Source organism: Pleurodeles waltl, chromosome 1_2, assembly GCF_031143425.1.
Source record: "Pleurodeles waltl isolate 20211129_DDA chromosome 1_2, aPleWal1.hap1.20221129, whole genome shotgun sequence".
Lineage (NCBI taxonomy): Eukaryota > Metazoa > Chordata > Amphibia > Caudata > Salamandridae > Pleurodeles > Pleurodeles waltl.
This window is the reverse complement of record NC_090437.1, coordinates 1229260747-1229404925: the sequence shown is the minus strand read 5'-3', so window position 1 is coordinate 1229404925 and position 144179 is coordinate 1229260747. Positions and strand designations below refer to the sequence as shown.

Sequence of the window (144179 nt, the reverse complement as noted above, 5' to 3'; positions counted from 1 at the left end):
CGTTCTAAACGTAACATGGCTTTAGAATGGAGCCGTGCAGTAGTATGAAAGAGAAAGAATCGCAGCATTTCCAATGTTCCCAAAGTGTGCACGGCGCCCCTGGCGAGTTCTGATGGCGCACCAGGGTGCCGCGGCGCACACTTTGGGAAACACTGAGTTAGGGTATTAGGACATTTATCATATCTCATGTCATTTTATGTTATTGCAAGATGTGGGGGGTCTTTGTCCTAATGACTCGTTTTCACAATTCTGTTTCTTGCACTGTTCATTATACTAATCATTGCAGCCCATGCAATTTATCGTAGCTTGCAGTATTGTTAATATAACCTATTGAGCTTTTACTGCATCGCCTTTATTGCCTGTGTTTGATTGAGACATGTTGTTTATGTGAGAAAGGGGTAATCTCTGTTTAACCACGACAGTCCCTGAGATGTCGCACTCTTGAGTCCATGCGTAAAGGCTGCCACAAAATCACCTTTTACTGTTTGGGTTTTTGGTGAGGTGCTGCTTGTGAGCCGGGAGGGTTGGGACGACAGTTGTGATATGTTGTAGGATTGGCACAGTCACCTACAAACATAAGTACTGTCATTCCTTAAACCAGCAGTACTGCCTAGAGCAATAGTCAAACTATGACAAAATCTGACACAGTCAGTGCCGGCTGGTGCCCCGGGGGCGCTTCTTGCAGTGTACTTCCCCCCAGGGGCACCGTTGGGAGCACGCTTGCTCCATTCTTCACTTTGCGGTGCCCCAGGGTCACAGCACACAGCGCACTTTGGATGCGCATGAGGATCTCCGAGTGCCGGGTCGCGGCAGTGATTTCTGCTCAGAGGAACCACGGCAAGCGCTCTCCAGGCACTAGGGGCACTCCAAAACACAGTGCTCTCAAGGCACCAAGGCAGCCAGTAGAGCACTTCTCCAGTTGTTATATTCATAAAAAGAAAAAACTTCTCAAGGCACTATGGAATAAAAATGTTGCGTTCCTCATGCTCTACAGCAGGCAATGAGGCCACAGCACCTAGCCCCTGGGGACACCAAGTGGAACGCAGGGTGGCCGGGCCTAACAACAGGCCGGCACAAAGGGGATGAAGACAGTGGCAGTTCCTCAAAGTGACCCAGCAGGTCACAGGTCAGCACAGCAGCAGCAGCCCATTGCGGTCCCTGGTGAGCCCCCCCAGCAGCATTCTGTGTCCAGTTACAAGTATGTTTCTTGTGTGTAAATGTCTCTTTTTCATGGGGAAATATGGTTGTCCTTATACTCAGTTTTGCAAAGCACTAACAAACAGGGGGAGAAGAGGTTCCAACTAGTTACAACTGGTTCTAGGAGTGTCCCCGCTCTCCTCCAGCACAGGCTCCAGACATCAGTTGGGGGTAAACAAGCCCTTTGTGTGAGCCTAGGGCACAGCCTTTACAAATGCAAGTGTGTCCCGCCTCCCCTTCTCTCAGCCCAGGAAGACCATTGAAAACCTCCACCCTCCCTGTGTACAGGCTGTCTGAAAAGTACGAACAAAGCCAAGCTGTCACTTTGCCCAGACGTGGATTGGAGTCAAGCTACAAAACACCAGAGTCATAAGCACAGAGAAATGCTCACTTTCTAGAGGTGGCTTTTCTATAATGGTTATAAAAAATCCACCTGCACGAGTAAGCAGCATTTATCACTACCATTACAACCTTACCAAACATGCCTACGCTACTCCTCATAAATCAGACAATACCCCCTAGACAGAAGACACGGCATTTCCAATGCCATCCTATGAAAAGGCAGTACTCACAGCAGTGAGAAACCAAATAGGATGTTTGTCACTACCAGGACAGGCCATGCAACCAGGCACATGTCCTTCCTTCTACATACATAGCACCCTGCCCATAGGGCTAGCTAGGGCCTACCTTAAGGGTGACTTACATATAGTTCCAGACCTGGCAAGTAACTTTAGATGCTAGGTCCCTGTGGCAGAAAACTGTGCATGCAGGCTTGAGACAGGTTTGAAAGGCTACTTCTGTGTGTGGTGCAAGCAGCACTGCAGGCCCACTAGTAGCATGTAATTTACAGGCCCTGAGCATAGAGATAACACTATACAAGGGACTTACAGGTAAATTAAATAAGACAATCGTGCCAACTTTAGAAGGGAGGGCACGTGCACTTTAGCACTGATCAGCAATAATAAAGTGCTCAGAGTCCTAGAGCCAATGACAAGAGGTCAATAAAAAATAGGAGGAAGGAGACAAAAAGATTGGGGCTGACTCTGCAAAAAGGGCTAGGTCCAACACAACCTCTGTGCAAAAATGTATGTGTAAATCTGATCCTGGGTATGTCAATGTATACGATAGTGTCTACCTGTATGTTTGAATGGAAGCATTACTATATAACTGGCTTTTTTAGTTTCTGTAATAGTGTCCGCATGGGTCTCTCAGTAAATGCATCAGTGTGTATCTCAGTGTGTTAGTGTGTGTATTAATGTGTCTCTGGATGTATTAATCAATACATCAGTGTGCATCTGAGTGTGTCAGTGTATGCAATCATGTGGACCTAGGTTTGTCAGTGCATGCATCATTTAGCATTTGGGTGTGTCAATAGATGCAGTGGTATCTGTACGGCTATATCAGTGACTGCATACGTTTTCAAATCTCTTTGTTAGTGTATGCATGAGTTTCTGCCTGGCTATGTCAGTGTATGCATCAGTGTGTGCTTGTGTGAGGTAGTTTATACATAAGTGTACTCCTAGGTGTGTGAGTGTCACTCTGTCTCTCTCTGCCTGGGTGTCTCGGTGTATACATCACTGTAAATCTGAATGGTTATATGAATACATCAGTGTCCACTTGGCTGCATCACTGCATGCACCAATATGTGCCTGGATCTGTCAGTAGATACATAATTGCATCCCTGGATGTATTAGTATATGTAAAAGAATGTGTCAGGATGTACCTCTATATACATCAGTGTGCCTGGCTCTTTCAGTCTATACATAAGAGTGTATCTATGTGTACCACTACATGCATTACTGCATATCTAAGTGTCTCAGTGTATATGTCAGTGTTTTCCTGGATGTGTCAGTGTATACATCTCTGTCACCTAGCTATTATAGTGTCTGCAATACAGTGCACCTGGGTGTCTCAGTCAATGCATCAGTTCCACCTGGTTGCCTCAGCGAATGCCAGGGTGTATCTTTCTACTCATTAGTATGCGTCTGGGGATGTTAGTCTATACATCACAGCGTGCATAGGTGTGTCAGTGAACAGATCGGTGTGTGCCTAGGTGTGTCAATGTATGCATCAGTGCATCCCTCATTGTGTTATTGAATCTATATGTGTGATCCCTGGTGTATGCCTTGGTATATTAGTATCTGCACTGATGAATACACAAGTGACTTTATGTCTATTTCACTAGATACAAGACTGACTATCTTTTCCTTATTATCTACACAAGTACCATGTGTTCTAGTAGAGTGCATATATACCTGGGCATAAGCTTCTACAACCTTTCGTCTCACTAAACCTCAGAACAACATGTTTCATCTTTTAATAAAAAATACACTCTCTTCTGTAGTCCACATGCATCTTATTTAAAGGGTGACTTTTCTTACAACACACAGTACAAACCTACTTAAACACATTTTCTAATGTCAAGTGTACTTAAAAATAAAACTGCGTACCTATGCACACAATTAGTACCCTAAACCATATTTAAACCACAATTTATAGAAATAAGAACCTATATTATCAATATACAAAACTACATATTGCATTCAGTATATTACACCCTAAATACATCTCTTACTGCAGCCTATGTACTTCAGAGTCACACAAGCTTTATTCGGTCCAATTAAACCATCAAAGCAATAACTTACAACAATAAAACCATGATCTGTACATAATAAATATATAATATCAAAAGTTTAAGAGTAATAATAAAGATAAAATAAGAGATCTGCGAATATACAAAAAGGTGTTGATATAAATCTTCACATCTGTCTCCCGTCCTATATATGAGGAGGAATCGTCAAATTTTAGCTACCTTTAACTTCCTCATCGATAATTTGATTTAAAAAAAATTAATTGAGTTTGAAACTATCGAATGAACAGTGATTAGATTAAATAAGTTAAGATCAAGGTTCAATTAATAGCAAATCACTATGATTTTTTAAGAAATGTGTACGTATATGTCATGCGGACGCAAGGAACTTCCTGGCCCTACAAGTTAGGAAAGGGGAGCAGCCTCTCAACATCAACCTTAGGGCATCTTTGCACGTTCTCAACCCCATATTCCTGCAAGCGGGACGGAGCCATTTCCGCCGAACAAGGCCATTGGCAGGACAAATAAACATAAAGTGCACCACAGTTTCTACAGAGCCGTTACAACTTGGGCATTGATCGATTAGCGGAGTAGAGCACCATGAACTAGTAAAAGACTTCAGGGGGAGGCATCCATACCTGGACCGAACATACAAACTTTTGCTTAGTTGGTCGGTAATCAAATCTAGAAAGGGTTCAAAGTGGGGAAACCACTTGAAGTCAAGAAATTGAGACGTCAACCTACCATATGAGGTGAATAACAGATAATTTTTCCTAACATGGGACCAGTAAACTGATTTTAAATGATCCTTGTGAGCCCTCCTTAAATTATTTGGCTGGCTCCAAAAGTCACTAAGTCCCAGGATGTGAAACCATTCCGAAATGTACTTAAACCAAGGGATAGAAAGTACATTCAGTCTATCCAATAAATCTTGCAAGGACTCCTTATATATAACTAATTCAGGGGTGGTCCAGATACGAACCCAAAAAGTTAGAGGCCTTAGGGCTATTACATCAGAAATGTGGGGAACCCTAAGTCCAAAAACACTGGAACCAAGGGCGTACTGCGAGGACATGCCAAGAGTGATCTTACGAAGTTGTTTTCCCCCACAGATAACTTACTAGTTTTGAAGCAGCCCCAAACCTCTGCACCATAAAACGCGGCGCTCTTAGCCTTTGCTAGATCAATTTTAACAGCTGGAGAAACGACTTTCACAGTATTAGACTTTTGGAAGCGCAAGATTGCCCCTGACCTATGTGCTAAAAGAGCTAAACTTTTTCCTACCTGAGCCTGCCAGTTCATGTCATTGCTGATTCTCACCCCTAGGTAATCAATAGAACGTACCTTGCTCAGAGGAACCTCATTATATAAGATATTGCATCGTTTGGTGCAGCCAAGACCAAAGATCATAAGTTTAGTTTTACTAGAATTGTGCTCCAATCCATGGTCTGCACAGAACACACTGAATCTATCCAGGAGAACCTGAAGGCCCATGGGTGTTTTAGAGATCAAGAGTGAGTCAGCAGCAAATAAAAGAATTGGAACTTTTAAGTTGTTCAATGAAGGGGCGTCATTTTGACAATCGGTTACAACTTGCACCACCTCATTAATGAACAAGGAAAAAAGAGTGGGTGCCAGGACACAGCCCTAGCGTACCCCCAGCCTGATATTAATACGATCAGTAAGTTCCCCTTGACTACCCCATCTTATTCGAGCATAGGTGTTCTTGTGTAATCTTTGGATTAGGTGCACCAGATTCCTCGGGACACCAATTTTTTTACGACTTTCCACAATTTCTCTCTTGGAACGAGATCGAAAGCGGACTTTAGGTCAACAAAAGCAACATACAAGTTTTGTTTGGCCAAAGTAACGTATTTCCAGAGTAGCAGGAAGAATCTAAAAACTTGGTCAATAGTGCTAATTCTTGAACGGAAACCAGCCTGGAGGGGAGATAGGACCTGGTTGGCTTGGACCCAGTCCATAAGCCTGTCTAAGACTTGCTTAGAGAAAATCTTTTGTAGATTGTCAATAAGACTAATTGGGCGGTAATTTACGGGCAGTCCCACATCTCCTTTTTTATAGATAGGGATAATTTCAGCCCGAGCCACGAATCCGGAATAGGGCCACCTGCTGCGATGGCATTCGATAATGTATTTATATACCACGCCCAAATAACGGGTTCTGACTTAAACAGGTCCCCCAGTATCTTGTCAGGACCAGGAGCCTTAGCGGATTTCAGAGAACTAATAGCTGCTGTAGTTTCAGCAATTGTAAAAACAATGTCCTCCGTAGATCCTTCAATAAGAGGTCTGCGTTCATCGCCCCTATGGTCCTCATGGTCCTGCTGTATGGATGAAGTGTAGATCTCGGAGAAATAAGCCACCCATCTTTTGGGCTGGATATGGAGATTTAAAGTGACATTGCCCTCTCTATGCCTGTTGGTCAGCAACCTCCAAAAAGAGCCATTGTCTCGATTTTTGACTGCCTCCAGCAGCTTCTGCCAGATCTCAAATTCCCAATTTTTCTTTGCTAGATCCAGGGCCTTTGTGTAACTAAATCTAGCGGCCCTGATCTCCTCCTGTGAGTGCTTATGGAGGGCCAATTTGAGATTGAGCCTCGCAAGGTCACAATCTTTGTTGAACCATTCTCTGGATCGGATGGTATCGAGAGTATAGCTAAAAGTGGTTTCTTTATAGAAATACTGTAGTTCTGTAGGATATTTGTCAATTCGACGTGGATTTCCAAGACTGGAATACTATCGACCTCTTGCTCATCAAAACTGGAGAACAGCTGTAGAAAGGAAGAATAAATTTGCTTGATCAAGAGTGGATTAGATGTAACTTTTGGCCAACTAACGCGAGTTTGCCTAAGGTTCAGGCAAGGGATCGGAACATCAGTGGTCTCTAGATGTTGGGTTCTCCCAAAAGCTTTATTGGATAAAGTAAGACATAGGGGGTGGTGGTCGCTATCATAGCGGGATTCCACCTTCATATCCAGAGTATTTGACCAGAGCCTGATGTCGACCAAAAAATAATCAATAATGCTGGAAGAACACCCACGCTTAAAAATGGGGGCACGATTTGGATCAGATCTAGTGCGACCATTACATTCTCTGAGTCCAAAACATAAACAGAGGGATGCCATCTGCGTGGCAACACAAGAACCGATGCTGAGAAAATCGTCCTTCGTTTGGGGAATACCCCATGATTCATCTTCTTCAGTTGTCAAATTGCCTATAAGGTTGTTGAATACTAAGGAACAATTTATATCGCCCCCTATCACCAGATGATTAGATGGATGCAAAAGTTCCATATACTCAGCTAGCTGAGCAAGTACCCTAGATTCCATGCTGCGGGTGACGGACCTCGCGTACACATTGACCATAATCACTATAAAACCAGGCTGAAATGTAAGTCTAACACCCAATAAATCTAACGAGTTAAGGGATAGTGCAGAATGGTCGCATTGCAATTTCTTATTCACTAAAATCATGAGCCCACCCATAGGTCTACCAAAGCCTCCAGAGGCAGGTTGAGCTGCGACAAAATATGTTGTAAACCCCTCAACATATATTATCTCTTCCGCCCAGGTTTCCTGAAAAATACATAAATCTTGCTTAGTGATCAGGTTGACCCATAAGGGATCTCCCATCTTTTTCTCTATTCCAGCCACATTCCAAGACAGAATGTTAAGTTCAGAAAGCACAAATGTGGGCCTAGCTCTCAGGGGTACGGTGAAATTCAAAGCCCTTGGTTGTGTGCCTCTGTGGGCCGTAGCAACTGCAATAGGGAACACTGAGGGAGGAACAATATTTAGTCAGTCTAAATCAGATAACCGGGGGGAACGGATCTCGGTCAAAACTGGTTGATTACTCTTGAATGGACCCTGAACCCCTCCCACAAGGACATTAGATGGTCTATCAATCCTTCGTGTCTCACCCCCCGGAGAATACATACAGAGGCCAATTCCAAGGTCTCTACCAGATTTCAGAAAACTGGTCCGTGAATTGAAAGTCATAAGATTATCGACCATGGAGGTATCGAAAAGAAGAATTGAAATATAATCAAAATCTGAATCTGGTTGAGCATGTCTGCGTACATCCCGAATATCAGAACGGATAACAGACAGGCATTTCCTCTGTATGCGAATCCAATAAATAACTTTATTAGTGGGAGATTTATGAGACTCTCTCTGACCAGCAGACAACCTGGGGACCCCTGTCATGTAGATGTAAGCATCCTTTCTACTCTGATCATATCTTCCCTTTAAATCAGTCGCCTGAGTTAGTCTAGGTTGACCTTGACGTAAGACTCTGAGTGGATTTACAGGCACCTGGGCACCCTTACCGTCCTTGGCTTCCTTGGACAAGGGATTTATACAGGGAAGACACTGATCATTATTTTTTGGGGCAGGATTAAGCAAACGGCTGATATCAATGGGGTTGTCGACGGGAAAGAATAGACAACTTCCCTTTTTATTCGTTGTCATGCTCGTGGACTTCGCCCCCAACTTTAGGCATTTGGGGTAAGAGGTTAAGTTATCCCCAGTGTCTAATGTCGCTAGCGCGTTGGACCCTCCGGTCGGCTCAGGGATGTGGTCATTCGTACTGGGCAATTTACAATTACAAATTACCTTCTGATCAGATAGTCCAGAAATTTTACCCGAAATTACCATTACCAAGGATTTTAAGTCATCCAACTTCTGGGAAACAAATTCCAGTTCAAGTGACCTTTTACGTTGGATCGGCCAGTCCAGTTCCTCTGTATCAGGTTCCGCTGGAATTAAAGGTGGAGAGCCACCTAGGCTCTCACTAGAAGTAGATAGGGGTTGAAATCTGTTTGAACAGAGAATATCACTAGAAATTACAGTCTTGGAGCCTGAATGCAGAGAGTCCCTGGATTGGGTACATTCTACAACTTCAGCGTTCGAAGTATGCCTCATTGGTGGCGAAAGAATTGCAGCCTGGGATATGGGAGGCGAATGGAGGTCAACTTTCACAGACAAATGAGGTGTCTGCAGTTTTTTATTAAATAAATCCGGAATCTTCCTATGAGTCAATGTGGCAGGAATGGGGGGGGCGGTGATAGATAGACTCCTCAATATTGCCTCTACTTCCTCAAACAAGGAGTCAATAGTTTGAAATTGATTCCTAATGGGCTTAGGAGGGTCGTCTGCTTTCCTACTAGCTCGCTTCTTGTGTTTTTTTGCACCGGAATATGGCGCAGGAACATCATCTGCCTTCCGCTTCCCCATTACTGACTGCGTGGTATCCAGAACCAAAACCTAGGGCCCCCAAACAAAAATTAAAGGGGGATGGCCCGGCCCGACCTCAGTCGGTCGCTGACGGGTGAAGGACGGGCCCGCCCTTGGCCCGGGCTTTGTCCGGGCGCGTCCCGCGCAGCGGCGTTGCGCGGTGCGCTTTGTAGCGCCCGCGAGTGTCCCCAGGCGTAGGGAAAGCACAGAGGTGCCTGGGACTTGGAGTCCCACTAGGCACTAGCAGAGGCAGTGGTAGCGGCGTTGCGTGGTGCGCTTTGTAGCTCCCGCAAGTGTCCCCAGGTGTAGGGAAAGCACGGAGGTGCCTGGGACTTGGAGTACGCCTATGTACTTACATTTTCTATGTCTACATCAATACACAAATGGTTGTTAATGTCTCTAAATAAGTATGTCTCCCTTTATATTTGTATTATTTTCTATCTCCTTAATAGTATACATTAGACAGTATACATATACCTTAACACCAAGTGCACTTTTAACACAATAAAAATGGAATAAATGTTTTTCTCTTCTATAGACACAGCAACCCCCTCTTCAGTCTACATACAGTATATCTGACCCCTTCACCTTCTACAGCAAAAAACAATTCAACCTGCTCTCACCCAATCCTTTTTCTTACCTTTTCAAGTAATATACTTCACTCATATTAATATCTAACTCATAGTGAAATAACCTCTATCATCTCTCAATAGATTTGTGCCTATCTGCATGAATTCAACATTGCTTTTATACATACCCATTTCTGTATAGACAAACACATTAAATTTGTAGAACTCAAGATAACATTTTTAACCATTAAATTACTCATTAGTGCATTATCCATACTAGCTTCAGCATACATGAGGGATCACTTTAATATACTGATGGAAACTGGAAACATCCATGAAACCCCCTATCCAAGTTCAGCTGAATACCTTTCTTTTATAATAAATTACTTGTAAAATTCATTTACATAAATCACAAAGCTACTATTTATATTTGTGATCCCACTGCTCACTTTCTGAAACCTAATATTAATTTATTCATATACTAACACTTTCTAACATAAAGTACATTTCACTACCCATATCTGAAGATTCTCTTTCTTGTGCTCTATGTTTCTCCTTCAGTAGAGAATTTCTTCTCACTGAACAAAGGTCAGAAAATCAACCACAAGAATGGAAGTCCACTCTCATAGCAGGCAACCAGTCATGGAAACCTCTTCAACTATCCTTTCAAGGTTACTGGGTCAGTAAACCAATCACAATCTCCCTTTTATATTAATGCAATGTTCTACAACTTCTCACTAGTTTGTATAGTTAACCCTTTTCAGTGCTCCTGAAAAGGTAGCCAATACGATGTGAGTTTCACCGGATCTGCCGATCCACTGCGGTGCTCAGCGCGGCTCCCCTGTATAAACTTGCAGCTGGATCCACGGATCCACAGGGAAGTTCAGAAATTATTTTTTGATCCTATTAAAAAAAACACATCCGTATAAACACTTTCTTTAGAACACAAAACCAAATCACAGCATTAATTAATAATTATGAATCATTACTGCCTCAATATATATGATAAAATAAAGTCACATTCTAGTCTTTTTTTCTATACCTTTCTCCCCATGCTTCTCTAGCTCTTTTACCATGGTTATACAGTCTGCAACATTCTACTGCACCAGGTCACAAGCTCATAATAGTTTCTGACTAGACCATGCTTAGTTTGGTGCGGTTGAATCTTTCAGAGTAAACATATCACAGCTATTTTTACTTTTTCCCAATTTTTCTAAACCCAATCCCACATATACTTACAAATCACATAGCCTCTCTACCTACCTTTACCCAAAAAAATATCTACAACAGCCAATGGAATCACTTCTTGCAGACCTACTACCCTCCATTTCAACTGATTTTCATTTGATATCAGCCTCATGCGGCTGCACCCATTTCCTGTGTGCTTCTCCAGATTACCTCCAAGATGCTCAGAGTGTGGATTGTGGGTCACAGCTTTGTGTTTTGGGCCAGAGAGAGTGCAAAAATAAGTGGTATTGACAGGTACCTAGGCTTGTCTAATGTGGAAATTGCTTGGATTGGCCAGAGAGGGTTAAAGTACCATCAATTACTTCCTTTGGTTGAAACTATTGAGGATTGCCAACATCCCGACCTTTTGATTGTACACTATGGTGGCAGTGACCTAGATGTAGTCACAGGAGTTGGTTTGGAAATCCTAATGAAATGAAACTTTGGAAAATTAATGACTCTCTTCCCACACACTGCCTTGGTTTATTCAAACGTTTGCCAAAGGCAGAAGTGAAACTGGACAACTCAGTTCTACCCACAATTAGAGAAATCCATGAAACATGTCAATAAAACTGTTTCTGCATTCCTCAGTGACCATATCATGTTTTCTATATACCACAGAAACTTACGATTTGATATGGAGAGTATATACAGGAATGACGGAGTTCACCTAATAGAGAAAGGTAACAAACGTTTCCTGCATAACTTGAGAGACTGAATCCTCTATCATGTGTAGTAATAACCTACACATTGTAAACACAAAGGCTCTTTTCAGAACCAATCTATTACCCATATACATATATATTTCTATTTATGTACTTCTTTTTTTTTTTAAATTTCGCTTTGATCCGCAAATGGCTCTGCGGATCTAGTAAAAGGAAAAAACTATTTTTTGGATGCAAGGGTGAGTGTGAGAGTGTCTCTCTGAGTGTGAAAGTGAGCGCAAGACTTTCTGTGCAGGTGTGAGAGTGCTTGTAACAGTGTCTGCCTGGATGTCAGACTGCGTTTGAGAGTAGCTGTCTGGGTGTAAGGATAAGTGTCAGAGTGCATCTCTGGGTTTGACACTACATTTGAGAGTCTCTTTATTAGTGTGAGACTGAGCACGAGAGTCTGGGTGTGAGAGGGAGTGTGAAAGTGCCTGCCTGGATGCAAGGGTGGGTGTGAGACTGTCTCTCTGAGTGTGAGAGTGAGTGTGAGTGTGAGAGTATATGTGTACATGTGACAGTGGATGTAACAGCATCTCTGTAGGTGTGAGAGTGGCTGTCACAGTGTCTGCCTGGATATCAGACTGGTTGTGAAAGAACCTGTCTAGGTGTGAGGGTGAGTGTCAGAGTGTGTCTCTGGGTTTGACATTACATGTGAGAGCCTCTATGTTAGTGTGACACTGAATGTGAGAGTCTGTGTCTGGGTGTGAGAGGGAGTGTGACAGTGTCTGCCTTGATGCGAGGGTGGGTGTGAGACTGTCCCTCTGAGTGTGAGACTGTCTGTGTACATGTGACAGTGGATGTAACAGCATCTCTGTAGGTGTGAGAGTGGCTGTCACAGTGTGTGCCTGGATGTCAGACTGGGTGTGAGAGAACCTGTCTGGGTGTGAGGGTGAGTGTCAGAGTGTGTCTCTGGGTTTGACACTACATGTGAGAGTGAATATGAGAGTGTGTCTGGGTGTGAGAGGGAGTGCGACAGTGTCTGCCTGGATGCGAGGGTGGGTGTGAGAGTGTCTCTCTGAGTGTGAGAGTAAGTGTAAGAGTGTCTGTGACATGTGACAGTGGATGTAACAGCATCTCTGTAGGTGTGATAGTGGGTGTGACAGTGTTTGCCTACATATCAGACTGGGGGCGAGAGTGTATCTCTGTGTGTAATACTAAATGTGAGAGTGTCTCTATTAGAATTTACTCTTTTTTTCTTGAGGTTTTCCAAGCTTCATGGATCCATCCACGGATTCACACCGGGCCACGCTGGGCCCGCGGATGGATCCGCGGATCTCACAAAGCATAGCAAAAAAAATAATTTGCCGCATTTCAAAGGCATTATTTGTCCCATCCCCACAACTATATCACCCCCATGGGGTCAGGGAACCTGTACCCTGACCCCATCCACTCAATTCCTCCCCCCCCATTTCAGCCTCCATAACCATTTACAGAGGAAGAAAATAGCAGCTGCAACATTTCTCTCAGGTTGCAGGCAGCCAATCAGAGTCTTCCTGTGGTGCGTGGATCCGCAGACCGACCCACAGTGGATCCGCAGACCGACCCGCGGTGGATCCCCATCCCTATGAATCGATATTTTTTGCCCTTACATTTCTCCAAAACTACTGAACGGATTTGCACCAAATCACAAAAAGTGTGATCTGCGGACAGAATCTAGCTTTGTGCCAAATTTGGTGTAACACCGTTCAGTGGTTCGGGCTGTAGGCGTGTCTAAAGGTCTATGGAAAAATTAATGGGGAAAAGGTGTTTTGGGACCCCCCCCCTTTTTCTCGGCCCCCACTTGACAGATCACCCCGAAACTTTCAAGACAGAAGCTGAACTTAGAAAAGTATACTTTTTGGAAATTTTGTGAACATTTCTCAAGCAGCGCCAGAGTTATAGGCAAAATAAAAACGCTCTTTCTATAAAACTAGGACTAGGTCTTAACTATACTGTAACTACCTACTGGTGACCATATATATATATATATATATATATATATATATATTTTTTTTTTTTCACAGAAAAAATCAAAGGTTACAGGGATTTAGAGTTAGGCTCACATTTCACTCATACAAAACCAGTAGAATTCAGCAGTTGTAGTTACCTGAGCTAACTATAACTTATGCCCGCAATGCACTGCTTATGACCTCACATATTACATCACTCATAACATGAGTGGGTGCGTCAGTTTCTAAGTGAATCTGTAAGTGATTGCATGAGTATCTGATAGGTCTCTGAGTGTGTACACGTGTCTCTGAGTGCATCTGTGAGTGAGAGCATGAGTTTCTGAGTGGGTCTGTGAGTGCATGAGTCTCTGAGTGAGTCTGTGAGTGGGTGCGTGAGCTTGAGTGCACCTCTGAGTGGGTGCATGAATGTCTAAGTGGGTCTGTGAGTGGGTGCATTAGTGTCTGAGTGCATCTGTGAGTGGGTGTGTGAGTGCCTGTGTGGATGTGTCAGTAGCTGTGTGAGTGACTCTGCCACAAAGGAACTGCACCTGACCATTTATCCAACTAGAGTCCACAGTTTTGCACAAAATGTCTACCCAACTGAAGTACTTTCTACTGGTTAGTTAGTAAGTGCTACCTTGTTGGGTAAATGTCCAGTGTGTATTCTATACTACAGCTGCGTAATGGACCATGACGAAATGTCTACAGTGACCTTGTATGCATTTGGCAATGTGATTGTTCCTCATGCATCTTTCTCCAGAATTCTGTGATAACATGAATCATCCTATAGAGAGACCAAAAAACAGAAAAGTCCACCAAACCAGAGTCCTTCCTCTTAGCTATGTGACATAAGTGCCTCTTTATTTGGTGGGGATATCCTCATATTCCTTGGCATCAAGAATGTGCCACCAGAGTCGCGGAAAACGCACTGGGGGGTCCTTTGGTAAGCTGTCTCATTTTAGCAAAAGGCGGGAACACCTTTGGATACTACTAAGCTGGGCGGGGCCAGGTGATTTTTCACATTTGCATACTGTAGCAATTTAAAGGGAGAACCATGGACTCTGCTCTCACCAGGAGAGAACAAGAAAGGATCCACTTGTTACAATCACATACAGATTGCTCTCCAATGGATTAAAGATGCATTCACCTCCACAAACTATTTCAGATCATTTTTCAATATGAAATCGCGGAGCAAACACACTTGCTTTGCCTTTACCAAGCCCAGCAGTTAGGATAATTTGTCTTTTCCAGAAGTGGAGCCTCAACTGGGGCACCTGCTACGTTTATATTTGTAAGTGCTTCCTGTTGTGGTTTAATTTCTGTGAAATGAGCATCATGGCCAGAACGGAAACTCATCTGCTCGTTTATCTAACAAGAGTCCACATTCTTGCACAAAATGTCTATCCAACTGGAATAATTTCTACTGGTTAGATGCTATATGCTACCTTGTTGGGTAAATGGGCCAGTGTCCAGGAAGGGGCCATGTATAATTTTGACCCTGGGAAACCTAATCCCATGGGCCAACCACAATTCAATGGTTGAAGGGGGCCTCCCTGGGCCAATCTCAGCTTTGGGGACCCCATCCCCCAGGGCCTGGCTTTCATTAAAAGGAGGAATGGGCTGTGTGGCTTCCTCCCTGGGTCGATTTTGGCCCTGGGAACTCTATCCCCCGGGGGCCTGGCCTTCATTAAATGGAGGAGGGAGTCCGCACAGCACCCTTCCCTGGGCCGAGACCCCATCTCCTGGGGCCTAGCTATCTGTCCTGGGTGCCCTGTGTAAAATGGGACTGCAGGGGATCCTCAAGGCCACCCCGTGGTCCCAGCCAGCTCCCCGCCTTCTAGGGAAACTAGGTCCCACCTATAACATATATATATATATATATATATATATATATATATATATATATATATATATGATAGTTATCTCAAGTAACTATAACTCGTGCCCTAAGGTAAATATAACTCACGCCCTCACCATGCACTGCTAATTACCCCCACAAATGATGACACTCATGGCATCTTTGATAACATCATTGATAATATCAATGTAATATTGGCCGTAAAAGTTTTGATGAAAAAACTGTGCATGGCAGGGGCAATGGTTTTGTACGTTTAAAATGTGAGCCTAACTACAACGTCCCTGTAACTTTTCTTTTTATTAAGTAAATATATATATATATATATATACGTATATATATAGTTATATATCGAATAAATGAGCCTTGCAATAGCAATCACCCACCATCTACTATATATGTGTATGTGTGTATTGCTATGTATTTAAGGTATATGTATACATGTGAATTAAGCTTAGTAATTCTTCGCTTGCCTATATATATATATATATATATATATATATATATATATATATATATATATATATATATATATATACACTTCCCTTCAGAATATTTCTGTAGTCAATATTCTGGCTATGATATTTTGGTAGGAAGATGTTTAAGTGTAACTTAAGCCTACATTATTACCGACTACTTGTACAGGGCTCTAAAAACCATGTGGATTAAGTCAGCACTGTAAAAAAAAAAAAAGAAAAATAATTTAACAAAAATAAACCTGTATCAAGACAAAAGTGACTGAGTTGCTGGACCTTGGACCGTCTTTGGTTTTCAGAGTTAATGAGCAAGCCTGGGTTGGCCCCTTCAGTATCAGTCTTCAATGGATCTTCAAGCAGTCACACTGACTCACAACCACCCCATTCCTGTAATGGATGACATGGTGGCTAGGGTGGAGGCTGCTCACGGGCTGCCCAAGAACATTTAATTACAGTAGGCACTGCCAGGTTGCTTAGCCCTATTACCAAACAACTCCAGAATGGATAAGCAAGTTGAAGGACATGCCTTTGGGTTTTAAAACTGACGGGGACTGTTCCACAGCTGGTGAATCTGGAGAGCAGGAGCGTTGTTTCTGTTTCTATCCTTTTCTACTTCCTGCTGTATATGACTTGCTGTAAGTTGTTTGCCCTCCATCCAGGATACATGAGGTAATAGTGCCCAGTGCTTAATTTGTAGATGAAATCGTGCCAGTGCCCAAAGCCCTCCTCTTAAACTTGCAGCTGCTGCAATTAAATGTGCGAGCACTGAGTGCTGAGGCAGCGTAATCCTGACACCATCTCGGGCCTCTTTAATCCATTTGCAGACACTCCCTGCCCCTTCAGCTCACTCTTGCAGCTTTCTGCTTTCTCCCTTTGTGGCGCTTTTTCATTTTCCCCTTTCTCAGTCTTTCCCATATGTGTCTTTTGCTCGCAGTAAATGCTTGAGGCAGAAAAATAGGTGCCTGCCCTCAAAAATCAGTGCCAATGCTCTGCACCAGAAACAACAAGCACAAATTAAGCACTGATGGTGCCTCGAATCACAAAGTAATCAGCAAGCATGAACAGACTAGGGGATAGCAGTTTTGAAAAATACTCAAGAAACATATCAAATAATTACAAAAAACTAAGAGCCTCATTTAGATCTCGGTGGAGGGGTTACGCCGTCACATTGTTTTCATTGGTATTTAGATTCCTGCGGACAGGATGTCCGTCACCGTTATGACGAACTAATCCCTCCTCAGAGATCTAAATCAGGCCCTAAGTCCGACAATAAAACCAAGGCACAATGCATAATTGGCTGCTAGCCGTTTGGCTTTTTCAATGCTTATTTTATTTCATGTGTTTTTATGAAATAATAGAAGCTTCTACACCCCTTTCCTTACATCAACAATTGCTGGTAAAAAGCACTTAAGGCAAGTACTTTGTGTAGATGTGCTCCTTGCGAAACATCTGAATGCAGTTACTGAGATTTAAGTTAGCCAATGGTGGAGGGAGGCTGATCCACTGCCCCATGCTGAATGCTGTAGTGCAGTGGTTCCCAACCTGTGGTCCGGGGACCCCTGGAGGTCAGAGAAGCCTCCTCAGGGGGTCTGCGACTGCTAAGAAAATTATAAAATATTAACAGATTAGGTCCCCAGCTTTCAGTAATGACTTAGTGGGGGGGGGTCCCCGGACTCCAATAATGAGTCAGTGAGGGTCCCTGGGTTCCAGTAAATATCAAGCGGGGGTCCACAGAAGTCAAAAGGTTGGGAACCACTGTTGTAGTGCTTGGAAGAAAAATTTGAAAGGCACAAAAACAGACCAATGAATGAAGAGGGCTGGCTGAAAGCCAATAAAATGAAAAAATGAATATATATGATCGTACTAAAATCAGAAGGTCTTGGCTAAGGCCAGACACAGAAGAAGTAACATCATTAAAAAAATAAGTAGCATTTTAATGTTCTTCATAGAAGATAATTATGAGTTGACAGTTTTGCAGGGTCCAAGGGCAAGTCTGCGATGCTCATCCATATAACCATGATCAAAACATCCCTCATATCAAACATGTAGCATAGAACCATACTCATTCAGGAAAACATCCTTTATTACATATACAAAATATATTCTTTACTCATATATATACAATCCCCCATCGTATCACCACAAAAGAAGGACAGAACAAAGTGCAAATAGATCAAGTGCTCGTTATTTAGAAAAGAAAAAGGATAGTCAATCTCCCACTAAACCAATCAAAAGAGTAAACTTAAAAAATATATCAGCCTGTTGGTTATTCCTTTTTCCGCATTGAATCAAAATATTATTTTAAACAGGATTCCATCCCCAATTTAGTCCTTCAAAAATATTCAAAAAACCAAATCCAGGCTAAAGCATCATCGTCGACGTTTCGACCCCCTCTAGCTCTTGGGCCAACTCCAGGTTCCGCAACGGGTCTTCCTCAGGACTAATCGACAGGGGACACCCACATTTCTCCGTCTTACATTTAAACATCAGTATTCACCAATATCACTTGAACAATCCACCAATCCCAAATTCATATGATCAATTATCCCAATTGTCTTCTTCAATCCAATTCACACCAGAATCCTTCCATGTATCATTTCTTCCAATTCTATTTTCTTCCCTCCTCCTGCAGCACTTTACCCTCGTTTCCTTGATCAGTAATACTGGGGGATTGTATATATATGAGTAAAGAATATATTTTGTGTGTGTAATAAAGGATGTTTTCCTGAATGAGTATGGTTCTATGCTGCATGTTTGATATGAGGGATGTTATGATGATCATGGTTATAATTGGTTCCTAGGGGGTCAATGTTGTTTTGCAATAAGTTTCTACCCAGACCCTTTGGGTTTTCTGGGTTACCCTCTGTGGTTTGTAAGATGTTCATCCATAAGCAGGCATCAAAGGATTAAACTTCATTTTAATACGTTTCATTTTACTGATTGTAACCAATAGAGTCTGCAGTTTTAATAATTTGGAGCGTCTTCCGGTTATGTCTACAATCTAGTTTTTTTGTTTAACACAACAGCCCTAGTCCTGTTCAAATCCACCTTCTCGGCTTGACTTGCACGCTTCCGTTTCACGGCACCTGATACCCTCGGGTGCATCATGCGTAAAAACTGCCTGACCCTTTGCAAAGGTTAATCCTTTATGTAAACCTGAGTTACTCATTCACTCCCAAAGTTTCATTTATCTCAGCTCGAACCACAGAAATCGCCGCGGGCAGGATTTCAATAGAATCACACTGCGCAGAGCCCAGCAGCAGCAAATTTAGGTAGACCTTGGCTTCAGCCTTTCTTGGCACAACCACCCACTGTTGCATCAACCTGTACACAAAGCAAAGCCTTGCTCGGTGCCACTAACACACGAATTGTGGTACACTTCGATTTCAGACACACACCGCACCCCCCTTCACTCGCGCACCCCCCCACACTCATCCCTAAACAAGCGCTGGCATTGCCAATAGATCTGCTTTTTTGGGAAGTGAAAGTTTGCGTTTGTAGCGCTGTGGATTGGTGAGTGGGTTAGAATGGGTCAATGGTTGGATGGATGAGTAGTCGAGGGCTTGGATGGATGGAGGGTTGCATGTCTCTTGCCATGGATCACACAATTACCACTGTAATGACACAGCTAGCGTTCTGCCACGAGTGGGTCTCATGGTCACATCATGCCACAGACACCCATCTTAGGTCAGACTCGGTGGGCATGCGCACTGAGGGGAAGGTGGGAGGCCCATCTGATATACATACGAAGTGACATCACGGGAAGTGACATCACTTGATATTGTATCCTCACTGACAAAATGGAAGTCACTTTACAAGAGCTGGCTGAAAAAAAGGTTCAACTGTAAATAAATGAAAACCCTAAAGTAAATACCTGCGTCTTAATGAAGAGGGCAGACATTATATTAATCTCACTGGATATATAAACTACCTCCAGTTCACCGTAGGTTAGCAAGAAAAGCGTTTCCCTGCTTACATTAAAGTGATGTAAACCACATGACATTTCCTTTATGGCGAATGTTCAGTTCTTGACGCAAGACGCATTAACGCCAAATGACAACTAAAATGAATTCTATTAATTATTTGGTAAGTACTTCCTTTTTAAGCAAAACAATGAATTAGCTGAAACTAAGAAATGTGAAAGACTTTGTGTAGTGGCTGTGGTAAATCTTATTTCACATGTATTTCAATGTAGTTTTCTCTTCCTCCATTTTTCCCAAAAGTGTCTTTTGCTCGCAGTAAATGCTTCAGGCAGCCAAATAAGTGTCTGCCCTCAAAAATAAGTGCCGGTGTACTGACTCTTGACGCTCCCCCGTCCGAATCTGCACCCCCTACGTCAGAGGGTGCTTGTTCATTCAGCTGCTTTCTGAATGTTTCAGCTCGGGTGTCCGTCTCCGCTCCCCCAGCGCGATGTTGCGCATGCGCGAGCGCTCACAGCAACACAGATTCAAACGAGGTGTTTAACCCCGTCGCTGCCAATGTTTAACCCCTTTGCTGCCAGGCTTTTTCCTTCTCAGGTGCCAGGGATTTTTTGGTCTATTTGGGGATCTTCGCTTTTAGGCCCTCATAACTTTTTGTCTACATAAACTACGCAAGCCAAATTTTAGTCCTTTTTTCCCCACATCCCAGGGAATCGACAGGTACCCAGACTTTTTGGGTTCCCCTGAAGGAGACAAAGAAATTTGCCAAAATGCAGCAAAAATTTCGTTTTTTCAAACAAGGGAAAAAAGGGCTGCAGAAGAGGGCTCGTGTTTTTTCCTTGAAAATGGCATCAACAAAGGGTTCGCGGTGCTAAAATAACCATCTTCCCAGCTTTCAGGAACGGGCAGACTTGAATCAGAAAACCCAATTTTAGCATTTTACTGGGACATACCCCATTTTAATGTAGACAAAATGTATTATTCACCAAGGGGTCATTTGTGTAGATCCTACAGTGTTTTCCTACTGAAATAACAACATAAATAAAAAATAATAAAATTGACGTAAAAAAAAACAACTGTTTTTCTCCACGTTTTACTCTGTAACTTTTTTCTGCGAAGTTAGATTTTTGAAAGCAATATACTGTTACGTCTGCTGGACTCTTCTGGTTGCGGGGATATATTGGGCTTGTCGGTTCATCAATAACCCTAGGTACCCAGAGCCAATAAATGAGCTGCACCTTGCAATGGGTTTTCATTCTATTCCGGGCGTACATCAATTCATTTGCTGAAATATAAAGATTGAAAGATAGGATTCAAGAAAACTTTTGTATTTCCAAAATGGGCCATGACAAGGTGTAGAGAAGCAGTGGTTATTTGCACATCTCTGAATTCCGGGGTCCCATACTAGCATGTGAATTACAGGTAATTTCTCAAATAGATGTCTTTTTTACACACTCTCTTACATTTGGAAAGAAAAAATGTTGAATAAGACAAAGGCCAATAACACTTCTTCTATTCTGTTTTCCCACAAGTATCCTGATAAAAATGGTACCTCACTTGCGTGGGTAAGCCAAGTGCCTGCGACAGGAAACGTAACATGGACACATCACATTTTTACATTGAAATTTGACGTGTTTTTTGCAAAGTGCCTACTTGTGGATTTGGGCCCCTAGCTCATTCAGCACCTAAGAAAACCTAGCAAACCAGGACATTTCTGAAGACTAGACACCTATGGGATTACAGAATGGGTTGGCTTGTGGGGCACTCACCAAGTTCCTTTACCCAGAATCCTTTGCAAACCTCACAATTTGTCCAAAAAAAACATTTTCCTCTCATTTCAGTGACAGAAAGTTCTGTAATCTGAGAGGAGACACAAAATTTCCTTCCACCCAGCGTTCCCCCAAGTGTCCTGATAAAAATGGTACTTCACTTGTGTGAGTAGGCCTAGCACCTGCAACAGGAAATGCCCCAAAACACAACGTGGACACTTCACATTTTCCTAAAGCAAACAGAGCTGTTTTTAGCAAAGTGCCTAGCGGTGGATTTTGTCTTCAAGCTCAGCCGGCACCTAGGGAAACCTACCAAACCTGTGCATTTCCCCCAAGTCTCCCGATAAAAATGGTACCTCACTTGTGTGGGTACTCCTAGGTCTTGCGACAGAAAATGCCCCAAAACACTATCTGGATACATCAAAATTATTAAATACAAAACTACCTGTTTTGGTGGGGAGGGGGGAACCTGCGTTTTTGTTCCTGGATTCAGCAGCCATCTAGGAAAACCTACCAAACCCAGACATTTCTGAAAAATAGACACTAGAGGGAGTGCAGGGAGGTTTGACTTGCGTGGATCCTCCAATGTTTTCTTATCCAGAATCCTCAGCAAACCTCACATTTAGCTAAAAAATCTAAATTTTCCAACATTTCTATTTGGGATCACCCCACCGGGACAAATTTCCTACCACCCAATGTTCCCCTCAGTCTCTCGTTAAAAATGATACCTCACTTGTGTAGGTGGGCCAAGTGCCTGTTATAGGGAAGAGCCAAAAACATGTGGAAATCGAGGGGGAACCAAAGCGGGTCCAAAAAGGCAGTTCGAAATAAAACAAATGTTGTCTGACAAATGCAGCATAATTTTTATCGGTATAGATGAGACAATGTTGAGAGGTAGGAGGTTTGTGTATTCCTGCAGATTCCGGAAGGTTCCATCACAAAAATGTAGTAGAAATGTGTGATTCCCAGCAAAGTTGGAGGTTTGCAAGGCATTGTGGGAAAGAAAATGGTGTGGGGTGTATGTGAAGCACACTATCCTGGAATCAACTAGATGTTTAGTTTTCAGATGTGTCTAGGTGTTGTGGATGTTTCTAAATGGCAGCGTCCCAAAGTCCAAAAAGCGCAGCCCTCAACATTCCAAGTGGCACACTTTTGAGAGTTACCAAGCTCTCAAGGCCCAAACGTAAAACCAAGACCCAAAATAATTGGGGGGGGCAGGAATGGCCTAAAAGTAATTAGGCCCCACCGGGAGTGACCCTTGACTAAGGGGTGGCTCCCCACATATAAAAAATAAAAAATAAACAAAAAAATAAGTTATCCCTGGTCTCTAGGGGTTTTCTGCCCACCCTGGGGGCAGATCGTCCTAATTATATTAGGCCGATCTGCCACCGTGGTGGCAGAAATGGCCTACAAATGTTTTGCCCCTCCTTGGGAGCGGCTCTTGCCCAAGGGGCCACCCCCCTTCTGAGTAACTATAAAAACAATAAAAATTCCCTGGTGTCTAGTGGTTTCTGCCTCCCTGTGGGCAGTAATGGCCTAAAAATAATTTGCCCCCCCCCCAGGGGGTGACCCTTGCCTAAGGAGTCACTCCCCACATATAAAAAATAAATAAAAAATAAAAAAATATATATATCCCTGGTGTCTAGGGGCTTATATTAGGCCGATCTGCCCCCATGGGGTTGGTGGGACTGGGCAGAAATGGCCTAAAAATATTATGGGCCCCTAGGGAGCGATCCTTGCCCAAGGGGCTGCTCCCCTTATTGACAGTACCTAAAAAAAAAATCCCTGGTGTCTAGTGGTCATTTCGGCTGCCCAATCGCATTGCGATCGAACAGCAGAAATGCTGTGAGAGACAAGAAAGGTAAGGTCTTTCCTTTCCTTTCTTGTCCCTCCCGCCCCACCTCCCGGTCGGAAGAGAAATGCAAAAGCATTTCTCTTCCGGTGTTCTAGCTGTCTGCGCATTCCCATCTGTCTGCGCATCCACGTCTGTCTTCGCTCCCCCTGATGTCAGAGGGTGCTCAGGAATACCGCTGCTGCCTGTATGTTTGAGCTTGTACGTCTGCCGGTGCCTCCCCAAACGTGATGTTATACAGGCATATCGCTGGATGAAATACTTATCCTTGCAAGGTCACACAATCTGTCCAATAGTCGCAGAGGACATGGATGCTGCCCTAGCGCGATCTGCTCCGGCACCAGGCCAAGCCAAATTGGGCCCAGTAAAGGAAGAACGGGTTGACGCCGTCCAAGGATGCTACAATCAGCCGCATGTGGCTCGACCACCGAGACTGGAGGAAAAGAGGTACGGTAGCTGTGGTCTAGAGCACAGGATACCAGGAATATGCCCTGCCAAGGGAAAGAACTTCTCCAAATGTGATCAGCCCAACGATTTTGCCAAAGTTTTCCGAGGGAGGTGGCCCGGATCCGTGACCATGTTGGCCCGGAAGGCGGCAATAAAGCAAGTTACGCCAGACGATGGCACTGGGATGGTGGCGGTTGATGCATAACCAGGCAACAAACCCTACGAGGATGATGAAGATAAGGAGATATTTGTTGTTTCGTTTGCTGACAGGTTGGACCAGAGGTGGAGACCACCACCCATGTGTACCATAACGGTAAATGGCACGACAGTGCTCATAGACACTGGGGCGTCAGTAAACGTTATGGATGTGGAACAATACAGCAAGATATCTCCCCCACCAGAGCTCACACCATATATATGCCCATAGGGGCGTGGACCTGTTACCCCGGCGAGGGGCGATAGAGGTTACTGTTGGTAGTGAGCGCCGTTCGACACATGCCAAATGCCATGTGTTGGAAGGCAAGAAAGGAACCCTTCTCCGATGCCACACGGTGGAAGACCTGGAGCTAGTGTTTTTCGCCCGGCAAGTCCACGACTCCCTGGCTGAGGCTGTGCTGGCCCATTTCCCGGAGTTTTTTCAGGGGCTAGGAAAACTGAAAGGAAAGTAGTTCCAGTTACATGTTGATCCTGCAGTACGACCCATTGCCCTAAGGCACCGGCGGGTAACTTTCCACTTACGACCCCAGTTGGAGAGTGAACTACAGACAATTGAGGAGTGGGGGTCATAGAGAAGGTGACCGGCCCGATGCCCTGGGTGTCGCCACTCCTCATCGCCCCAAAGCCTAAGCAGCCTGACACCATTCGCCTGTGTGTGGACATGCGCCTTCCCAACATTGCCATAAATTGAGAACGCCACATCACACCCACCATGGATGATATTGTTGTGGATCTTAACAGGGCCCAGTGGTTCTCTAAGTTGGACCTATACTTGGGATACCATCAGCGGGAGCTAACCCCAGAAAGCCGTAACGTCACCACATTCTCAAACCAGGTGGTGCTGCGACGTTACAAGTGCCTTAGCTTTGGGGGCTCTTCGGCTGTGCATATCTTCCACAATGCCATACGGGAGACACTGTCCGGTTTGACCGGTGTCATTAATCAACATCTTAATTTTCTCCAACACGTTAGAGGAACATCAAAAACAGCTGAGAGCCACTCTCCAGAGGTTAGCAGAAGCAGGACTAACGTTGCACCGGAAGAAATGCGCCTTGTACCACAACTCCATTGACTTTTTTTGGTTACATCTTTTCAAGGGAACTTCTGAAGGTTGACCCCAAGAAAGTAGAGGCCATCCAAGGAGCAGCCTTACCTCGCAACGCCACTGAAGTCAGGAGCTTCCTCGGTATGGCAACGTACTATGGGAGGTTCATCCCCAATCTGGCCACACTTTCCGAACCTCTTCGACAGCTCACGAAGGCCAACACCCCGTGGGAGTGGGGCATAGAAGTGGACAAGGCGTTCCAAGCAGTCAAAAGTTCACTGTTGGACTCTGTGGTCATGGCATACTTCCACCCGCACAAGAAAACGGAAGTCATGGTGGACTACAGCCCCATTGGGCTCGGAGCCGTATTGCTGCAGGACAGAGCCACCAGCAGTGGACGCCAGTGGCCTATGCCAACATGGCCCTCTCGGCAACGGATGCCCGGTATGCGCAAATTGAGCTGGAAGCGCTGGCCATACGACGGGCCTGTCAGCATTTCAACTTGTATTTTTGAGGGCACAAATTTATGATGGTTACCAACCACAAACCACTGGTATCCCTCTTTGCGGGCACGGCCCGAATTGCCCCGCCAAGAATTGTAAGGTGGGCGGTGCTCCTCCAGCCCTACCAGTTTTACATTGTCTACTGGCCTGTAGTCAACAATCCTGCAGATTACTTATCACGCCATCCGTTGCGGCCACGCTCGCAGGTAGAAGAAGAGGAGGAGGATGGACGGACAGAGAGTTTCGTAAACATGATTGTGAACCTAGCATGTTCCACAGCGCTGATGGTGACGGAGATCACTGATGCCTCAATCCGAGATGCAGTCATCGGCTGAGCCAATCGGTCATGGAAATGTTTCCTTGACAAGAAGTACGATTTTGACTCTGAGGAGCGCAAGACGATGCAGTGGATTTGGAATGTGAGGGCTGGAGCTCTCTGTGAGTCCAGAAGGTCTTCCTCTCCAGGGCCAGCGCTTAGTAATACCCCGCAGTCTACACCTTAGAGTTGTAGAATTAGCTTACCAGGGTCGTCAGGGGACAGCGAAGACTGTTTGCGTGAGAAGGTGTGGTTCCCCAGGATGAACGCCATGGTAGATGACCTGATACCAACAGGTGATCCCTGTGCGATCACTGCTCGAGATCCCGTCCTTGCTCCAGTGATGACCAAACCTCCCAGCACTCGACCATGGCCCCGGGTAAGCCTGGATTTTGGTAGTTTTCCTGATGGCTGGCTGACGGCTGTCATGACTGATTTGTGCGCCCGGTTCCCGATGGTGGAACTGGTGATGTCCACAGCATTTGAGCATGTCCATCCTGTCTTGGAGAAGGTTTTCGCTCTCCTGGGTCTGCTGGAGGACATAGCAATGGACAATGGTCCTCCATTTCACGGCCAGGAGTTTCAGGTTTTGTTCGCCATATCACACTGGTGAATTACCCCTCAATATCCCCAGGCAAACGGGGATGTTGAGCGCTTCATGTGGACCTTGAACCCCGCTTTACGAACTGGAGTAAGTCAACAAGAGAACGCCAAGATATGCCTGCATGCGTTCCTGAGGGCATACCGGCAGACACCCCATAGCACGATGGGGTGTGCCCCGGCAGCGTTGATGTTTCGTTCGCCACCACAGGACTGCAGATACGCTGATGAGCAGTGGCAACCTACTGAATTGGATATACTCAAGATGCAGGGGAAGCGAAAACAGACCAATGTCTAGGCCAGCAAGAGGAGAAGGGCAAAACATTCTGACCTAAAAGTGGGGGAATCCGTCATTCTGAAGGATCGCCACCCAGGTTGGAAGTTCCGTACCCCTTTTGAACCTGACATCTAGATAGTCGAGAAGAACGCTGGGACCATCGCTGCTGCCACAAAAGTGGGGCGTCAGGTGACCCGGAATGTGTCTTGGTTCTGGAGGGTGGAGCCTCGGGATGGCGATTCAGGAGCTGACCCGCTGGAGGAGAGTGGCGAAGAGCTTGAAGGAGGCTACGTTTCACAGCCAAGTTCTCCAGATGAATGCTGACCAGGAAGTGACGGAGGTCCCAGCAGAGATCTCGAAGGGTCCTGTTCCCCATATCGGGGACCCGCACGAGGGCTGAAGCAGAGCGGGAGAAGTGAAAGGTACCACCTGCTGCCCAACCCTGAACCCAGCCAAAGTCTTAAGAGACTTCATGTGTTTAAAAGAAAAGTGACTGGTGTGCATGTACAGCCAATAACTCCTGCTGTTATCTTCTTTTCCTTTCTCTCTCTTTTCTTTTGTGTCTCTGGTTGTTATTGTTATTCATATGCCTTGTTCGAGGGTGAATGTTTTTGTAGTAGTTCACTAAAACATGTGGGGGAAGTAGACAATCACCCGGGCTCTCCCCTAAATTGTTGCCTGCTCTGTGACACCATACGTTGTCCGGGGCGGAGGTTATAAAATAAAGAGGTGCCCGGCCTGTGCGGTATTGGCGCACTAGTTAACTGTACAGCTTGCTGCAACGAGGTTTGGTTCCCCCATTAGGCCGTACAGTCCACAGTCAGCGCGACGCACCCAGCCGTGCTACAGTAACTAGAACCTCCGCCCCGCCATGCAGTTACGTCATCGAACATTTTCCTACAAATGTTATGGCCACACATCAATTTTGTTATAACAGATGTAATGAGTGCTGTAATATCTGGGTTAATTATCAGCGCACGGCGAGTGCACAAGTTATATTTAACCTCTATCATATTATTTTACTTGTAGCCCTGGGGAAGTGGTGGTCTCCAGGGTGTGGGGCTAGGCGCAGCCCTTGCATAGTTACTAAGCTTAGCCCTGGGGAGGTGGTGGTCTCTGGGGCTTCTAAAAGCACTAGTAGGGGGGATCCTGTGTGCCCCCATCCTATTTTTAAGCCATAATGCCCTGAGGACCTGGCCAACCCTGGGGCAAAATAACTGTGAAACTTGGGAGACCATTTTTTTAAACCTCTGCAAAATCTACAGATCCAGCCGCAGATTTTGCAGATATTTAAAAACAAAATACCTTTAAGCCCTGGTGGGGTCCCAGTGGGACCCCTGGACCAAAACTAGTGTGTTAGACTATACATATCCCGTTACATTTTCTTTTTATGTTTTTATTGGGACTCTGGGAAGCTGAATTCCACAGGTGCCTGAAAGAATGTATGGGATTTAGGAGTGTACGTACGTCTGATGTCTTAGGGGTCACCTCCTCTCCATTCTTAGGTCTGCACTACCCACAGTGCATTTACTGCCTCTGCAATATATACAGCTTACCTTTTGGGGTTTGTAGCCTATTCATTGCTTGCTGTTGGACCGGACGCAAAAACGACAAGGTGATGGATGGAATGCTTGAATTAACCCCGGCCCATGGAAATTGCTCGGGCAGCATCCCATTACAACATTTCTTTTGCCCACCATGCCACCATATCACCCCAGTTTGGAACCTGCCATATGCAAAGCAGTTTTTACCCTACTGCTCAAGGAACAGTCCAGCCTGAAATGCCAGGCCAGATCCTCCCTGGACCATAAACAAGCATTCTGGGACCGTTTTTAGGGTATCACCACCTATGGGCCAGGCTAGCTTGAATTCAGTGGCACAGTGACCACAGGATAAACATCTGGGCATAAGCTTCCTACGTAGGGCAACACCACACCACTCCACTTTACACTACTCCTCCCTACAACACTCTACATCACTTCACTCTGCAACACTCTGCTCCACTCTATGCCCTTCTACTCCATGCAAGCCTCACTTCATACCGTGCTACTCCACTCCAAGACACTCCACTGTAAGACTTTCTATGACACGGCTCGCCACTCCACTCCACACCGCTACACTCCATTCTACCCCACTCCACTCCAATTCAATACAACCCAATCTACCCCACTCCACTGCACTACAATCTATGCCACTCCACTCAAACCTTCCATTTCAATCTACCACACTCTAAATTACCCAGTCTACTCTGCTCCAGTGTATCACACTCCACGTTAACCTACCCCCACTCTACTTCAGTCCAATCCACCCCACTGTACTCCACTACAATTTAGCCCACTCCACTCTAATCCCCTTTACCACTCTGTATTTAACCCCAATCTACCCCACTTCACTCCAATCAATCCCACTAAAAATGTACCACACACCACTGCAATCTAACCCACTCCACCCCAATCTATGGCATTACAGTCTAGTGCAGTATACTCCACTACAATCTACTTCAACTCAATCTACTCCACTATACCCCATTCTTCTCCACTCCAACCTACACTATTCCACTATAATCTAACCCACTTCAAACTACTCCACTCCAATCTACTCCAGTATACCCCAATCCACTATTCCCCAATTTACCCCATTCCAGTGTATCTCAGTCCACTCTACTGCAGCCTACCTGGATATACCTCAATCCTATCTACCGCAATCAACACAGACGTACTCCTTTGAGACGTGCATCAACTGCAAGGTGCTTCATTTGCATCTATCTTTACTTATATAGCTGAGCTATTGTCTTAATGTATCAATGCTCATGCTGTATGACAGTTTATTCACACCTCATGATAGTATATTTCATTAGTGTGTAGCTCACTCTTGCAGGGATGCATTTCTTGCACTTACCTTGTTGGAGACTCAATAGTAGCCAAGCCTGGTTTGTGTTTATGTAACTTTCTTCACATAGAGAGGTAGGCCTCTTTTTGCCCTTGGTTGTGTGACCTTAGCTGTTCTTGCTAGTCCTGTTGATGCCTTGTTATTTGTTGTTTAGCAGGGCTCCTTCTCTGCCCCACCATCTCCTAGCACCGTTTTGGTCTGCAGTTGCCCTTTTCATTGCTCAGCTCGGCCCCTAGGCACTGTCACTCGATGCTTGTTGTCGGTTATGTCTTGGCTGGTGGGTCTGTGTGTTTCTTTTGCACTCTTTGCATTTTATTTTGCCCTTTTATTGTTGTCCTACTGCTACTGCATTGACTTCATAGTGTCTTATTCAAATTCCAACATGTAGTCCTCTTTTGTACTTGGTGTACTCCTCTGTGTCTATGGCCGGAATATTGCTATTCCTCTTTTTCTCATAAGTCCATGTATATCTGTGGGTTCCAGTATGGCTCCACTCCACTCAATGCAACTGCAAGCCACACAGTGCCACTTCACTATACTCAGTGCCTCACCACTTCACACCTCACACCACATAATGACTACACTCCATGCCACTATACTCCAAGCCACACAATGCCACCCTACACCACACAATTACACCGCTCTTAATACCACACCACACAATACCAACTCCACTCCACCAGCACTAAGCCACTCCACCCTACACCACTGATCTTCAAACTTTTTAACCCCAGGCCCACACAGACACATACACCCACACAGACACACACACCCACACCAAATCTTTCACAATTATTCTATTAAATGTGCAATGTTTAAACTTTTTAAAATATTGCAGATAACTTGTGTCACTGTTATAAAAAATGCAATCAAATACATGATGCCAACCATACTATTCTGGTCAGGCATGTACTGCTCATTTTCTTCAGCTTAAGACACAGCACGGTTCTCAGCATAATGCTTCTCTTGGCCATAGCCTGGTGCCTCACCTCCCTGGGATCATTTGAGGCCCCCCCAGGGGAACCCACCTCCCAGTTTAAAGGCCCCCTGTTCTACACAATGGCACCGTACTCCACTCCTCTAAGTGCAACTCCACACCACTTAATGCCACTCCAGTACACTCCAAGCCACACAGTGCCACTCCATCCCACAATGTACCACACTACTCTAATCCACACAATGCTACTCTTTTACATGTTGCACAATGCTACTTCAAACCATGCCAGTCCACTAAATGACAATACACTACACTCCAGGCCACAAAATGACACTTCCCCCAAGCCAAGGCACTCCACTTCAGTCAGTGCACTATACTTCTTGCAACATAACATAAGTCCACTTAATAAAATTTCACTCCTCTACACTCCACTCCACACAGTGCCATGCAACACAATGCCACTCCACTCCTTCTAAATCAATATAGTTTACATATGTGCAGGAGCAGTGCGTGGCGGGGCGGCTGGTACGGGGGTGAAGAAAAATTAATAATTGAAGAAAAAAAACTTACCTGAATGCGCTGCCGCCATCACCACCACCAAGCATCACCTCTTTCCTTGGCAACAGGCACAGGCTCCCAGCCTGCCCTGCGGCCAATCTAAATGTTACCATCATGACACAAGTGTTCAGATTTGGGGGAGTGCCAAGCCAGGGTGCTCCTAGGCAGACTGCAAGAGTCTGCCTGTTCTCTCCAACCCAGCACTGCATTGCTGGATTGGACAGAGCTTAGTGCGCATGTATGTTTGCCCAGCCTGAGATGCCGGCTAAACATACATGCGTACTGAGGGGGAGTACTGAGTATTCCCCCTCTGTGCTCGTCAGGGCCCGTGGCCCCACCCCTTCTACAATACAACAATAATAAACATAGTTCATTATTGCTGTATTGTAGAGGTTTGGCAGCTGCTGCTGCTGGCGGGGGCGATGCTCCTCCGACCTAACGGAGGTTCCACCCCTGCATATGTGAGATCTATTGATTTTGCCAATGCTTGTTTTGCAACACCTTTGGCGTCCCATAATCTTTGTGTTCCCTGGAGGTATAATGAGGGCAGATTTTCCAGTCTTTCCCACGGGTGAGTGAGAAGGACCATTAGAGTCCAAGGGGCTGGAATTCTGGTCTGAGGCGGGCGGTCTCCAAACATATTTTACTTTCATATTTTTAGATACATCTTTGAGTGCAATGGGTTTTTAACCACCCCTCACGCCCCCACCTCCAGAGATCATGACGGTTGGACTGTGGGTAATCCTCGAATATCATTGATAACTGTATTCGCAGCAACTGATGCTGAGACTGTGTGTTAATTTTCATTTATTGGTGAACATGTGTTTGCGTCATATCATTTTAAATGTTTTTATTTGTTCTCTTTTTAAGTTAAATCAGAGTTTAACTTGTTGTGGAGCAAAATATACATGTCAGATTAGAGGCTAACCGTAAACTTTCATACGTCAATACAGGCGTTGGAAATATGGCTGAAGGTGGTCTAGTGTTTTCAAGGGCAGAAACAGACACACTTGCCACGATTCTTTAGGAAGTTAATTATATATGAAGATCTCAACCTTTAACACTACTCTACTAGACATGGCACCCAATGTAAAATATTTCATATTAGAACTGATTTTTATTCATCAACATGTAGATAACACTAATAAAAGTATAGATGAAATATATCATGTCTATGGTCAACCGCCTGATTGGGGTACAGATATTGCCAGGTTACAGTAGAAGCTAACCAATTTGAAAGTCCGTGGAGATATACATATTATGTCCATCCTATATTAATAGGCCTCACTTTTTTGGGCAATCTGTAAAATATTTCCGACATGATGATGTCATGTCAGATGGCTATTTTGTTCTTCGGTGAGTCTGACTGCCAGGGTACATTACAGAGCCTTATTGTGTGAGCCCTCTGAAATTCTAAATCTGCAATACTCAAACGTCCTATTACCTAACATTACATGGACGCTCTGGCAGAAAAGGTCTAGGCAGAGTTTTTGATGCCCTGTTGCTAGAACATGGCAAAGAGAAATCAAGACCGCCCCCCTTCCCCCGGAAAGAATAACTCATGGAAGGATTATAAAAATTACCTTTTCATCAAGGTTTAGTTATGTCCATGGTATGCTGTGGCTTACAATTGCTAAATCTTTATTGACGAGTGTTGAAAGAATGATAAAACAATTCGTATTGGGGGTCAACTAAACCTAGGACCCGGAGGATTAAACTGTAGGCTCACACAGAGGCTGAAGGCCTGCGTCTCCTAAAATGTGTTTTTATTATAGGGCTAATCATCTGTCACAGATTGTATCTGATAAGTGCAAAATGAGATTGCAGAATGAATCCTATGTGCAGACAACTGGAGTTTTTTATGTTGCTAAGAAACTCTGCACTGGACTTGTTTCACTCAACTAAGGGCCCGGTTTAATTAGTGGCCAACCCATCATTGAGTAAATTATGAGAACATGGAGTCTTGCGTATATGGAGGGGGGCTGGATCCATGCACACGCCCCTACATGGAATACTGCTCAATTTAATTATACCCAAGAAGGACCTCCCTGATATGCAAGCCCTAGTAGATCCAATGGGCTCTTAACACAATAAGATATTGGGGTATTAACCTAACTCCCACACTGCCACCTTGGACGCAGGCCAGTTGGCCGCAACACTGGTTCCACATGGATCTGTCAGTGGACTGCTAGCCCCTCTGGGTTCTAGCCTGGCTACCCAACCATGTTTCATTGTTCAGCACCTACATAGCTACCCCCCATTAGGACGGTACTTGACATATGAGACAGGTTGGGAATCAGGTGAGGGCTTACTACCTTCCCCTCCTCCAACACTCCAATTGCACGCAACCCGGATTTCACTCTTGTGCTACTGCCTCCATTATTTACTAGCTTGGAGGCAGAGGAGTGTAGGAAATTAACAGACCTCTTTGTGGGAGCCTCCATTAAGTCATTTGAACAGTGTAAGGCTTATTACTCTCTCCCTGAAACAACAAGGCTACAGTACTGCCAGCTGCATCATTGGGCATTGCACCCCTCCAATTATTCTGGGGCTACCATATCCTATACTGACTTGAAAAATTAGTGAGCGCATATGACGGGTCTAAAGGACTAATCTCCAATACATACCGGACCATTCAACACTCTACACCTCTTCAAACCCACACATTTCAAACTTTCAGGCAGACTACCACTGCAGATGGCATTTTGTCTAAGCAATTGGAACCCCTTTGGCGAGACATACCTAAAACTTAAGAAAGCTTATCCCACTGTAAAATAGCTTATATGATAATTTTTCAATGGTATTATACACTGGCTTACCTCTCCACCATATACCCCTCCACATCTTTTTTTCTGCTGGTAAAGCAGACTAGTTGTGGGAGATTATTGACAAATCCGATGTTGACCCCCAAGCAGGAATTGGAATGTTTGGGGATCAGAGTGTGCTGGTGTCATGCTAACTGACCAAGCAGGCCGCTTCCCTTTTGCGACCCACCCACCACCACAAAACTCTTGGCCACAGCAAGGCCTGATACCGGGGGATTTCAGGGCATAGGCGACCTTAGATAGCATCTTACATAGAACTGCCGTAGCATAGGAGCTTGCACCACACATCAGTAAACAGACTTTTGTTGATACCAGTTACTGAGAATCCCGGCGACCCAGTGGGCCTGAACTTCGACCAACAACCCCACTGCGGGCTTCACGAAGGAGTGCAGACTGAAAGTGGGTGTGGGCTACCACCCATTTTTTCCCCAGGGCCTATAGTGACCACACTTGAGTATTTGCCAGTGCAGCACTGGGACTGCCTGTCCCCCTCTGCTACGTGGGGTAATTCGGGTCTTACAACATATATTACTGGGTGTAGAGTGCAGCAGGGGCTGACATTGCTGCTGGTCAAGTGGTGTGCACAGGCTCTCAGCTAGAACAGCAAAGCCATTCCGTTACAAAAATGCCAGTATTCCTCTTCCCGGATTATATCAGTGCAGTGCCGCAGGGCTCCCTTTTTGGGGGTGACATGCAGATTGAGGCAGGCTGACCTCCACTATTCCCTCCTTTTTCAAGTTAAACTGAAGGCCATGGTTTGAATTAAAAGTTACTGCTTTACCAAGTCCATGGATGCCTGGGACTGGGTTGAGACATCCGCTTTCCCTTCACTGCCATGCTGACAACATGAGGCACAAACATCGTATCGCCAGAAGCACTGGGCACGCAAACATGGTGGTGCTGGATTCAAAGGGGCATCTACCCCAGAACAGGCAAAGGAGGGACAAACCCAGACTTGAGGTAGGAGGTTAGATTGTGGGCAGACTGCATTCACCCCTTGTTTACTGTTCAGATGATGGCATAGCCGATGTCAAAGCATGGTCTCAGCAACCCTGCAGGAGCTGACAAGGGAAACAGCAGAGGAGCTTATATCACAACAAGAACCTCAGGTGAAGTAATCTGTATTCATCAGATTGTAGTAACAGGTCGTCCCAACTGACCCAGAGAGAGTAGAACTGCAGACTGCTTACACACTGTGGAAACTGAAGACAGCCTGGCTACCCCCCTTGCCTAGCAAACATGATGCATGCTGGTAACATGCAGGACCTTTTCATCCATGGGCCTTTTTTTTTTTTTTTTTTTACTGCATAGGTGATCGTAATGTTTGAGGGCTGTCCACGGTAGGGATTTTTTTTTTTTACAGTTTTGTATAACTGTGATGATGTGGCTTATGATCCGCTACAGAGCCCACACTCTCCCCACTTAGGATACTGACATGTCTAAACTTAGCATAATCAGGTAGAATGTCCATGGTGTGGGCTCCACACGTAACAGACATGCAGTTCAGCAGTATCTTAGGTGATGGGGTGTTCAAATTGCACTGCTATAAGAGACTCATATCATGGGAGAGGAGGGTTCCCGTTTTAAAAAATGCTGTAGAAGGAAATGTTTTGTACCACATAGTCTGGCTTTGCTTGCAGAGCCATAATCTTGCTTAGACCAGGTGTTCTCTTCAGGCTCACAGTATTCAAAATTGACCTGAAGGGCGGTCCCATGCTGGTCGAGGGGCAACTAGATGGGAGGACGGTCTTGTTAGGAAGCATTTAGGGCCCTCCATTCAACATAGCAGGCCTACTTCTCACGTTTGTTCTCCATATTCACTAAATGGGCCCACATCCCCTGTATCATTGACTTTAGGTGTGTAGTTGACCCACAGCGTGATTGATCCCACCTACAACTCCCATACTCCCCGGTGTAGGCTTCAACACTGGACTTTGTTGGACTGAAGGAGATTGCTGAACTCAGACTCTAGGGAATGTTCCTTTAATTCTCCCGCTCCCCCCCCCCACATGCTTTGCGTATCCGATTCGATTGGATACTCTGTGTCACAGCTACTAGGCTATTGGCATCAAGGGCAGAATATCTGGGGGAAGACCTATTCCAACCTTAATCCCCTCCAGGTACAGTTTTAGTGGGGTGTGTCATAGTCACAGGTTCCCACTAGGCATTTACAGCCCACCATGCTTGGAGATAAGTTATTCTGTGACACAACAGCAGAGACACTCTCCCATAGCCTACTCGACAACTGGGGAACATCTGTGTCCAAGGTAATTGACTGGGAAGCGATGAAAGTTATCCTCAGAGGTCACTGCATCCATGTGGTTGTAGGGGTGAAGGCAGGCCCACACAGTGACATGTCCTGTATTTAGACATCCCTGGGTGCACTGCAAACTACGGCCCAAGCTGACTGTACAATGCTGGGTGCAATGATTAAGGCACTGCATAGACATGCTCAAATGAGTGAGCAACTACAACACCTCGACATCCGTGCGTACCAAGCGAAGCAGTATGCAGATGTTTATTGTCCTGGCTCCTGCGCAGCATGAACCTGCCCACACAGATCACGATAATCAGGGATTCAACAGCAATTGTCACAAATCAGTCAGATTCACAAGGCATTTACTATGCATTATCAGACCGCATATGACCCTCTATTATGGACAGTCAGGTTGCAATATGTCACTTTCTTGCGTCTGTCAACTTAGTAGTCCGTCGTCCACTAGATAGGGAAGATCTTAACGCACCCCTTTCATGAGAGAAAGAGACGGTGTCAGGCGGGGCACAGCAACTCATAAAACACTGGGTATGGATTCCAAATCTAATTCTACAAAGCCTACAAGCACCTTTTAGCCCTGAAACTCCTCAAACCTTAACAAGAGTTCCAAACGGACGGTTGACTTCTGCCCACCCTCCGCAAATCTTAGTATCCTTTTCCAAGCCTGTGAAAGACCCCATGGAGCTTGCCTCTTAATTCCCGCATTCTATGTTGAGGTCTGATCATAAAATCCTGAACAAGGTTATAGCGGGCAGGCTGTGTGAACACATGCCACGTCTGGTGCACACAGGTAGGTCCACCACCACTTTAAATATACACCTTCTGCACAGGGTAATAAGGCTTCCTCTGGTCCAGTGGCCATTTGCTGCATGCTTGGTGCTGGACTTGCATGAATCATTTGATATAGTGGATTGAAATTGCTCGTTTTTGACCATGACTACTTTTGGCATCAAGGGATGACTAGATGTGTTAATTTTACTCATATACATTGAACGCACAGTGCGGGTGAATATTGGCCAGTGTATCTTCCCCTGTTTATGAGTGAGCAGAGGAATGTGGCAAGTCTGTCCGCTGTCCCCTCTGCTCTTTGGCCTCGCAATGGAGCCCTTATCCCTGAGGCTCCAACAGCAGGGGCGTTCCTGGGGTATCCCATTGTCTGGGGAGATCCATGTAGTCTTGTTATATGCAGATGATGCATTATTCTACATCTGAAACATACAGTAGGGCATAGCTGATATCCAAGACATACCCCTGGAGTTTCATGTTGCTTCTGGCCTGGGGGTGACCTGTGCCAAATCATGCCTGTTTATGCTGCACCCGAACTGTTCCCAGCAGCATTTCATTGTGGATTCCAATCCTTTGTGTTAGGAGCCCCGCACGTTTTGATACCTTGGCATAAACATCTATCACGAGACAAAGTATCTAATAGATGACAACCTTATAAGAAGCATAGCAACCCGCATCCCCACATGGCTTTTTGGAGCACTTTGCAAGGTAGAGTGTCCCTATCTAAGATGGTAATGCTCCCTCTGCTACTTTACTTTTCCTATAACCTCCTGGTCTGTGTCACCCAGAGGCACATCCCATCCATTACACTTGGCCATAAGGAGTTTCATTCAAAACAAGGGGAGTTGCCACATTGCACTCCGTACACTACAGTTGTCCCTAGACTAAGGGGTATTTGGGGCTCCAGATTTTGAACATTACTAGTTGGTGGCCCAGGTGCATTGGTCGGCAAGTTGTTTGTCAGGCCATCACACAGAAGAACTTGAATCTCCCACAGCAGCCCGAGCACATTTTGTGGTCTAGCGGATCTTCCTCCCCCAGGACAGGCTTTCACATGATGCTAATGGATTATTGCTGATCACATGAGAGTTTTAATCAGAGCTTGCGATACATCACGCAGATTCTTTGCTTGAGATACCACTGAGCTACATAACCTCATTCAGCAAAATGTTTGGTAGCGTGGGCACGAGGGCCTGGGTAGAGGCAGGCATAAGTACACTAGTTGCTTTGTATCAGGGGGGTACATTATTTTCTTATAAATGCTTACAGGAGGAACATGCCCTTCCAGCAGGTCATTTCTTGGCATACGGGCGCTTGCTGGGCCACCGGAGAAATACTCTGGGCCATCACAGACAATATGCCAGTACAGCAACAAACAACACATTACACATAGTTTATACAGTGGAAAAGGAAATTTGGCAGTGAATTACATCATGCAATACATAGCTATCAGCTATGTAGGTACCTTGCAATCTCGTGTGCATGGGAACGTCACTCGAGGGTGGCCGTACTCCAGCTTGGGGTATCATGTGCACTGCATTGTGAGGGCTGTCTGGTTGGGGCAGTGGAAATTGCCTGGTACGATTTGCAATTTGAGGGCAGCTAACTATGGTGGAAGGCTGCTGGTCAAGGAAATCAGGAGCACTCAGAGTTACGCTGTATGTAATAAGTGCTGTGTTGGGAAATAAACAGAAATAATTATTTGGAAAAGAGCTGAACTCTCTAATTGGGAGCAGAAAGGCAAACTTTGGCCATGTGTCGGTTGTCCTTCAGGCCTCTTAATTGTATGAAGTTCCTGGTGACAGTGAGCACATAAAGGGTAGTTACATGAGAGGTTGCTTTAACAGGAGGGGATGGGTGGATTGAGGAGAAAGGTGGCGGTTCTCCTTTGTGATGTGTCCACCTGCAAAGGGGGATTGCAAGAGAAGTTCTCATCTGACTGGGGAATTGAGAGGTGTTGTGTGGGTAAACTGATGAAATCGTGATGCCTTCATCAATATGGGGCCTCCCGTTGGCATGGGTAAGGTTCCACTTTGTCATTGGGTAAGGCTGTGGTTTAGTGAGTTATGGGTTTTTCAAGGGGAAGCACCTGCTGTAAGGGCCTTATATTGTAGCAACATCACATCCCATGCTGCTGCGATGGGGCACTGTCTGATACAGCCGGCCTACAAACAGTGTAGTGCAAGCCTATCTGCCTCATCCTAGCAGGACACTGCCAAGTGCCATGGGCCTGCGACGCAGTTGCGGGGCCTTTCAATACAAAGAGAGGAGGCATTTGGCCAATAAGAGGGCCAGCTTAGCAAATTTGGCTTGTACTTTGTGTTGGTTCCATCAATGGGAATAATCCTAGTGCGGTGGCGTCCCATTTTTTCAGTGCATTAAGTTTAGGGACTGTGGCCAAAGTGGTATGCAGCTTGTCCCAAAAGTGTGCCAATGTGGAGCAGGACTAGAGCATGTGTTGAAGGTGCACCACTGGGAAAGAGCATCTCAGGCAGGTGAGGTGTGCCACTAGGAATATTCTGTTAAGGGGGGGAGGGGTTGAGGTAGCCCTTATGTAGAAGCACTTATTGGTTATTCTTGTAGCATGCTTTATGTCTTACCATCTTATGTGATTCCAGGGCCCTGGCACATTGATGATCATGAAAATGCCTCCTGTGGTTCTCCGTACAGAACTGCCTAAGTTGCATCAGGGGTATGTCGAAGTGTTCCAATGGCTTTACAAAGCCAAATGATAAGATGTCACCCGTGTACCATTTGATATATTGTACAAACAACTTTGTGTCTAGTTTTTTCTGTAAGGATTTACCATAGGGAGTCCATTGAGGCAGCAGGCATCAGTATGTGATGAATTGTCCTGGGAGATGGCATAGTCCTGGTCAAAAGCTGGCCGTCCTGGAAGAGGTCTTCCACTGTGTCAAATGAGTGTGCCTGCCAGTCTGGTAGCTGCTCTCTTGTCAATGAGCCCTACACGCTGGTGAGGCCCTGTATTGCAATGTTAGGGGCATATGGAGCAATCTGGTTTGTTTGTTAGGCGAAAGTTTCTGGTTAGACATTTCCACGGCAACCATCCAGGAAAGGAGCAGGGCATCATCAGTGGTGATCTTGAATGTGTTTTTGCCCACCAGCCATCGAGCCACCCAATCAAGCTGTGCCACCAGGTAGTAAGACTCGAAACATGGGTCCCCTCAAACCTCCCTGAACCACTGTCAACCCAACATTCCAGATTGTATCCCCCATCAAATGATCTAGATCACAGAAGTGGTATGGTGGAAAGGCTGGTACGTTGACAAAATGCTGCAATTGGGGAAGGATTATCATCTTTGAGAATGCAATCTTGCCGGTGAGGGCTCTGGGGAGCTGCTGACAGAGTTGCCCTCAAATTTGTCTTCCTGCAAGTGGTGAAGTGGAACCCCAGGTAACGGAAGGCTGTGGACTTCCAAGCTAAGGGTGTAGGGGCAATGCTGGCGGTGTGGGGTTTCACCTCGGAACAAGAAAGTATAGAATTTTCCCTAGTTAACTTGGAGCCCAGTCACCGCTTCGAAGTCCTGAAAGGCAGATGTCAAACAGGAGGTGTCGATTTTCATGTCTCAGATGTAAAGTAGAACATAATTTGCATAAAGGAACACTAAGTTCCTCCGTGCAGCTGTATCCCCCCCCCCACACACACAAACAGGGCTCTTCCAACTGAGGCAGTGCGCCATTGGCTACATGGATCTGGAGAACAGGATTGGGGAGATGGGACAACCCTGTTTAACCACGACCAACAGGAAAGGGGGGCAATATTAGGCAGCCCACTTGGACCCTTGAAGGGAGGTTTATGTTTAGTAGTTTGTTGTAAGCTAGGAGGCATGGACCTAGAACGAAGGATGATAGGGTCGCAAACAGGTGCTCCATAAGACTCAATCAATACAGACTATTAGGCTTATCTAGTATATAGTGGGGATGCCTGGTCTATTACACTGAATAGGCGACAGATATTATAGGGGTGGCCAGTTAGCTGTGTAGGTCAGAGTGATACATACTGAAGAATGGCAGATTGCAATTGTAATATCCAGCCTGCAGGCAGGGTGATTTCTGTTCTTGTAGGGGACCACCACACCAGCAGTTATCAAGGTTTGTCCCCTTATGAGTGGATTCGAGCTGTGTATTTGCTAGAGTTAGGCTGGCAATCTGAGAGATACTGCAGTACGGTGCCTCAGGAAGCCCTCGTTAATAGTGTGGAGCAGACTGATTAAAAAGCCGCCTACAGTGTTGAAGAAAGAAGTGGATGGGCTGGCCCGTGGTCTTTGGTTTTTACAGGTAGTCTGCTAATGGCAGGGTCACAACCTGGTCATGAGTTTCATTGGCATGCTTCACTTGGCGTTAGCCTGGCATGACTCAGCATGTACCTAACAAGTGCACTTTGTCCAGAAGGTCTTGGGTGGTCTGTTTTTGGGTCTTCAGCTGTGGTACCATCTCTGTGATATTACGTTCTGTGTTGGTGAACCGGAAAGCCAGTTTTCGCAGGTCCTTCTGAAGGAGACCAAATTCCACACACATCTCCTTTATGTGCGCTTCTACTGATGAGCAAGAGGATTTATTGGTAAGTAGGATGGTGGCCTGTTTTTCACCCAAGTCCTGTGGAGAGCTGGAGGTCTTTGCCCTGTGTCAGGGCTCCTCCCCATGATGGAGTGTGGGATAGGGTGGACGGGGATGAGGTTTTGGTGATTTCGGTTTACCCATGGCGTGTTCCAAGTCTACCGCGCCAATACGTTGCTGGATCACTGTATGCAGGATGACTAAAATCATGTTCCGTGGGGTAAAAGTCTGCTAGTATCAGCTGTGGTCTTTGTAGTAGCCAGCTCCCTACACCCTCCCCCTCTCCCTGTGCCGGGCATGCCCCGGTATGGTATGCAAGGTTGGTTCTGGCCAGTCGACAGTCTGATGCAGCACTGTGTGTGTCGTGTGTGTGTGTAATGGCAGGATTAATGTTGATTGCGGCATTCAGGTCCTGGAGCAAAGTTACTCCACGGCTGCCATCTTTGGCTCCATGGCAACCCCATAAGCACCCTCTCATACACACACTGTATATAATGGGTTGAGGCTGTAGACTTGTCACCTGGTTTGTTTGTGCACTAGCATACACCGCACACAACCTGTTAAATGTAGTCCTTAGGGAGTGGGGCTTAGGTGGCGAGTCGACAAAGAAATACTGGAAACAGTACTTACATACCCCAGGATGATGCAGAATACCAAGCTCAGTAGATCCTGCATAATATATTTCATATAGCTTACCTCACTCCTGCAACTCTGTCCTAAATGTTTGGGTCCTCCTCTGTTTGCCCGAGTAGCCAACATGCAGGTGCTGACACGATGCACGTATTCTGAAGTTGCTCAGTCTGTAACCTTATGGGTGTCAGTGTCCAACTTGCTGAGAGGTGACTGGATGTGTTCACAATGGAAGTTGCACTGTTGGGATTGTTCAGGTGCTCAAAAACAGATAAAGCTGCGAACCGGTTTATAAACCAAGCATTGCTGATAGCATGCAGACTAATTGCCATGCACTGGAAAGCCCAGGTATTGTTAGATATAGCCCACTGGTGTGCGGAAATACTGAAGTGGGGACAGGGAAAGGAGCTCAGGAGGCAAGAAATATGAGGACTATGCAAATACCCCAGAAATGTGGAATGGGAAGTACTATTACTTGACTTGCACACATTCAAGAGTTGGTGGCCCGTACTTAAACCTACCCTGGCGGGGACATAACCCCCCTCCTCCCCCATCCCCTTTTATCCACATTCCCACACCTCCATCATAACCCCTTCCAGCCTGTCCATGGGTGAGTGACAACACCCTTCTGTTATACCCTTTGATGTCCCGAATAGCTTCCTAGTGGCCATTATAGCTTCATGGATGTCACTGTTGATTTTCAATGTTTGTAGTACCTGCTTGAGATAGGAAGATTGAATAGCACTTATGGTAATGGCAGAATGTGAGTTAACATCGACACATGACTTGTTTTTACCAATGTTGCTGTTTAAGGACTGAACCAAGGACTCCTGCTGATACTGATGTGAAACTATTTTATTAATGACGATGTAGCTGGATTGCGGATTTTACTAATGATAATGTAACTTTCATAGATGTAATTTATTCAAGATTGTGATATTGAAAATGCAATTTAAAACTGGTTAAAAAAAAGTTATTGGAGATGCAGTTGGGTAGTTAGCTTTCACTAAAAAATACTAATGGTAGGTCAGCACTAATGAGGGACACATTAGCAAAGCACATTTACTTTTGATAATTATTGAAATTATGAACTATGATTCAATCTCAAGACCGGAGCCATGGATTATGCATTTCCTTTGTCCATTTTATTAATCAGCAGCCTTTACAATTAGAAAAAAAACCTTTATTTCACAGAAATCTTAGGGAAGGGGTATTCCACATAACCTATCAAACTCTAAATTCATAACATAGTCCATGTTTATGTCCCCTCTTTCTTCGTGAGATAAAAATGGTCAGTTCCTTCTTGTTCATTCCCGTTTGGAGCCGTCATTCCCTAGAAGAGAAAATACACCTTGTAACTATTCCATGCAGAACCAATATGACGTTCAAGTGGAGGGCACGCAAATAGCAATGTCACCTTAAATCTCAAATACAGTATTCAAAAGCATGATAATGGCAAAATAGTCATACTACTACCATAGGAAAGTCCCAAATGTATCCTGCATCAACTTTGTCACCGGGTCAACAGAAACCTCTTGCTAAAGCGGGTGTTGTCTTCATGTCCTTAACCCCTTCACTGCCATGGACATAATGCTATTAAAGAACGAGTTACTTACCTTCGGTAGCGACTTTTCTGGTGGATACATTAGCTTCCTGTGGATTCCTCACCTAATGAATACTCCCATTGCGCCAGCATTCGACGGAAATCTTCTTCCTAGGTTCTGCACGTCGACGAGGACGTCACAGTTGCCCATGCGATGCCGTCTGACGTCATACAGGCAATAAGAGGTCCTCGCCGACGTGCCGACATCAGTACCAACATTTTTTACGTGCCTGAGAATAATAGGCCATTGAGATGAAAGAACAATAGTAATATTTAATGATATTCCAAACACATCATTCTGAGAATTCAACCTACCATTTTTTTTTTTAAACAAGTAAATAAATATATGAACTATATATATACATATAGATATAAACATATATACATAATATATAAAAATCCTCAAAACCAAGAGGAGCACACTCAAGAATTACTTGGTTAGACCAAACAGGCAACGGGGAGGCGGGTGGGACCGCGAGGAATCCACAGGTAGCTAATGTATCCACCAGAAAAGTCGCTACCGAAGGTAAGTAACTCGTTCTTCTGATGGATACAACTACCTGTGGATTCCTCACCTAATGAATGGAGTCCCAAAGCAGTACCGCACTCTGTGGTGGGTGCCTGAATGGTCAAACCAAGAAATCCTGCAGCACTGACCGTGCAAAATGGCCATCCCTTCTGACCTCAGAGTCCAAGCAGTAATGCTTCGCAAAAGTATGAAGGGATTACCAAGTTGCGGCCTTGCAGATGTCGACCACAGGAACACCCCTAGCCAAGGCCGAAGAGGCCGACTTAGCTCTGGTGGAATGAGCTCTTATACCATCAGGAGGATCCTTCTTTGCTAAAGAGCAACACATTTTAATGCAAAGAGCAACCCACCTGGAGAGTGTTCTCTTGTGGACTGCCTTTCCTCTCCTCTTTCCCACGTATCCGATGAAAAGCTGATCCTCCAGCCTGAAATCCTTTGTCCTGTCTATATAAAAGCTTAGCGCCCTCTTTGGGCCCAAGCGGTGTAGTCTCTCTTCTTCCTTTGACGGATGAGGCGGAGGATAAAACGTGGATAGAGTAATTGTCTGGGCCAAATGAAAGGGTGAAACAAACTTCGGAAGGAAAGTAGCCTTCGTCCTCAACACCACCTTATCCCCATAAAAAGATGTATAAGGGGGTTTTACCGATAGAGCCTGCAACTCACTCACTCACTCTCCTTGCAGAGGTAATTGCAACCAGGAAAACCGTTTTAAGAACCAATAATCTTATGGGGCAAGAATGCATAGGCTCAAAAGGGGACCCCCATAAGGAAAGTTAGAACCAAGGTCAAATCCCATTGAGGCATAACGAAAGGAGTTGGAGGGATTTTATTCATAAGGCCCTTCAAGAATCTAAGTACTATTGGGGATTTAAATAAAGAAGGCTGGTCTGAAAGACAAAGAAAGGCTGAAAAGGCAGACAAGTAACCCTTAACAGTAGCCACTGCACAACCCCTCTGTGCTAAAGACAAAGCAAAAGATAAAACATCTGACAAATGAGCACGCAAGGGATCAATCTGCCTCTCCCCACACCAAACCACAAATTTAGACCACCTATTAGCGTAGATAGATTTAGTGGAGTGTCGCCTGGCCGATGAGATAACATCCACTACATCAGGCAGGAGAGAGAAAGAACTCAGGTTGCCCCGTTCAATCTCCAGGCATGAAGGTGCAGGCTCTGGAGGTGGGGGTGTAAAACCTGCCCCTGCGACTGCGAGAGGAGGTCTGCCCTGAGAGGGAGACGGAGTGGAGGGCACAGTGAGAGTTGGAGAATGTCCGAGTACCACACCCTCTTTGGCTAATCCGGAGCAATTAAGATGACTTGAGCCCGGTCTTGGCGAATTTTACTCAACACACAAGGAATCAAGTGTATGGGGGGGAAACGCGTAAAGCAACTGGTCGCACCAGGTCATCTGAAACGCATCCCCCAAAGCTCCTTGTACCGGATACTGGAGGCTGCAGAATAACGGGCAGTGCGAGTTCTCCCGGGTGGCAAACAGATCTATCCGAGGAAACCCCCACATCTGGAAGATTAACCGGACTTGATCTGGATGGAGACGCCACTCGTGATCGGCCGAGAAATGGCAACTGAGATTGTCCGCACGTACGTTCAAGACTCCGGCCAGATGATTTGCTACCAAGCAAATCTGATGGTCCTTTGCCCAGGACCATAGCCGTAGAGCTTCACTGCAGAGAAGATACGACCCTACCCCTCCCTGTTTGTTTATACACCACATCGCAGTAGTGTTGTCCGTCAGGACCTGAACCGACTGACCACGAAGGGATGGGAGGAAGGCCTTGAGAGCCAGACGTACAGCCCGTAACTCCAACAGATTTATATGAAACACCTGTTCTACTGGAGACCAAAGTCCCTTGATCTCCATGTCCCACAGATGAGCTCCCCACCCTAGAGTGGAAGCATCCGTTATTACTGTGGCCACAGGCGTAGCTTGCGAGAACGGCCTTCCTCTGGAAAGATTGCCGTCCGCAATCCACCATTTCAAATCCATGGCAGCATCTCTGGAGATTCTCACCGAGCCTTCGAGATCCCCTTTGTGTTGAGACCACTGCCTTCGGAGGCACCACTGAAGAGCCCTCATGTGCCAGCGAGCATGCATGACCAACAGTATGCAAGAAGCAAACAGACCGAGCAGACGTAGGACCTTGAGGACTGGAATGACTACTCCACTTTTAAACATTGGAACCAACGCCTGAATGTCCTGAATCCGCTGAGGCGGAGGAAAGGCTCGGTTCAATGTTGTATCCAGTACTGCCCCTATGAACAGGAGGCCCTGAGAGGGTTCTAGGTGAGATTTGGGCATGTTCACCCAAAAGCCCAGGTCGAACAACAACTGGGTTGTCGACTGCAGGTGATGCAACACGAGCTCCGGAGACCTGGCTTTGATCAACCAGTCGTCTAGATAAGGAAATACTGCTATCCCATTCCTTCTGAGCTCTGCCGCAACCACCGACATCACCTTCGTGAAGACTCGAGGTGCTGAAGTAAGACCAAACGGGAGGACCACAAACTGATAGTGCTGCAACCCCACCACAAAACAGAGATACTTCCTGTGCAACCTGAGTATCGGGATATAAAAGTAAGCATCCTGCAAGTCGACAGACACCATCCAATCTCCATTGTTCAGCGCCAAAAGCACCTGAGCTAGGGTCAGCATCTTGAACTTTTCCTGTTTGAGGAACCAATTCAAGATCCTTAGGTCCAGGATTGGTCTCAACCGACCATCCTTCTTGGGAATCAGGAAGTACCTTGAATAACAACCTTGACCCCTTTCCTGCTCTGGAACCAACTCCACCGAGCCCTTTGAAAGGAGGACTTGAACCTCCTGTTCCAACAACAGGAGGTGTTCTTCTGAACAATAAGATGGGCGGGGCGGGATGGGGGGCGGAAACTCCCAAAAGGGAAGGGTGTAGCCTTTTCTCACAATGCTGGTAACCCAGGAGTCTGAAGTTATGACCTCCCACTTGTGGAGAAAATTCAGTAACCTCCCCCCTACAAGAGTGGAGTGAGTGGGAATTGGTGGAAGCCTAAGGCTGCTTCCCCTGCTGCACCCCTCCAGAGGAAGAGGAAAAGGCAGAGTGCTGCTGAGAGGCTTCCCTGGTACGGACCCTACCCCTCCCTCTAAAAGATCTATAGGAGAAAGCAGAGGTAGGCTACTGGAATTTCCCTCGAAAGGAGGAGGAGCCACGACCAAATCCACGAAACCTACTAAAAAATCTGGAGGAGGCAGAAGAAGTGGCTTGCAAGCCCAGCGACTTGGCCGTGGCCCTGCTCTCCTTGAACCTCTCTAAGGCTGAATCCGCCTTGGCACCAAAGAGCTTGTCCCCATCAAAAGGAAGGTCCAGTAGGGTCGACTGCACATCAGAGGAAAATCATGAGTTACGAAGCCAAGCCTGCCTCCTCGTAACTACAGCAGTGCCCATTGCCCTAGCAATGGAGTCAGTTGTATCCAACCCAGATTGGATAACCAGAGTTGCAGCTGCCTGAGAGTCCAATACTAGATTTAACAGCCCCTGAGTGACCTCCGTATACGTTGATGCAATCTCGTCCATCAGGGCATAAATGTACCTTCCTAAAATACATGTAGCATTGGTGGACTTCAATGCCATGCTACACGAAGAGAACACCTTTTTGGATGCCATGTCCATCTTCTTGGAGTCTCTATCGGAGGGCACAGATGGAAAAGAGCCAGGAGCAGACCTTGCCGAGCAGGAAGCCTGGACCACCAAGCTTTCAGGTGTTGGATGTCTGGTAAGAAAACCAGGGTCAGCCGGTGCAGCCCGATACCTCCTAGCCAGAGATCTATTGACAGCTGAAAAAGACCCCGGCTTCTTCCAGACTTCCAAAACAGGGTCCAGCAAAGCCTCATTGAACGGCAAAAGTGGTTCTGCCGATGTAGAGGCCGGGTGCAACACCTCTGTCAACAAATTCTGCTTGGCTTCGATTACCGGCAAAGGAAGATCCAAGAAGCTAGCTGCCTTCCTGATAACAGAATGGAAAGTGGCCGCCTCTTCTGTATACTCCCCAGGAGATGACAAGTCCCACTCGGGGGAAGTATCTAGGCCACTAGTAGTGTCCAGCCCATGGAGACCCTCACGAGAGTCCTCAATCTCTCCTTCCTCTATGTTTTGTCTCTGGTACTCCTGCTCTTCAAGGAGGCGGAGAGCAAGCCTCCTCGAGTGCAGCCTCTCCTCTATCCTCGGCGTCAACATGGCGTCAGCGGATGTTGAAGAACGACGCCGATCGAGGAGTCGCATGGAGAGAAGACTGCTTCGGAGTTGCAGGAGGTCTAGACGGCGCCACTGGTTGAAACATCGAAGCCGCCGGAGCCGAAGTCTCAGGAGCCACCGGAGCCGATACCGGCGCCGAGCCCACGTTCCCCAGGGGGAGAAAGGGCATAAAGGGTGCCGGTCAAAGTGGAGCCGGAGCACCCATGTTGAAGGCCAAAGGGCCCGAAGGACCAGCCGGTCCACCACCTGGAGCCATCTGCTGGAAGATGGAAAACATTGCATTTAAAAATGCGGTACTATCAGCTCCAGGGGCCGGGAAAGCCGGGTACTGGGGTGCCTGGTTCGAAGGCGACACCGACCTCAACGTCTGCAACGACGGAGAAAATATTTGAGGCTGCGGAACCTCAAACACTGAAAGTGGTTGGCCCGATGACCCGGGCGAAGTCGGTGAGGCTGGAGAAGGCAACGGCGTCGACGGATGGGGAGTGACAGTGGGACTTACCTCCCAAGTCTTCCGACGTTGAGTTGATAGTGACCTCGACCTCTCTTTACTCGACCGGCGCCGTGATTCTCGATGATGCCGGGAGTCTCGATGACGCCGATGAGACTTCGGTGACGAGGATTTTCGATGATGTCTCTTTTCCTTCCTTTTCGACTTCGCCAGAAAAAGCTTAGCCTCGCGCTCTTTCAGGGCCTTAGGATTCATATGTTGACAAGAATCGCACTTGTCAACATCATGATCGGAACTAAGACACCACAAACAGTCTTAGTTAGTTACCGACATTTTGCCCCCACACTCACGGCAGGGCTTGAATCCTGACTTTCTTTGCGACATTGTAATCTCAAAGAAAAAAATAGATCCAAAAACACACTGTAACTGTCGAACAGCAACAGTAGCTCCCTCGAAGATAACCGTTTCGAATGGCACGGAAAAAAGTGAACTGACGACGGCGAGGACCTCTTATTGCCTGTATGACGTCAGACGGCGTCGCGTGGGCAACTGTGACGTCCTCGTCCACGTGCAGAAGCTAGGAAGAAGATTTCCGTCGAACGCTGGCGCAATGGGAGTATTAATTAGGTGAGGAATCCACAGGTAGTTGTATCCATCAGAAATAGGCTGATCTGCCCCCAGGGAGGGCAGAAGCCACTAGGCACCAGGGATGCTTTTATTTATATTGAGAACAGGAGTGACCCCTTAGGCAAGGGTTGTTCCCCCCCTCAAGCAATTTTTTTAAAAGATCATTTCCGCCCCCCCAGGGTGCAGATTAGCCTTTATTAATTAGGCCGATCTGCCCCTTTTGGCAGGGGGTGGGGTGCAGAAGCCACTAGAAACCAGGTTTTTTTTTTTTTTTTTTTTTTTTAAACCTTTATACTGATAAGGGGTGCGACCCCTTATGCAAGCTCCCAAATGGCCTAAAGTACAAATTACTTACCTTCGGTAATGAAATATCTGGTAGAGACATATTCTAGTTGCAGATTCCTTACCTTAGAATTTCCCCCCAGGCGTTAGACTGTATCTGGAGATTTTTCTTCGAGCAATACCCTTGGGCGTCTGTACGTGGCGTTGTTCGACTCCGCAGGCATCGACTGATGCCTTGATGACGTCTGGAGTAGTACATGGACGCCACCCTCGTGCAGTGATGTCAGTTTCTTTTAACGACTTTCCACGCCAGAGCGCAGAGCCGCTAAGAACACTGAGATTGGTGCGACAGAGCTAAGGACCTGAAAGGGTGGAACACCTGTCCCCAGAAATAATTTCGCAAAGCGGGGAGGATGGGTGGGCGGTAAGGAAGCTGCAACTAGAATGTGTCTCCCACCAGATATTTCAAATACCGAAGGTAACTAACCTGTACATCTGATAGAGACTTCTAGTTGCAGATTCCTTACCTTAGAATTGATACCCAAGCAATGCCATCCTATGTGGTGGGCTGCGAACAAAGATCATACTAGAAAGTCTTGCAGGACTGAACGACCAAAGTAGCCGCCTCAACGGACCTGACTATCCAGGCAGTAATGCTTATCAAACGTGTGCAGGGATGCCCATGTAGCTGCCCGACAGATATCCAGGACAGGAACTCCGCGTGCTAACGCAGTGGAAGCCGCAATTTCTCTGGTGGAATGAGCACGCAAGGCTTCAGGAGGTTGCTTTTTAGCCAAAGTGTAGCACATTTTGATGCAAAGAAGCACCCATCGAGAGATGATATGGTTTTGCACTGCCTTCCCTTTCTTAGCACCCACATAGCCAAAGAGTTGATTGTCCACCTGGAAATCTTTAGTACAATGGAGGTAGAACACCAACACTCTTTTTGGGTCCAGACAGTGGAGTCTCTCCCCTTCTCATGGGAAGGGTGTGGGAGTGTGTAGAAGGTAGGCAAAGTGATGGACTGGCCTACATAAAATGGTGTAAATACCTTAGGAAGGAGTGAAGCTCTAATACGTAACACCACTTTGTCAGGGTGTACAGACAAGTTTGGAGGCATTGAAGAAAGCACCTGGAGCTCACTCACCCTGCAAGCAGAGGTGATAGCGACAAAGAAAGACAGTTTGAATGCGAGGTTCCGCAAGGGACAATTATGCATTGTCTCAAACGGGGTACACATTAAGTAAGTACAAGATTAAGATCCCACTGAGGCATAATAAATGGAGTGGGAGATAATAAGTGGGTGAGCCCTTTTAAGAACCTACTGACAATAGGAGATTTAAAGAGTGAGGGCTGATCAGGTAACCTTTAAGGGTGCCCAAAGCAGAGCCCTGCTGGGCTAAATAATGAACAGAAGAACCTCTGACAGAGGGGCACAAATGTGATCAACAGATTTGTTGGTACACCATGCCACAAGATTTATTCCAACGACAGGCATAATGTATACAGTTTTAGTCGATGGATGCCTGGCTGCCAAGAAACATTGCAGACTTTGGGTGGAAGGGCAAATGCATTCAACTGTTGCAGCTCAATCTCCACGCATGAAGGTGGAGGTTGGACAGGTGCCGATGGAGAACCGTCCCCTGCTGCTGTGACAGAAGATCCTCCCAAAGAGGCAGTCTGAGTGGAGGATGGATGGACATGCTCAATAGCTCTGGATACCACACTCTTCAAGCCCAGTCCGGAGCCCCCAAGATAACTTGGGCCCGGTCGTACTTGATTTTCTTGAGAACTCTGGGTAGAAGAGGGCTAGACGGGAAGGCGTACAGGAGGCTGGAGCTCCACTCGAGATGAAAAGCGTCTCCGAGCGAGTGCCGTCTTCGAAAATTCCAACGTGCAAAACAGCTGACATTGCGTGTTCTCTGCGGAGGCAAACAGATCTAACCAAGGCTCTCCCCACTTGAGACCTTGCGTCACCTCCAGATAGAGACGCAATTCGTGATCGACTGTGCGTCAGCGGCTGAGTTTGTCTGCTCTGGCGTTGAGAGCCTGCCAGATGTTCAACCATCAGCGTAATGCCCTGATATTCCAGCCATGTCCAGAGGCGTAGTGCTTCCTGACAAAGGGTCCAGGACCCTACCCCGCGTTGTCTGTTGGAGTACCACATGGCGGTAGTGTTGTCTGTGAACACCTGCACCACTTTCCCTTTGAGAGAGGGAAGGAATGTTTTTGACCTAAGCCTGATTGCCCGGAGCCCGGAGCTCCAGCATTTTTATGTGGAGCCCGACTCCGCCGGAAACCAGAGGCCTCTGATCTCTGCTTCTCCCATGTGTCCACACCAACCCACAAGTGACGCATCTGTCACTATAGAGAGATCTGGTTGGGGAAGGGAGAGGGATCTGCTGTTGACACAATTTGGATTCTAAAGCCACCACTGCAGGTCTTTCGCAGTCCCCTCCGAGATCTGGACCATGTCTGAGCGATTTCCCTGATGCTGCGCCCACTGGAACTTTAGGTCCCACTGCAGAGTGCGCATATGCCATCTGGCATGTGTACTAGCAGGAGACAGGAGGCCATGAGGCCCAGCAGGCTCACACTCACCGAAACCCAAGACCGAGGCTTAAAGAAAGATCTGAATCATAGCCTGAAGGTCTTAGACTCGCTTGTCTGGAGAATAAGCGAGAAATTGCACTGTATCCAGAACAGCTCCAATGAAAGTGAGCGTCTGAGAGGAAGTCAGGTGTGACTTTGGCACGTTTAAAGTGAACCCCAGCTTGTGCAGGAGGTTCGCCATAGTCTGAAGGTGAGAGACGACTGTCTGGGGAGAAGGCGCCTTCAACAGCCAGTCATTGAGGTAGGGGAAAACTGAGACCCGTAACCTGCACAGATGAGCTGCAACCACCGCCATCATTTTTGTGAACACCAGAGGGGCGCTGGTAAGGCCGAAAAGGAGCATGGTAAACTGAAAGTGCTAGTGACCTACCATGAATCGTAGGTATCGTCTGTGGGCAGGCAGGATGGGGATGTGAAAATAAGCGTCCTGCAAGTCCAACGCTACCATCCAGTCTCATGGGTCTAAGGCAGAAAGAACCTGAGCCAGGGGGACCATTTTTAATTTCTCCTTCTTGAGGAAGTAGTTCAGGACCCGAAAGTCTAGGATTGGATGTAAGCCCTTGTCCTTCGTTGGTATAAGAAAGTAGCAGGAATAACAACCACAACCCACTTCTGGCACAGGGACTCTTTCTATAGCTCCCTTGGCCAAGAGAGCCATGACTTCCTGGTGGAGAAGCACAAAATGATCCTCCGGAAGATGATGGAAGGATGGTGGCATGTGTGGTGCTGCAGATTCCAAAGGAGGGTGGGGAGGAGTAGCCCTTCCGAATGATCTGCAAAACCCACCCATCAGTGGTGATAAGTTCCCAGTGGGGCAGGTGATGGCGGATCCTGCCCCTAACTGGGTAGGAGTGACGGGACGGACTAGGAGGGTTTGGAGACTGCAGGGGGGGAGGGGGCAGAGGTGGAATGGACAGACCTATGGTTCCCTGTCTCACAGCCACGTGGAATTCCGCGACCTCGGCCATGCATAGGCTGCCCAGCGTGTGTGGCACGATGGCTGGGTTGAGGACATGACAGGGTGCCCCTTCCGTGTTCCACGAAATGGATGAAAAGCTGAATGCGGTGGGCGAGTGGCGGAGGAAAGACCAAGGGTCCGAGCCGTAGACTGGGAATCATTGAATCTCTCCAAGGCAGAGTCCGCTTTGTCTCCAAAGAGACGGGTGCTATCAAAGGGCATGTCCATGAGTGACTGTTTGACATCCCCTGAGAAGCCACAAGTGCGTAACCAGGAATGGCGCCGTAAGACCACTGTTGTTGCAACCGATCTGCCCAGAAAGTCTCTCGTATCCCGCCCACAACGGATAGTGAACTTTTCTGCATCTCTCCCATCTTTCACTGCTTGGGAGACGATAGCACGGGCCTCCTCCGGTATCTGCGGCAGGACTTGCGCAACTGTAACCCACAGGGAGTGGGTATAACGTCACAAAAAACATGCAGTGTTCACAGACCGCAGTGCGAGGCTGCAGGAAGAAAACAACTTCTTGGCAAATTGTTCCAGCCTTTTGGATTCACTATCCTGGGGTACGGAAGGGAACGCGCCTGAAGAAGTGGAAGCCTGGATAACACGACTCCCAGGAGTGGGGTGTTGGGACAGGAATTTTGGGTCGGTCGGTGCAGGCCAATGGCGGCTAGCAATAGTCCTGTTCACAGGAGCCCCTGTGTTGGGTTTGGACCATGTACCCAAAAGGACATCGGTGAGGGCCTCATTGAATGAGAGAAGGAGTTCTGAAGTAGAAGCCCCAGGCTGAAGCACCTCAGTCAGGAGATTAGACCTGACTTCCACAGTAGGTAGCTCAAGGCTGAGGACCTCAGCTGCCTTACTGACCACCATACTGTAAGTTGCTTCCTCCGCCGTAGCCACAATAGGAGGAGACAGCATGCCAGCGTCAGGAGAAGTATCCAGACCACTGGCTTCGCCCAAATCCTGTTCCCAGTCCACAGCATGGTCATCCTGGTATTCATAATGGTCCAGGGATCCATCCAATTCCTCCACATAGGAAAAAGGTTCCGAATCAGACCTTGGGTGAATAGGCCCCACTGAAGCCGATGGTGCAGTCGACCAATGCCTCTCCGAGTCGTCTGGGATAAATTCTTGTTCTCCTCCAGGGGTACCCACAAACTATGGGTACCTCTCGAATCCCTATAAAGTTGGCAAAAATATAAATAAAAATAAATACGTATTTTTTTAAAAAAAACTTCTTAGCCAAAGCGTAGCACTTTTTGATGCAAAGAAGCACCCATCGTGAGATGTTACACTTCTGCACCGCCTTTCTTCGTACCCCCCCCAAAAAAAAGAGTTCATCATCCAACCCGAAATCTTTGGTAAGATTGAGGTAGTATGCCTAGGCTCTTTTTGCATCCAGACGGTGGAGTCTCTCCTCTTCGTGAGAAGAATGTGGGAGTGAATAAAAAGGGAAAGTGATGGATTGGGCTTCATGAATGGGCGTGACCACTTTGTGAAGGAATGAGGCCCTCGTATGGAGCCCCACCTTGTCAGGGAAAACAGACAACAATGGGGGTTTAGAAGAAAGAGCCTGAAGCTCACTCACCCAGCGAGCACAGATCACGGCAACCAGAAGAGCAAGTTACTTACCTTTGGTAATGCTTTTTCTGGTGGATACATTAGCTACCTGTGGATTCCCCACCTAATGAATTCTCCCCATGCGCAGCATTAGACGGAAACTTCTCTCTCTAGCTATGCACGTCAGGCGAGGACATCACAATTGCACGACTCCACGCGGCTCCGCTTGACGTTATCGTGGCAATAAGAGGTCCTCGCCGTCGTGCTGACGTCAGTTCATGCAATTTTTTAGGTGCCTTTGAAACATATAAAGAACATCGACAATCTACACCCTTTAAGATTAACAAGAATAAACTTTATAGATAATCTTCATCTAAAAACTTTTGCACAGTTCTTTAAATAAGGGCACATACCAACATGAATGGTTTGCAAACTTGAAATTAACTTGAATGTGAACTAAAAACATATATACATATGTAGAAACATTGAAACTGAAGTGCACACCCAAGCCGATCCTGGTATGACCAGACAGACAACGGGGAGGCGGGAGGGACCGTGAGGAATCCACAGGTAGCTAATATATCCACCAGAAAAAGCGTTACCGAAGGTAAGTAACTTGCTCTTCTGATGGATACAACTACCTTTGGATTCCTCACCTAATGAATAGAGTCCCAAAGCAGTACCACCTCGGAGGGTGTCCGTCTGGTCAAACCAGGAAATCCTGCAGCACCGACCGCGCAAAATTGCCATCCATTATCACCTCTGCATCCAAACAATAATGCTTCACAAAGGTGTAGAGGGAAGACCAAGTCACAGCCTTGCAGATGTCCACCATCGGAACACCTCTGGCCAAAGCCGATGAGGTTGACTTGGCCCTGGTGGAATGAGCCCTGATCCCCTCAGGAGGATCCTTCTTTGCCAATGAGTAACATATTTTAATACAAAGAACGGCCCACCTGGAGATCGCTCTCTTGTGGACGGCCTTCCCCTTCCTCACGTATCCAATAAAGAGTTGTTCATCCAACCGGAACTCTCTCGTCCTGTCGACATAAAAACTGAGAGCCCTCTTAGGGTCCAGACGATGGAGTCTTTCCTCCTCCTTAGATGGATGCGGAGGAGGGTAGAACGTCAAGAGAGTTATTGATTGTCCCAAGTGAAATGGAGACACCACCTTGGGGAGGAAAGCCACCCTGGTCCTCAAAACCACCTAATCCTTATAAAAAGTGGTGAAAGGCGGGTGAGCAGAAAGAGCCTGCAGTTTGCTAACACGTCTAGCCGAAGTGATGGCCACCGTTTTGAAAAACAAATATCCTAATGGGCAGCAAGGAAGTCAACACCAAATTCAAGTCCCACTGCAGCATAATAAAAGGCCTGGGAGGAAATTTATTAGTAAGCCCCCTCAAAAATCGAACAACCAAAGGAGATCTGAATAGGGAGGGCTGATCTGGAAGATATAAAAAAAGTCGAAAGGGCCGAAAGATAGCCCTTAACCGTGGGCAAAGCACACCCACGCTGAGCCAATGACAACGCGAACAACAAAACATCAGAAAGATGGGCACTTAAGGGATACATTTTCTTCTCCCCACACCAACAAACAAAATTAGCCCACCTACTTGCATAGACCAACTTGGTGGAGTGTCGTCTGGCTGATAAAAGAACCTCCACCACCTTCGGTGGGAGAGAAAAGGAACTCCGGTTGCCCCGTTCGAGCGCCAGTCATGAAGCTGCATGCTTTGGAGGTGGTGTGTCGAACCTGCCCCTGCGAAAGGAGGTCTGCCCTGAGAGGGAGACGGAGCGGAGGGTACAGTGAGTCGGAGAATGTCTGCATACCACACCCTTCATGGGCAATCCAGAGCTTTCAGAATGACTTGGGCCCGGTCTTGCCGAATCTTCCTCAAAACCCGAGGAATCAAGGGTATGGGAGGAAACGCGTAAAGCAACTGGTCGCACCAGGACATCTGAAACGCGCCCCCCAACGCTCCTTGCATCGGATACTGGAGGCTGCATAACGACTGACAATGCGCATTCTCGAGTGGCAAAGAGGTCTATTCAGGGGAAAACCCCCCATCCGAAAGATGTAAAGAACTAGATCCGGATGCAGACACCACTCGTGGATGTCCGAGAAGAAGCGACTGAGCTTGTCCGCATGTACGTTTAGGACCCCGGCCAAATGGTTTGCCACTACACAAAGCTGATGGTCCCGCACCCGGGACCAGAGTCGCAGAGCCTCTCTGCAAAGAAGGTACGACCCTACACCACCCCTGTTTGTTGATATACCAAATCGCAGTTGTGTTGTCCATCAGAATCTGAACTGACTGACCGCAAAGGGAAGGGAGGAAGGCCTTGAGGGCCAAACAAATCGCCTGCAGTTCCAGCAGATTAATATGAAACCTCGGCTCTACTGGAGACCAACGACCCTTGATCTCCAGATCCTCCAGATGAGCTCCCCACCCTACGGTGGAGGCATCCGTTATCACCGTGGCCACCAGAGTTGGCTGCGAGAACGGCTTCTCTTGAGAAAGGTTGCCTTCCACAGCCCACCATCGGAGATCCGCTGCAGTGTCTCTGGAGACCCTTATCGATTCCCCGAGATCTCCTCTGTGCTGAAGCCACTGCTTGCGGAGGCACCACTGAAGAGCCCTCATATGCCAGTGTGCATGCGTGACCAACAGAATGCAAGAAGCGAACAGACCGAGCAAACAAAGGACCTTGAGGACCGGAACTACTGCTCCTTCTTGAAACATTGGAACCAGCGCCTGAATGTCCCGTATCCGCTGTGGCGGAGGAAATGCTCGATTCAATGTTGTGTCCAGTACTGCCCCTATGAACAGGAGACGTCGAGAGGGCTCTAGGTGAGACTTGGGCACATTTATTGAAAAACCCAGACTGCACAACAACTGGGTTGTCAGCTGCAGATGACGCAGCACAAGCCCCGGAGACTCAGCTTTGATCAACCAATCGTCCAGGTAAGGGAATACTGCTACTCCCTTTCTCCTGAGGTGTGCTGCAACAACTGCAATCACCTTCGTGAAGACCCGTGGTGCGGAAGTAAGACCAAAAGGAAGGACCACAAACTGGTAGTGCTGCGATCCTACCACAAACCGGAGATACTTCCTGTGCGACTTGAGAATGGGAATGTGAAAATAAGCATCCTGCAAGCCGACCGACACCATCCAATCCTCCTTGTCCAACACCAAAAGCACCTGTGATAGAGTCAGCATTTTTAATTTCTCCTGTTTGAGGAACCAATTCAAAATCCTCAGGTCCAAAATAGGCCTCAGATGACCATCCTTCTTGGGGATCAGGAAGTACCTGGAATAACACCCCTGACCCCTTTCTTACTCTGGAACCAACTCCACTGCACCTTTCAATAATAGGGAGAGAACCTCCTGTTGTAACAGCAAGAGATGATCTTCAGAACAAAAAGGAAAGACGGGGAGGGAAGTGAGGCGGAATCTCCCGAAAAGGAAGGGCGTAACCTCTTCTCACCAAACTGATGAAGTCTGTTGTTATGGACTCCCATATGGGAAGAAAGAGTGAAAGCCTCCCCCCTACCGGAGAGGTATAAGAAACAATGGTGAGAGGACTAGGGCTTCTTTCCTTGAGGTAACCCTCCAGCGGAAGAGGAAGGGTGCTGCTGTTGGGTGGCACCTCTTGTGCCGACTCTACCCCATACCCTGTATGAGTGATAAGGGAGGCTGGAGGACTGCTGCGATCTCCCACGAAAGGAAGAACCTCTTCCAAAAACATGCAGCCGTCTAAGAGATCGAAATGGGGTAGCAGCAGCCTGCAGACCCAAAGATCTAGCTGTGGCCCTACATTCTTTAAAGCGCTCTAGCGAAGAGTCCGCTTTTGAACCAAACAGTTTTGCCCCATCAAAGGGCAGATCCAGCAACATAGACTGGACGTCAGTCGAAAATCCGCAAGTGATTAACCACGCATGCCATCTGGAGGCAACGGAAGTCCCCATGGCTCTTGCAATAGAGTCCGTGGTATCCAGCCCTGTCTGAATAACCTGTGTAGCCGCCACCCGAGCGTCCGAAAGAAGACTACACAAGTCCTGGCACATGTCCGGAAGTACAGTCTTCGTCGCATCCATTATGGCATGGCTATACCTGCCCAGAATACATGTTGCATTGGCAATTTTAGAGCCATGCTGCAAAAAGAAAACACCTTCCTGGCCGATTGGTCCATCCATTTGGATTCCCGGTCCGAGGGTACTCCCGGAAACGAACCAGGGGCCGACCTCGAAGAGCAGGATGCTTGCACCACCAAGCTCTCTGGTGAAGGGTGTTTGGATAAAAACTCCGGGTCCCCAGGCGCAGATCTATAATGCCTGGCCACCGACCTACTATCAGCCAAAGAAAAAAACAGGCTTCTTCGAAACCTCTTCGATCGGATCCATCAGGGCTTCATTAAATGGTAAAAGAGGATCCACCACGGCTGTAGCAGAATGCAAATCCTCAGTCGAAAGGTTGGTCTTCACCTGCGCCGTCGGTAAAGGAAGATCCAGAAATGCTGCGGCCTTCCTAATAAGATTGGTAAGAGGCTGCCTCCTCTGTATATTCATCAGGGGAGGCCAGATCATATTTGTGAGGTATCAAGACCACTTGCTGTGTCCAACCCAGGGAAATCACCCTGGGGGTCAGTGACCTCCCCTTCTTCGAGGAATTGCTGCTGATATTCCCTCTCCTCTAAAAGTCTAAGTCATGGAGCAGAGCAATGTCGGTGAATGGCGGCGGGAAGGCGTCATGACAGGTTCTCCGGATCCACCGACGCCGCAGATGGATCCATCAGCGCCATGGAGAAGGCACCCGCATCCGATGCCGACATCCGACCCCATCACCTCCAACACCAGCATCAAAGGTCTCTCCCTCGACGTCGAGGGCTGCACTGTCGGCAGAGGGGCCTGACTTGAATCTCCAGCAAAACAAAATGGTATAAACGGCGTCGGTTTATATGGAGCTGGAACGAGATTGAAAGCCAGGGGACCAGTGGGGCCAGCCGGCGCACCACCTCCCGGAGCCATATTTTGAAAAATCTGGAACATGGCATTAAGGATTGCCGCAGGATCCGTACCCGGAGCCGGGAACGAAGGATAAGCCTGTGGAGCCGGTGCCGGGCTGGACTCTTCAGGTTCAGGATGCACCGGCGAAGCCAGATGACTGAGGATCCACAACTTCAAAGACTGACCAGGGACGTTTGCGGCGTCGCAGGTTGAGTGGGACACAGTCGGACTCACTTCCCAAGACCTTTGGTGCCAGGACGATGGAGACCTCGACCGACTTCTGGACTGACGTCGGGAGTCACGATGATGTCACTTCTTATGGGATGACTTTCCAGAAGAGGACCGATGGTGCCGCTTCCTCTCCTTCTTGGACCTTGCCAAGAAAAGCTGCCTTGCGTTCCTTCAATGCCTTCGTATTCATCTTTTGGCAGGATCCGCATTCTTGGAAGTCGTGATCGGAACTGAGGCACCAAAGACAATCGTTGTGCGGATCAGTCACAGACATGCAACCTGCAAGGCTTGAACCCCGACTTTTTCGGAGCCGACATCCTGGAAATACACAAAGTATACCTTCCGAAGAGCTAATGATACAGGTAACAGAAAAGTAACCGTTATCGGAGGCACGGAAAAAAGTGAACTGACGTCAGCACGGCGGCGAGGACCTCTTATTGCCACGATGACATCACGCGGAGCCGGGCAATTGTGATGTCCTCGCCGACGTGCAGAGCTAGAGAGAAGTTTCCGTTGAATGCTGCGCATGGGGAGAATTCATTAGGTGAGGAATCCACAGGTAGTTGTATCCATCAGAAATGCAGTTTTACGAATAAGGAGCCGCACAGAACAGCTGTGTAATGGCTCAAAGGAAGCACATATCAGCTAAGTAAGAACAACATTAAGGTCTTACTGAGGCGTGATAAAGTGGGGGGGGTTTACAAATGGGTAAGACCATTAAGTAATCTACCCACAAGAGGAGACTTAAAAAGAGAATGTTTGTCCGCCAACATTAGGGAGGCTGAGAGCCGCCAAGTAACCTTTAAACAGTGCCAATGCAGAGCCCTACTGGGTGAAAGATATGATGAACCAAAGAACTGCAGAGAAAGAAGCGGGGGTGGGGGGAGGGGGTCGGTGGAGGAAATCAAGAGACTTGTTTCTACACCATGACACAAATTGATGCCGACAAGCGTATACCATTTTGGTGGAGGGACTCCTGGTTGCCAAGTTAAACTCACAGACTTCGTGTGGAAGGTCAAAAGCCGTCAACTGCCGCCGCTCTATCGCCACATGGAAGGCGAAGATTGGACAGCTTCAGATGGAGAACCATCCCCTGCTGCTGCACAAGAAGTGCCTCCCTAATTTGCAGTCTGACTGGAAGATCGGTGGCCATGCTCAATAGCTCTGGATACCGTACTCTCCGTGCCCAGTCTGGAGCCACAAAGATTACTTGGGCCAGAAGTGGTATTGGCAGGAAGGCGTAAAGGAAGCCAGAGATCCACTCAAGACTAAAAGTGTTGCAGAGCGAGTGCAGTCATGAAAACTTCAACATGCAAAACAGCTGACATTGAGTGCTCTCTACAGAGCCGAACAGATAACCAAGGCTCTCCCCATTTGTGAAAGAGACCATGCACCTTTTTTAGATGTAGACGCCATTCTAGATCGACTGACTCAATGACTGCATTTGTCTGCTCTGACGCTTGGGGATCACACCAGATGTTGAACCACCAGTGATATGCCCTGATGTGCCAGCCATGTCCAGAATCACAGAGCCTCTTTATAAAGGGTCCAGGACCCTACTCCACCCTGTTTGTTGCAGTACCACATGCAAGTAGTGCTGTCTGTGAACACTTGCACTACTTTCCCTTTGAGAGAGGGAAGGATTTCAATGCAAGCGTGATTCCCTGGAGCTCCAGAAGGTTGATGTTGGGCCCAGAATCCGCATGAGACCAGAGGCCTATGATCTACGCCTCTCCTATGTGGCCGCCCAATCCCAGTAGTGAGGCATCTGGTTGGGGAAGCAAGAGATCCAGATTCCAAAGCCACCACAGCAGATCTTTCACAGTCCCCTCCGAGATCTAGACCATGTCGGAGAGATTACACTGATGCTGTGCCCACTGGAACTTAAGTCCCATTGAAGAGCCCGCATATGCCATCTGGCATGTGTCACTAGCAGGATGCAGGACGCCATGAGGCCCTGCAGCCTCTGAGTTGTTTTCACCGAAAGCCAGGATAGAGGCTGAAACATCAGAATCATAGCATGAATATTCTTGATTTGCTTTTTGGGAGGATAGGTCCGAAACTGCACTGTGTCCAGAACAGCCCCGATTAAACTGAACATCTGATAGGAAGTCAGGTGAGACTTTGGCATGTTTATAGTGAACCTCAATGTATGCAGGAGGTTCGCCTTAGTCTGAAGGTGGGAGACAACTTTCTGGGGCGTGTCTGCCTTCAACAGCCAGTCATCGAGATAGGGGAAGACCGAAACCCCTAACCTGCGCAGATAAGCTGCAACCACCGCCATCACTTTCGTGAACACCCGAGGGGTGCTGGTAAGGCCCAAAGGGATCACAGTAAATTGAAAGTGCTCGTGATCTACTGTGAATCGTAGACAGTACCCGTGGGCAGGCAGGATGGGACTATGGAAACAAGCACCCTGTAAGTATAACGCTACCATCCAGTCTCCTGGGTCTAAGGCAGACAAGACATGAGCCAGAGTGAGCATTTTGAACTTCTTCTTGCAGAACAGAATGAGGGCCCGAAGGACATAAGTCTTTGCCTTTTTTGGGCACCAGAAAGTAGCAGGAATAACAACTACAACCTACTTCTGGCACAGGGACCCTCTCTATGGCACCTTTGGCGAAGAGAGCCGTGACTTTCTAGCAGAGAATTGCCAGATGATCGTCTGGTAAGGGGCCGTAAGATGGAGGCATGGCCGGTGGGGATTACCCCCTTTGTATGATATGCAAAACCCACCTGTCTGTCGTGATGGTCTCCTAGTGGGGCAGGTGAATGCGAATCCTGCCACCAACTGGTATATGAGGGTGGGTACGGACTAGGAAGGTTTGGAGGCTGCACCAGGGTGAAGTGGGCAAACCTGTGTTTTCCTGTCCCATGGGCCTGCAGGATTCTACATCCCCGGTGGCTGTAAAAGTGACCCAACAGGAAGCCCATTCCGTTGCCACGAAAGGGGCAAAATATGGACTGTTGGTGGTGAGGTGAAACAGAGAGGCCAAGGGATCGAGCCATAGCCCGGCACTCAAACCTCTCATGCGCTGAGTCCGCCTTGTCCCCAAAGAGACAGGTGCCATCAAAGGGCATGTCCATGAGGGTCTGTTGGACATTTCCGGGAAAAACAGATGCCCTTAACCAGGCATGGCTCCTCAAGGCCACCGTCAACGCATCCCATTTACCTGTAGAATTGGTTGTGTCCATTTCACAGGGAATGGTGAACTTAGCTGCATCTCTCCCATCAGCAAAGGCTTGGGAGATGTTAGCCCGGGTCTTCTCCAGGATCTGCGGCAGAACTTGCACGACCGTATCCCACAAGCAGTGGTTTAAGCAGCACAAAAGGCATGCAGTGCTCACCGACCGCAACGCCAGACTGGAGGAAGAAAACCTCATCTTCTTACCAAGTTGGTCTTTGATTCTCTATCCGGGGGAGTGGAAAGTAATGCACCAGATCACAATGATGCCTGGATGAAAAGGCTCTCAGGTGAGGGGTGTTGGGCCAGGAATTTAGGGTCGTTTGGAGCAGGCTGATGGGGGCGAGCAATTCTACTGTTTACAGGAGCCCATGTTCTGGGTCTGGACCAAGTACCCGGAAGGACATCAATGAGGGCTTCATTGAAGGGGAGGCTCGGCGGTAGAAGCCCCAGCTTGAAGCACCTCCGTCAGGAGATTCGTCCTGACCGCTACAGTGGACAGCTCCATGTCAATGACCTCAGCCACCCTACTGACCACAACAGAATAAGAGGTTCCCTCCGCCGTAGCCACGGTAGGAGGAGAATGCATGCCAGCATCTGGAGAAGTATCTAGACCATTAGCTTCACCCTATTCCTGTGCCCAGTCCAAATCAGGGTTATCTAGCTGGTATTCTAAAGGGTCCAGCGTCCCCTCCTATCCTTCCTTGTATTTGTACCCATAGTAATAAGGGTCCAAACCCAATCTGGGGTGAGAACCACATCGAAGTCAGAAGCAGCGTCGGCAGGCACCGTTCTTTCTCCGGGTCATCGTGGGTAAGAATTGGGTCAACGTCGATCGTGTGCACCACCAACGTCAGAAGATTGAGGTAGTATGCCTAGGCTCTTTTTGCATCCAGACGGTGGAGTCTCTCCTCTTCGTGAGAAGAATGTGGGAGTGAATAAAAAGGGAAAGTGATGGATTGGGCTTCATGAATGGGCGTGACCACTTTGTGAAGGAATGAGGCCCTCGTATGGAGCCCCACCTTGTCAGGGAAAACAGACAACAATGGGGGTTTAGAAGAAAGAGCCTGAAGCTCACTCACCCAGCGAGCACAGATCACGGCAACCAGAAGAGCAAGTTACTTACCTTTGGTAATGCTTTTTCTGGTGGATACATTAGCTACCTGTGGATTCCCCACCTAATGAATTCTCCCCATGCGCAGCATTAGACGGAAACTTCTCTCTCTAGCTATGCACGTCAGGCGAGGACATCACAATTGCACGACTCCACGCGGCTCCGCTTGACGTTATCGTGGCAATAAGAGGTCCTCGCCGTCGTGCTGACGTCAGTTCATGCAATTTTTTAGGTGCCTTTGAAACATATAAAGAACATCGACAATCTACACCCTTTAAGATTAACAAGAATAAACTTTATAGATAATCTTCATCTAAAAACTTTTGCACAGTTCTTTAAATAAGGGCACATACCAACATGAATGGTTTGCAAACTTGAAATTAACTTGAATGTGAACTAAAAACATATATACATATGTAGAAACATTGAAACTGAAGTGCACACCCAAGCCGATCCTGGTATGACCAGACAGACAACGGGGAGGCGGGAGGGACCGTGAGGAATCCACAGGTAGCTAATATATCCACCAGAAAAAGCGTTACCGAAGGTAAGTAACTTGCTCTTCTGATGGATACAACTACCTTTGGATTCCTCACCTAATGAATAGAGTCCCAAAGCAGTACCACCTCGGAGGGTGTCCGTCTGGTCAAACCAGGAAATCCTGCAGCACCGACCGCGCAAAATTGCCATCCATTATCACCTCTGCATCCAAACAATAATGCTTCACAAAGGTGTAGAGGGAAGACCAAGTCACAGCCTTGCAGATGTCCACCATCGGAACACCTCTGGCCAAAGCCGATGAGGTTGACTTGGCCCTGGTGGAATGAGCCCTGATCCCCTCAGGAGGATCCTTCTTTGCCAATGAGTAACATATTTTAATACAAAGAACGGCCCACCTGGAGATCGCTCTCTTGTGGACGGCCTTCCCCTTCCTCACGTATCCAATAAAGAGTTGTTCATCCAACCGGAACTCTCTCGTCCTGTCGACATAAAAACTGAGAGCCCTCTTAGGGTCCAGACGATGGAGTCTTTCCTCCTCCTTAGATGGATGCGGAGGAGGGTAGAACGTCAAGAGAGTTATTGATTGTCCCAAGTGAAATGGAGACACCACCTTGGGGAGGAAAGCCACCCTGGTCCTCAAAACCACCTAATCCTTATAAAAAGTGGTGAAAGGCGGGTGAGCAGAAAGAGCCTGCAGTTTGCTAACACGTCTAGCCGAAGTGATGGCCACCGTTTTGAAAAACAAATATCCTAATGGGCAGCAAGGAAGTCAACACCAAATTCAAGTCCCACTGCAGCATAATAAAAGGCCTGGGAGGAAATTTATTAGTAAGCCCCCTCAAAAATCGAACAACCAAAGGAGATCTGAATAGGGAGGGCTGATCTGGAAGATATAAAAAAAGTCGAAAGGGCCGAAAGATAGCCCTTAACCGTGGGCAAAGCACACCCACGCTGAGCCAATGACAACGCGAACAACAAAACATCAGAAAGATGGGCACTTAAGGGATACATTTTCTTCTCCCCACACCAACAAACAAAATTAGCCCACCTACTTGCATAGACCAACTTGGTGGAGTGTCGTCTGGCTGATAAAAGAACCTCCACCACCTTCGGTGGGAGAGAAAAGGAACTCCGGTTGCCCCGTTCGAGCGCCAGGCATGAAGCTGCATGCTTTGGAGGTGGTGTGTCGAACCTGCCCCTGCGAAAGGAGGTCTGCCCTGAGAGGGAGACGGAGCGGAGGGTACAGTGAGTCGGAGAATGTCTGCATACCACACCCTTCATGGGCAATCCAGAGCTTTCAGAATGACTTGGGCCCGGTCTTGCCGAATCTTCCTCAAAACCCGAGGAATCAAGGGTATGGGAGGAAACGCGTAAAGCAACTGGTCGCACCAGGACATCTGAAACGCGCCCCCCAACGCTCCTTGCATCGGATACTGGAGGCTGCATAACGACTGACAATGCGCATTCTCGAGTGGCAAAGAGGTCTATTCAGGGGAAAACCCCCCATCCGAAAGATGTAAAGAACTAGATCCGGATGCAGACACCACTCGTGGATGTCCGAGAAGAAGCGACTGAGCTTGTCCGCATGTACGTTTAGGACCCCGGCCAAATGGTTTGCCACTACACAAAGCTGATGGTCCCGCACCCGGGACCAGAGTCGCAGAGCCTCTCTGCAAAGAAGGTACGACCCTACACCACCCCTGTTTGTTGATATACCAAATCGCAGTTGTGTTGTCCATCAGAATCTGAACTGACTGACCGCAAAGGGAAGGGAGGAAGGCCTTGAGGGCCAAACAAATCGCCTGCAGTTCCAGCAGATTAATATGAAACCTCGGCTCTACTGGAGACCAACGACCCTTGATCTCCAGATCCTCCAGATGAGCTCCCCACCCTACGGTGGAGGCATCCGTTATCACCGTGGCCACCAGAGTTGGCTGCGAGAACGGCTTCTCTTGAGAAAGGTTGCCTTCCACAGCCCACCATCGGAGATCCGCTGCAGTGTCTCTGGAGACCCTTATCGATTCCCCGAGATCTCCTCTGTGCTGAAGCCACTGCTTGCGGAGGCACCACTGAAGAGCCCTCATATGCCAGTGTGCATGCGTGACCAACAGAATGCAAGAAGCGAACAGACCGAGCAAACAAAGGACCTTGAGGACCGGAACTACTGCTCCTTCTTGAAACATTGGAACCAGCGCCTGAATGTCCCGTATCCGCTGTGGCGGAGGAAATGCTCGATTCAATGTTGTGTCCAGTACTGCCCCTATGAACAGGAGACGTCGAGAGGGCTCTAGGTGAGACTTGGGCACATTTATTGAAAAACCCAGACTGCACAACAACTGGGTTGTCAGCTGCAGATGACGCAGCACAAGCCCCGGAGACTCAGCTTTGATCAACCAATCGTCCAGGTAAGGGAATACTGCTACTCCCTTTCTCCTGAGGTGTGCTGCAACAACTGCAATCACCTTCGTGAAGACCCGTGGTGCGGAAGTAAGACCAAAAGGAAGGACCACAAACTGGTAGTGCTGCGATCCTACCACAAACCGGAGATACTTCCTGTGCGACTTGAGAATGGGAATGTGAAAATAAGCATCCTGCAAGCCGACCGACACCATCCAATCCTCCTTGTCCAACACCAAAAGCACCTGTGATAGAGTCAGCATTTTTAATTTCTCCTGTTTGAGGAACCAATTCAAAATCCTCAGGTCCAAAATAGGCCTCAGATGACCATCCTTCTTGGGGATCAGGAAGTACCTGGAATAACACCCCTGACCCCTTTCTTACTCTGGAACCAACTCCACTGCACCTTTCAATAATAGGGAGAGAACCTCCTGTTGTAACAGCAAGAGATGATCTTCAGAACAAAAAGGAAAGACGGGGAGGGAAGTGAGGCGGAATCTCCCGAAAAGGAAGGGCGTAACCTCTTCTCACCAAACTGATGAAGTCTGTTGTTATGGACTCCCATATGGGAAGAAAGAGTGAAAGCCTCCCCCCTACCGGAGAGGTATAAGAAACAATGGTGAGAGGACTAGGGCTTCTTTCCTTGAGGTAACCCTCCAGCGGAAGAGGAAGGGTGCTGCTGTTGGGTGGCACCTCTTGTGCCGACTCTACCCCATACCCTGTATGAGTGATAAGGGAGGCTGGAGGACTGCTGCGATCTCCCACGAAAGGAAGAACCTCTTCCAAAAACATGCAGCCGTCTAAGAGATCGAAATGGGGTAGCAGCAGCCTGCAGACCCAAAGATCTAGCTGTGGCCCTACATTCTTTAAAGCGCTCTAGCGAAGAGTCCGCTTTTGAACCAAACAGTTTTGCCCCATCAAAGGGCAGATCCAGCAACATAGACTGGACGTCAGTCGAAAATCCGCAAGTGATTAACCACGCATGCCATCTGGAGGCAACGGAAGTCCCCATGGCTCTTGCAATAGAGTCCGTGGTATCCAGCCCTGTCTGAATAACCTGTGTAGCCGCCACCCGAGCGTCCGAAAGAAGACTACACAAGTCCTGGCACATGTCCGGAAGTACAGTCTTCGTCGCATCCATTATGGCATGGCTATACCTGCCCAGAATACATGTTGCATTGGCAATTTTAGAGCCATGCTGCAAAAAGAAAACACCTTCCTGGCCGATTGGTCCATCCATTTGGATTCCCGGTCCGAGGGTACTCCCGGAAACGAACCAGGGGCCGACCTCGAAGAGCAGGATGCTTGCACCACCAAGCTCTCTGGTGAAGGGTGTTTGGATAAAAACTCCGGGTCCCCAGGCGCAGATCTATAATGCCTGGCCACCGACCTACTATCAGCCAAAGAAAAAAACAGGCTTCTTCGAAACCTCTTCGATCGGATCCATCAGGGCTTCATTAAATGGTAAAAGAGGATCCACCACGGCTGTAGCAGAATGCAAATCCTCAGTCGAAAGGTTGGTCTTCACCTGCGCCGTCGGTAAAGGAAGATCCAGAAATGCTGCGGCCTTCCTAATAAGATTGGTAAGAGGCTGCCTCCTCTGTATATTCATCAGGGGAGGCCAGATCATATTTGTGAGGTATCAAGACCACTTGCTGTGTCCAACCCAGGGAAATCACCCTGGGGGTCAGTGACCTCCCCTTCTTCGAGGAATTGCTGCTGATATTCCCTCTCCTCTAAAAGTCTAAGTCATGGAGCAGAGCAATGTCGGTGAATGGCGGCGGGAAGGCGTCATGACAGGTTCTCCGGATCCACCGACGCCGCAGATGGATCCATCAGCGCCATGGAGAAGGCACCCGCATCCGATGCCGACATCCGACCCCATCACCTCCAACACCAGCATCAAAGGTCTCTCCCTCGACGTCGAGGGCTGCACTGTCGGCAGAGGGGCCTGACTTGAATCTCCAGCAAAACAAAATGGTATAAACGGCGTCGGTTTATATGGAGCTGGAACGAGATTGAAAGCCAGGGGACCAGTGGGGCCAGCCGGCGCACCACCTCCCGGAGCCATATTTTGAAAAATCTGGAACATGGCATTAAGGATTGCCGCAGGATCCGTACCCGGAGCCGGGAACGAAGGATAAGCCTGTGGAGCCGGTGCCGGGCTGGACTCTTCAGGTTCAGGATGCACCGGCGAAGCCAGATGACTGAGGATCCACAACTTCAAAGACTGACCAGGGACGTTTGCGGCGTCGCAGGTTGAGGGGGACACAGTCGGACTCACTTCCCAAGACCTTTGGTGCCAGGACGATGGAGACCTCGACCGACTTCTGGACTGACGTCGGGAGTCACGATGACGTCACTTCTTATGGGATGACTTTCCAGAAGAGGACCGATGGTGCCGCTTCCTCTCCTTCTTGGACCTTGCCAAGAAAAGCTGCCTTGCGTTCCTTCAATGCCTTCGTATTCATCTTTTGGCAGGATCCGCATTCTTGGAAGTCGTGATCGGAACTGAGGCACCAAAGACAATCGTTGTGCGGATCAGTCACAGACATGCAACCTGCAAGGCTTGAACCCCGACTTTTTCGGAGCCGACATCCTGGAAATACACAAAGTATACCTTCCGAAGAGCTAATGATACAGGTAACAGAAAAGTAACCGTTATCGGAGGCACGGAAAAAAGTGAACTGACGTCAGCACGGCGGCGAGGACCTCTTATTGCCACGATGACATCACGCGGAGCCGGGCAATTGTGATGTCCTCGCCGACGTGCAGAGCTAGAGAGAAGTTTCCGTTGAATGCTGCGCATGGGGAGAATTCATTAGGTGAGGAATCCACAGGTAGTTGTATCCATCAGAAATGCAGTTTTACGAATAAGGAGCCGCACAGAACAGCTGTGTAATGGCTCAAAGGAAGCACATATCAGCTAAGTAAGAACAACATTAAGGTCTTACTGAGGCGTGATAAAGTGGGGGGGGTTTACAAATGGGTAAGACCATTAAGTAATCTACCCACAAGAGGAGACTTAAAAAGAGAATGTTTGTCCGCCAACATTAGGGAGGCTGAGAGCCGCCAAGTAACCTTTAAACAGTGCCAATGCAGAGCCCTACTGGGTGAAAGATATGATGAACCAAAGAACTGCAGAGAAAGAAGCGGGGGTGGGGGGAGGGGGTCGGTGGAGGAAATCAAGAGACTTGTTTCTACACCATGACACAAATTGATGCCGACAAGCGTATACCATTTTGGTGGAGGGACTCCTGGTTGCCAAGTTAAACTCACAGACTTCGTGTGGAAGGTCAAAAGCCGTCAACTGCCGCCGCTCTATCGCCACATGGAAGGCGAAGATTGGACAGCTTCAGATGGAGAACCATCCCCTGCTGCTGCACAAGAAGTGCCTCCCTAATTTGCAGTCTGACTGGAAGATCGGTGGCCATGCTCAATAGCTCTGGATACCGTACTCTCCGTGCCCAGTCTGGAGCCACAAAGATTACTTGGGCCAGAAGTGGTATTGGCAGGAAGGCGTAAAGGAAGCCAGAGATCCACTCAAGACTAAAAGTGTTGCAGAGCGAGTGCAGTCATGAAAACTTCAACATGCAAAACAGCTGACATTGAGTGCTCTCTACAGAGCCGAACAGATAACCAAGGCTCTCCCCATTTGTGAAAGAGACCATGCACCTTTTTTAGATGTAGACGCCATTCTAGATCGACTGACTCAATGACTGCATTTGTCTGCTCTGACGCTTGGGGATCACACCAGATGTTGAACCACCAGTGATATGCCCTGATGTGCCAGCCATGTCCAGAATCACAGAGCCTCTTTATAAAGGGTCCAGGACCCTACTCCACCCTGTTTGTTGCAGTACCACATGCAAGTAGTGCTGTCTGTGAACACTTGCACTACTTTCCCTTTGAGAGAGGGAAGGATTTCAATGCAAGCGTGATTCCCTGGAGCTCCAGAAGGTTGATGTTGGGCCCAGAATCCGCATGAGACCAGAGGCCTATGATCTACGCCTCTCCTATGTGGCCGCCCAATCCCAGTAGTGAGGCATCTGGTTGGGGAAGCAAGAGATCCAGATTCCAAAGCCACCACAGCAGATCTTTCACAGTCCCCTCCGAGATCTAGACCATGTCGGAGAGATTACACTGATGCTGTGCCCACTGGAACTTAAGTCCCATTGAAGAGCCCGCATATGCCATCTGGCATGTGTCACTAGCAGGATGCAGGACGCCATGAGGCCCTGCAGCCTCTGAGTTGTTTTCACCGAAAGCCAGGATAGAGGCTGAAACATCAGAATCATAGCATGAATATTCTTGATTTGCTTTTTGGGAGGATAGGTCCGAAACTGCACTGTGTCCAGAACAGCCCCGATTAAACTGAACATCTGATAGGAAGTCAGGTGAGACTTTGGCATGTTTATAGTGAACCTCAATGTATGCAGGAGGTTCGCCTTAGTCTGAAGGTGGGAGACAACTTTCTGGGGCGTGTCTGCCTTCAACAGCCAGTCATCGAGATAGGGGAAGACCGAAACCCCTAACCTGCGCAGATAAGCTGCAACCACCGCCATCACTTTCGTGAACACCCGAGGGGTGCTGGTAAGGCCCAAAGGGATCACAGTAAATTGAAAGTGCTCGTGATCTACTGTGAATCGTAGACAGTACCCGTGGGCAGGCAGGATGGGACTATGGAAACAAGCACCCTGTAAGTATAACGCTACCATCCAGTCTCCTGGGTCTAAGGCAGACAAGACATGAGCCAGAGTGAGCATTTTGAACTTCTTCTTGCAGAACAGAATGAGGGCCCGAAGGACATAAGTCTTTGCCTTTTTTGGGCACCAGAAAGTAGCAGGAATAACAACTACAACCTACTTCTGGCACAGGGACCCTCTCTATGGCACCTTTGGCGAAGAGAGCCGTGACTTTCTAGCAGAGAATTGCCAGATGATCGTCTGGTAAGGGGCCGTAAGATGGAGGCATGGCCGGTGGGGATTACCCCCTTTGTATGATATGCAAAACCCACCTGTCTGTCGTGATGGTCTCCTAGTGGGGCAGGTGAATGCGAATCCTGCCACCAACTGGTATATGAGGGTGGGTACGGACTAGGAAGGTTTGGAGGCTGCACCAGGGTGAAGTGGGCAAACCTGTGTTTTCCTGTCCCATGGGCCTGCAGGATTCTACATCCCCGGTGGCTGTAAAAGTGACCCAACAGGAAGCCCATTCCGTTGCCACGAAAGGGGCAAAATATGGACTGTTGGTGGTGAGGTGAAACAGAGAGGCCAAGGGATCGAGCCATAGCCCGGCACTCAAACCTCTCATGCGCTGAGTCCGCCTTGTCCCCAAAGAGACAGGTGCCATCAAAGGGCATGTCCATGAGGGTCTGTTGGACATTTCCGGGAAAAACAGATGCCCTTAACCAGGCATGGCTCCTCAAGGCCACCGTCAACGCATCCCATTTACCTGTAGAATTGGTTGTGTCCATTTCACAGGGAATGGTGAACTTAGCTGCATCTCTCCCATCAGCAAAGGCTTGGGAGATGTTAGCCCGGGTCTTCTCCAGGATCTGCGGCAGAACTTGCACGACCGTATCCCACAAGCAGTGGTTTAAGCAGCACAAAAGGCATGCAGTGCTCACCGACCGCAACGCCAGACTGGAGGAAGAAAACCTCATCTTCTTACCAAGTTGGTCTTTGATTCTCTATCCGGGGGAGTGGAAAGTAATGCACCAGATCACAATGATGCCTGGATGAAAAGGCTCTCAGGTGAGGGGTGTTGGGCCAGGAATTTAGGGTCGTTTGGAGCAGGCTGATGGGGGCGAGCAATTCTACTGTTTACAGGAGCCCATGTTCTGGGTCTGGACCAAGTACCCGGAAGGACATCAATGAGGGCTTCATTGAAGGGGAGGCTCGGCGGTAGAAGCCCCAGCTTGAAGCACCTCCGTCAGGAGATTCGTCCTGACCGCTACAGTGGACAGCTCCATGTCAATGACCTCAGCCACCCTACTGACCACAACAGAATAAGAGGTTCCCTCCGCCGTAGCCACGGTAGGAGGAGAATGCATGCCAGCATCTGGAGAAGTATCTAGACCATTAGCTTCACCCTATTCCTGTGCCCAGTCCAAATCAGGGTTATCTAGCTGGTATTCTAAAGGGTCCAGCGTCCCCTCCTATCCTTCCTTGTATTTGTACCCATAGTAATAAGGGTCCAAACCCAATCTGGGGTGAGAACCACATCGAAGTCAGAAGCAGCGTCGGCAGGCACCGTTCTTTCTCCGGGTCATCGTGGGTAAGAATTGGGTCAACGTCGATCGTGTGCACCACCAACGTCAGAAGCACTGATGACCTAGCTGGTGTCGGGGAAGGTCGCGATGGCACGACCAGGGTCAGCAAGGATCCGGAGGGACCACTGGGGGCAGAGGCCAAAGACGCTGGCGTGGAACCAAAAGGGCCCTCATATGAACCCCTAGGCCTCGAAGGTGCCACAGAAGGGTCAGAATGACCAAATATGAGGCGCATGGCCTCAAAACTCCTTGAGTTGGCAAGGGTCGCCCTGGCTCACGGAAGATTGGGGAGGTGCGGAGCACAGCAAGGACACTCCTCCCACGTCGCATCGGCTGAGCGATGCGGTGAAGTTGGAAAACGCCTGGCCTTCTTTGACGACTTCTTTCTCTGACCTGAATGACACGAATATTATGATGATGAGTGGTGGTGACTTCGCGAACAGTCTCAAGACACTCCTCATGAGTGACACCATGAACGATGCAGAGTCGAGCGTCGGGCCTTCATGAGCTTTAGGGACCGCTCCCTCAAAGCCTTTGGGTGCATGGCCTGGCACTCAAAGCACAACTTCGGGTTGCACTACAAACACAAACGGACCGGATGCCGATCTGTCCCCAACATCATATGGTGACAGGCCTCGCAAGGCTTGAACCCGTTCTTCGGGGACATCATGATGCGCCAAGGGTCAACGCAAAAAAGACAAAAGGGTCCAATACACTTAAAAAATTAACAGGGTATCTCTTCTCCACATCAGCGTGTGGCACAGAAAAGAACGGACGTCACTACGCCGATTTCCTCAAGTAGTGGAACTAAAATGTTGTGGATGATTGCATGGCAAAGTAGTGGCTTATGGAAGGTAGGTATCCATACACAGACTTTTGAAAGGTTTCTCTAATGGAAGGTAAACCTCAGTCAATTTCGAAGTACTTAACTTTTGTATGATACAACAAGATACAAGTAGGAAAATACAGGTCTGGTTGAGATGGGAACTGGGGGCAGCAAACAACACTCTACAGCCTTTTCCCCTGCTTAGGTCAGACTTTAGAATGACAACATGGTTGAGCCTTTTTTGGGCATTTCAGGTATGAAATCACAAAGTGTCATTTTCACCCTTGCTACGTTCTCCAGAACATATGAAGTGGAGGCTGCCGCTTCTGTAACAGTAAGACTTTCAATGACAGGCAAAAGAAAGTGAAGGAAAAACACAAGACTTCATGTGGTTGTCTGATGAGGAACAAAATACGCAATGTACTTTACCCTCTGGATTTGGAGGATAAACAATTTCTAGTACCAAGAAGTTTTATGACTCACATTGTATGGATGAAAAAACTGGTTCTTATCCAGTCAGCCCAATGAAATCAGGTGATCAGAAGATGAGCTGGAATCCAAAGGCACCTAACAGTGAGCTGTAGCCTCGGAGTTCTGAGCAGTATCCACCAACTGATAGGGAGTAAGAACCGCAAGTCCTTAGGATTCACAAAACCTATCGGTCCTTGAGGTGGGCAGAAGACTTTAGTAGGAGTGTGAACCTCTGGGGCCATGTGTAGGAAGTTGGCTCTGTGTATACTATTTCAAAGTATGAAATAGTCTGCACAAATTCCTAGGTTTCCCCTTACAGGTAAGATGGTGGCAAAATCTGATAATACTAATGCACTATTTGTGGTAGTGTGGTGGAGCAGTAGGCTTATCAGAGAGTAGTGTTAAGCATTTGTTGTACACACACAGGCAATAAATGAGGAACAAAGACTTACTCCAGTCCAATAGGTTTTTATATTGAAAAATATTTTCTTATTTTATTTTAAGAACCACAGGTTCAAGATTTACAGTTAACACTTTAAATGTAAGGTACTTCACTTAGATACTTTAGGAACTTTGAATAAAAGCACTATCATATACAGTGTTTGTAAAAATGGCAATAAGCTATTTTCAAAATGGACAGTGCAAAAATCAACAGTTCCTGGGGGAGGTAAGTAAAGGTTAGATTAGGAGGTAAGTAAAACACTTTCAAGTCTAAGTTCTGGGGCATAGGCAGCCCACTGTTGGGGGTTCAAGGCAACCCCAAAGTTACCACACCAGCAGCTCAGGGCCAGTCAGGTGCAGAGGTCAAAGTGGTGCCCAAAACACATAGGTGCCTATGGAGAACAGGGGTGCTCCGGTTCCAGTCTGCCAGCAATTTAGTACCTGCGTCCTTAGGGGCAGACTGGGGTGGGGGGGGGGGTGGAGGGTGGGCAGGGAGGGAGGATTGGGCGCACAAGTAGGCATACAAAATACACCCTCGGCAGCACAGGGCCAGCCGGGTGCAGTGTGCAAAGCAGGCGTCTGGTTTCAATGGAGGGACCTGGGGGTCACTCTAGTGGTGCAGGCAGGCACAGGGGGTGGTTCTTGGGACAGCCACCACCTGGACAAGGCAGAGGGTCACCTGGGGGTCACTCCTGCGCTGAAGTTTGGTTCCTTCAGGTCCTGGGGGCTGAGGGTGCAGTGTTGGTTCCAGGCGCCGGACCCTTGTTGGAGGTCGCGGTCAGGGGGCGCTTCTGGATTCTCTGCAGCATCGCTGTGGGGGCTCAGGCGAGGGGTCGTCTCTTGTCACTCACTGGCTCGCAGACACCTGGTAGTCCTCCCTGTAGTGTTTGTTCTCTGGATCTTGAGCCGGGGGCGTCGGGTGCAGAGTGTGAAGTCTCACACTTCCGGCGGGAAACGTTGAAGTCTTTGAAAGTTGCATCTTTGTTGCAAAGAAGTAGCTGGTTTTGAATAGGGCCGTTGTTCAAGGGAGTTTCTTGGTCCTTTAGTCCAGGGCAGTCCATTGAGGCTTCAGAGGTTGCTGGTCCCTGATGGATGCGCCACTGGTTGTAGGTTTTCGAAGTTGGAGACAGCCGGTAGGGCTTGGGATAAAGCAGTTGTGGTCGCCAGTCTTCTCTGCAGGCTTGTAGGTCAGCAGTCCTCCTCGTTTCTTCAGGTTGCAGGAATCTGATTCCTGGTATCTGGAGTGCCCCTAAATACTGAATTTAGGGGTGTGTTTTAGGTCTGGGAGGGCAGTAGCTGATGGCTACTGTCCTGGAGGGTGGCTACACCCTCTTTGTGCCTCCTCCCTGTGGGGAGGAGGGCACATCCCTAATCCTATTGCCCCTAATGCCCATTGCTTCACAGCTTGTGTGCTGGTGGGGAGAAAATGACTAAGTCGACATGGCACTCCCCTCAGAGTGCCATGCCTACCTCCCTGCCTGTGGCATAGGTAAGTCACCCCTCTAGCAGGCCTTACAGCCCTAAGGCAGGGTGCACTCTACCACAGGTGAGGGCATAAGTACTATGCCCATACAGTGGCCAAGCAAAACCTTAGACATTGTAAGTGCAGGGTAGCCATAAGAGTATATGGTCTGGGAGTTGGTCAAACATGAACTCCACAGTTCCATAATGGTTACACTGAAATCTGGGAAGTTTGGTATCAAACTTATCAGCACAATAAATGCACAACTGATGCCAGTGTGCAATTATTGTAACATACACCCAGAGGGCATCTTAGAGATGCCCCCTGAATGCCAACCAGAATTCTAGTGGTAGGCGGACTAGTTTTTGCTAGCCTGACACAGACCAGACATGTTGCTGTCCAGACAAAGCCTGTACTGGGTGAAGTGCTTCTCACCTCCCCCTGCAGGAACTGTTAACACTGGAGGTGAGCCTCAAAGGCTCACCCCTTTTGTTACAGCACCACAGGGGCATCCCAACTAGTGGAGATGCCCGCCCTCCGGCCACTGCCCCCTACTTTTGGCGGCAAGGCTGGAGGAGATAATGAGGAAAACAAGGAGGAGCCACCCACCAGTCAGGACAGCCCCTAAGGTGTCCTGAGCTGAGGTGACCCCTGCCTTTAGAAATCCTCCATCTTGAGTTTGGAGGATTCCCCAATAGGATTAGGGATGTGCCCTCCTCCCCTCTGCGAGGAGGCACAAAGAGGGTGTAGCCACCTTCCAGGACAGTAGCCATTGGCTACTGCCCTCCCAGACCTAAACACACCCCCCTAAATTCAGTATTTAGGGGCTCCCCAGAACCTAGGAAACTAGATTACTGCAACCTAAACCAAGAAGGACTGCTGACCTGAAGCCCTGCAGACAAGACGGAGACGACAACTGCGTTCGACCCAGCCCTACCGGCCTGTCGCCTGACTCAAAGAAAACTGCAACAGCGACGCATCCGACAGGGACCAGCGACCTCTGAAGCCTCAGAGGACTGCCCTGAACCTAAGGACCAAGAACCTCCTGTGAACAGGAGCCCTGTTCAAAACCAGCTACTTATTTGCAACAAAGAAACAACTTCCAAAGATAGGACATTTCCTGCCGGAAGTGTGAGACACTACACTCTGCACCAGACGTCCCCGGCTCAAGATGCAGAGAACCAACACCACAGAGAGGACTCCCCGGCGACTGCAAGCCTGTGAGTAGCCAGAGACGCCCCCCTGGGCCCCCACAGTGACCCCTGCAGAGAGAATACAGAGGCTCCCTCTGACCGCGACTGCATGTAACAAGGGACCAGACGCCTGGAACCAACACTGCACGCGCAGCCCCCAGGACCTGAAGGAATCGAACCTCAGTGCAGGAGCGACTCCCAGGTGACCCTCTGCCGAGCCCACCCAGGTGGTGGCTGTCCCGAGAAGCCCCCGCTGTGCCTGCCTGCAACGCTAGAGTGACCCCCCCCCCAGTTCCTCCATTGTTTTCAACCTAAAACCCGATGCCTGCTTTACTCACTGCACCCGGCCAACCCTGTGCCGCTGAGGGTGTACCTTGTGTGCCTTCTCGTGTCCCCCCCCCCGGTGCTCTACAAAACCCCCATGGTCTGCCCCCCCAGAGGACGCGGGTACTTACCTGCTGGCAGACTGGAACCGGAGCACCCGTGTTCCCCATAGACGCCTATGTGTTTTGGATACCTCTTTCCTTTGCACGTGACCAGCCCTGAGCTGCTGGTGTGGTAACTTTGGGGTTGCCTTGAAACCCCAATGGTGGGCTGCCTATGCCCCAAACTTGAGACTTGTAAGTGTCTGTCTTATCTCCAAAACTAACCTTTACTTACCTCCCCCAGGAACTGTTGATTTTTGCACTGTGTCCACTTAAATAGCTTATTGCCATTTCTACAAAGACTGTACATGATATTGTGTTTATTCAAAGTTCCTAAAGTATCTATGTGAAGTACCTTGCATTTAAAGTGTTTGATGTAAATCTTGAACCTGTGGTTCTTAAAATAAACTAAGAAAAGCTATTTTTCAATATAAAAACCTATTGGCCTGGAGTAAGTCTTTGAGTGTGTGTTCCTCATTTATTGCCTGTGTGTGTACAACAAATGCTTAACACTACCCTCTGATAAGCCTACTGCTCGACCACACTACTACAAAATAGAGCATTAGAATTATCTCTTTTTGCCACTATCTTACCTCTAAGGGGAACCCTTGCACTCTGTGCACACTACTTCTCAATTTGAAATAGTATATACAGAGTCAAGGTCCTACATATATGTACTCCCTTAAACATACACTGCAACCTGCCCATGAGGCTACCAAGGGCCTACCTTCGGGGTGCCTGACAAGTAGTAAAAAGGGAAGGTTTAGGCCTGGCAAGTGGGTAAGCTTGCCAAGTCGAATTGGCAGTTTAAAACTGCACACACTAACACTGTAGTGGCAGGTCCGAGCCATGGTTACAGGGCTACTAATGTGCTGCAGGCCCACTAGTAGCATTTGATTTACAGTCCCTGGGCAACTCTAGTGCACTTTACTAGGGACTTACCAGTAAATCAAATATGACACTCATGGATAAACCAAACGGTACAAGCTCTATAGGGAGCACTTGCGCACTGATTAGAAGTGGTGAAGGGCACAGACAATAAACCATCAAAAACGGACCAGAAAAATATTGTAGGAAGGCAGCAAAACGTTTGGGGATAACCCTGCAAAAAGGGCCATTTCCAATATCACACCTGCAGGAGCTGATGGTGAGCCTCAAAGGCTGAAGCCTCTTGTTACAGTGCCATGGGGCACTCCAGCTAGTGGAGTTGTCCGCACACGGACAAAGCCCCACTTTTGGCAGCAAGGTGATCAGGAAAATTATGGAAAGCAGGGAGGAGTGACCCCCCCAAAACTCCCCCCTCCCCCTGCCATCTAAAGCTAGGGCCATCCCTAGGGTGTCCAGAGCGGAGGTTGCTCCCTCCCCCTTCCTGCAGAATCATCCATCTTAGTTTGGAGAACAGAAACCAATAGGGTTAGGTTTGCGTCCCCCTCCCCAAAGGGAGTGGACACAAGAACGGGGTGTAGCCACCCTCTGGGACAGTAGCCATTGGCTACTGCCCTCTGACCCCTGTAACCCCCCTAAATCCAGGATTTAAGGGCTTACCTGAACCCAGCTCATGAGATTCAGGCTGACCTGACAAGAAAGAAGAAGGACTGCTGAGCTGAACCCCCAGCAGAGAAGACGACAACTGACTGCCTCAAAAAACCTGCACAAAAACAGTGAGGCATCCAGCGGGGCCAGCCACCTCGACCAAGTTATAGAAGTCTGTCCTGCACCCAAAAGGACCAAGAACTGCAGTGGACAGTGGCCCTGTCCAAGAAGGAAACATCCAGGGACTCTGGCACACCTCCAGACACGCGAGTCCTGACCACCCTGCACCAGACACCCTACGGCCGGTGACCACGTGGCCCAACCAGCTAAAGAATCATCAGGTGATTGTGAGCAAGTGCCCACCCTGGGTTGACCTTTCGACCCCCCCACAAAGATGCCTGCAGAGGGAAGACCGAGGACCCCGACCCCTGAACGCGAAAGCACTGGATGAATATACCCGCACTGTGAGAGACTGGCACCTTATTGCAGTACACCCCCACATTTTTGCCTGGTTTCCGAATGCAACTTGGACTGGAGTGCACTGGGATCCTGCTAACTAGGTTCCCGGTACCAGTGTTCTTTACATAAAACATTTTAAAAGTGATTGGATACATCTTTAGCTATCACTACAAGTCCCTAGTAAAAAGGTACTTAGGTACCCAGGGCATGCAGTACTTTGGATTAGCCCCTGGTGGCAGTGGCACTGATTGTGACAACCTCAAGGGACATGCATCAAGATGTGCACAGCACTGCCATAGCAGACAGTCTCCTGCTGCAAACCTAAAATACAAACTCTACTTGGCACACTACCTGTGTGCCCGGTCCACCGTACACTGCATTAACTATGGGTAAGACACCCCTATAGCAGGTCTTACAGACCTAAGGCAGGATACTCCATACTATATGTGAGGGCACAGCTGAATGAGCAGTATGTTCCCACCGTGTCCCTGGCAAACCTGGGATATAGTGAGTGAATAGAGCTGCCATTTTAATGTATGTGCTGGACACTGGCCAACACGAGATTCCCAGCAAAATAATGGCTACTCTGAACCCTGGGTTGTTTGGTATCAAACCACTCCGAATGATAAATTCAAACTGGTACCAGTACTGGATTTATAATAAAATGTACCCAGGGAATACCTCAGAGGTGTCCCCTGCAAAAGCCAACTATCCTGGCATATTTTCTGACTGGTTTCATCCAGCCTGCCACACCCACACAGTCCATATACAAACCTTGGTGGAGAGCCCAGTCTCCCTGGTTCGTAAACCAATGCCCTCCCTTGGTGGAGGAGCTAACCACCCACTCCCCCAGGAACGTGCAAAACCCCGGTAGTGAGCTTCAAAGGGCTACAGCCCCTGAAACTCGAGCCTCCAGGCCTGCTGCTAGCATCTGAGGGGTTGCCACTTTGCAAAACACCCACTTTTTGAGTGAGCAAAGGTGGGAAACCACACAAAGATTAGGAGTGGCGGCCTAGCATGCACCACCTTCAAGGTGTTGTCTGCGAAGGGGACCCTCAAATTCAGTTTCCTCCATCTTGAAATGAAGGAAACTAGCCAATCAAGTTTAGGGAAGTCACCCTTCCCAAAGGAAGTGGACACTAAAGTGGGTGGAGCCACCCATAGGTAAGTGTCCCATTGGACATTACCAGGTTTCCCCTAGAACGCCCACTAAATTCTGTATTTATTGGACATCCCTAGAACAAGAAATCAGGTTTCAAAATACAAAGAAGACCTGCACCAAAGAAGATCCAAAGCAAAAGAACTACAGACCTGTTGCACAAGAAAGGGCGCCAAACCCTGCCTGCTGCACCCAGGACCTGCAAATTGCTGCTGTGGAGGAGCTGGACACTGGACCGAGCCCAAGAAACCCAGGTAATATCCAGGCTTAAAGAATCACCCCAGATATCCCTTTTGAGTGGAGGCACCACTCAAAAACCAAGCAAGATCCAATAAGCCAGTGAAGGTCGCTTCACTGGCTGGCCGATATGTCCACAACCGGAATTTGCAGCCGGACCCCACGACACACTAACTACTGTCCCGGACGTGACCTACAAGTGTGCCAAGATTGGTGGCACTGTGCCCTCCAGTGGCCGAGTTACGCCAATTCCCTGGGACAACCTCAAACCAGCTCCCCAAGAGCTGAAAGGATCAGGAGGAAGCTCCTGTAGAGGGACTTTAATAACACCCTGGGACCTACCACCAGAATGCTCACAGTGTCCTGTAAGCAGCCAGAGAGACTCACCTCCAAAAGGACTCAGTTGCGCACAGCTCTGGATCTCACCCGCATCCGGCCGCTCTGCGCCCGCAACAAGGAACCAGCTGTGCTCCACTGATCCCCAAACCCTTGCGACCTCGACAGCCCAAGGGGACCCCCAGAAACCATCTTTTCCAAGTGGCCCCTACAGGTGGCCCTGTGCCAAAAGCGTTTCCTACACTGCTCCCGCTGGAAACGGGAGCCGCAAGAGGCTCTCCGGTTGGTGCAAGGTGGCTACTGACTGCTGCGACCACCCTGCAAAAAAAAAAAAAAAAAAAAAAAAAAACACAAAAGAGACGGGTAACTCAATTGTACGATTTTGAATGGTAACTGTACATTGATTCCAATGATGCGTAATTATGGGCAGAAAGACTAACTTTATTACAACTTTTAAAACTAATATATAAAAAAGTATTTGAAAGATCTTGGTCTTAAAAATTAAATAAAACTGAAGTATTTTTATAAACTCTGGTCTCGAGTTATTTATTGAGTGCATGTGCTGCATGATTGGTTTTGTGAGCACAACAAATGCTTAGTACATCTCCTGGATTAGCCTAACTGCTCGACCAGCTACCTTAAAAATTGTAGCATTAAGTGGTCTAATTTTTGCTCATGGAAACCAAAGTGTGGTCGCCTGGACCCACTGCATAGTGTGCCTAGTTTTGCACACTGCATAGAAGGCCAGCCTCCTACAGATGCCTAAAAGACCACTGCACCCGCAGCCCCCAGAGAACCCGACCTCCAGCACAGGTACATTCCTCCCTGTCTAGCTTAGGGTTTGCTCCAGGGGACCCCCTGGTCCTCACATGCAGCATCTGAGTGACCCCGGGGTCTCCTCACAGAGATCTATTGGAAAACCAATGCCTTGTTTGCATCCTGCACCCAGCTGCCATAGTGCCACTGAGGGTGTGCGTTTGATGCCTCCTTGTGGCCCCAACAGTGCCCCTCTAACCCTCCCCCTCCTGCCCCCAGGTCTGCCCACCAAAGAACAGGTACTTTTCTGCTGGGAGATCTGATTCAGAGTGCACCCTGTCTCCGTAGGAGCCCACTTTAAAATGGCTCAAATTTGACCTCTGCACCCGAACGGCCCAGTGTTGCTGGGAGCTTGGGGTTCACTTGAACCCCCAGCTGTGGACTTCCTAAGCCCCAGAGACTGAAACTTTTAAGTCAAGTACTTACCTCTAAAACTGTGCTTTAGTTTCTTCCCCAAGGATGTGTCCTGAAAATTGCAGTGTCAACATTTAAAATAGCTTTATTGGCATTTATTCAAAACCTGTATGCTATATGAATTCCATTCAAAGTATTATTATTGATATATATGTGAAATAATATCTATTGATGTAATTACATGCAAAGAGAATCTTGTGATTCTAGAAATAAACAAAATTTATTTTTCTATATAAAAACCTACTGGTCTGTAGTTTAGTCATTAAGTGTGTGCTTCTTCTATTGTGTCTGTGTGTAGAACAAATGCATTTGTAGTATCTACTTTAGCCTCTGTGGAACACCTGGAGTCTGTGCATGTCATTTTGATATAGTATATAAAGAGTGAGCTTCCTACAAAGGGGGACTGACTGAGTTGGCGAGGTAGCATGTTCCAGGTCTGTGCTGCGATGTAGGAAAAGGATCTCCCTCTGGCTGCATTGTTACCAATTCTAGGGGTGGCAGCAAGGGCAACTTGTGCAGAGCGGAGTTACCGGTCTCTGTTTGGGTCTGAGAGACTCAGTTGGTGCACGAGTCGCTGAGTCTGAGTGGCTCTGTGAGTGTGCGCATGAGTACCTCAGTGAGTATGAGTGCTTGGGGATTCTCTGAGCAGGTCTGTGTGAGTTCACGAGTGCCTCTGTGGGTGTATTACTGGGTGCATGAGTATGTGAGTATTGTAGGAAGCAGCATATATAGTGAACCAAAACGAGGTACACTGCGCAAAAAGTCAAAGCAATCAGAGGAACAAATTACATCCCAAATGCTCCTTTTTTCGGTAGTGTGGTCAAGCGACTCCTACGGTAAGTGAGACACACACTGAAAGAAATCACACCAATTTATAGTAATAACATGTACTTTTATATAAAGTCTGATATTTTGATTTATTAATTTTTACAGCTTGCAAAACTTGATACAGTGCATTTTTCAGATGTGGTAAAGTTATCCTATGAAGGAAGAACTAGCACTGCATACAGGTATAGTAAAGCGACTTACGTGATCAATCTTCTGGACTTCGGCCACACGGACCATTCACCTCAGGCAGCAGGGTGCATGGGTACAGCTCAGCGTCAAGTGCCCCATGTAAGTCTATGGGGACCGGTTTGGTCACAAAGTTGCTTGAGGGATGGATTGGGAGTCCACATCAGAGGAACCCACGTGGGTTTCGAACCTTGAGACCCTTAGGCACGTAGGGACACCACCGATCCACTTCACCTCAGGCTGTGGGGTGCAGGTGCAGTGGTGTTTTATCGCATCAGGTCTGGTGCTGGAGTTCCTTGTGGTTGTAAGGAGCCCCGCAGAAACAGTCTATAGGCATCGACTTGGGGTTTAGTCCGAACAAGCCAACAAGTGGCCTCAGGTCTCACGAGGCAGAGAGATGTGGGGACAGCCTTGGTCCTCTTCTCCTAGGCCCAGGGCAGACGGGTGCAGAGGTGTCCTGAGACATGGGGTCTTTGTCACTCACTGTTGCTAGGGGTCTGCAGAATCAGGCTGCAAACGCTGTCAGGAAGTCCACATAGGGCAAGCTCTGGGTAGGCTGTGTCTGAACGGCCTGGGGACCATGGTGACACCACTGGACCACTTCAACTCGGGCTAGGCAGCTCAGCTGCAGTGATGTTGCCCAGTGTTGGGTTTTTGGCAGTCAAGGTCCTCATGGTTCTTCCTTGGGTGCCTGCAGATGCAGGGCAGCAGCTCATGTAATCCAAAAGAGTTCTTCTTGGTGATTTGTGAAGCACGGACAGCGCTCCCTGATTTTTGGAACCTGCAGTGGAAGGACAGGTCAGATGCTCCTCAAGGGCCAGGCGCAGCAGGCTTGGCACCACGTCAGTTGTTCTTCTTAGGTCTATGGTTTTGCAGTCTTGTTGCACACTCCTTTTGTGTCATGGAAGAAAGTCAGAGAATCTGTTTAGGAAAGTGCCCTTGTTGGCATGGTTGCTCCCGCCTTTTTATCTGATATTGGTGATAACTTGACAGAGCGTGATGGGATCCTGCTAACCAGGCCACAGCACTAGTGTGCTTTCCCAAAACTGTAGCATTGTGTCCACACAACAGCACACCCTTGGTACACAGTTAAGTCCCTTGTAAAAAGTACCCACGGTACCAAGGGCTCTGTTAACTGGAAAGTCTCCAAGTGCTGCAGCATGACTTATGCCACCCTGGGGACCACTCACCTAGCACATGCACATTGCCATTGCAGCTTGTGCGCGCTGGTGCTGAGAAAAAGGCAAATTCGACATTGCACCTCTCAGTGTGCCACACCACAAACCACTGCCGATGGTATACGTAAGTCAACACTCAAGCAGGCTTTACAGCCCTAAGGGAGGATGCACTATACCATAGGTGAGGGCATACCTGCATGAACAATATGCCCCTAAGTGTCTAAGTCCATTCTTAGACATTGTAAGTCTAGTGGGGCCATATTAAGTATATGGGCTGGGAGTTTCTCATTATGAATTCCACAGATCCATAAACTAAAGTCTAGAATGTTTGGTAGCAAACTTTTCAGCACAATAAACCCAAACTGATGCCAGTGCTGGTTTTATTGAAACATGCACCCAGAGGGCATCTTAGAGATGCTCCCTGTATTTACCCATTCCTTTAATGCAGGACTGACGGGTCTGCGCCAGCCTACCACGAACAGACAAGTTTCTGATTCCATGGGGTGAGAGCTTTTGTGCTCTCGTAGGCCAGAAACAAAGCCGACACTGTGTCCATGCTTCACACCTCCACCCTGCAGGAATTCTAACACCTGGTGGTGAGCCTCAAATGATCAGGCTTCTTACCTAGAAGCAGGCCTGATTCTGAGTGCCCCCAGTCGCCATAGGTTCCCACTGTAAAACCCGGCAGCAAAGTTGACCTCTGCATAAAGCCAGCCCCGTGTGGCTGGTGGAGGGTGCTTGGCACTAACTCAAACTCAGACCCATGGTATTATAACCCCCAGAGAATGGAACTGTAGGTCTGGTACTTACTGCCATAACTGTACTTTCTTTTATTCCCTACGGAACTGTTCCTGAAAATTGCAGTGTGTCAACTTTTAAAACATATTTGCTATATTCACATAAGCCATTTATATTGCCAAATTAAAACAAATAGGTATTGATACATATTTTGGATACTTACTTGTAAATGTGCTTTCCTTGCAAATTGAATCTTGTGGTTCTAGAAATAAATGGACAAAAACAAGTTTTGGTATCTAAAAAGAATTGCCCTGAAATTAGGGCTTTGAGAGCATGCTTCATTTATTACCTGTGTGTACAAAAAATGCTTTGCACTACCCTCTGATAAGCCTAACTGCTCGACCACAGTACAACAAAACAGCATTAGTATCAGATTTGTTGCCTCTAAACTCTGGTGCATCCCTGTACAGACTATGGGCCTGATTCTTACCTTGGCGGTCGGCGGAGAGGCGGCGGTTGGACCGCGAACAGACCGGCGGTCCAAAAAATGGCATTCTGACCGCGGCGGTCACCGCCGCGATCGACCGCCACTTCCCCACTCCGACCGCCACGGCGGTCATGACCGACGGGCTGGAGTTCGCACACTCCGGCCCGGCGGTCGACCCAAGACCGCCAACCGCATCATGACCCTGCTTACCGCCGCGGTTTTTGGCGGTCGGGAACCGCCATGGGAACCATGGCGGTAGGCACTATCGGGGCCAGGGAATTCCTTCCCTGGCACTGATAGGGGTCTCCCCCACCCCCCACTGCCCCCCACGAGTCCTCCCCCCACACCCTCCACCCCCCTGCCACCCCCCAGAGGTGGTACGAACCCCCTGCCCCCCCCACCCCGGCATGCACATACACGCACCCCGACATGCACGCACCCCCAACATGCACATATGCACACCCCCTACACACACACACACACATACACAACGGGGGCACATACCCGCACACATACATGCCGACATGCGCACCCGCCGAACTACACACAAAGGCAAAGCAGCACCCCCCGCCCACATGCACGCACTCACACACCCCCTCTACACACCCCCATGCACGCACACATCACACAACACCCCCCCACCCCCTCCCCTCACGGACGATCAACTTACCTTGTGCGTTGGTCCTCCGGGAGGCGACGGGAACCATAGGGACGTGACCGCCAACAGAAGACCGCCAACAGAAGACCGCCACACAGAAATGTGGGTCGTAATTCTGGGGGCGGTGTTCTGCTGGCGTGGCGGTGGAGGTTGACCAGTCTCCACTTTCCCGCCGACCGCCAGTGTGGCTGCTGGCGGTATTCCGGCGGAACGCTCCCAGCGGTCGGAATACGCGCAGCGGCATACCGCCGCGGTCGGCGGTCTTTGCCGCGGCGGTAACTCGGCGGTCTTGCGAAAAGACCGCCAAGGTCAGAATCAGGCCCTATATCTCAATTTGATATAGCATATCCAGAGCCATCTTCCTACAATCTTGTATCAGTGGTTCCCCTAAATTGACTATTTTTGGTATTGCGAGTGAAGGATAGTAATCACTGGAGTACTGTAGGAATCTGGCCTGTTGTGTGCTAACTACCTATGGTATGATCACCTTATACAAGGTCCATGTATCCCTTATGAGTGAAGTGGAGTCAGTGTCAAGGAAGCCAGGCTCTCTAAAGGTAGCTGTGGATAAGTAGCCAAGGCTTATTTAGGAGACACGCAAAGCTCTCATGCAATACCACTGTAGTCATACAGCACTTACACAAATGAAAGAAGGCACTCAGTGCTACGAAAATAGAGGCTCTTTATTAGAGTAATACAAACACTAGTTAGGCAATACTCTAATTGTAGGTAAGTAAACATACTACACATGTACAGTAACAATCAGGAATAGGCTTAAAAAGCAATTGAGAACACTGAAAAACAGCAGACAAAACTCAAGACCAGGGGGAGTGGGGGTGGGGTGGTGTTGGTGTTAGGTGGATGCAGGAGTTGGTCGACGGTGGAAAGAAGACGGTCAACACTGGGGCAGGTGAAGAGTTCCTGGCTCATGCGGTCGACGTCCCACGCTGGATGAAGGATTGCAGTCAGTCTGTGGAGTGCAAAACAGAGAAACAATGTTGGAGAGCAGAGGCGTAGCTGTAGATGCGGACTGGAGGTCCCTGTGGAGTCCAGCTGCGGTTCGAGAGGCCAGAAGTTTCAGTAAACGATGCAGATGATTCCTGCTGGAGTCTTGCATGTCGAATCTGGGAACCCACCCATGAGGAAGACCCTAACTAACCCTGGAAGGGGAACTGGTCACCTAACCACATGGCCACTAAGATGCCCCCAGAGGCCTCTGCCCACCCTAAGGTCAAGATGGCAGAATCAAAGGGCCATCTGGAGGAGCTCTGGGCACCAACCCTGGGGTGGTGATAGACAGGGGAGTGGTCATTCCCATTTCCATTGTTCAGTTCCAGGACAGAGCAGGGATTAGGGGTCCCTCAACTGGTGCAGATTGGTTTTATGAAAGGATGGCACCAATGGTGGCCATCAAAGCATACCAGTGGCTTGGCGAGGCTACCCCTCCCAAGTCATTTAACACCTTTTTTCTACCCAAAGGCAAAGGGTGTTGCCTCCGTCACCTAAAGGAAATTCTTTTGTTCTGCCTTCCTGGACTACAAGTCGGAAACGTTTGATAACAAACATGCCCATGTTCAGAGTTACCCTTATGTAGCTGGCAAAGGTAGTGACCTATGTCCAGTACACGCGTGAAATGGCATCCCCGCACTAATGAAGTCCAGGAAAATGGAGATGAGTCTGCGGGGGAATCTCTGCTCATGCAGGGGTGCCCTCCGACATCGGTACTTGCAGCAGGCCCTCTGGGCTAGGAGGCCCTGCCTTAGGAGTGACTTACAGGGACCTGGTGCAGTGATCTTCAGTGAAAGGGTGCATGCACCTTTACATGCAGGCTGCAATGCCAGCCCTGCAAACACATTTTACATAGGTCCCCATGGGTGGCATAACATGCTGCAGCCCATGGGGAACCCCTGGTGTCTCCCCGCCCTGGGCACCATATACTAGGGACTTACATGGGGGCACCAGTATGCAAATGTGGGAGGTATGAAGTCATAGCAAACAAATGTTCAGGGGGAGTGCACAGTAACTGGGGTGCTGGTTAGCATACTGACAAGCAAAAAGTGGGGGTAACCATGCCACAATAAGGGTACTTTGCTACAGCTACATACCCTGGAGTCACAACACCCTGTAGATGACCACTTTCTGTGGGGAGTGGGCAACACCATGTCCAGAGGTCCTAAATTCCACCAGACACAAGTAGAATTTCCTAGGCTGTGTCCATTTCGGGCTGGTCACCCTAGGGGTGTGTCCAGCCTCGAAATGCAAAATGCCTCCTACATAGCTAATGTTCCTGAATATCCAGGTGCCAGATGGGGTCTGGGGGTGGGCATCTCCCTCTCAGAGACTAGATCTGTCTTGGAATGCAGATCATGCTATGGGAAGGGGTGTCCAACACCTCACCCTGAGAAGCTTTGTGTCTGACCTCCAAAGAGCAAAGGATCTCACCCCTGGATCTCACTCTAGTCTGTTGGTGGCAAACTGGCTAGAACTGGTCAGTTAGCTCAGAAGCAGTTGTTATGTTTTCAGGAGGAAACTGTAAGGTACACTCTGGATGCGTGCATTAATAAATCCATCGCCAGGGCTTATAAAACATGAGAGGTTCAACATCCCTATTTTCATTGAAGACATCATGGAGCTGGGCAACTCGTATTAATCAGTGGCCAACACATCTATTTAAAATGGATTCCCTGTTCACCTAATATATCTAAGAAACGACAGACCTAGCAGGGGCATATCTTCTCTTGCAGATATGACCACGCATATAATAATATGCACCCTGCCTTAGGGCTATAAGGCCTGCTATAGGGGTGACTTACAAATATTAAATGCAGTGTTTTGGGGACATGGCACACAGTCCATAATTTATGTTGCGTTTTCACTTTTAGGGGGCACCTTGTCAAGCAGTCTGCATGAAGTCAGTGCTGGGTCCCTTAGAGAAGAACAAGTTCTGCTACAGCTCTTAGCGACCCTCTGCAGTACCGAGGCACTCTAGGTAACACTTACTTTGGGATTTAGAAGGGTGCTACAGAGCCTTATCACTTGGGATCAAGGGATCAGGTGTCTTGTTTTGGGGAAAGACTGGCACTGGGGACCAGCTTACCAGGAAGCCAGTGAACTTCAGTTAAAGCTGCATCAAAACTTGGCAACAAGTTGGGAGGGGGCAAGGGACGGACAGCTAAGTACAAGTGTGAGTATGACTTTTTTGTGATGTTCGTTAATTGGTTGCAATGTTACACAAGGAGGACGGGCTGGGAGTTGAGATGAATTTGTGAGTATGGCACGTGGTGCCAAAAAAATCTTGCCATTGAATGCATTATGACCTTGGCCTAAGTTGTTAAATATAGGGCTGCTCAGTTCCAAGGCAACCAAGACTTACTTGGTTTCACCTTATCCCATTTTCTTCTACCGTCCTACTCTTCCTTTATCCTTATTTTATCCTTGCAGGTTCATTTTCTTCTCTACTTTCTCCTGGTGATTGCTTCTCTATGACCCTGTTCCCCTTCCCATTCTGCCTTTTGCTCTTTGGCCAGGTCACTGGCACACTGGTCTACATTCTAAAAGTTTTAACATCTCATTTTCAGGGATAGGGAGGTCTTTCCATTATTGTAACACGGGAGCAGCTCACTACTATTCTGGAAATAATATGTGTGACACCCTCACATTTACAATACATGAGGTTCTATTTTGATGTATGTAGGAAGTTGGCTCTGAATATACTATCTCAAAGTGAGATATAGTGCACACTGAGTCTAAAGGTTCCCCTTAGAGGTTGATAGTGGGAAAATTAGATAATTTGAATGCTCTATTTTTTGGTGGTGTAGTTGAGCAGTAGGCTTGTCAGAGGGTAGTGTTAAACATTTGTTGTACACACACAGGCAATAAATGAGGAACACACACACTCAAAAGACTTAACCCAAGTCCAATAGTTTGCCTGCAGAACATCAGGATCCCTCGGCGCCGGCGAAAAGTGAGGGCTACTTTGAGCGACCTCAAAAACTGAAGGGACCAGTGACAACTCCGGACTCTCCTGCTGAGGCGTGACAGTAGGACTCATCTCCCATGTCTTCTGGCATCGTGAAGATCGAGACCTCGACCTCGATCGGCTCCGCTCCGAACGGCGCTGAGAGTCATGATGACGCTGCTTCTTATGCTTTTTGGGAGAAACATGGAAGGAATCCTTTTTATGGCCCTTCTTCTTTGCTTTGGCTAAGAAGAGCTTCGCCTCGCGCTCCTTCAGAGCTTTTGGATTCATGCTCTGACACAAAGAGCAACCTTCCACATCATGCTCCACATCAAGGCACCAAATACAGTCTGAGTGGGTGTTGGTCACTGACATCCGACCCCGCATTCTCTACACAGCTTGAAACCGGACTTCTTCGGAGGCGACATTGTAACCACCAAAAATCGTTACAGTTAACAGCGAGCCAGGAAGAAAAACCATTGGCGTCGAAGGCACGGAAAAAAGGAAAACTGATGTCAGTACGCCGACAAGGACCTATTATTGGCACGTTGACGTCAGACAGAGTCACGTGGAGCCATGCCATTATGACGTCCTCGTCGACGTAGACAGCTAGGAAGAAGACTTTCCGTCGGATGCTGGCACAAGGATCCAATTCACAAGGTGAGGAATCCACAGGTAGTTGTATCCATCAGAAATATATTTTAATTTATTTTAGAACCACAAGATTCAACTCAGGTTACTCACGTTATCGCAGTCGCCTGGGAGTCCCCTCTGCGGTATTTGTTTTCTGGAGCTCGAGGTGGGGGCATTGGATGCAGAGTGAGAAGTCTCACGCTTCCGGCGGGAAGGGAGAGTTCTTTCAAAACTTGCAAAAATGTTGCAGTGTCCTCAGAGGTCGCTGTTCCCCGACAGATGCGTTGCTGTGCAGTTTGAGTCTGGGGACAGGCCGGTAGGGCTGGAGCCAAATCAGTTGGTGTTTCCGTCATCTCTGCGGGGCTTTCAGGTCAGCAGAACTTATTTGTGCAGGTTGCAAGAATCTGATTTCCTGGGTTCAGGGTCGCCCCTAAATACTCAATTTAGGGGTGTGTTTAGGTCTTGGGGCAGTAGCCTATGGCTACTGCCCTTGCGGGTGGCTACACCCTCTTGGTGCCTCCACCCTGAGGTGATGGGGGCACATCCATATTGCTTTTGGGGGCATCTTCCAATCTCAAGATGGAGGAATTATAAAAGTTAAGAGTCACCTCAGGGCACCTTAGGGGCTGTCCTGACTGGTGGGTGGCTCCTCCTTGTTTCCCTCATCATCTCCTCCAGCCTTGCTGCCTAAAGTGGGGGGGAGTCCATCTCCACTAGCTGGGATGCCCTGGGGTGTTGTAACAAAAGGCATGAGCCTTTGAGGCTCCCCGCCAGGTGTTACAGTTCCTGCAGGGGGAGGTGAGAAGCATATCCACCCAGTACAGTCTTTGTTCCTGGCCACAGATTGACAAAGGTACTCTCCCCATGTTGCCAGAAACTCGTCTGGTTTTGTCAGACTGGCAGAAACTGGTCAACCTAGCACTAGGAGTCAGACTGGTATTCCGGGTCCCTCTCTAAGATGCCCTCTGGGTGTATTTTAAAAAAAATACCACACTGGCATCAGTGTGCATTTATTGTGCTGAGAAGTTGGATACCAAACTTCTCATATTTCAGTTTAGCCATTATGGAACTGTGGAGTTCGTGCTTGTTAAACCCCCCGACCTTATACTCTTATGGCTAACCTGCAATTACAATGTCCAAGGTTTTGCTAAGACACCGTAGGGGCATAGTGCTCATGCAGCTATTCCCTCACCTGTGGCATAGTACACCCTGCCTTAGGGCTGTAAGGCCTGCTAGAGGGGTGACTTATCTATGCCATAGGCAGTGTGAGGTTGGCATGGCACCCTGAGGGGAGTGCCATGTCGACTTAGTCATTTTCTCCAAACCAGCACACACAAGCTGGCAAGCAGTGTGTCTGTGCTGAGTGAGGGGTATCCAGGGTGTCATACGGCATGCTGCAGCCCTTAGAGACCTTCCTTGGCAACAGGCCCTTGGTACCAGGTGTACCATTTACAATGGACATATCTGTCCATTGTAAGGGCCGTGCCAATTGTGGGTACCGGTTAGGAAAAGAACACCAGGCAGATCTTATCCTCCAAACCCACCCTTGCTGCCATCCACAGAATCAGGAAGAGCACATCTGAAGGCAGATGCTTTTCTTACCTTGTAGCCCAGTCAAACACGCTTCCACTCAAGCTCAGACATGCAGACTCACTGAACCAGCTCACAAAGGATCTAAAGACATGGATCGCAGAGTGTGCAGCACGTCCGTAACAGCTATTTGAGCCTCCATGGGTGATAAGCCGCCCTTTAAAAGCGTCTGATTGCTCAAATGACTGATGTGTGCAAAAATACCTTTATTAGGAATGAAAAACTTGCCTAACAATAGCTTTACAAGTATGTCTCAATAAAAACATAAAAGAAAAGAAATGTTTTACCTAGAAGTTATTTTGAAAGATTAGCAACACATAACTCACCCACTGTTCAATATCAGTCATGTTTGGCCACTAGAAATGGCTGCCAATACTCTTTTTAGTTTTGTTAGTTCCAGAGTGACCTTCAATTAGTGAAGAATGTAACTTATTAAAAATGTGTTTTGCCAATTCTTCACCAACGATAACTTGTGCCTTCTTCCCCTTTCCTACAAAGAACACCTTTTCACCTAATTTGCCAAAAAAACATGAGAACGTTTAAAGGGCGATTTCTATTTACTGCAGATGTTGCACGAGAGATACATTAAAAGCACGTAATATATATATATATATATATATATATATATATATACACACACACACACACACGCTAACAATCATTTAAAAAAATTAAAATATCATGAAATGAATCAGACTAAACAATATTTGTTAACACATAAGTAGGTAGATCAATATAATTGAAAGGATCACCAATTCATGAAGCTTCATTCAAACAAGTACAGTAAATTGTATGAATGTATAACAATTTTCTAAATTCCAAAGTAATTTGAAAAATAACTTACCATCAATGGTGATTTTTTTGGAAAGTCTCCGTAATCCATGCTTCATTATTTTACTGAAATCATCAGGGTACACATTACTGCGTATATAAAATTCAGAATCTGGTTGTACTTTGTAACATCCATTGTTCTTTACAATAACAAAATAAATATAAACTGAAGAAAATCTAAACATCGTAATAGTAAAAAAATAAAATCACATGGATGAATATACGTTAACAAAGGTAAATAATGTGTTCCTCTGATTGACAATTTGCACCCACACATTCGTTTTTTGAGAATGGATACCATAAGAATATCTCTCCACAGTAGCTGCCTCCGCTCTGGTGGGAGGAGCACATAAGCCATCAGAAGTCTGCTTCTTCGCCAAGGCATTGCACCTTTTAATAGGAAGAAAAAGATAGTTGGAGATGGTCCTCTTCTCTCATCAGCTTGCCTAATTTTCACAGCAATTAAGCAAATAAAAAGCTGATCATCCATTTAGCGTTGTTTAGTACAATGAATGACTGCTGTGGGTCAAATATATGTAAGAATGAGGAGGTAGAGAAAAAGTCGTCAGGACAATATTTAGACCAACGTGAAAGAGTGAACACTTTTGGAAAAAGAGAACCAGCTTGCCTCAATAGATGGTAGTTAAATGTGTGGCTACAGAGAGGGTTGGATGCTCGTTAACCCTTATGTAAGAAGTAATTACGGGAAAAAAAGAATATTGTATCGTCAACAAACCTATAAGTCCTCATTACAACCCTGGCGGTCGGTGTTAAAGCGGTGGTAAAACAGCCAACAGGCCGGCAGTAAAAAAAATGTAATCACAACCGTGGCGGAAACCGCCAACATAGACAGCCACTTTAACACTCTGACTGCCACAGTGGTACAAACAAACAGCATGGTGGTCACCACCAACAGACAGGCGGAAGACAATGTATCGCCCACAGTATCATGAGAGGCCAATCCGCCACCTTTTCAGGGGCGGATTCAACGCGAACAAAAACACGGCGGAAAAAGAACTTGGAAGGAAAAATGCTCACCTCTATATACCATACGAGGAACCAGGATGCCATGGAGCCGGAACTCCATATTCTACCAGCCATTGTCTTCCTGCTCCTCTACCAGGAGCACGAACGCCAGCGGCGAAGACCACAGTGAGTATTGCACCTACGACACAGGGGAGGGGGGAGGGAAAAGAGTGACACACATGCAACACCCCCACCCTCACCCACTACAGCACACACACACACACACACAAATACATGTTGATACATTACAGTTACACCCCCCAAGGCCCCCGGAAGAATGCAAGGACAATGGAAATGATTGTAACGATTCTGATCAATAAAAATCCAGTACTCATAAATATATATACACACCATTAACAAATATATACACCAAGAATTAAAGTCCATGTGCTGCACATACATAGTCCGTGGACCACTGGGCCCAAAATGCATGGGCGAGGCCCACACAAGATATCCAATCAAAACGGAGCGAACACTGCAGGGTCATCAGATCGAAATACAATAGGCACCTCAGGGGGGAGGGAAGGGGGGGCACCTCAGCCGGATGAGTGCACAACGCCAGATCCATGAGGGGGCTCCATGCCCATTGATGTATCCTGGGGAGTGCAACGCCACAGTCTCAAGTCTTTTCAGTGGGTGGTTTGCCCACTGCTGCATCCTGGGGAGTGCAAAGCCACAGTCTCACAAGTGAATAACAGTCTCCACTGGTTCTGGAGGGGGGTTTGTGCCCAGAGTGCTTCATCCTGCCAAGGACTGAGGTAGTGGATGCTTTTCTCCACTGGTTCTGGAGGGTGCTTTGTGCCCAGCGTGCTTCATCCTGCCAAGGACTGAGGTAGTGGATGTGAATCTCCACTGGTTCTGGAGGGGGCTTGGTCCCCAGAGTGCTTCATCCTGCCAAGGACAGAGGTAGTGGATGTGAATCTCCACTCACGGTGGGCCATGGAAGCTGTCCAGGCCCCTGAAACTGACCACCAGCTCCGTACGACTGACCACGGAGGATGGCAGCCATATCTGCAGTGGTGCCACTGGCATATGTGGCGTGTCCACTGGCAGTGATTGTGGCAGCCTCAGTAGCGGCGGTGCTAGCGGCGCTCATTGGCCTGCAGTGCTGGTGGGTGGCTCAGTGAGCGTGCTGGTGGCGGCGGTGTCCTGGGACGCGGTGATGTTAGCGCCGGTGTTCTGGGAAGCGGTGCTGGTGGTGGCGGTGTCCTGGGAAGCAGTGCTGGTGGCGGCGGTGTCCTGGGAAGCGGTCATGTCCGCCGTGCAGGTTGGCGGCGACTTCCCTTTCTTACTGTGCCCCTTCCCCACCTTGGATGGTGGCGCAGCTGTCTTCACACTCCCAACTGTAGTCCTGGGAGAGCCCTTGGTGGCAGGTGTTTTGCCCTTCTCCCTCCGGGTTGTGGCCAACTTCTTATGTTTCTGAGGTGGGGGACTGTCTGTGGTCTGGCTCCTTGGCACACTGGCTGCCCTGCTGCTTGGTGCACTCCAGAAGCCGGTTACTGCTGGCACCACTTTTCCCGTTGATGTGGTGGCTGAGGTGCTGGGTTGTGACCTGGAAAGCCGTGCCATAGGGGACGGAAGGGGTGGGGGAGGTGAGGGGGAAGAGGTCAAGGTTTGACAGGAAAAGTTTTAGACATACTGGGAAGGGTAGATGTAGGGGGTTTGGGAGTGGAGGAAGAGGTAGTGGTTGTAGGAGGTGTACATCTGCTGAATTTGGGTGAAGGTGCATGGGCTGGAGGCTGTTGAGGTGGATGGGTGTTGGGTGGGTGAGGGTGAGGGCAGCAGGGCTGACAGGGGCAGGGGCTGAGGTGCTGCTGTGAGGGCGGTGCTGGTGTGGGGGGGGCTGGCGGCGGCTGTACCTGTAGATGCAGGGGGCACAGAGGGGCCCGCCACCGCAAGGGAGCTCCCATCAGAGGAGGAGTCCGTGTCGCTGGTCTCAGCTCCTGTCCCCGCTGTGGAACTCCCCTCGCCCGCCGTCCGCTGTTTCGCCCTCCAGGGCCATGTGGGATGCAGCTCCCTCCTGCTCCGGTGCCACTGCTCCTCTGCCTGATGATGCTAATGCACACAAGAACAGGTAGACCACAAAAAGGTGGGGAAGACAGAAGAAAGACATGTTCAGTGCATGCAATACCGCTACAGTTGGCGGACACTACAGACACAGCAGCCCTCTGCACTACGCCATGCACTTAGAGTTCCCTAATTAATCACAGGGACATGGGGTACAAGGCCTATGCCCGACTGCTGCACACATGAGTCACAGGAGCCTGACTAGGTGTAGATGGCTCTTAACACTGGTGGGGTGCCACATAGCCTGCCTTACGGAGGGAACATGCCTACAAAACTCGTCCTGGCCAAGGGGTACCCACAGCCCACCTCCCCCAACCAGACACCTCCAATGTGCGCTGAATCAGCTGAATGAGAGCGTACTCACCCCCTGGTGGCTGCTGTGATGCTCTCAAGCGCCCATCCAACTCCGGGTACGCCACCACCAGGATCTGGAAATCAGGGGTGTCACGTTGGGAGGCCATCCCCAGCTGGGCCTCCGCTGTCTTCTTGCTCAAGCGGCGAATGTCCTCCCATCTTTTCCGGCAGTGGGTGCTACGTCTGTGGTGGACACCCAGGGTCCTGACTTCCTTGGCGATGACACGCCAAATATCCTTCTTCTGGTGGGCGCTGACCTACAGGCATAGGACAGGGGAAAAGGAGAAGATATAACCGTCCGCACCGTCACAGTCATTGGCCCGCATTCCTACCCTTGCCATGACACAGATACACTCACTGTCGTTTCATGCACGCCTAATTCTCCCCTTCCATCTTCCATCCACACAGGCATTGCCCATACAGCATGCTCAAAGTGTACTTACCTGTTTGTCTGGAGGAACGTAGAGCAGCGTGTATGGGGGGAGGACCCCATCCACTAGTTTCTCAAACTCCTCCGTGGTGAAGGCAGGGGCCCTTTCCCCAGACACATGAGCTATTGTCTCTTCCAGACTGAGGTCACAGCAGCACTTGCAGTGTAGGTCATCTCCTGTTGAACATCAGGTATCAAGTGAGTGAACAGATAGAAAATGGCGGTCATGTCCGCTGCGGTGCGTACCGTCACCGCCAGTGTACATCGTCATTGGCTCCTGGGACCCATAGGGCCCAATGTTAACCAATGCAGGATTGCGCTGCGGTCTTCGACCGCCTACTGTGACGGTGTACAACGCCAGAGCAGTTACCTCATATCCCATTGTCCCACCTTACAGGTCAGGCAGCCGCCATTTCAGGGGGCCACATGGCATTATGTTTAAATGCGTCACACATACCTAGGCCTTGCATACACACTAAGACAGGCACATATCGGACTGAAAAATATGTGCAATAAAGTTGTGTTTTCGTACATCAGTGTTGGCTGACCCTCTGCTCGCTGTTTTCCTCCACAGAGTACGTCCGCTGGGGCAGGTGAGGAGATGGCGGCATCCTCCGGTGTACAGACCGCTGGTGGACCTGTTGACAATGGAAGAGCGACATGTAATTGTCACCTACAGACTGGACCGTGCCACAATCCATGAACTGTGTGCCCAGTTGGAGCCAGACCTGATGTCAGCTATCCGCCATCCCACAGGTATCCCCCCCTATAGTGCAGGTGCTGTTAGTACTCCATTTCCTGGCAAGTGGGTCTTTTCAGACGACAGTGGCCATAGCCTCTGGGATGTCCCAGCCTATGTTCTCCAACGTGTTGTCCAGAGTGTTGTCTGCCCTGCTGAAACACATGCACAGCTACATCGTGCTCCCTCAGATGGAGGATTTGCCTACAGTGAAAGGTGACTTCTATGCCCTGGGACATATCCCCAACATCATAGGTGCCATTGATGGGACACATGTGGCCTTGGCCCCCCCCGCAGGAGTGAACAGGTGTACAGAAACCGGAAGAGCTACCATTCAATGAATGTGCAGATGGTGTGTTTGGCCGACCAGTACATCTCCCATGTGAATGCCAAGTTTCCTGGATCAGTGAATGACGCTTACATTCTGAGGAATAGCAGCATCCCTTATGTGATGGGGCAACTCCAGAGGCACTGTGTGTGGCTATTAGGTGAGGACATGGACCCTATATAGTGTGACTAGGTGTCTGGGAATGGGGTTGCCCCTAAGGGTAAGTGTGTGTCTAACAGTTGTAACAACATTTGCAGATGACTCTGGCTACCCCAACCTGTCATGGCTACTGACCCCAGTGAGGAATCCTAGGACAAGGGCAGAGGAACGCTACAATGAGGCACATGGGCGAACTAGGAGGGTTATAGAGAAAGACCTTCGGCCTCCTGAAGGCCAGGTTTAGGTGCCTACATGACGGGTGTTTCCCTATTCTACGCACCAAAGAAGGTGTGCCAGATCATCGTGGCCTGCTGTATTCTGCACAACTTGGCTTTGCGAAGACAGCTGCCTTTTCTGCAGGAGGATGGTCCTGAAGGAGGTCTTGTGGCAGCTGTGGAGCCTGTGGATAGTGAAGACGAGGAAGCAGAACAGGAAATCGACAACAGAAACAAGGTGATTCATCAATACTTCCAGTGAGACACAGGTAAGACGACATCACTGCCTGCTACATCTGATACACTTGTTCTACCTCTCATCTGTCTGTCACTTTCACCCAGTGTATGGACCCTGATTTGTCACTTTCCCTTTCGATTTCACAGATGTGGGTCCCACTGTGTGACCTCTGCTATGTTTCCTCATGGACTAGAGCTGTGTGACATAGGTATGCTGACAATACAATGGATATTGCTATTTTCCTCAGTTATTGCAAATACACATTTGTGAAAGCACAGACTGACTCCAGATTGTTTTGTGATTTAAGTGTGTTTATTTAAGTGCTAAATAGTGGAGGAGGTTGTAAAATGGTCAGGGGTGATGGTGGAGGAATGTCCATGGCAGAGTCCAGTCAATTTGTTTCACAGGTGCATTGTCCAAAGGGACATAGGAAGTGGAGCTGGGGCAGTTGGTGGTTGAACAGGGTGACAAAGTGGGACAGAAGGATGACAATCAGGGTGGTCTTATTTCTTGACGGGGGTCTTGGCATCATGCTCTGTCTTTGTCCTAGATCTCAGGGACCGCTTGCGGGGTGGTTCTCCATCTGCAGGGGGTGGGGTGCTGGTGTCGAGGTCCTGTGGCGGTGCCTCCTGTCTACTAGCGCCGGCGGTGGGCAGTTCATCGTCCAGGCTAGTGTCAGGGGCCCCTTGTTGTGCCACAGTGTCCCTCCTGGTGTTCACGAGTTCCTTCAGCACCCCCTACAATGGTGCCCAGGGTGGTATTGATGGATCCGAGTTCCTCCCTGAACCCCAAATACTGTTCCTCCTGCAGCCGCTGGATCACCTGAAACTTGGACAGTACTGTTGCCATCGTCTCCTGGGAATAGTGGTAGGTTCCCATGACGTTGGAGGGCCTCATGGAGAGTGGGTTCCCTAGGCCTGTCCTCCCCCTGTTGCCCAGCGGCCCTCCCAATTCCCCTGTGTTCCTGGGCCTCTGTCCCCTGAACCGTGTGCCCACTGCCAATGCCCCCAAGTCCCTGCTGTTCTTGGGGTGGTGGGTTAGCCTGAGTTCCCTGAAGTGGTGGACACACTGCGGCTTGACGTGTCATGGGGACAGAGGTATGGGCCCGGTGGGTGCTGGTGTTTCCAGAGGGGGGAGGCTCTGTTGTGGCTTCTGCCAGTGTGAGGGGAACCGACTGTCCTGAGGTCCCAGATGGGCCGGGCTGGTCATCTAGATCCAGTTGGACAGAGCTGCTGTCATCAATGTGGGCCTCTTCTGTGGGTGGAGTGGACATGTCTGGAACATCCTGTCCGGTGACGTTGGTTAGGGGTCCTGCAGGGGGTTTAAAGGCATAGTTTATCTGTGTGTTCCATGGTGTGCAATGGGTGGGTGACCCTGTACCCCAGTGGTTGCATTCCTGTGTAGGAGCTTGTGCGCTTGAGGTTTAGGGGTCTGTGTGGGTATATGCAGTGGACATGCATTTATGATGGGTACCCATGCTTTGTGGTTGCATGAAGGGCCTGGTGTTGGGATGTGTGGTTTGTGATAGTGGGACATCTGTGAGGAGTTGGAGTGATGGGGGGTGAGGGTGAGGGTATGTGATTGCATGCAAGTAGGGTGGGGAAGTGAAAGCTTTGACTTACCAATTCCTCCAGCTACTCCTGTGAGGCCCTCAGGATGAAGTATAGCCAAGACCTGCTCCTCCCATGTTAGTTGTGGGGGAGGAGGTGGGGGTCCGCCGCCAGTCCTCTGAACCGCGATGTGGTGTCTTGAGACCACGGAACACACCTTCCCCCATGGGCCGTTCCACCTCTTACTGATGTTATCCCGTGTTCTTGGGTGCTGTCCCACTGCGCTGACCCTGTCCACGATTCAGTACCATAGCTCCATCTTCCTAGCTATGGTGGTGTGCTGCACTTGTGATCCGAATAGCTGTGGCTCTACCCAGATGATTTCATCCACCATGACCCTGAGCTCCTCCTCAGAAAAACTGGGGTGTCTTTGCGGTGAACATGGGGTGGTGTGGGTGATGTCTGAGGTGATGTTTAGGGGTGTGTGGTGTTTTGTGCGTGGATGTGTGTGTGATGGTGTTTTGTGCCTCTGTATGGTGTCATCTTTGCTGTGCTGTCTCTCTGGCCTTCGTCAATATTTTAGGTAGTAAGGGTTTGTGGGTGATGTGGGAGTGGTGTGTGTATGTGTATAAGGTGCGTGTATTTGGAATTGTCCAATGTGGTTGTGTTTTGTAAGAGAGTGTATTTTGAGCGCGGCGGTGTGTTATCGCAAGTTTATCACTGACCTTTGGTGTTACCGCCAATGTTGTAATGAGGGCCATAGTGATTATGCTCAAATGGCGTTCACGAGAAAATCTCAAAAAACAAATGTAAGATTTCAGTGTGCTCTAAAAAAACATTTTTAGGCTGCTAGTGAAACAAGCTGCTTGAAATACTATCGACAGCTGGTGACTAACATGGAAGATCGGTCAGGCACCCGCAAACAGGCTGGAAACACTGAAAGATAACCTTTGTTTGTGCTCAAAGATGACGATAGTCCCACGCCAATGAGCTGACACCACCATCATCAGTTTTGTGAAGACACGAAAGATGATCAAAGTAACCTTAAAAAGCTACTTGCTCACTTTGAAACACAGTTAACATGTGTGAAAAATTCAGGAAGGTCCAGCACTACTATAAAGTATCCTGTTTGAGCACTGACAACACCTCAGCCAGGGTGTGCATTTAGAAATTGTCTTTGTGGAGGTAGCTGTTGACTGACCACCCAAAAAAAAAGGACCTTTTAGTTTTTTTTGTGCACAAAGAAATGAAAAAGAAAAAGAACCACAACCTATCTCTGGAGGTAGGACAACCTACTCTGCGCTTGTGCAGAAGAGAGATGGAAATACCCACTGGAGCAAGGAAGATTAGCTCTCCATCAGACACTGAATGAACATAGCAACAGGTCATGAGCTTCGCAGGTTTCTAAACGTAGATGACCACTGCTGTTGCTTTTGCCATCTCCATTCCTCCCAATGACTCCCTCCCATTTCTGTTAGTCAGCACAAACCTTGGCACTGAAAAAATAAAAAAATACCAAGCCAAAGGCACTTTACCGTCAAGTCTGCGAAGATCCACATCCAGAGCTGATCCCAAATAGCCTGCTCTTCCTTGCCAGCACCAAATGTTGCGGCATTAGTCACACAAGCGCAGAACATTTTGATAGCTGCCTGTGGATCTTCCATGGTGTGTACAAGCTTGAACTTTCTGGTGCAGAGCCGGTGGGTGTCTAAAACTGAAACTTTATAACAGAGGGCACAAAAACGCATAGACCTCAGCCAGATTATGTTGTGACTATAAAGACTCATATTGACTAGCAGGCTGTATGTCACCACACTAGACTGAGGAATAATAGTGGGTAAGAGACAAAGAGCCCACACAAACAGAAAGACTATTATTTTGCCACACTATGTTCTATCTTGCGTGTGATGTTTAATTAAAAGACAAGTATTAAATGGAACATTTGTTGTACACACACGGGCAGTAAATATGAACACACACTCAATGACTTAACCCCAGACCAATAGGTTTTTTATATATAAAAATATTCTTCTCTTAATTTACTTTAGAACCACAAGATTCTGAATTCAAGTAAGTACATAAATTGTAAGGTACTTGGCATAAGCAAATATAGAACTTGGAATGAAAACAGTAAGGTACACAGTTCTGGCACACAGTTCTGGCAAATATGCAAATAACCTATTTTAAAAGAGGACACTGCAAAATTCAACAGTTCCTGTAGGAGGTAAGTAGAAGTTAATTTAGCAGGTAAGTAAAGCACTTACAAGTTCAGTCTCCAGGGCATAGACAGCCGACTGTTGGGGGTTCAAGTTAACCACAAACACCCAGCACCAGCAACACAGGGCCGGTCAAGTGCAGAGGTCAAAGTAGAATAGGCGCTTATGGAGAAAAGGGGTGCTCCGGTTCCACTCTGCTAGCAGGTAACTACCTGCGTCCTCTGGGAGCAGACCCGGGGAGTTTTGTAGAGCACTGGGTTGGGGGGTGTCCCAAACAGGCGCACAGGGCCAGCCAGGTGCAGTGTGCAAAGTAGGTGTCAGGTTTTGAATAGAATTCAATGGAGGGACCCAGGGGTCACTCTGGTGATGCAGGCAGGGCATGGGGTTCTTCTTGGGCCAGCCACCGACTGGGCTAGGATGAGGGACGCCTGCTGGTCACTTCGGGACCGGTAGTTGGTTCCTCTTGGGCCTGGGGGCTGCAGGGGCAGTGCTTCTTCCAGGCGTTGGGGTCTCTGTTACCAGGAAGTTGCGGTGAGGGGGAGCCTCTGGATTCTCTCTGCAGGCTTCACCGTGGGGATGCAGGGAGATTGTCTCAGGGTGGCCACGTCGTTGGAGTCACCTGGGGGTCCACGCTGCAGTGTTGGTTTCTCTGGACACAAGCTGGGGCGTTGGTGCAGAGTGGTGGGGACTCACGCTTCAGGAGTGAGGTGGGTGTCCCTTTAAAGATGGTTTCTTCCTTGTTGTTTGACAGAGCCCATATCCACTAGAGTTTTTTGGTCCTTTGGGTTGAAGGGCAGTCCCCCGAGTCGGCAGAGGTCGCTGGTCCCGCAGGATGCGTCGCTGTTGCAGGTTCTTTGAGTCTGGAGACAGGCAGGTAGGGCTGGGGCCAAGTCAGTTGTTGTCTCCATCTTCTCCACGGGTGTTTTGAGGTCAGCAGTCCTTTAGGTTTTCAGGAAATCTGAAATCCTGGGTTCAAGGTCGCCCATAAATACTGAGTGTAGGAGGGTGTTAGGGCTGGAGGGCAGTAGCCAATGGCTACTGACCTTGAGGATGGCTACACCCTCCTTGTGCCTCTCTTTGGGGAGGGGGGCACATCCCTATCCTTATTGGGTAAATCCTCCAAAACAAGATGGAGGATTTTCCAAGGAGGGGGAGGGGGTCACTACAGCTCTGGTCAACTTAGGGGTGGAACTGGCTGAGGGGGTGACACATCCTTGTTTTTCTCATTATCTCCGCCGGACTTTCCGCCCAAAGTTGGGGCTGTGTCCAGGGGGCGGGCATCTCCACTAGCCAGTGTGGCAGTGTAACACGAAGCCTGAGCCTTTGTGGCTCACTGCTAGGTGTTACAGTTCCTGCAGGGGGAGGTGTGAAGCACCTCCACCCAGTGCAGGCTTGGATTCTGGCCTCAGAGAGCACACAGACTCTCACGCCAGGAGGTCAGAAACTAGTCCCTCTGTGGCAGGCTGGCACAGACCAGTCAGTCTTGCATTGAAGGATTGGGTAAAATACAGGGGGCATTTCTAAGATGCCCTCTGAGTGCATTTTGTAATATATCCAGCACTGGCATCAGTGTGGGTTTCTTATTTGGAGAAGTTTGATATCAAACTTCACAGTGCTCAGTGTAGCTGTTATGGAGCTGTGGAGTTCGTTTTGACAAACCCACAGACCATGTTCTTAATATGGACACACTATATTTACAATGTCTAAGAATGGACTTTGACACTGTAGGGGCATATTGCTCATGCAGCTATGCCCTCACCTGTGGAATAAAGGCCTAAGGCAGGGTGCATTAAGGCCTGCTAGAGGGGTGACTTACGTATGCCAAGGCAGTATTTGGTGTGCATGCAATTCCTGAAGGGGATGCCATGTCGACTTTGCCTTTTTATCCCCACCAACACACACCAACTGCAATGGCAGTGTGCCTGTGTTAGGTGAGGGATCCCTTAGGTTGGCACAACACATGCTGCAGCCCTTAGGGACCTTCCCTGGTCACAGGGCCCTTGGTACCACTGGTACCTTTTGCCAATCAATCATTAATCAATCATTAAATTTATAAAGCGCGCTATGTACCCGTTAGGGTTTCAAGGCGCTAGGGGGGGGGGGGCAGCTGCTATCGGTCGAAGAGCCATATCTTGAGGAGTCTCCTGAAGGTGATGAGGTCCTGGGTCTGGCGCAGGGAGGTCGAGAGTGAGTTCCAGGTCTTGGCGGCGAGGTAGGAGAAGGATCTGCCGCCAGAGGTCTTGCGTTGAATTCGGGGAGCGATGGCGAGGGAGAGGTTGGCAGAGCGGAGTTGGCGGGAGGGGACGTAGAAGTTGAGTCTGTTGTTCAGGTAGGCGGGTCCGGCGTCGTGTAGTGCTTTGTGCGCGTGGGTGAGGAGTTTAAAGGTGATCCTCTTGTCCACGGGGAGCCAGTGGAGGTCCTTCAGGTGGTGGGAGATGTGGCATCGGCGGGGTATGTCGAGGATCAAACGGGCGGATGCGTTCTGGATGCGTTGGAGTCGTTTGATGTCTTTTGCTGGGATGCCTGTGTAGAGTGTTGCCGTAGTCAAGTCTGCTACTGACAAGGGCCTGGGTCACCGTTTTTCTGGTTTCCGTCGGGATCCACTTGTAGATTCTGCGGAGCATGTTGAAGCAGGAGGAGGAGACTGCGTTGACCTGTTTGGACATGGTGAGAGCGGAGTAGAGGATGAAGCTGAGGTTGCGTGCGTGGTTGGCAGGAGTAGGTGGGGAACCCAGTGCGGTGGGCCACCAGGAGTCGTCCCAGGCTGAGGGGGAGCGTCCGAGGATGAGGACTTCCGTCTTATCGGAGTTTAATTTCAGGCGGCTGTTTCTCATCCATTCGGCGATGGATTTCAGTCCCTCGTGGAGGTTGGCTTTGGCGGTGTGTGGATCTTTAGTAAGGGAGAGGATAAGCTGGGTGTCGTCGGCGTAGGAGAGGATGCTGAGGTTATGCTGATGGGCCAGCTGTGCGAGGGGTGCCATGTATACGTTGAACAGCGTTGGGCTTAGCGAGGAGTCTTGTGGGACGCCGCAGATGAGGTTGGTGGCTTCGGAGCAGAAGGGTGAGAGTCGGACTCTCTGGGTTCTGCCAGAGAGAAAAGAGGAGATCCAGTTGAGGGCTTTGTTTTGAATTCCGGCTTCGTGGAGATGAGTTAGTAGGGTGCGGTGGCAGACCGTATCGAAGGCGGCGGATAGGTCTAGGAGGATGAGGGCTGAAGTTTCGCCGTTGTCCATTTGCTGTCTGATGTCGTCTGTGGCGGCAAGGAGTGCAGTCTCGGTGCTGTGATTGCGTCTGAATCCGGATTGGGAGGGGTCTAGGGTGGAGTTGTCTTCGAGGTAGTGGGTGAGCTGTGCGTTGACGATCTTCTCGATGACCTTCGCTGGGAAGGGGAGAAGGGAGATCGGGCGGAAGTTTTTGAGGTCGTTGAGGTCGGCCTTGGGTTTCTTGAGGAGGGCTTGGATATCGGCGTGCTTCCAGCTGTCCGGAAAGGTTGCGGTGTCGAAGGATAGGTTGATGATCTTACGAAGTTGGGGGGCGATGGTGGAGTTGGCTTTGTTGTAGACGTGGTGTGGGCAGGGGTCTGAGGGGGATCCTGAGTGGATGGAGTTCATGGTCTTTCGGGTTTCGGCGTCATGTACGTGGGTCCAGGTGGTGAGGCGGTCGGCGTGGGAGGAGTTGTCGGGGGTGGGGTCTGGCGGAGGTGTGGTGTTGAGGCTGTCGTGGATGGCAGCGATTTTCTGGTAGAAAAAGGTGGACAGTGCGTCGCTGACGTTGGCGTTGGAGAGCTCCTTCACAATGCAGAAGAGTTCCTTGCTGTCGTGTGCGTTGTTGTTTAGGCGTTCTGTGAAGTGGGAGCGTTTGGCGAGTCGGATAAGTTGGTGGTGCTTGCGGGTGGCTTCCTTGTGGGTTGCGAGGCTGTCGGGTGTGCGCTCGAGAAGCCATTTTTTCTTGAGTTTCTGGCAGGTGCGTTTGGAGGTGATCAGTTCGTCTGTGAACCAGGCTGCTTTTTTCTTTTCTTGGTTGACGGTGGGCCTCTTGAGTGGTGCGAGGGTTTTGGCGCAGTTGAGGATCCACTGTTGGAGGTTGATGGCGGCGGAGTCCGGGTCGGTGGGGTCGGACGGTGGGTTCTTGGCGAGGGTGCTGGTTAGTTGGTCTTCGGTGACTTTTCCCCAGCGGCGGTGTGCCGGTAGTTGGGTGCGGTGGTGTTCGGTGTTTTTCGTGAATGTGAAGTGGACGCAGTGGTGGTCGGTCCAGTGGAGTTCGGAGGTGTGGCTGAATGAGATGTGGTTGCTTGCAGTGAAGAGTGGGTCTAGGGTGTGACCGGCGATGTGGGTGGGTGTGTTGACCAGTTGTCTGAGTCCGAGGTTGGAGAGATTGGTGGTCAGTGATGCGGTGTTGGCGTCGTTGTTGTTCTCCAGGTGGAAGTTGAGATCTCCCAGGAGGATGTAGTCCATTGAGGCGAGGGCGTAGGTGCTTGCGAGGTCGGAAATGGTGTCACTGAAGGGGGCTCTTGGTCCTGGAGGTCGGTACCAGGGACTTATCTGTGTGCGAGGGGTGTCCCAATTGTGGAAATAATGGTACATTTTAACTGAAAGAACACTGGTGGTGGGGCCTGGTTAGCAGGATCTCAACACACTTCAGTACTCAGTAGAGTCAGCATCAATAGCAGGAAAAAAGTGTTTGGGGTAGGCGGGGGTTGTGGACTGCAAAAAGGAGGCATTTTCCTACAGAGGGTGTGTAAGCTTGTTGAGGAGACAGCGTTAATTTGCTGTGTTATTGATAGGGAAGCCAAGGGTAAAGGCCAGGTTACGCAATTGGTTAATGTGGGCGGGGCATTAACATGAGTGGGGGGGGCCACCAGGAGTCGTTCCAGGCAGAATGGGGTGTAGGCAATCACAAGCATTTCTTGTCTGAGTTGAGCTTGAGGCAGCTGACGTCCATCCAAGGGCAGACTGCTCTCCTACCATTGGGAAAATGCATCTTGGCTTGAGCAGAGTCGTCCGACATGGAGAGGATCAGTTGGGTGTCATTGTCGTAGGAGACTATCTTTACCTCGTGTTTGATGATCTTAGCGAGCGAGCCATGTAGAGGTTAAAAAGCTTCTGGCAGTGTGTGGATCCTTGGGCTACTCTGCAGCAAGTGTCTAAGTTCTGATGTGAATGGTGGTAGTCTGACCCTCTGTGTTCTTCTGGTGAGGAAGGACCAGATCCAGCTCAGGGCTTTGTCTCAGATGCCAGCGTCGAGCAGCCTGTCACAGAGGCTGAAGTGGGAGACTGTCTAAAATGCAGTAGAGAGGTCTAGAAGGTTGAGTGCGGCAGTGCCTACGCTGTGCAGTATGATGCGTATGTTGTTGGTGGTGGCCAAAAGTGCAGTTTCGGTGCTGGGATTGCTTCCAGATCGGAAATGGGAAAGTTCTAGGATACGGTGTCTCTCGAGGAACTCTACGAGTTCCTAGTTGATGGCTTTTTCCGTTACCTTGGCTGGGAAAGTGAGCAGAGACATGGGTCAGTAATTCTTCAGCTCCCTAGGGTCGGCTTTGGGTTTCTTGAGTAGCGGGTGGATTTCTGCGTGTTTACAGTCTGAGGGGAATGTGGCAGTCTTAAACGATAGGTTGATGGTTCAGCAAAGCTCTGGTGAAATGATGGGAATGACAAGCTTGAGGATGTGATGAGGGCATGGATCTGAGGGTGCTCCCAAGTGGATGGAGTTCATTATTCTTTGGGTGTCCTCTACAGTAATGGTGGTTCAGCAGTTCGTATCTGGTGGGGGAGCAAGGTCCATGGTGCTGAGCGATGAAGGCGGGCTCTGTATGCTGAAGCCTTTGTAGATGTCCCAGATCTTACAGTGAAAGAAGGTGGGGAAGATCGTTGCGGAGGTCTTGGGAGGGAGGGATGGATGAGGTTTCTGCCCTGCGGTTCGTGAACTCTTTGACAAGGATGAAGAGCTCTTTGATATTGCGAGTGCTGGTGTTGAGGCATGCTTGAAATGCAGGTTTTTGGGTGGCTCGTATGTTCTGGTGGTACGTTGCGTCAGTATTTTTGCAGGCGGTGCGGTTTGGTGGATTTGCGGAGGCTCCATTTGCATTACAATCGTCTGCAGGCACGCTTGGATTGATGTAGGTCTTGCGTAAACCACTTGGGAGTTTTGCTATGTAGATTCCATGCCAATTTCCTTAGGGGGGCTACATTGGCTGCACATTCAGACTCAGCGCTTTAGTTTGCCTGCGGATTCATTGGAGTGGTTGACAGCGTTTGGTGATCTGTGCTTCCGTGACTATACCCCAATGTTTGCCAGGGGGTTAGGGAATGTGGTGGCGTGCAGTGTTTGAGTAGGTTAAGTAGATGCACTTGGTCAAGCCAACAGTGTTTGGAGGTGTGGATGAAGGTGAGGTTGTCCCCTGCTGAGAGAATGGCGTAGAGGATGTGAAGGGGTTTGTGGGTAGGGATGATGACTAGTTGTTTGACGCCGAGAATTGTGGGGTCGTACAGGATGTTTGATGTATTGGGGGTCATTGAGGGTATCAAGCTGTAAATCGAGATCACAGAGTGGGATGTAACAGGAGGGAGTGAGTGCTTGGAGGGGCAATGAGGTTGACAATGTCTTGTAAAGACTGGGGTTGAGGTGCAGGTGGCCTGTAGATGGCCTGTAGATGAGGAAGGAAGGTGTTTCGGTTGGTCAGGATGTGGAAATGTAGATGCTCATGCGTTGACAGAATGCGACTAGATGATGAAAGGCGGAGGTTGTTCTAGTAGATTATGGCAATGACACCTCCAGGAAGGTTGGCTCTGTCCTTGTGTATGATTTTGTAGTTGTGCGTAATGGCCGTGGCAATGTCCGTGGTAGCTGCAGGGGTGATCCAACTCATAGCGAGATGGTGACGTCCAGAGCTGTTGAGTCGAGGAACATGTGTTAAGGAGCAGTGAGGAATCATGGGGTGGTACTTGGGAGTATGCTGGAGCAGGCGCAGCAAGAAAATGATCCATGTTTGTACATGTGGTCAGCTTGGTGGCATGCTGATGATCTTATGGGGTTGAGGGCACGTAGAGTGCTTGCGTTAAACCAGCAGAAGGGTTGAGAACCAGGGTCCCTGGTGCTGGGTGGCGTCCATGCACAAACAGGCTTCCCTGTGGCGCACTAGCGTGGCGGCCGTCGTTAAGGAAGAGAGGTATGGAGGCGGTGGTCCAGCGATAAGGAGGTGGGAGAAGCGCTTTGCATGGGGCAGGTGGGGATGCTGGGACACCAGCAGTGCGGGGTAAACACAAGAGGGAGAAAAAGAGAAAAGGACAGAAAAGCAGCAAGTGAAAGGGAAAAAAAGGTCCAATTATTATGCCCAGTGGTGCCTATGAAATGGGGGAGACTTAAAAAAGAGGCCTTTGAAGAAAGTGCAAATAGGACCGGAAGTGCAGTGACTAGTTGCAGACTCGCTAAGGGGGATTATGCATCCATGTGTGGGAACAAAAATAGCCAGCCCATTTAGATGTGCCAGCTGCACCATTTCATCCTGCCAAGGGTGGGCCATCAGGATATTTATGATCCAGTCACACCTGAGCTTCCTTGGCGTGTGCCTGTCTGGAGGGAATGCACAAGAGATGATGCGTCACCCACCCAAACATGTAGACATGCCAGTAGGCAGTAAATATTTAAGAAAATAAAACTGCAAATTTATTAATGTGACATTTTAAGCCACACAAATTAATGTTAGACTTGACCATAAGTTGTGGTTTTGAATTGCGAGTCCATAGACACCAAAGTCCAAATTTTGTTTTTTTCAATTCGAAATTAGACAGACTGCTTCAAGGTAACCCTGATGTTAGCTTAAGTGAAAGTTAGGCCTTGCGTTGGTGAAAGACAAGTGTAATAGGTTTTGTATTAACACAACAGGTTAAAATTTAAAATACACGTCCAACTTGCCCCTGCCCTTTGATCTGTCCCAGGCCCACTAAAGGGGTTACATATGTTTTAAAAATAAAGGTTTGAACCTGGAAAGATTTAACTTGACAGATCAAAATGGAAGTTTAGAACTGCACACACAGACTCTGGAATGACAAGCAAGATATGTTGACGTACTACTTAATTGGGATGCGCAATCATTACTGTGGGCGCACTAGTAGCCTTTAATTTACAAATCCAGGGCATAGGTAAGTACAATTTATTAGGGACTCATAAGTAAATGAAATATGCCAACTGTGTTAAGCATACATCACCATATTTTAAGGCAAGAGCGCATGCACTTCAGCACTGGTTAGTAGTGGTAAGGTGCTCAGAGGCCCGACAACAAGAAAAAGTCTGAGAAAGAGAAGGAAGGCCAACATTTGGGGGTGAACCTCAAGAGAAGGACATTTGACAATAAGCAAAACGCAAAATACATACATATATTGTATTTGATTCTCATTTTTGAACCACTGTAACAATATGTCCTGCAGAAAAAAATATAAACTGAGCAGATAGGATAGATGCTCGTACAAAATACCAGTAGACTGGACTAACCAATTAACTGAAAGAAGAAATTGACTGCCCATACACAATTAAGTTCAGCTGCTAACTGTACATCAACTATATTAACAGGGGAGTTATACTATATGTGAGTTATACTAAGTATGATGATGTACCTCAACTAACCAGTACCTCACCTACTTATCTCAAATGTCCGTAATACAAATGAAGGTCACTCTTCTTTCCATGAAAGAAACAGTAATGGGGCAGATGTCAGACAATACAAGATCGTATAAATCCTCTGAAAAATGGCCATTTAATTTTGGAATCCTTGTGAAACACTGCACTGTTCGCCACCATACTCTACACCACTCTACTCTGTACTAATACATTCTGCACCAATACACTCTATTCCACTGTATTCTATGACACTGCTCTGCCCCATGCCACTGTACTCTACGCCAGTGCACTCTAAACTGCACTGTATGCCGCTGCCCTTTACTCTGCACCACTGTACTCTATGCCACTCCACATCACTCCATTGACACTACAAAACTGCAATCTACACCACACTATTCTTTACTACTGCACTCTATGCCACTACACTGCATCACTGCACCCTATGCCACTGCACTCTAGGCACTATACTCTGCACTGCACCACTCTACGCCACTGCACTCTGCAACATGAGTCTACTCTGCACTCTATGACACTGCACCACTCTGCATTACTGCACTCTCTGCCACTCTATTGTATGCCACTCTACTCCACTCTATGCTACTCTACCACATGCCACTGCACTCTAAACTACACTGTACACCACTACCTTCTACTCTGCAACATTGCACTCTCCGCCACTGTACAGCAATTTACTCTGTACTACTGCATTCTACGCTACTGCACTCTATGCCACTCTACATCAATCCACTCTACGCAACTGCACTCTACAGCACTATAATCAACTCTGCACTGCACCACTCAACACTACGCCACTGCACTCTCTGCCACGCAAGTCTACTCTGCACTCTATGCCACTGCACCACTCTACACTACTGCAATCTGCCACTCTATGGTATGCCACTCTACTTTGTCCCATGCCACTGCACTCTACGCAAATGCACTCTAAACAACTGCACAGTACCCCACTGCACTGTACTCTAAATGAACTTCACGCCACTATGCCACTAACTTATAGCCATGCTAAACAGCAGCCACTCTGCTCAAAACACATTGGCAAAGCCAATAACTCTTGCGTAGACAAGACCTATTGGCTTTGCCAATGCCTGCTAGTACTATGAGGTAGGAGGTCCCTGAAATAACTGTGAATGTGTAAGTCCTTGTTTTAAACATGCAACTGATGCCTCGTCGGGGGTAGTAAACGTTATATAAATACAATTACATCATAATATAGGCTGCTACAAAATGTGCAAATACATTCCAGTTAAATTTAAAAAAAAGTGTTTTTCAAATACAGATTTGATTAATATATAGTTTATACCTGGTACTAACATTATTTATAACAGTCTAATAAAACCACACACTCCACAGCTCACCTTGGAACACCATTACAGTATCTCGCTGAAAAAAAATATATTTGCTATTAGAAAACTTCAAGTGACTCCTTTGGTTAAAGTCAATGCAGGTTTTCAAGCCCCTTTATGTTCGCAGATTTACCAGTTGCCCACGTTTGCATTTCTTCAGGGAAGGAGACCCCCTGGCAAGAAGGCAGTTTCTTATCTATCTGCCCCTCCCTCCCTCAGAGCACAGGTGACCCCCTGCCTTTCAGTCCAGTTGGGGAAACTAATCTGCCTGTAATTTGGCCCTGCCTCCGTTGTCCTTTTGGTGAAAGGCTAAAATTACGGACAAATACCGTCCCTTAACCCTTTCATCGCGGACAACGGGCGGCAAGGCCAAATTACAGGCAGTCCGTGGAAATTACCAACAGGTGGTCACCCTAATAACAGTAACATTCATGCCTGCGCGCCTGGCCCCACCTAAACAGAGGCTCGCATTTAATAATAGTATTCGCGCTAACTGCCATTTATTTAGAGCTCACAAAATGCCTGCAGCGTCCCGAGCTGCTTCTAACGGCCCAATGCGGTGCCGCGACGCAGCTCGGGAACAGGTAACTAGTAGAAGGGCAGTGACACAAAAGAAAGTCAGTGAAAGAGGAAAGCCGAGATTATATATATAGAATATATAATCGGCACGAGTACTGACCTTAGAGAAGGGGTAGCGCCGCTCCGACGAGTCTATAACGCGGTACTGCTGCTCCGACCGCAATCCGTTGTGCCCCTGGCAATGCCCGACCGTTACAATTAAAAACGCGCATGCGCGTCATCTGCAATAAAATTCAAAGCGCGCATGCGCTACAGAACTGCCCGTTGAGGGGAGCAGTTCCAGACGGCGAAATTGTCAAAATCGCAGGTGCGCATGCGCACATAACACAGCCAACCCGATTCGGATGGGGTGCGGCTAAAGATAGAACACCGGTGCCCCGCATCGGAGACCACCGGCTCGAATTAGGCACTGACAGCATTGACACGTTTAATTTCCCCGGACACAGAAAAACATACGTGGATAAAATAAGCCATAATTTTCTGTCTCAAACTCTGCTAAGAATGGGCAAATCTGCGAATTACCTAACCCTTTTCTATAAACTATAAACGCCATCCAGGATAGTTAGGAATAATTGGACAATATTCTGCAAAAATGTATTCTACAAAGTTGATCTTCCGAGGGGTCGAGACCGGCTAACCCTTGACCCAACTTGTAGTTCAATTGAACCCATTGTACAAGCAATAAGGGATGATGAAAATATTACCAAAATTTGATTTGGGAACAAAGACATAAGAATTGAACTTGTTTGAAGTGCCGTACAAATGTGCTTTCAAATGAATTGCAATGTTTGCCTATGTTGAAAAAGTCTCTGTTAATCCTTTCATGACTCTTCTTGAAACCTTTTCACTAAAGAAATTGAAAAGTCACAAAGATTCTCCCAAGTAACTGGTTTCAAAATAAATTAGTCTCTGAGCGCTAGAAGTGGGAGGTAATGTGAGATCTACTAAAACTTGGCAGGTGCTCTGAAATTCCCAAAGGAGAAGCTGCCACCAGCTTTGCTGCTGAAAAACACTCTCCATGGAGGCAGGCACGGCTCCTCCGCTAGGACAGAGGATCGTCCCCCACCCTCCCCCCCACCCCCCCCCCCCCACCCACCAGCAGCAGCAGCTGCAAACCTTTTAATCTATAATAAACTAAGTTTATAATTGTTTTGTATTAAAAGGGGTGGGGCATTGGGGTTGACGAGCCCTGAGGGGAGTGCACGCATGTATGTTTGGCCGGCAGTCTTGGGGCGGCCAAATACACATTCGCACAGGGCTCTCTCCAACCCGGCACTGTGTTGCCGGGCTGGAGAGAGCCTGCACAGGCTCCCAGTCTGCCTGGGAGCGCTCTGGCTGGGTGCTCCCTACCAATCCTGATGCTTCTCTGAGCAGCGTCGGGATTGGCAGCAGGGCAGGCTGGGTGCCCATGGAAATTATGTTGGAGAGGCTGCTCTGAAGAGGACATCTCCACCCCCCACCCCCCACCCCCGACATCTTGCCCACCAGCTTTTTCCTGTTTAGATCCATCAAAACATCACAATGTGAATGCTTTTTGTGCATTTATACATTTTCATTATTAAGATTGTGCAAAATGTGATTTTACACTCAAAGTTACGTGTGCACTTATTTGATGGTTTTCCATTTGAAACTAATTTGCTATGGCTTGTTAAAGTTCCTTTTCCTGGCTTATGCTAACTAGGCCTTAGAGAGGCCTCAACACCATCTTGTTAAAAATGACTATCTCACCCTGCATGATCACTGTTTATTATTTTTGCAGCACACAGTCATGCAGAGACACGTGTATTTATTTCCAATTACGTTGCTGTTGCTATTTTTGAAGAAAACTTTCCAACATGGGTTCAGTAAAGTTGCCATCACTCAAGGTCCCTTCCGCTAGCTCACTGTACTGTTTTCCTTCCCAATAGGTAACTGTTGGTTTGTAACTAGTTTGTCCTACCATCTCTGGATGATATTAGCATAAAGGGTTTGAATCAATACTAATGAAGCGTAATTGTGCTTACATGACAAAGAAATATGATGCTTAATAGAATTGTGCTGCGATTTACTGAAATGATAACTCTGTTGACCACACCATGATGATTTTGTGGTTATGTTCTATAGGAAAATATCTTTATTTCTCCCTGTTTTTCCTCTTTCTATGTGTGCTGCATTGTGCTGCACACATGGAGGAAAACGCCTCTGGTGATTGTTTTTGTGCAGAAAGGTGTCCCTTCATGCACAAAAACAATCATCCCCGCAACGCAGGCACCCTCGTACCATGGTGCAAGGGTGCCTGCTTTCGCGCATGGCAGCAATTTGTGCCCCAGCGCAGGGGAAAAGCACAAGGATGTGCCATATCTTGTAGATACATGCATTCCTTCCCTTTTGTTTTGATGCTGGGCAGCACAGCAAGAAGGCTTGTGGCTCTGCCCTGCACGAAAACATTGTAAATGAGGCCCCCTCAATTTTGGGGGTGAGTCAGGACTTCCCTGATACTTTTCAGATGCTACTAGGGATGCTGCCTGATTTCTTATTGATTTTGCTGCTCATTTGAGACTTCCTTTTTTTGCTGATTTTGCACTTTATTCTGTATTGCTCTATTTCTAAAAGCCTTTGTGTCAATGACTTAATGCCATTTGCATTTACAATTTCCGTACTGCACCTTTTGAATTTGTGTAATAAATCTTCCAAAATTTTCTAATTCTGCCCTGGAACTTACCTACTGAGTCTGCCCCTACTTAATAGACTGTTTTTTTTTAATGCTTTATTGTTCCTTGTCTCATGAAATTAAGGTTTAATACCATCCTGCACCATCCACCAGGGGGTGTGCCATCGAGCTACTTTTGGGGTTTTTAGAACTTAGGGGTTCTCCTTGCCCACAACAAGGAAACATTTTGTTTTACTAGTCTGTTACTCAGCCATATCATAGTTCCATTGATTGTTCCGGAATTAAACAGTACAAGTTTATAGCTGCAAAGACATTGCACCGTTTGCACTTCGTATTTATAATGAACTACTCTTATCTAATCGCCTTTTCTGGCAGTGCAATGATGTTTGTTGAGTCATGGACATCATGGATTGTGTGGTTACAGTTTTAACAACATGAGGCCAGTAACATTTCTATCATATAACTAATATCGAGGACTTATCTTCATTGATTACTGAACCCTCTATGGTTTGACCTTTAATCTTTTGACATCAATTTGATTGGGAGCAGTCAAATCAGCATGTGCAGCACCTGTTCAATGCAGGGTGCTTCACAGTGGTGTTGTAAGGGCGCCACCTAAATTGCACCAACTTCTAAGCCAATGATGTTCTTGGAACGGGGGTGGGGGTGGGGAGGACAGGCCATTATTTTTCTCTTCACTGTAATTCTAGGCATGTCTAACTGCTGCGTCATGCACTGTTCTGGTACAAAACATCTTTTGTTTTCCAAGACAGAAAGTGGTCAGTTTGAACCATTGACAGTGAAATGCTGCCATTTTCATCTGAATGGCTACCTTTGCCTTCTCACCCACTAGGCTGTTAACCCATGATTGCCTAAGAACAAAGACAGAAGTCCCGAGACTGCACTTTATTTTCCTTTCCTTCACTCTGTTTTTTTTTTTTTTATTTGTTTTTATTGTTATCAACTACTTGCTGTTTTTACAAGTGTAATTCTTCTTACAGTAACGTATTGTCGTGATTATACATTTCTGCTAATTATACCATTTCCGGGCTTTGCGGTCCATGCAGTACGTTACGCATTTGGTTAGCCTTTACCATGCATTTACTTAACTTATCAACAGTTATTTCTTCGCCCAATTGAAACTTTATAATGGCATTCACATTTTCATTATCCTACGTTACTGTTGTATTCTGTGACCTGTTAACAGACTTAACTCAACTTCAAACTGTATATGAACTTTTAGGCCTATGTGGGAGGAACTGTTTAATTGCTGAATTACTAAAAAGGGAGATAGCTTGCCCGGGTATTGCTTGTCGTGTTTTATTGCCCTGCGTTCCGTCATTACCCTCCCTTATCCTGTTTATTATACCATCCCGCTCTCCCCCTCACACTCATACCGCATCCGGATCAAACTGATTCTTACTAGTCATTCAGTCTTAGTTACAGTGAACTTCCCCTATGTTGGGATCTTCTGACCGTGTCCATTAGCTCATCCCACTCCCTCAGGCTCCATCGGACTCTTTGTTAAGTCTTCCCAGTTAGACACTAGGTTTTCCCACTCCGCCGCGATTGGGGTCTGAAGGACCCCCCTGGCCTCCTCAGCCCTAAGGACCTGAAGCTCTGCCCTGGACCACCTTGTGACATCGTTCCTCCATTCTGTTAGTGATGGGTGGGTTGGGGACTTCCATCCCTTCGTGATCAGTCTTTTAAATAGAGCCAGAGACAGGTCAAGGAAACGATTCCCAACCTTGCCCCACCTAATCCCGGTTCGAAGACCCAGTAGGCACAAATCAGGGGTTGGCCGGAGCTCCAAGCCGAATAACTTCGTGAGGGTAGCCATCATCTCGAACCAACCCACCTGGATTCTCGGGCATACCCACATCATGTGGTCAAAGTCAGCTTCACCGCCCTCACATCTGGGGCATACCTTGGGAGCCCCCCCATATATGCGGTGCAACCGATGTGGGGTGAGGTAAGTTCTGTGTAAGTAATTGTATTGAATATATCTGAGCCTCGTGTTGCGTGAGATCGTTCTAGGATAAGCTAGAGCCCTGGCCCATTCCGAATCGGACAGGTCTCGCCCGGCTGTCTTCTCCCATTTTTCTCTTAGGGAGTGCAGGGGGTCCACAGCTGACTCTATTTGGGCACGGTATATTTTTGTGATCATGTGAGGTTCCTCTCCTGCCGTCAACAAGAGGTGCAGCACCCCATGGATTGTGGGTTCTGCATTAATTGTACTCCAGTGCTCTTTTAGGGTGTGCATCAGCTTCCTGAAGAATAGGAATTGACCTTGCGGTACCCCTCCTACTACTAAGTCATCGAAGCTCTTCAGCAACCCCTCCTTGAATAGTTCCCCCACTGCCCCCAGCCCCGCTCCCACCCATGGCCCCAAGCCTAGCCCCCCTCGCTCACGCCCCCGTAGTTCTAGGGCGACTACCTCCAGTGGTAAAGCGGGAGAGTATGGCGGCCCGACCCCGGTCCTTTTCACGCAACGCTTCCAGCATTTCAACGCCACGTTACACATTATGCTGTCACCTATGAGGGCGACCTTCCTACCCGCCATATTTGCCGCTATACGAGCTGTGTCTGTTGTTCCTTGCGCTGTTGCCAGGTCTAGCTGTCCCCTGCCTGCCATCCAGCCGGCCACCCATTGGAGCTGAGATGCCAAATAATACGCCTCGAAGTCAGGGGCACCCAGTCCCCCCAGACGCGCCGGTCTACAGACGGTTGTTAGCGCCGTTCTCCTGCGACCCACATCCCATATCAACTCTCTAAGCAGTGCATTTAACTCTCGGAACCATGTAGGAGGGACCTGCACTGGCAGGTTCGCAAAGTAATAGAGTAGGCGTGGCAGCATGACCATTTTGGAGAGCGCCACTCTGGCCATTATTGATAGTTTCAATGACCTCCAGAACTCCACTGAGGTGCGCAGGGATCTAAGTGTCCTGCCGAGATTGCCGTCCCTAAGATCGCTCAGTTCGTGAAATATTTGTATGCCCAAATATTTAAAAGTCCGCGGGGCCCAGTTTACGTCCGCAGGGCACGAGTCCGGACGAGCGCAGCCTGCCAGAACAGGGAATACAAATGTTTTTCTCCTGTTAAGTCTGAGTCCAGATAGACTCCCGAATTCCTCCAGAATCCCCAGCGCCCACCCGACACCTCCCGCCCCGTCCCTCAGGTAAAGGAGTATATCGTCGGCATATAGAGAAACGATATGCTCAGCCGGACCCCAGATAATTCCCTTGCCCACTCCTTCTCGCCGCAACTGTGCCGCCAGGGGCTCAATTGCCAGGGCAAACAACATCGGTGATAGGGGGCAGCCCTGCCTAGTTCCGCGGTATATTGGGTATGCACTGGAGATCGACTTTCCGGTCTTAACTCTAGCCAGGGGGGAAGCGTACAGTAGGTCCACCCACTTCACCCATTCCTCCCCTAGTCCCATTTTGAGCATCACCTTCCTTAAGTAATCCCACCTGATTGAGTCGAAGGCCTTCTCGAAGTCCACCGCCAACAAAACCCCAGCTGGCGGTCTCAAAGCCCTGGGCATATGCAGCACCGAGAAAACCCGTCTTAAATTCAACGAGGTGCTTCGGGCAGGAATAAAGCCATTCTGATCAGTATGCACTAGCTTGGTCATATGGGGCAGCAATCGAGCAGCCATGATCTTGCTAAGAATTTTGAAATCACTGTTTAGCATTGATAAAGGCCTAAACTCCGTCACCCGTGCTTCCCTGTCTTTAGTTTTGGGGAGAGGGACCACCACAGCCTCCCGCAACGTTTGTGGCAGTTCACCCTGTCGCCGTGCCTCCGCGTACATCTCAGTCAGTTGGGGAGCCAGCAGTGACCTATATTTTTTGTAAAAGTCCATGGGGAGCCCGTCTGTTCCCGGAGTCTTCCCTGGCGCTAGCTGTGCTATGGCTTCGTTTACTTCCTCCACTGACACTGGGCCCCCCAGGGCCTCTTTATCCACTGCGTTCAGAGTTGGTAGCGGGATTTGCTGTAGGTACTCGTCGAAGGACTCTGTCCGCAGATCACTGGGTTTCCCGTACAACTGCATATAATATTCCCTGAATGCATTGTTTATTTGGGCCGGGCTGAGCTTGCGTGAACCCTCCCCATCTAGTACACATGTGATAGGCTCACCCTGCCCCCCGGAGCGGACCAACCACGCCAACATTCTCCCCGATCTACCCTCCTCCGCCTGCAGGGATGCTGTGTACTTTTGTCTATCATGGCATCTAAGCTGCTCTTCAATGCGGGAGTGTTCCCTGCGGGCTCGACTGTAATCCTCCTTCTCCTGCGCAGTTCTCCCCTGTCCCAACTCCCCTTCGTGTATGTCTTTCTCCAGAGCATTTAGCTCCCTTTCAAGTGTACGTCTAACCCCCGACGACTGCCCCAAGCAAAAGCCCCTCGTCACCACCTTAAGTGCCTCCCATTCCAGGGCCCTAGTGGGGGTGGACCCGTTGTTTGTCTCGATGTATTCTGTCAAATGACAGCGTAAGGCTTCTCTGTACGACTGGTCCTCAAGTGTTGAGGGGGACATCCTCCAAGACGGTATGGGGGGTCTGTCCTCCGGCACCCTCATCGTTATTAACAAGGGATTGTGGTCAGACAAGGTGCGGGCCAAGTATTCCGAGCGTGTCATGTTAATTAACAGGCCTGCAGTGCATACTACTCTATCGATTCTTGTATGTACCTGGTGAAGACCCGAGTAATAAGAATAATCTCTGTCAGTTGGGTGATGCACTCGCCAGACATCCGATAGCCCCCACCCGTCCAACCACTCCCCTACCCTTTTGGCTGTTTTTATTGCCGCAGCCCCCTGTATAGGAGGGGTAGACCTGTCCAGTTCAGTGTCTAGCACCGCATTAAAATCCCCACCTACTAATAGCTCTCCGGTGCATTGGCGTGTAAGGTGACTCGATAACCCTGACATGAAGGCTACCTGGTCTTGGTTAGGGGCATAGATGCAACTCAAGACTATCGGTACACCATGCAGCCTCCCCTCCAGTATCACAAATCTACCCTCCTTGTCAATATTGGAAGAGATCGTCGTGAAGGGGACCCCCGCCCTGATCCATACCAATACACCTCTAGCGTAGGCAGAGTATTCCGTTGCGAATACCTGCCCCCTCCACCTACGTCTCAACTTCTCTCCCTCTCCAGGCGCCAGGTGAGTTTCCTGCAATAGAGCCACCTGTACACCCCTTCTCTTTAGATAGGAGAGTATCTTGTGCCTTTTAGCCGGAGTGCCCATCCCTCTAACATTCCAGGTCATGAGATTGTAATCTGCCATTGCCCATTTTCGGTTTGGTGGCTCTGTCCCGGCCCTCCCAAGCCTCGGAGCCTCCTCTCCCTTTATCTATAACTTTGTCACATTCCAATTCCAATTCCCACATTGCCTTATTAACTTTTAACTGTATGACCCAACTCCCAGTCCCCAGGGCGCCTCCGAACTTGTAGGTCGCCCAGCAAATTGTGCAACAGTGCAACTTGTTCAGTCTCTGATTAGCAGTACCCGCCATTATTGTCAAACGGCAGAGTACTGGTCTGGGGGGGTGGCCTTGCCCATAGGGGCCGGTCGATCCCAATACGCGCCCTGTCTCCAGGGCCTTCCGTGCGTCCAGGCTAGCCAAGTTCGTCAGCTGTTTGCGGGGTTACTTTCGGGGCTCGGGTTGAATGATCCGCTTCACCTGCAGATGAAACCATCGTGTCGTCAGACTCGTTCCCGGATTCTTCCTGGGGTGACGCCTCTCCGCTCATGCGTGCCGCTGCCTCCAATGCCTCCTTCCTTCCTTTCTCTTTCTGTGTTTGGGTAGGTACCATACGTCTGCGGTTTCTGGGCTTCCTTCCCTTCAGCGCTCGGCGCGCCCCGTTCCCAAGCGCGACCCTTCCTGTGGACCCTCCTGCCCGGGAGCTGTGTGACTCTAGCCATTCCCAGGCTTCCTCAGGTGACTGAAGGAACGATGTCTTCCCTTCCAGAATCACTCTCAATCTGGCTGGGTAGAGTAGCGAATATTGGATTCCCTCCTCCCTTAGGGCTCTCTTGACTGCCAGAAACGAAGCTCGCTTGTTTTGTACCTCCAGAGTGTAATCCGGGAATAATGTCACCTCCCCGTTTCCGACTTTAAAAGGGCCCGATTCCCTGGCCCTCTGCAGGAGGGTGTCCCTGTCACTATAATGTAACAGTTTAGCTATCACGGCCCGGGGGGGCCTGCCCGGGGCCAGCGGCCTCGCCGGTACCCGATGCGCCCGCTCCAACGTGTAGAAGGGGGTCAGGCGCCCCGGAGCCACCGTCTCACCGAACCACTTCTCCAAAAATTCAACCATGTTCGTACCCTCGGTCCCCTCCGGGAGACCCACCACACGTATGTTATTCTTTCTGTTCCTCCCCTCTGCGTCTTCAACTCTCCTTTCGAGGCGCGTCACTCTGTCAACCAGGGAGGACACTTCAGCTGTCAGGTTTTCCTGCTTCGGTGCTATGTCCGCCAGGGCAGTTTCTGTTTCTTTGACTCTATCTACCAATTTGTGGTGTTCCGCTCTCAGCAAGCTCACCTCAACCGCAACCTGGCTGATCTCTCGCTGCAGCGTTGTTTTGGTGTCCTCTATCGCTCCAAGAATTTTATCTAGCGTGTCCTGGACCTTGACCTGTGTGTGGTCCTGCGCGCCCGACTCTTCGCACTCGGCCTGAGCCTTGGACTCCATATTTCTGGCCTTGGGGCGAGCCTTGGAGGGCATCAGCGCGGCCGCAGGCCCCGCCCCAGGGACCCCTGACAGCAGCCTCGGCGGTGTTTGTCTATCTTCTCCAAGACGTCACTCCCTCCCCTCCATGAGCCGCTGCCTTGCCCCAGGCTTTTCCTCAGCCGGGTCCCCGTACCCTTCAGGGTCCACTGTTTCTGAGTCTCTCCGTTGGGTGCTCCGCGCCTTTGCTCCCCTATTGCAGTCCAGACAAATGGGTCCCCCCGTCCCAGGGATCAGATCAGCCCCCCAGGGGCCCCACGTTGGTGCGGGTCCAGATCGTTCTTTTTCAACTTTTGCCCCAAACAGCCTACCAGTCCCACGCAAGCTCGTCAATGTCCACAGCAGTCCTCAAGGGACCGATTTTACTGCACGTTACGCCGCCATAGGGAATGTCAGGGCCCCGGGTTCCGTCTCCGTTCCAGTGACCTCTCCATGTGTTCCCTTATCACTCCGTCCTTTCGCTGCACTGGTCCCCTCTTACAGCCTCCCGATAACTCTTCACCGCTGGGCGCTCTTCGGCTGCACCGTCGCGATGGAGGAGAACTCCTCCGTTGTCCCCTGGGGTCCAATGACCAGACGCTTGATCACAGCCCCGGCCTGCAGCCCTACCCGGGTCTCAATCACCGCCTCGAGCAGGTCTCCGAGTCCACCCGGGGCCGCTCGCCTCCCGGGGCGCTGCCCCGCCGCACCCGTTCCGGTGCGGGAGCTCATGGGCTCTCAGGCCCCTCCAGCACCTGTGCCGCTATGAGGAGGGGACTCCATACTATCCCCCCTCGCGCCTCGCATTGCCCGCTCCTACCGCGGGATGGTGCCGCCGTCTTCCGCTGGAGCCGCCCGCTTCTGGGCACGCCGGCCGGTCAGCTCCGCCACCCGACACCCTCAAGGGCCGCTGTAGGGGCCGCAGTCTCTCGCCCGGGTCGGCGCCCGTCTGCTCCCGGGGCCGCCCGCGTTCAGCCACTCCGTCCTGCAACGCCCCGACTGGGCGCGACTTCTCCCGCGGGCACGGCCGCCCCCTGCTCTCTCACCGTCTGATAAGGCCACGCCCAGGGCCCCGCACCTTCACGTCCCGTCGCCTCCTTCCCTCTCCGGCGGGCCCGGCCACAGCCCAGCGCGAGGCCGCGGATGCAGTCGTGCGCCCAGGCCTCTCGTCCCCCGAGCCGTCCAGGAGGCCGATTTCGGCACCGGGCTCACTTCGCCGTCACCAGAGGGGCACTCTCTCGCCTAGCCCCCTCCTGTGAGTCTACCCCTCAGTCCGGACTTCGGTCGGCTCGGCAGAGGCGCTTTTTCGCTCAATTATTCACCGGCCCCTCCGGAGCTCGGAATTTAGGCGTGCGCCATCTCCGAGACCTTGGCCACGCCCCCCCTTTCCTTCACTCTGTTCTTTGTTAACCTGTCAGACCTATTTTTTAATTCCATAGGGGTGAGCATATACAAGCATTAATGTGTCTCCCTGCAACCAGATTAAAAGCAGGAGGGCTGAGCTACGGTGCCTACTTCTCTTTTCCAGCAACATAATTTAATGTTCAAATATTGCCTGTGTGGGGTTTGGTGTCTTCCCCAGGAATACAGGCATCACGCAAATATTGTGAACCAACCCCTGCTTCGAGGGGCATGTTCACCAGTCTCCGAAGTGACGTTTGGAGAGTGATGGGGTACATTTCTTCAGGGCCCACTCCTTTAAGAGGCCCCTTGAAGTATTACTAGCAAGACTGTCAGGACGTGTAGCGTGTTTCACAGGGCGAGTCACTGTAATCGTAGCCCATGCTATGACACAGGTTATGCCAACGCTGCCCAGCCACATTGGCAGATGACTGGGGGTAGGAGGCGGAAGTGCATAGGACTTGAGACTCCGAATCAGGTGCCCAACACCCAAGCATCTCCTTTCTCACTACCAGTGCCAACAGGGCAGTGGCAGTGAGGCGGTGGTGGCCGGGTTCAATAATTCTCTGGGGCCCCATCTGTCTTGCATCTTGTCTGGAAAAGCTGCGGTGTGGAGGCTGAGGAGAACAGATTTTAGCTGAGCCTGGAACACCAACCCTGCTGCAAGTGTATCTGTCTACCACTTCCGTTCTAGTTGAGGTATGAACTTTTCCTTAAAGTGTATTTTGGATTGTTTCACTTTAGCAACTTAGATTTTATTTGAGTGACCTTTATTGGAAATAGTGAGCCACATCCTTTTGGCTTTTTATTAATGGCTTAAGAGGCAAGTAAGTTGTTTTGTTTCTCCTTTATTTATTTTTTGGCGTAGCACCATTATGATATATTACACCATACACGAGAGAGATATTTGTACAGTGTACATCCTGAACAGGATGACTTCGAGGTGCTTTCAGGTGTTATGGTCATGGGAAAGGAGACACAGTGAAGACAAGTAATTGACTAAGGTCACACTGTCATGCTTGGGAGCCAGGATTCAGAGCAGCTTTCCTGATTAGACGTTTGTGCAGTTCAGATCCTAGGTAGGTGTGGCATTCTTTCCCCCTTCTTGCCTGATAGGGAATTCCATTAGTGGCCCCAGAGGCTAGTCTATTGCCTTGTGCCGTCTACACAAGAACTTCATTGGTGTTATTGATGGAGCAACATTATGGTCTATTAAAGCATACACCAGAGAGATGTTAATACAGTGCACATCATAAATTGGATTATTTCAAGTTGGTGTCAAGTGAGATGATCACAGAAAAGGAAGCAGAGGGAAGAAATATAATTGCCAGGGGTCACACAGTTTGTTCAAGCTGGAAAAACCTTGATTGAAACTAAAGTCTCTGGGTCAAGGCCCCACAACTATTTTGTTGCTCAAGGTCCAACAAACCTGACTGACCTGAGCACATCATGCAAGTGTGTTATGATCAAACGAAGAATTTTCCACACGATGAATGTGTTCACTATGCGTTTATTTCTTCACGATACAGAGCCACCTCAAAAGAGTGCTGACATCCGCCCCAACCGCCGTCTTCTCAACTCTTCACTCCGTCCGCCTCGTCATTCCCCCAACATTCCAACCTCCCGTCATTCTCCCACGAGCCCTGCATTCCACACACCAGGTTCCAAACACAACATACCATCTTCCCCTTTTTTTTTTTTAAAACAAAAAAATACAGAGAATAAAAAACAAAATACTCCCTAAAACACACAAACACGAAAGGTACAACAAAATCGAAAGAACTAGTGCTCAGGTCTTAATTTCCATGGTAAAAATCTTTCACGGGAAGATCGGCGTGGAAAGTCTACCAATCCATCTGAAGCAGCCTTATGAGAATCCACTTTATGTGAATCTTGGGCATATAAATTAAAATTCCCACCATAGCTCCTTTCTCCATCCACACTGTCATCACGCTCACTACAAGCCCCCGAATCTGAATCTTCAGAAAGTTTTACAACTTTGGATAGATTCCACCAACGACCATCACCAACCATAACTGCATTCCCATAAACTTTTCTCACTCTGACTGGATTACTGAAACAAACATCACCTTTTTTAACAGTTACACTTTTCTTTATACGCACCCAGTTTCCAGGATTAACCATACACAATTTGGTGGCTTTAATAGTATCAAATCTTCTTTTCATGCGCTCTTGTCCTGACCTCACATTTTCCCACTCAACCACACTCATACCTCCACTGGATGTTTTGATTTTCAAATTACTCGCTAACCACGACGGGAACAGGACAGTATTAGGTTTTCGACCTCTTAGTGCCTCAAACGGTGAGATATTAGTCAATGAATGAGGTGTTGAACGATATACCCACAACATAGTGCTCACAGCCTTAGCAACGTCATAATTATTGCATCTCGCCCATTTTATACAGTCACCAACCACTCTATTCATCCTCTCAACCAAACCATTAGTTTGGGGGTGATATAAAGAACTCTTCAAATGTATAATACCAGATTGTCTTAAGAAATCTTCCATCTCAGAACTCACGAACTGTACCCCATTGTCTGAGATAATAGTTTCTGGAAATCCCTCACGCATAAACACTTCTTTAAGAAACAAAACAGCATTGGACGTTGAAGGTACAGCACAAAAGCGAACTTCAGGCCATCTACTGTGATAATCCATAAGAACAAAAGCATATCGTAAGTTGTGGGGAAGAAAATTAAACGGCCCAACCATGTCTATTCCCATCTTAGACCACGGTCTTTCTGGCACTTCAATGGGATGCAAAGGTGGCGTACGTACTTTCAGACCCTTTTCTGCAGAATTGCATACCACACACCTTTTGACCACAGCATCCACCTCTTTATCCATGGAAGGCCACCAATAACTTTCCCTCAATCTCCTCTTGGTCATAGTCGCTCCAAAGTGTCCTTCATGTGCCAACTCTATCAGACCCGAACGTATGTCATAGGGAGGAATACACCTCTCACCCCTCAAAAGAATCTGATCTTCTATTGAGATTTCACTCGCAACTTTACAAAATGGTTGTAGTGGTAAAGCAACATTCTTTTCTCTCGGCCAACCATTGACGACAAATTCTCTAACTTGGACCAACACTGGATCCTTCCAAAAAGCCTCTTCCCAATCAGCTTTGCTAAAGGCTTTGGACGCTGGAAGATCCACAGTGGCAACAAAACAATCCTCTCTATCATCTTCAGAGTCAAAATCATCAAAAGTCGTTACAGGAAACCTAGATAGAAAATCCGCTCTCACATTGAATTTCCCGGGCAAAAATTTGACCTCCACATCATATTGTAACAATTTAGTAGTTAGGCGGGCGATGCGTGGTGTAGTATAGTTGGTTTTATCTCCACTAATAATATAAATTAGAGGTTTATGATCTGTCACAATGACAAACCTTCTGCCCCATATATAACTCCTAAACTTTTCACTCGCCCAGACACAAGCCAATAACTATTTCTCTATTACCGAGTAGTTCAACTCAGCTTCTCTCAATACTCTAGAGGCATAACTGATGATAGCTTCACCACATTCAGTGTCCTGCACAAGGACAGCACCCAAACCGTACTTACTAGCGTCAACCATTATTTTACACCTCAATGCTGGATCATATGGACGTAATTCCCTAGCCTTAATCATTTCAGATTTTACCAAATCAAACGTGTCCTGACACCCCGCATCCCACATAAATTCAACCCTTTCCTTCAACATATTGGATAAAGATTTCATTTTGGAAGCGTAATTAGGAATAAACCTAGAATAAAATTCGCACAACCCAACAAAAGAGCGAAGCTCGTCCTTGTTCTTTGGCTGAGGACACTCTCGAATAGCATCCACCAACCCAGGTCTCGGCTTCACCCCTTCCGCAGAAACCACATGTCCCAAAAATTCAATCTCTTTTTTCCAAAATTCACACTTGTCCTCTTTAACCACCACCCCATTCTCCTCAAAAATCCGTAAAACAGACTTAAGCACAGTGTCATGTTCAAATAGCTGTTTGGCAAAAATCAACACATCGTCCTGAAATACCAGGACCCCGTCAATATCTCTAAGGAGATGTGACATGATATGCTGGAAAACTGCAGCCGCCGAGGCCAGACCAAACGGCATCCTACGAAATTGAAAAGTACCAAAAGGTGTGTTAAAGGCCGTGAGATGTCTGGAATCTTCATCAAGGACAACTTGGTGATAAGCCGACGCTAAATCAATTTTAGGAAACCATACTGCCCCATTCAATTTCTCAAGCAAATCATTGATTCTGGGTAGCGGAAAGGAGTCGACCCAAATCTCTTTGTTGAGACTCCTCAAATCAACACACAAACGCATCTCGCCATTGCGTTTGCGTGCGACGACAATGGGAGATAACCATAAGCTAGACTCAATCGGCTCAATTACACCTGACACAAACTGAAAGGTACTGCTCTTAATTTGTGCTTAATGGGTATGGCGTCACATTTGATTTTGATACTATGTTTAAAACCTTTGATACACCCTAATTTTTTCTCAAAAACACAAGGGAACATCTTATGAAGAGTCGATAAATCAAAATCACTATGATCTTTAACTACCATCACCTGTTCCGAAGTACCTGGTCTCAGTACCATACCAAAAAGACCTTGGTGGAACCAACCTAAAATATTAAGACCCTTGACCACCACATATACCTTTCCACAAATTTTGCGCCCCTTAAACTCCAACACATCATCGATGAAACCCTCCAACTCAATCTTCCTTCCCTCATAGGAAACTGGTGCTCTGTCAGGAGGAAACAACTTCCTAGTACCCCACGTTTTCTTAAACAGGTCTGAGGTTATCATTGTGATGCGTGCCCCAGAATCCACCAGAAGATGGAGTGTTTTACCCCCCACACGAATATCCACATACGGATCCACACACTCCTCCGAATCTCCCGAAAGCACTTGTTCATCTGTGACTACCACAATCATGTCACGAAATTCATTCTCCAAACATTGAACAGACATTTCTTTGTCATCACACACACTGCTGATTTTAGCATTCTTATTTCCAGGATTCTGACACACCCTAGCGAAATGTCCTGTCCTGCCACATTTGTGACACACCACATTCTTGGCAGGACAACCTTTAGAGTCTTTTGGATGTGGAAAATTCCCACATCTAAAACATATATTGCTACGTTTGAAAAATTGATTATTGCTGGTCCTAAGATCCTTTCGAGAAGAAACAACATTGATACAAGGTTTATCTTCTTCCTTGCGTTGAGCCGAAAGTTCCTTAAGAGAGGCTTGAGCCAGTTCAATACTCTTTGCTTGCTTAATTACATCATCAAGCAACGGATCACCCATGGTAAGAAGTCTTTGTTGGATGTGTTTATCAAAACAATTCCCTATGAGCTGGTCTCTTATCAACTGATCACGAAATGTACCAAATTGACATTGTGCACACAATTTACGGAGAGCGCTGACAAACTCATCAATTGATTAACTCTGTAGCTGAACTCTCTTAAAAAATTTGTGGCGTAATACTACAATACTCGGCAGTTTATCAAATCTCAAAATAAGTTTTTTTACTGTCTCTTGATATTCGTCCAGTTCCTCTCCATCCACCACTTCGACATCCGGAAGGTGTTTCAAAGTCTCTCGTCCTTCAAAACCCAATGAGTGTAGTAATAGAAATTTTTTCCTCTCTGGTCTAAAACGTGATGCTCCAATAGCTCCTAAATAAGTTTCAAACGCATCAAACCATTGAGGCCAAGACACCGGTGGTTCACCAGGTGTGTCAAGAAATGGAGGGGGGGCAGCCACAGATTGCATAGCGTTCAGTACAAAAATATCCCAAAAATTGCCTGGATTGGAGAATGATAAAACTTGCTGCCAACCAAAAATTGGTATCAAACATAACAAACACGTACAGGCGCAGAGGAGTAGTCACTTAAAAGTGTGTTTCACACAAATACCCTTGTTAACCAGGTTACTATGTAACGCGCTTGAACAGACTCATCCGGAAAATCTCCAACAGAGATATTGTGCACATGCACACCTTGCTCGTGAAGTACTGAGAAGTGAGGCAATACCAGCGCTGAACAGACTGAGATCTCGACTCGCGCGCAGGCTGTATTCAGTTGGGGGCCGCACAACCAATTTCTGAGGTCTCAACTCGCGCGCAGGCTGCGTTCAGTTGGGGGCCGCACATACCAATTTCTGAAAATATAGACACCAGGACGGTCGCTGCGTCAGCACATATCTCACCTTAATGGGAGAAGAAACGCTAACAGATGGTGAAGTGTCCAGCCCGAAAATGGCCGAAAATCCGAACGTGAGTTCCGAGGTGGCTCTTCAAGTACCACTCGTCGCCAAAATAAGTTATGATCAAACGAAGAATTTTCCACACGATGAATGTGTTCACTATGCGTTTATTTCTTCACGATACAGAGCCACCTCAAAAGAGTGCTGACATCCGCCCCAACCGCCGTCTTCTCAACTCTTCACTCCGTCCGCCTCGTCATTCCCCCAACATTCCAACCTCCCGTCATTCTCCCACGAGCCCCGCATTCCACACACCAGGTTCCAAACACAACAAAGTGCAAACAGCTCTCTTCATAAAACAAGTACATCTTGGGCAGAAACAGTGCAAGCGTCCCTCATTCAGAAGACGGGTATAGCTAGGGTAGCATCAGTACACGTGTTTCCTATGCTGGGACAGGTACAAATTGGGCAGCAGTGCAAGCTTTACTTCCTCAGAGAGGAGAGTGACAGTATGGCAGCATTAAGACAAACTTCCTTCTCTCACAGAAGGCAATACTTACAACCCTCCATTTCCCACAGAGCAGGTCCGGCAGGGAAGACAGACTAGCTTTCAGCTCTTACAGAACACGTACAGTTAATGCACGAGTGACATATAGGTTGCAGACAGATCTCTGGCGTGGGTGCCTAAGTCACTGAAATGAATGTGTAGGTGGATGAGTAAGTGAAAATGCGAGTGCTGATACAATTCTCTCTGATATTCCAAGTCACCACCCGCAAAGCTCTGCTGCTGTCACTTGGAGACTTGCTGTTTATGTTTCTTTGGTGTTCTATGTATTGAGACGTAGCCGTCACCTAGAAGGCGGTTGTTATCATAAAAATTCACACTAATGTAGTGACTAATGTCTGATTGTGTATATGAACCTGCGGGTAGTTATAGAGCACAAACCTTGCTATGGAGGACTGCACATGGTGGGGTTCACAAGAGAAGGAGAGATCAGGGACTGTGGAGGGGATTAGGAGGCAGGAAATCACAGGACAATCATTTGTGTCCGTCTGCAAATTTCAGACACTGAAAATAAAAATGTTGACATAATTTGTAGCCCTGAAGTACCCAGACGTGAATACCATCCATAGCTGATGTAAAACCAGAGTAGGAAAAATATACACATGGTTTGAACTTGGAGGCAGGGGCAACGCTGAGGTACTTTGTTTTTGCAATGCTCAAAGTTTGCAAATGTTTTTTTTTCCACAAGCATTTGCAATCCAATGCGTCTCGTGTTTGCTTGAGTTAGAGCCATTGGCGTTGTAAATTCCTAACTAGACGTTTCTTGTCACATTAATTGAAAATGAAAAGTAAAACAGTTGACATAAGCGAGCCAATTCAAAGCACCACGGCCGCCATGAGCATGAGTGCGAAGGAGAGAGACAAAAGGAAAAATAAGTTAATTCGCAGTCAAATGTATCGGCAATTGTGCAATTATCCATGTAACAGAGTCGGTGTCCAAGGCGGCAACAAAAATGCCCCAAGGAGGGACAAACGTAAAGCGTTTACCAATGATAACAAAGGATTTTTGAAAGGCAAGCCCACGAACGACTGAAAGTGATGGACATGTGGTGGGTGTGGTTAAAAGCCCACAAGACTTACAACAGGTCAAAGCGCTTGCGCACTCAACCTAAAAAGTGAGTGAAAATTATAAGCAAAACGTGGCGGCAGAAAGCATCCACAAAACCGTGTTCTGCAGGAGAATGTTTCCACAAAAAACAGGTTATGGAGGAAATTTCACCAACAAAAGTTTTTTTTTCTTGTGAGAAATATGCATTTTTGGGAAAAGTGCTAATGGAAAAAGTTGCCCGTCTGCACTTAAATCTTAGAAACATCAAGTATCAAAGACTACTCTGCCCAACTCATGCAGAAACTAAAAATAAAAATAAAACCTGAATGTAATCAGACATTAGCATAATGTAGAATGAAAGAACTGAGCGGGCCAATGCATGCCTCCTACTGGTGACAGAAAAGTATCTCCAGAAATACAATGTCTTTGGCGCTACGGGGCCCTTGAATGGACATCATTTAGGAAACACCAGGGATTAGAAGTTCGAATCTGTACGTTCTTTGGCTCATCAGGACTCACGGGACTGCAACTATTACGGCTCCATTGCTACTCTCATACCTGCTTTTATCCTGCTTCTGTGGGATTTGAAAGTAGTTTATACATTTTACACTTATTTGGGAACGTTTTAATTACTTTTTCCAATGTTATCAAAGCCCTAATAATGTCCTCATGTCGGTAACAAGGGGTCAAATAATATATCTTGCAACTTTTGTTGCCTCTATGAGCTAGGTGAAATTATGCGAGTGAGCACTTCATTCAAGACAATGTAGGTTGGCCAGAGGTTACCTGGCTAACTGGTGCTTATGATGCCCCACCCCTCAAACAGAAGGGATATATATTTTTTATCTTAGTTTTCTTGACGTCTGTGATTCACTTAAAGTAGTACCAGAGGCAACCGCTGAGTTCGCCTTTGTGGAAGGGTCTTGATATGCTTGGAAACCACATCCCCAATGTGGAAACATTATCCCTATGAGAAGCCCATACCTTTCAGTATTAATCCTATTTATCTCAAGGAACTAGGACACAGATGGGTTGGAACACACAGTACAATTTGGTACAAAGTTAATCAGTAAGAAACAATCCTAGGCTAGTTAAAGTCCACAGAACAACTTTAATATTCTTTCAAGGAACTTGTCCCAGATAAACACTCTGTGAAACAAACAACCAAGCACAGGAAAACTCCAGGGCAGTCTCCGAGCAGCCACGCACCAGGTACTTCTTGGCAGCTGACACCTGTTTCGCCCTTGCGGACCTTACCCAGCTGCAATACAGCATCATACAACATTATGTCTATAATGTGTCCTAGTTTATTAGGTCCTCAATCTTGGTGGTTGCCATAATATACAACTCTGGTAGCACGGTGCCCTCTTGGGTTGTTTGCAGCACAACTCCGCTTTCACTGTTGAACTCTCATCCTTTCTGCACTGGTTTTTCGTGACTGCTGTACCGCTCTCTGCTATTGTTGCAATAGGAATTGAATCATCTCATGGAATCTTCCACTCAGTTATATGATCTTTCAACACAATCCATATTGGCAGTCAATGATTTACCAACAGCGAGCCTGATACAGAAAGATTTTGCTGTGAATAGGTGTGACTTGCTTTTGTAATCAATCAATCAATCAATCAAATTTCTTAAGCGCACTACTCACCCGGTAGGGTCTCAAGGCGCTGCCTTACTCCTTTATTACAGAAGGATGCAAGCGCTCCTCTAGGAGTACTTCCAACTTACTTTTGGAATTCAGTAGTAAGCTCGAAATACACAGTCACAAGCAAATCTTTGTGAATCGAGTCCAGAGTTTCGATAAGATAGGGAAGTCTGACACAAGAGTGTGTGTTGTTTTAAACCTATACCTGCTGTTGTATGTAAGCACAACAGCAGTTATAAACAGATGGGTAATTTTCAGGCCAAGGATGTGGATGTCTTTGTTAGACTCTGAAACAGAGAAAACCATTGTTGAAAAATGTCAGGTCCTTTACAGTACTTCATTGTGCTCAGTTAACCTTCTTGGCACCAAATCTTTTCATGGTCTGTTTTTATTAAAGGTCATCACTTTATAAAGTTTCATCAGGCAAACCAAAAGGTACTCAAAAGGTACTATGTGTGACAAAATAATGTGTCTTTTGTCGGAATCAGGGATTAATGTATGTGCACAAACAATGTGAGGAATCTGTGGGCATCGGGGAGACTCTGTACAAGAATTGTTTGGGGCAGCAGCAGGGACATTGACTTGTCTCCTTTAAATTAGAAGATATTGACACCAAATGTCTTTATTAATGCAATTCTTAAATAAACACTTCCTTTATGAACATGCTACACCAGCATGTGAACTTCACTCACCCCTAAAAGTATACAAAATTGTCTTGTAGACCGCTCCTGGGGGCTATACCAGTTGTTAAAGGCCCTGAACCCAATAACCAGGGACAATGTCTTTCACAACCGGTATAGCCCGAGGCAGAAGTCCACCCGCTGAGGTTAGAATGTTCTAAATTAAAAAGGGAAAAACAGTAAGACAAACATTGGAATGTTGGAGCTCCGGGCATATACCAGCCATTATTAACCCTGAGTCACTTCATTGTCTACAATGTAGCGCTCAAAATTCCAATGTTCTAATAACTTGTTTTCCTTTATAGCATTCCAAACACACTAGCCATCTGCCTCTTACAACAACTAAGAAAACCCAGCAGGCAACGTGAAATAATACATTAGGTTTTTGGTAATTGCCACCCAAGGAAGAAATCCTTGACAACAGGACCTGGGGAGATACCTGCTTGCATGGATACAGAACAGCAATCTGTCACATTGTGCAAATTCAAGGAACATTCGGCTTTACTAGAGGCATACTGTGCACTATTGGGCAGCATCCAAGACTATTGAGCATTTAAGCATTAAAAACATCAATATGCTATATGGAAATCTTGGATTAATGACATTTCGAGGATTGAAAATTCCTCCAATTCATCTAAGGAGATTTACGATAGAGTCAACTCTTTTACGAAAAGAGCCAACATGGGCTGTGTCCCATCTCCATCTGAGTCCTTCTGCAGTATACTTACTGACAACTTTCTGGGTAAGGTTAGCAACGTTTATGAGCCAGATTTTAGGGGCACACTCAACAGTACCCAACAGGCAGACCTGACAAAAGTGAAATTAGCCTTGTTTCCTCCAATGGAAGGAAGATGTAATTGACCTTGCTAAATCTGTGAAATCAGGCTCCCCGCTTGACCCAGCACCTCCTGAAGTTCTATTGAAAGGAGGAGACGTAAACTTTCCAGCACTGACTGATATTTACAACTGTTCAGTGGAGAGTGGAACTGTTCCCGAGGCCTGGAAACATGCTATTATCAGACATCTGCTACAGAAACCCTACATGCCTCTGGGCTTCCAGAGAGTTAGAAGCCAATATCACTACTTCCTGGCACTTGCAAATTATTGGAGAAATGTATTAATAAACATCTCTCCCGCTTTTTGAAAGTCCACAATTTACTGCATCCTACTCAAACAGGCTTTCGTCCTTGATGCAGTATGGAAATAGCTTTCTAGCGGTCACAGAAGAGTTAAAAGGAGTCCTCGACCAAGAGGGATCAGCTGTGATCATTTTGCTAGACCTGAATGCAGCATTTGATACAGTCTCCCATCCAATTTTCCTTAAAAAACTGGAAGGAGTGGGGATTGTTGGTCTAGCACAAAACTTTTTGTCACACTCCGGTGGTGCTGTGCATTACGCAGATTTACAAGGTGGCGCTAAGCCACTTTTTGGGGCTTAGCGTCGCCTTGTAAATATGCCCCTGATGCAGTTTTCTGCCACAGAGGGGCGTGCAATAGGTGTTATTGAGGGCGTTCAGCCTCAACACCCATTGTTTTTGACACTGCCAAAACCAAACACCACCCCAGGGGTGGCATTAGCATGGCGCAATGAGGAGAAATGCTTTCATTTCTCCTTGTTTTTGCTTTTCCTATGTGTGCTGCAGAATGCAGCACACATAGAAGGAGCAAACCACCATGAATGATTGTTTATGTGCAGGAAGGTGTTGCTTCCTATACATAAACAATCATTCAAAAATGACGTTTGGTACTTCTATGTGTGCTGCATTATACAGCACATATAAAAGTGCCAAATCGCCATTGTAGATTGTTTATGTGCAGGAAGGGGCACCTTCCTGCAAATAAGCAATCAATCTCCTCAACGCAGACGCCCTTGCACTATGGTGCAAGGATGCCTGCGTTGGCAGCTAAATTTAGCGCCGGCGCAGAGGGAAACGCAGGTGTGCACCATTTTCTTATAAATACAGCTCATCCCTGCATTTCAAAACTAGCGCTGCGTGGCACTGCTGATTTTGGTGCAGCACCACGCTGCGCCAGTTTGTTGTTAATCTGGCCCATTATATGCTCTCATGGTTTCTCAATGGTGTCATATGCGGACGACACACATATTATTGTTTCCCTCTCTCCCAACACTGGGACAGGATCACACCAACTTAATACCTGTCTAACTGAAGTTGCACATTGGAAGGCAGCCAATTGCCTTAAACCTAATGGTGACAAGACGGAGGTACTAATAGTTGGTAATAATCCCTCTTTTTGGGGCAATCTCAGTCTGCCCAAGTCCCTAGGAGACCTCCCGTCTTCCATGGCAGAAGTAAAAAGTCTGGGAGTTATCATTGACAACAAACTTACCATAAAAGCCCAGTCTAGAATGCTGTCATCAACCCGCTTTGGTCTTCTGAGAACCCTCAGGAAGCTGCTGAGTGAGTTGCTGCAGGAAGCTGGTACTTTATATAGTGGACCAAAAAGAGGTACACTGTGTAAAGAGTCTAAGCAAACCCCAGAGGAATTACAGAGGCACATATGACACCCCAAATGCTCTCTTTTGTGGTAGTGTGGGCGTGCAGTTAGGCATATCAGAGGCTAGTTTTTGGCATGTAAGTCACACATGTAGGCAGTAAGTGAGACACACACTCAATAAAGAAACCTGACACCCATTTATAAAAAAACATACTTTTATATAAATTTAAGTACCAAGATCACCAGAATTGGGTGCAAACTTATCGAAATAGGAATTTTTTGAGTTTTCAAAAGTCGCCACTGTGCATTTTTCTGTAGCTGCTATGTTATTCTATGCAAGTGAAAACAAACATGACAAACGGGTACTTCACAGCAAACTTACAGGAAAAATCTTCTGGACTGAAGGTAAGTAGAGGGCAGGGTCCTAGGCCACACCAACAGGTCACCTTGGGTGGCAATGCGGCAGAAGGGTGCAATGGTGCAGTTCAGACCCTTGTAAGTCATTTGGGATAGGTCCAGTCACAAAGATGCTTCAGTGGTAGACTGAGAGTCCAGTCTGGGTGAACCAATGAGGGAGTTCAGCTCTTGCGATGCTTGGGGGCATAGCAACATCAGTGGTCCTGTTCTCCTCGGTCCGGGGTGGCCGGGTGCAGAGGTGGTTTGGACCATCAGGTTTCCGTCACTGGTGGCGGTCGTGGTGAAGGGGGCCCACAGAAATAGGCTGCAGGCCTGGACTGGGCGACCAGTCCAGCCAAACCAACAAGTGGGCTCACGTGTCACGAGCCTGGGAGACATTGGGACACCACTGGTCCTTTTCTCCTTGGTCTGGGGCGTCCAGGTCCAGAGGTGCAGTTGACCGCTGGGTCTCCATCACCAGAGGCGGTCGTGGTGAAGGGAGGTCTGCAGAAAGAGGCCGCAGATGCCATTGGGAAGTCTGTAGTGGATGAAATCAAGGTGGGCTTTGTCTCGGGAGGGCCTGGGAACCACATTGACACCGTGGCCCACTTCAGCCTAGGCTAGGTGGCTAGGGTGCAGTGGTGATGTCCGGCATGGGGTTTTGGCGGTCCTGGTCCTCACAGTTCTTTCTTTGGTTGACTGCAGATGCAGGAAAGCAGATCCTATGCTCCAAGGGAGTTCTTGTCAGTCTGTGAAGCACTGGCAGCTCTCCCGGTTTCTTGGAGGTTGCAGGACAGGTCAGATGCTCCACAAGGGTTGTGTGCTGCAAGCAGGTTCGCCGGGTTGACGCCAAGTCTGTAATCCTCCACTGTTCTTGGGTCAGCAGGCTTCTTGTCCAGTCCTTCTTTTGTGTCCAGCAAAAATCTGTTTTCCTGGTATCAGGGGGTCCCCTAAATCCTCAATTTAAGGGGCGTTAAGGGGAGTGAGGGGTGGTAGCAAATGGGTTCTTTATCCTTAGGGTCACTACACCCACTAGATGACCACTTCCTTCGGGGAGTGGGCATCACCTTGTCCCAGAATTGCTAATTCCACCACACACAAGATGGGGGAATTCCTAGGGCTGTGTTCAATTCAGGCTGGTTACCCTAGGGTTGTGTTCAGCTTGCAGTGGAACACGCCCCCTGAATAGCTAATTTTCCCACTTGTCCAGGTGGCAAATGGGCCCTGGGGCAGGGGAGTCAGCATCTCCCTCTGAGGAGAGCCAGATCTGCATACCAAAGGAGGTGGCTCCTTTGAAGCTTCCTGCCTTGGAATGCAGATTTACCGGTCATCCTGCTGGAAGGGGTGTATAACACCCCTGCCAGAGCAGGCTTTGTTTCTGACCTCCAGAGAGCAAAGTCTCTCACCTTTGTGGGTTAGAACCTCTTCTGATGGTGGCAGGCTGGCTAGAGTTAGTCAGTTAGCCCACCAACACTTGGTAGGTTTTCAGGGGACACCTCTAAGTTGCCCTCTGGGTGCATGTATTAATAAATCAATCACTGGGATCAGTGAGGGTTTATTAATGCGAGATGCATGATACCAAACATCCCTAGTTTCAGTGAAGCCATCATGTAGCCGGGGAACTTCTATTGACCAGTGTCGAGCACATGTATTTAAAATGGCTTCCCTGTTCACTTACTATATCTATGAATTGACAAACACATCGTAGGGGCATATTAGCTCATGCAGATATGCCCTCACCTGTAATATAATGCATCCTGCCTTAGGGCTGCAAGGCCTGCTGCAGGGGTGTCTTAAAAATATTACAGAACATGTTAGGGGACATGGCATACAAGTGTGTGCCATGTTGTGTTTTTACTTTTCAAAGCACCGAGGCACGCAGCCTGCAGTGTCAGTGTACATGAGTTTGGGTCCCTTAGAGAGGCACAAGTTATACTGTAGCTCTTAGGGATCTTATTTTATACTTAGGTCCTAGGTGCCAGAGGTACCATTTACTAGGGACTTACAGAGATGCTACAGGGCGTGGCCACTTGGAGATCAAGTGACCAGGTGTCTTGTTTCGGGGGAGAAACGCTGGCATTGGGGACCTGGTTAGCAGGAGCCCAGTTCACTTCAGTCAAAGTTGCATAAGAAACCAGGCAAAAAGTGTGTGTGGGGATACTGCAACCAGACCCCAGCTTCCTACAGTTGCCAAGTCCTGTACAAAGAGTTGTTGTTCAGGTGTTGGTACAATCATGCCTGGACTATGGAAATGCCTTATATTAGGTTGTCCGAAATCTGTGATTAAGAAACTCCAAGTGATCCAAAATGCTGCTGCCGGGATTATTTTGGGAATCCCAAAGCATCAGACAGCTTTGCCTGTATTAGCCTTATTACATTGGCTTCCAATACAAAAAAGGATTCAGTTTAAAGCTTTGTGCCCGGCCCATCATGCTCTGTATAGAAAGGGGCTGCAAATTCTACATCATTTAATTCACCTCTATTGTCCCACAAGAGATTTGAGATCTGGGATCCTAAATTTGCTGATTGTCCCAAGTTTGAAGAAGGCAAGGAGTGGGGGGCGGGGGTTTAGACCTGGCAGCCTTAGGGTGTTCACCCCCAACTTATTGCCTGAATCCCTTTACTTTTTTTTATTTTTGCTGGTTTTAAGACTCTGAACTCTGAACACTTTACCACTGCTAACCAGTGATAAAGTGCGTATGCTCTCGCCCTTAAAACATGGTAACATTGGTTCATACCCAATGCGCATATTTGATCTACTTGAAAGTCCCTAGTAAACTGTGCACTACATGTGCCCAGGGCCTATAGATTGAATGCTACTAGTGGGCCTGCAGCACTGGTTGTGCCACCCACATAAGTAGCCCCTTAACCATGTCTTAGGCCTGCCATTGCAAGGCCTGTCTGTGCAGTTTCACGGCCACTTCGACATGGCATTTAAAAGTACTTGCCACACCCTTAAACTCCTCTTTTTCTACACATACGTCACCCCTAAGGTAGGCCCTAGGTAACCCATAGGGCAGGGTGCTGTGTGGGTAAAAGGCAGGACATATAACTGTGTGTTTTATATGTCCTGGTAGTGGAAAACTCCTAAATTCATTTTCCACTACTGTGAGGCCTGCTCCTTTCATAGGCTAGCATTAGGGCTAACGTCCTATACTGTTTGAGTGGTAGATTCTGATCAGAAAGAGGTAAGCAGGTCATATTTAGTATGGCCAGAATGGTAATACAAAATCCTGCTGACTGGTGAGGTTACATTTTATATTACTATTTTAGAAATGCCACTTTTAGAAAATGAGCATTTCTCTGCACTTAAAATCCATCTGTGCCTTACAGCCTGTCTCCAACCCACGTCTGGGCTGGGCTGTTTGACAGCTCCCTGGTGCGTTTCCCCAGACAACCACAAACACAGGATTCTCAGTGACACTTGCACACATATGCATACTGAATGGGTCTTCTTGGGCTGGAAGGGAGGAGGGGCTTGACACTTACATTTCAAAGGCTAGTGACCTTCCCTCACACAAGTACTGACAAACCCCCTACCGGGACCCTGGCAGACAGACCTGTACTGAAAGGGGAACTTGTGCACTTCAAAACCACTCATTGAAGTCTCCCCCACTTCAAAGGCACTTTTGGGTATCTGGGTCTCTGACCCTACCCACTCAGATACTTCTTGGGACAGAAATACTGAACAAGATCCTGTAACCTGCAAGAGGGGCTGCCTGGCTGCCCAGGGGACTCACCTGGACTGCTTTGCTGTGAAGGACTGCTGCCTTGCTGTTGCCCTGTTGCCCTGCTGCCTTGCTGGCCTCTGGCTCTGCTGAGAAGTGCTCCCCAAGGGCTTGGATTGAGCTTGCTTCCTGTTCCTGAAGTCTCAGGGCCAAAAAGACTTCATCTCTTCAAAGGAACTCCTTGTGTGGCGAAAATCGACGCACAGCCTGCCGGAATCGACGCACAGCCTGCCTAGCGGTGAAAGAATCACTGCATTGCCAACCCGGAATGACGCAGCCCGGCTCCCCGAGTGGAGATCGACGCAGCTCCAGCGTTGTGACCAGAACTTTGATGCACAGCCCACAGGATCGACACATCGCCGAGCCGTAATGACGCAGCCCAACTTCCTGCGTGAGGAATCGGTGCAGCGCCTACCGTGCAACAGAAACTCCGATTCATCACCCACCGGATCGACGCTGCACCTGTGACTTTGTCCTGCACACCCAGGATTTCCAAGCATCGTCCCTGGGCATCAAAGACTGCGCATTGCAGTGAGGATCCAAGACTGCGCGCAGGAAATTGACGCAGAGCCCTTGCAGCGTGGGAAGAATCAATGTATCGTCTGTGCGCGTCCGGAAATCTGACGCACACCTTCCTTTTTCTACGCATTTCCTCCTCCGCGGTCTCCGTGCGTGTAATTTTGATGCCTACCAGGTGCTTTGTGCGAACAAGAGACATTTATTGATTTTTAAAGACTTAGGACTCTTCTTATCATTCCAAAAGTGATATTTCAACCTGTGCTTATCAAATCTTGATAGTTTTTACCTTAATTTACTCAGATAAATATGTTATATTTTTCTAAACCTGTGTGGTGTATTTTTATGGTGTTTTCACTGTGTTATTGCATGATTCATTGCACAAATACTTTACAAATTGCCTTCTCAGTTAAGCCTGACTGCTCAGTGCCAACCTACCAGAGGGTGTGCATAGGATAATTTGGATTGTGTGTGACTTACCCTGACTAGGATTGGTCAAGGATGTATACCTCTGCCAACTAGAGACCCCATTTCTAACAGGGGGGAGGCCGGTTTGCACCCAGTGCAGCACCACTTTCTTTGTGCGCATTAGCACCCAACTAGCTCAACCATGTGTGTGCTGTATTTAAAATACGGCGCACCACAGCGTAGGGTAGGAGGCAATAGCGTCAGAATTTTTGACGCTATTGATGTACTGTTCAGGGTGAGCGCCAAAATGTTGCCGCTAACCGTGAACACTACATAGGGACCCATTATAAATAATGATGTGCCCCCTTTTAACACCTGCTCTGAGCAGGTGTTAAAAATGTTGGAAAAAATAATGCAAATAATTCTTTTATATTTCACTGCACCATTTTTTCAGACCCCCCCCCCCCCCTAATAGGGGAACGCCCCCCTGGCGCAGGCATAATGTGGCACTAGCGGTTACAAAGTGGCGCAATGCATGCATTACGCCACTTTGTAAATCTGGTGCCATTTTTTTGCCATAATATCTCCACATTTGCGTAAACAAATGGTGCTAAAGTGGTGATATTATGCCGCAAGGGGCTCTGAAATCTGCCCCTTAGTTCCCAAATTATGGATCTACCTTCCACTAGTGCCCTTTCCGGGGCTCGCGGCGGGTCGGAGAGGCCTCCAGGCAGTCGACGGCTGCTCACCTCACGCCGGGCCCGTTCCTCTGCCAGTTGTTCGGGGGTCCTCTCGGCACATCGGACAGGTCCGGTCTAGTTCTAGGTCCACTCCGCTGGCCTCATTAGCATGGCGGGAGGAGATCGCCCGTTGGAGCTTCAGCGCTTTGCGCTCATGGTGGTCGCCGGCGTGGCTCCGCACCCCCCCCCCTTCCACAGTCAGTACAGTGTGCAGTCCTCATTAAAAATGTCTTTGTAAAGAATTCTGCTGAGCCTAGGAGTTAGGTTTGTGCTGCAGAGATGTGCTGTTTGGTGACACAAGAACCTGTGTATGGTATCTAAGCACTGAGTAAACATGGCGAGCAGAGGATGTCCACCTCTAAGTTTAAGTGCTTCACCACTCGAGATGCTGCAGCTCAGCTGACACTGCAGCGCACGCTCGCGGATAACCAAC

At 48.1% G+C, this 144179-nt stretch overlaps 1 long non-coding RNA gene across 1 annotated transcript; it reads right to left on the bottom strand.

Annotated features, from left to right (window-relative positions):
• Positions 1–43329: 43329 nt before the first annotated feature.
• On the bottom strand, positions 43330–114665 carry LOC138296143 (uncharacterized). The gene is made up of 4 exons (XR_011203772.1): positions 114645–114665; positions 94683–94759; positions 86736–86774; positions 43330–43558 (listed from the first exon to the last, which is right to left on the bottom strand). It is a non-coding gene; the product is annotated as an uncharacterized lncRNA (long non-coding RNA).
• Positions 114666–144179: the final 29514 nt, after the last annotated feature.